The 144179-nt window shown below is 44.3% G+C and overlaps 1 protein-coding gene and 1 pseudogene across 2 annotated transcripts; one reads left to right on the top strand and one right to left on the bottom strand.

The window, feature by feature from the left end:
• The first annotated feature begins 756 nt into the window (after positions 1 to 756).
• LOC309979116 (ubiquitin-conjugating enzyme E2 D3-like) lies at positions 757 to 1057 on the top strand (annotated as a pseudogene). Its single transcript has one exon. The product of its transcript is annotated as a ubiquitin-conjugating enzyme E2 D3-like (transcript).
• A 54557-nt stretch (positions 1058 to 55614) lies between these two features.
• On the bottom strand, positions 55615 to 139080 carry TNR (tenascin R; the record flags this gene model as incomplete). Its single annotated transcript, XM_082834436.1, has 21 exons — positions 55615 to 55734; positions 56682 to 56845; positions 61497 to 61658; positions 66286 to 66382; positions 67813 to 67964; positions 87152 to 87284; positions 88160 to 88290; positions 88982 to 89125; positions 91718 to 91837; positions 94396 to 94542; positions 95449 to 95568; positions 96738 to 97007; positions 97619 to 97882; positions 98981 to 99070; positions 111157 to 111342; positions 116761 to 117030; positions 122316 to 122466; positions 124689 to 124804; positions 128099 to 128362; positions 136214 to 136690; positions 138582 to 139080. 21 exons carry the CDS (start codon positions 139078 to 139080, stop codon positions 55615 to 55617), a joined length of 4077 nt encoding a protein of 1358 aa, XP_082690562.1.
• Between the last annotated feature and the right edge of the window lie 5099 nt (positions 139081 to 144179).

The raw sequence follows: 144179 nt of genomic DNA, 5'->3' as shown, positions 1-144179 counted from the left end.
AGCTGGTGTCCCCATCATGGCATCCCTTTGCCTTTCCTGCCTTTGGAATCTCCTTCTGCCAATGAAACATGGTCAGGGCCACCATTTCCCCCCCAATTTTAAATCTTGAGGGAAAACAGGGGACCAGGTTACTTCCTTCTTAGAAGATTGTGGGTTCCTCATGCAAACTGGTCCTCCTCTGCCCAGAAACTAGTTCTACCTATTAAGGAATATTAGTCAGGCTTCAAAAAATTTAATTACGTCATTCTCCAAAGAACATGCCACAAAACTCAGATCTCCCTCCTCCAAGATGGCAGATAGGACAAACTCAATGGATCGTTGTGTGACTGACTGGAAAGTTGTCTGATCTGTCCACCTAGGCAGGAACCAACAGGCAGCCCTGGCACATCATTACATGGAGCTTTCCTTTGGGACCAAATAAAATCCGCTCATCTCCCCATCCTAGAGCTGTCCTGGTGATTTGGGCATCTCTGCAGTCCGGGGGCGGGCTTGGAATGCCAAACACTGCCTCCCGAGCCACTGATGGAGTACCCAGCTCAGCATTTTTCATCATCAGTTTAAAAAGTGAAAATGCTTCCACATCTCAGAGCTGAGGAACTGGATCTGGATAATAATTATGTGTGCGTAATTGAGGCACTCCACCTTCAAAACATCCCCTGTCTTATCACTTCTTACCACTCCAGTTCAGGCCACTCTCACTGCTCTTCTAGACAATTGCAGTCTAGACAATGTTCTGCAGGTCCAGTTGGGGATGACATGTTTCATTGGCAAGCCAGAATTATGGGACCTAGTGACAGCCCATATCAAGGCGGTGTACTCTTTTTGACAATTCATTTTCCTACAGACTACCCCTTCAAACCACCTAAGGTTGCATTTACAACAAGAATTTATCATCCAAATATTAACTGTTTCTAAAGTTCTTTTATCCATTTGTTCACTGCCATGTGATCCAAACCCAGATGAGCCCCTAGTGCCAGAGATTGCACAGATCTATAAAACAGACAGAGATAAGTACAACAGAATATCTCGGGAATGGACTCAGAAGTATGCCATGTGATGCTACCTTAAAATCAGAATACCCTGCATTATAGCTGGAATCAACTTCAAATTACTGTTAAAAAAAAGCCCAATTTCTCTGCTTCCACTTGATCCCCTCTAGAGTCTATTTTTCACACAGCGGGCCAGAGTGTGCTGCTCAAAGCCCTCCAATGCCTTCCCACAACACACTAGAAGAGCATCCACTCTCCCCACTGTGGTGTGAAGGCTCCACCACGTGACCCCCATGCATCTCCCCAGTCTCCCCACTTCCCCGCCTCCACTCCAGCCACACAGCCCTCTTGCTCTCCAAGAGTAGCCCCAGCCTATTTCTTCCTCAGGGCCTTTACATGTGCTTTCGCCTCCTCCTGGAATATTCTTCCTCCATTTCTCCACTCAGTTCCCTCCCTGGATTCATTCAAGTCTTTACTCAAAAGTCACTTTTTCAGAGGGGACTTTAAAACTAGACACTGTTCCCTGCCATACCCCACCTCCCTCCATCATGCTCGAGCCCTAGATCTCACATTGTTTTCTTCATAATTCTTACTATGAGCCCGTAATTTTTATATTTTATTGATTCGTTTCCTTATTTCTTGCTTGGTTTCCTAGCTGAAGTTCCTTGAGAGCAGGCAGAGCCATGCCTGCCCTTTTTGTAGTGGAATCCATTGGGCCTAGAATGGTGCCTGCCACACAGAAGCTGCTTTGTGAACATGTTTTACATGAATGAACATAGGAGGCCATTTCTCAGGTTTATGGAGGTGGAACACAAGTGGTGAAATTGCTTGTCTGCATAGAGGACCCTAAGCATAAGTGCACACACACACACACACACACACACACACACACACACACACACACACACACACACACACACACACACACACATACACTGTAGCGATGAAATGGGTAGACAGAAATATAAGTAGATTTCTTTCCTGAAATTTAAAACTATGGTTTGGGTCAGTTCTCAGCCAGAATCTGCTCTACCTTAGGGCATTTCTTCTGGTCCTACAGGGCTACGTCATTCTTTGCCAACTGCGCAGGCGGATTCTTCAGGAGAAATGAGTCTGTGAGAAAGCAGTCTGGTTTCTGAGTGACCTATCTTCCTCAGTGGAGCCTCCTGAAGGCCTCTCACATTTTGGATTTAAAAACAGGAATGGTAAGAAATTTGGGTAGGTTTTGGCCAGATAATTTTGTCCAATGTGACATTGGCTGGGGTCATTCGCTTGTCTGTAGTCAGCTGCTGCCTAACATGGGCTGGAAAGTCTTAGAAGGCTTCACTCACAAGGCTTCACTCACTCTGGTTTCTTGATGCTTCTCTGTGAGGCTTTTTTCTCTCTCCATGTGGCTGATTGGGCTTCCTCACAGCATGGTCTCAAGCTAGCTGGACTTCCAGGAGGGAGCAGCAGTTTACCACTGAGTTCTAATTGTGACTCTGTTACTTATTAGCTTTATGACCCTGGGCAAATTATTTCAGTTCTCTCAGCTTAAACTTCCTCATCTGTGAAATGGAGATAATAATACATGTCTTAGAATGTCATTGTGAGGATTTAAAGTGATATATGTATAACAGGAAAATAGAATCCCAGAACCTCAGGACCCAGGCCTTTGCGTGGACAGGGAGAGAATAACTTTTCTATTCCCTTCCTTTCTACTTATGATAGCTACTTATGGGACAGTGATCTCAGACCACACATGTGACCTGGGGCTTGTGCCAGAAAATTTGCTGTTTCAAAGCTCTGATGATTCTTTGTGTTGTTTGGGGTACAGTCCAGAGTAGAAACTCGCATAGAGAGCCCTCTGTAGTTGTTGAAGGTAATGCACAGGGGGGATGAGGCAGTGCACCAAGGGGACCTGGAAATTCCCTGAGTAATAAAGTAAGAGGAAATGTCTGTTTCCTGGCCCTGGAAAGCAGAGGAAAGAGAGGATGGTGGAAAGCTCACAATGGCAGGTTGAGATCCCGGGTACATGGAGGATTAGCAAGAGATGCTGCCTGGCCTGATGTGTGATAGTCCACTTCAGTCTGCCTCTGGTCTGCAGTTGCCTCCATTATCACAGACTTTCAGGGAAAGCTTTCTGTTCATGCTGTGTGGAGGCCTAAGGAGCAGGGGCCATATCCACTCAACACCGGAAAAGGAGAGAGGACAGCATCTCAGAAGGGAGATGGTGAAAGGGGGTAAGAAATGCGCTGACAGCAGGAGTTCGAAGAACATTTGCATCCACCTGGGAAATTCTGGAAAAGATAACTGACTTCTCTAACTTAGGATGGTTAGGTAGGGGCTCAGACTATTACACTGGGGGCAGCTGAGCCAGGAAGCTGGTAGAGTTGGGGATATTCTGGTTATGTACATAAAGGACTTGGCCCACAGATGACTTAGCTTAGTTGGTGACTTCTCTTACTCAGAGTTCTGGTAACTTGCTGAGGGAAATAAAGCTTGGCATGGTAACTGCCATTTGACTCTGGTCTGAGTCTACGTCTTCACTTTTACACTATTCCGCATTTCCTTCAAGTACTCTATATTTGTGCCTAAGCTTTTTGTTGTTTTTTTTTTTTTTTTAGAATATTAGAGTTAAATTAAAGGTGCGGTGGCAGCTTATAGCCAAGTTAAATGGTGACTCACTCTAGGTCACCGGAGGCAAGTCAGGGCATTCTTAGGGCTGGCTGAGGATTCCCCAAGTGCACTTTCTCTCGAGGTCAAGTCTCCAGTGATTAGCAGGCTCTGAAGTCCTTCTCTGTTCCAGCTATTTTAAAATCTTGTTTATATGCTAATCATACTCCATCCTTAGCTGGCCTTCTATCATCTGTCAAGTGAATAGTCACCATAATGGGAAAAGGACCCAGAAATTTAAACGAAAAAAGACAAAGAGTGTGAGTGACCAGAAGCCAGCTTAGCAGAAACATAAATTCCTGTTCAGAGCCACCTTGTCTCATATCTAAGCTCACACCTTTATTTTTTATTTACTCTGGCATAAGAAGGTTTCCTTGCATTAGCAATGGTACTGTTAACGTTTTATAGGCTGTAGAAGTCATGGTCACATTGAAATCCTTCCTCATTAGTTGGAGGACTCTCAGATTTATTGAAACATCTACTGAGTTTAAGTCAGACTGTTTTCTACCCCTACCAAGGACTGAGAATTCTTTGAGGATGTTGGTGACATTTAGCCCCCTATCAGCTGTTAACATACACTCTTGCTTCCCCAAGGAGTTTTCAGAAAACTCTTCCACCTCCTTTTCTTAACTGAGACCTGGATCTCCTCAAAGTCTCAACTTCCTCTGCAGTCCTCACTCGTAGAGGCTGCTCATCCTTCCATGCAGCAACCTCCCAGGAAAATGATTGCTCTTCTCCTGACTCTCACCTCATTTCAAGGTTAATCCCTTCACCTGTGCTCTTGATCCTGGTGCTTCCTGCCTTTTCTGGAACTTTGTCACATCATTCATCCCCCTCTATCCTGTATCTTCTAGTTCTCCCCCTCTAAGTCTATCAGCTTGCTCAAGTTGCCTCTGATGTCAGAAGCTTCCCTTGAATCCACATCTTCTAGCTCTCAACAACCTCTTCCTTTCTCATGCAAACTCTTTAGAGTGGGCTGTACTTTCTGTCTCTACTTCTTCACTTCCCATTTCTTTTTAAGTCTCTTAACTTGGCTTCTGGTGCCATCATTCCATTAAAATGATCAAGTTAAAATTACCAATGATCTCTTAACTACCATATCCAATGGGATGTTTAAGACCTTATGTTTTGCTGTACTTCTGTTGCATTTCATGCAGGTTATTGAATCTCTTTCCTATTTTGGCTTTCATGTAGTCTCACTCTTCTGGTTTTTCTTTATGACCCTTCCTCTAGATCTCCTGTGGATGGACACTACTCTCTCTTCTCACCCCTTACATTTTGGTGTTCCTTAAAGCTTACATTGTTAGTTCAGCTCTCTTCTCATTTTACATATTCTCTCAGGGTCAGTGCACCCACTTTTACGGTTTAAATCATCACCGTGCTGCTGATAACTCCGAAATCTCAGACCTCTTGCAGAGATCTTTCAGATCCTTCTGTTGAATGACTTGCTGGAAGTTGACACCAGGTTGCTGCTCACCCCAACAAACTTAACATAGCTATGCTCAATTCATCATCTTTCTTACCAAACTTCCTCCTGTGTTCTCTAGCTTGATCGGTGGCCCCACCATTTACTAATCACTTAAGTAAGACATTTGAGGGCCATCCTGAGCATCTCCCTTTCTTTCCTTCTCATTCAATCTACCTCCCAACGTGGCTGGTTTCGCCTCCCATAGAGCTCTCATTCTATTCCTGTCTCATCCCCACAACCACTTCCCTACTTCAGGCTCCTATCACCTCTCTCCTAACCACAACAACAACTCCTAATTGCTCTCCCTACCTCCATTGTTTACCTCCTTCAAATCATCTTCCAGACAGCTGGCAGAGGATTGCACTTCATAACTAAATTTGACTGTAATATGCCCTTGATTGAATTCTGTCCATGGCTCCCCAGTTTTTATTTGCAGGGTGAAGTGCACATTCCTTAACATGGTATACACTGCTCTTCATGAGCGACCCCTGCTAGCTTCTCCAGGTTTATTTCCTGGCATCCTCCTCACAGTATATTCTCCAGCAAGAAAGTTTCTTTTGTTCCCCAATGCGTGCCATGTTATTCCTCAACACACACACACACACACACACACACACACACACACACAGAGGCACGCACGCACACACTCCGCTTTCGCTAAGTTGGATGCCATTTCTTTATTCTGCCCCAAGACCCTGCCATTTCTACCTCTACAGTTTACCACATCCCATTGTGATTTTCAGTTTTTTGAGTGTCGAGAGCAGTGTTTTAATATCTGGGCTGCCAGTGACTAGCCCATAGTAGGCATTCCTGGCTCATATTACAAATTACTTAGTATTTGTTGAATGGATGAAGGAATGAATAAACGTGTTCTCTAGGGAGTTCAGGCTCCTGGATCTGTCTGTATAGATTGGGCCTCTCTGTATCTTCAACTCAGAACTTGAAGAGTGAACTAGCAACTGTGCCTACAGATACCTCTGAGACCACCTTGTCACTGTTCCCATATTTTACCTCCTATTGTAATTCTCAGATTGTTTGGTCACTTCTTTGGTATTGGAATAATAGGAAGATTTCTCCACAGATCCACATGCTGAATAGTAAAAGCAACTTATAATTCTGGGATTACTTGCATAAAATTAACATGTACATAAATAAGCTATTTTCTATTTTCAGGCTACCTCAGAAAATGTTGCTTGCTGCTTTGCTTTTTTTTTCTACACCTCCTTATTCTCCTACTCAGTTTGCTGGGTGGGAAAAGAGTTCCCTTGTCAAGAGAAGGAAATTCTTGGAGCTGGAGGAGGCCGAGAGTCACTGCAAACTTTGCTTCTTCCTGGATTTTATAGAGTATTGCATTAGGATGGGTATCTTCCAGTTTAGAAAAGTTTGTCTCTCTGTGAGTCCTACTCTCTCCCAAGCATCCTCCTCCCTATGGCCCCCAGTACCCAACTGGAACCCCCTCTACCCTCCTGAACATATATGAAAAATTCAGAGCAAGATTAGTCCTGGGCAAACTGAGGGAGACGCGAATTCGGATGCATTGTCTCATGTCCCTTCCATCCCTGCAACACAGAAAGAGAAGGAGGGCCCTCCCATCAGCAAACTAGTGGCCGAATTTCAGGCCAGAGAGAGGGAAATGTATGAGGTAAGCAGACCTTTTGTTGATTAATGTCTTCAGACCACGTTACAGAAGCAATTGCCTGCTTGACCTATTAATCAAGATAGGGAAACATTTATCTTTGAGCAATAAATTTTAAGACTCTTCAGACTTCCTATATATTCCTTAGCTTCTTCCAATCACAAAGATTTCTCAAAGAAAACTGAGGGGCAGGAGTGGTAGCGATAAAATTATAGGTTTTTCTTTGTTACCCAGGAAATTCTAAATGCAGGCTACTCCTGAGGTTATGAGACAATTCTAAACTGGGAAATACAGCATGTGAGGACAAAGACAGCAGGGACAGTTGCTAATAAGTGGCAGGCTATATTCTTTCTCTTGTCATTTGCTGCAGCAACATGAATCATGACCACATCTTTCTAGATCAGGGAGGGCCTCAGAGTCCCCCACAGATGCTCCCGGGCCTGCTGACATATCCCTCGTCAGATGGCCTGAGTGTGACTGTGAGCTGTCCAAATGTCCCTTCCCTACTTTGAGAGCGCTGAAATGGAAAAACCCCAAGAATGTACTGCAGTGGAACGTAGGACTCTTAGGCTGGGTTTCTTTAGCTGCTTGATACAGGATAAAAAGTTGGAAGAATGCTAACGGATATGTCATGGGTGGAGATAATGGGTAGATAAACGGCATTCCAGATACGTGAGACTATCTATTTCAGGGTAGGAGACAGTGAGGGATGGAGTGGGAGGTCTGAGGGGCATATTTCTCCTTCTCCATTCCTCTACCCTTGCCCCAGTCTGCTCAAGAGGTACCAGAAAGATGCAAACATGGAAGTGTATTTTATCTAAAAGAATTATTCCGCTTTTGATTTTAGTTAGTTTTGATCTTTCAAATAGGATGACCTTGTAAAAGTGTTCAAAATATAAAGGAGCCACAGAGTATGACCCACAAAATTCTTCATTTAGGAGATCCACAGATTTCAAGATAATTGATCAAACTCCCCAATTCGTTTTATGAAGCAATCATAATTTTAATCTCAAGATTTTCACCAAGATATAAACTAAAATAAAAACTTTAGATTATTTCCATTTATAGATGTAGGTATAGGACTTTTAAATAAAATATTATTAGTTAGAGAGACTAGTTGTAAATCCAGTTGATGGAGTCCTAAAAGGGGGGTGGGAAAGGAAGAGGTGAGTAGAAGGCACTAAAGAGAAGCTCTACTCATGTCATTATTTGGACGGGAGAAAGTCCTGGTGAGTTAATTACTTCAAGGAATGAGAGATAAGAAGGCTTATCATTGTATAGAATACAGTGAATCCATGTTATCAAAATAATACATAGTAGTGGGTAAAAGAAGTGAATTTGTAACACAAATACTGGTGTATTTTTATGTCAGCGCCTACTATATGTCAGTGCCTACTATCCTATGTGGAAATGAAAGCTGGATAAACTAGCTAAATATAAAAGTGAATCAGTGGTATTTAAGAGGTAGTGTGGTACAGTTTTAGTAATCAGAAGACCCGAGATCTAGTCCAATTCAGCCACTAATTTGCTGTGAGACCTTAGAGAAGTCACTTGACTTATCGTGAAATGAGGTAGTTGATTTAGATCAACACTCCTCAAACTTTAATATGCATATGAATCACCTGAGGATCTTGTTTAATGTGGATTCTGTTTCAGTCCCTCTGGGGCTGGCCTGAGAGTCTGCATGTCTATGTCTATGATCTCTATGTCTCTTCCACTTCAACTGAACATGGTTTCATGATGTGCTCTTTTTTTAAAAAATTTTTTTGCTTTTTTATAACATCTTTATTGCAGTATAATTGCTTTACAATGTTGTGTTAGTTTCTGCTGTATAACAAAGTGAATCAGCTATATGTATATATATATATCCCCATATCCACTCCCTCTTGCGCCTCTCTCCCACCCTCCCTATCCCACCCCTCTAGGTGGTCACAAAGCACTGAGCTGATCTCCCTGTGCTATGCGGCTGCTTCCCACTAGCTATCTATTTTACATTTGGTAGCGTATATATGTCAGTGCCACTCTCTCACTTCGTCCCAGCTTACCCTTCCCCCTCCTCGTGTCCTCAAGTCCATTCTCCATGTCTTCATCTTTATTCCTGTCCTGCCACTAGGTTCATCAGAACCATTTTTTGTTTTTAGACTCCATATGTATGTGTTAGCATATGGTATTTGTTTTTCTCTTTCTGACTTACTTTACTCTGTATGACAAACTCTAGGTCCATCTACCTCACTACAAATAACTCAACTTCATTTCTTTTTATGGCTGAGTAATATTCCATTGTATATATGTGCCACATCTTCTTTATCCATTCATCTGTCAATAGACACTTAGGTTGCTTCCATATCCTGGTTATTGTAAATAGTGCTGCAGTGAACATTGTGGTATATGTCTCTTTTTGAACTATGGTTTTCTCAGGGTATATGCCCAGTAGTGGTATTGCTGTGTCCTATGGTAGTTCTATTTTTAGTTCTTTAAGGAAGCTCCATATGGTTCTCCATAGTGGTTGTATCAATTTACATTCCCACCAACGGTGCAAGAGGGTTCCCTTTTCTCCACACCCTCTCCAGCATTTATTGTTTGTAGAACTTTTGGTGATGGCCATTCTGATCGTTGTGAGGGGATACCTCATTGTGGTTTTGATTTGCATTTCTCTAATGATTAGTGACATTGAGCGTCCTTTCATGTGTTTGTTGGCAATCTGTATATCTTCCTTGGAAAAATGTCTATTTAGGCCTTCCGCCCATTTTTGGTTTGGGTTGTTCTTTTGACATTGAGCTTCATGAGCTGCTTGTATATTTTGGAGATTAATTCTTTGACAATTGCTTTGTTTGCAAATATTTTCTCCCATTCTGAGGGTTGTCTTTTCATCTTGCTTATGGTTTCCTTTGCTGTGCAAAAGCTTTTTAAGTTTCATCAGGTCCCATTTGTTTGTTTTTATTTCCATTTCTCTAGGAGGCAGGTCAAAAAGGATTTTGCTGTGATTTATGTCATAGAGTGTTCTGCCTATATTTTCCTCTAAGAATTTTATAGTGTCTGCCCTTACATTTAGGTCTTTAATCCATTTTGAGTTTATTTTTTTGTATGGTATTAGGAAGTGTTCTAATTTCATTCTTTTCCATGTAGCTGTCCAGTTTTCCCAGCACCACTTATTGAAGAGACTGTCTTTTCTCTGTATATTCTTGCATCCTTTATCAAAGATAAGGTGACCATATGTGTGTGGGACTATCTCTGGGCTTTCTATCCTGTTCCATTGATCTATATTTCTGATTTTGTGCCATACCATACCATCTTGATTACTGTAGCTTTGTAGCATAGTCTGAAGTCAGGGAGGCTGATTCCTCCAGCTCCATTTTTCTTTCTCAAGATTGCTTTGGTTATTCGGGATCTTTTGTGTTTCCATACAAATTGTGAATTTTTTTGTTCTAGTTCTGTGAAAAATGCCATTGGTAGTTTGATAGGGATTGCATTGAATCCGTAGATTGCTTTGGGTAGGATAGCCATTTTCACAATATTGATTCCTCCAATCCAAGAACATGGTATATCTCTCCATCTGTTTCTATCATGTTCAGTTTCTTTCATCAGTGTCTTATAGTTTTCTGCATACAGGTCTTTGTCTCCTTAGGTAGGTTTACTCCTAGGTATTTAATTCTTTTATTGCAGTGGTAAATGGGAGTGTTTCCTTAATTTCTCTTTCAGATTTTTTGTCATTATTTTATAGGAATGCAACAGATTTCTGTGCATTAATTTTGTATCCTGCTACTTTACCCAATTAATTGATTAGCTCTAGTAGTTTTCTGATAGGATCTTTAGGATTCTTTATGTATAGTATCATGTCATCTGCAAACAGTGACAGTTTTACTTCTTCTTTTCCGATTTGGATTCCTATTATTTCTTTTTCTTCTCTAATTGGCATGGCTAAAACTTCCAAAACTATGTTGAATAATAGTGGTGAGAGTGGGCAACCTTGTCTTATTCCTGATCTTAGAGGAAATGGTTTCAGTTTCTCACCATTGAGAATGATGTTGGCTGTGGGTTTGTCATATATGGCCTTTATTATGTTGAGGTAGGTTCCCTCTATGCCTACTTTCTGGAGAGCTTTTATCATAAATGGGTGTTGAATTTTGTTGAAAGCTTTTTCTGCATCTATTGAGATGATCATATGGTTTTTGTCCTTCAGTTTTTTAATATGGTGTATCACATTGATTGATTTGCATATATTGAGGAATCCTTGCATTCCTAGGATAAACCCCACTTGATCATGATGTATGATCCTTTCAATGTGCTGTTGGATTCTGTTTGCTAGTATTTTGTTGAGGATTTCTGCATCTATGTTCATCAGTGATATTGGCCTGTAGTTTTCTTTTTTTGTGACATCTTTGTCTGGTTTGGTATCAGGGTGATTGTGGCCTCGTAGAATGAGTTTGGGAGTGTTCCTCTCCCTGCTATATTTTGGAAGAGTTTGAGAGGGATAGGTGTTAGATCTTCTCTAAATGTTTGGTAGAATTTGCCTGTGAATCCATCTGTTCCTGGGCTTTTCTTGGAAGATTTAAAATCATAGTTTCAATTTCAGTGCTTGTGATTGGTCTGTTTATATTTTGTATTTCTTCCTGGTTCAGTCTCATAAGGTTGTACTTTTCTTAGAATGTGTCTGTTTCTTCCAGGTTGTCCAGTTTATTGGCATATAGTTGCTTGTAGTAATTTTTCATGATCCTTTGTATTTTCTGCAGTGTCAGTTGTTACTCCTTTTTCATTTCTAATTCTGTTGATTTGAGTCCTCTCCCTCTTTTTCTTGATGAGTTTGGCTATGGTTTATCAATTTTGTTTATCTTTTCAAAGAACCAGCTTTTAGTTTTATTGATCTTCATTATAGTTTTCTTCATTTCTTTTTCATTTATTTGTGATCTGATCTTTATGATTTCTTTCTTTCTGCTAACTTTGCTTTTTGTTGTTGTTCTCCTTTCTCTAATTGCTTTAGGTGTAGGTTTAGTTTGTTTGAGATTTTTCTTGTTTCTTGAGGTAAGATTGTATTGCTATAAACTTCCCTCTTAGAACTGCTTTTGCTGCATCCCATAGGTTTTGGGTCATTGTGTTTTCATTGTCATTTGTTTCTAGGTATTTTTTAATTTCCTCTTTGATTTCTTCAGTGATCATTTGGTTATTTAGTAGTGTATTGTTTAGCCTCCATGTGTTTGTATTTTTTACAGTTTTTTTTCCTGTAATTGATATCTAGTCTCATAGCCTTGTGGTCAGAAAAGATACTTGATACAATTTCAATTTTCTTAAATTTACCAAGGCTTGATTTGTGACCCAAAATATGATCTATCATGGAGAATGTTCCATGAGCACTTGAGAAGAAAGTGTATTCTGTTGGTTTTGGATGGAATGTCCTATAAATATCAATTAAGTCTGTCTTGTCTAATGTGTCATTTAAAGCTTGTGTTTCCTTATTTATTTTCATTTTGGATGATCTGTCCGTTGGTGAAAGTGGGGTGTTAAAGTCCCCTACTATGATTGTGTTACTGTCAATTTCCCCTTTTATGGCTGTTAGTATTTGCTTTATGTATTGAAGTGCTCCTATGTTGGGTGCATAAATATTTACAATTGTTATATCTTCTTCTTGGATCGATCCCTTGATCATTATGTATTCTCCTTCTTTGTCTCTTATAATAGTCTTTATTTTAAAGTCTATTTTGTCTGATATGAGAATTGCTACTCCAGCTTTCCTTTGATTTCCATTTGCATGGAATATCTTTTTCCATCCCCTCACTTTCAGTCTGTATGTGTCCCTAGGTCTGAAGTGACTCTCTTGTAGACAGCATATATACGGGTCTTGTTTTTCTATCCATTCAGCCAGTCTATGTCTTTTGATTGGAGCATTTAATCCATTTACATTTAAGGTAATTATCAATATCTGTGTTCCTATTCCCATTTTCTTAATTGTTTGGGGTTTGTTTTTTAGGTGTTTTCCTTCTCTTGTGTTTCCTGCATGGAGAAATTCCTTTAGTATTTGTTGTAAAGCTGGTTTGGTGGTGCTGAAGTCTCTTAACTTTTGCTTGTCTGTAAAAATTTCTCCATCAAATCTGAATGACATCCTTGCTGGGTAGAGTAATCTTGGTTGTAGGATTTTCCCTTTGATCACTTTAAAGATGTCTTGCCACTCCCTTCTGGCTTCCAGAATTTCTGCTGAAAGATCAGCTGTTAACCTTATGGGTATTCCCTTGTATGTTATTTGTTGCTTTTCCCTTGCTGCTTTTAATATTTTTTGTTTGGATTTAATTTTTGATAGTTTGATTAATATGTGTCTTGGCGTGTTTCTCCTTGGATTTATCCTGTATGGGATTCTCTGCGCTTCCTGGACTTGATTGACTATTTCCTTTCCCATGTTAGGGAAGTTTTCATCTATAATCTCTCAAATATTTTCTCAGAACGTTTCTTTTTCTCTTCTTCTTCTGGGACCCGTATAATTGGAATTTTGGTGCATTTAATGTTGTCCCAGAGGTCTCTGACACTGTCCTTAATTCTTTTCATTCTTTTTTCTTTATTCTGCTCTACAGCAGTTATTTCCACTATTTTATCTTTAAGGTCACTTATCCGTTCTTCTGCCTCAGTTATTCTGCTATTGATTCCTTCTAGAGAATTTTTAATTTCATTTATTGTGTTGTTCATCATTGTTTGTTTGCTCTTTAGTTCTTCTAGGTCCTTGTTAAATGTTTCTTGTATTTTCTTCATTCTGTTTCCAAGATTTGGGATCATCTTTACAATCATTATTCTGAATTCTTTTTCAGGTAGACTGCCTATTTCCTCTTCATTTGTTTGGTCTGGTGGGTTTTTACCTTGCTCCTTTATGTGCTGCGTATTTCTCTGTCTTCTCATTTTGTTTAACTTACTGTGTTTGGGGTCTCCTTTTTGCAGGCTGCAGGTTCATAGTTCCCGTTTTTTTTGGTGGCTAAGGTTGGTTCAGTGGGTTGTGTAGGCTTCCTGGTCGAGGGGATGTGCCTGTGTTCTGGTGGGTGGGACTGGATCTTGTCTTTCTGGTGGGCAGGGCCACGTCTGGTGGTGTGTTCTGGGGTGTCTGTGAACTTAGTATGCTTTTAGACAGCGTCTCTGCTAATGGGTGAGGTTGTGTTCATGTCTTGCTAGTTGTTTGGCATGGGGCGTCCAGCACAGGAGCTTGCTGGCCGTTGGGTGGAACTGGGTCTTAGTGTTGAGACAGAGGTCTCTGGTGGTCTAGTGTCCTAGACCTGGCTCTCTCACCTTGGAGGCTCAGGCCTGACTCCAGGCCAGAGCACCAAGACCCTGTCAGCCACACGGCTCAGAAGAAAAGGAACTAAAAAAAAAAGGAAGAAAAAAATAAATAAAAAAAGAAGAGAGCAACCAAACCAATAAACAAAACCACCAGTAATAAGAAGCACTAAAAGCTAAACTAAGATAAACATAAAAATCAGAAACAAATCAGTCACAGACAGCAAACCCCAAGTGTACAGCTGCTCCCAAAGTCTACCACCTCAATTTTGGGAACGTTTGCCATCTTTTCAGGTATTCCACAGATGCAGGGTTCATCAAGTTGATTGTGGGGATTTAGTCCACTGCTCCTGAGCCTGCTCGGAGAAATTTCTCTTTCTGTTCTTTGTTCGCACAGCTCCTGGGGTTCAGCTTTGGTTTTGGCCCCACTCTGTGTGTAGGTCGCCCTCAGGCATCTCTTCCCTGCCCAGAAAGGAGGGGGTTAAAGTAGCGGCTGATTAGGTCTCTCTTTCTCTCTCAGGCCGGGGAGAAGGAGGGGTACGGTAGTCATAATTGGAATGTGGGGTGAGCCAGTGGCGGCAGAGGCCAGTGTGACATTGCAACAGCCTGAGGTGCACCATGTGTTTTCCTGGGGAAGTTGTCCCTGGATCTCGGGACCCTGGCAGTGGTGTGCTGCACAGGCTCCTGGGGTGGGGGTGGGGGTATGGGTAGTGACCTGTGCTTGCACACAGGATTCTTAGTGGCAGTGGCAGCAGCGTTAGCATTTTATGGCCATCTCTGGGGTCCGAGCTGATAGGTGTGGCTTGTGCCTGTCTCTTCTCTGTAGCTCACTTAGGTAGTGCTCTGCCTTCTGTGGGCACACAGGGAAGGAATCCCCTCTCTTTGAGCACTCCAAAACAATGGTCTCTTGCCTCTTAGGCAGGTCCAGACTTTTTCTCTGACTCTCTCCCAGCTACCTGTGGCGCACTAGCCCCCTTCAGGCTGTGTTCATGCAGCCAACCCCAGTCCTCTCCCTGGGATCTGACCTCCAAAGCCCAAGCCTCAGCTCCCAGCCCCCACCCGCCCCAGTGGGTGAGCTGAGAAGCCTCTGGGGCTGCTGAGTACTGGTCGGCACCGATCCTCTGTGCGGGAATCTCTCTGCTTTGCCCTGTGCACCCCTGTTGCTGCGCTCTCCTCTGTGGCTCCGAAGCTTACCCCCACCCACCCCCCCATCCCGTCTCTGCCAGTGAAGGGGCTCCCTAGTGTGTGGAAACTTTCCTCTTTCACAGCTCCCTCCCAGAGGTGCCCATTCCATTCCTATTCTTTTGTCTCTGTTTTTTCTTTTTTCTTTTTCCCTACCCGGGTACATGGGGATTTTGCCTTTTGGGAAGTCTGATGTCTTCTGCCAGTGTTCAGTAGGTGTTCTGTAGGGGTTGTTCCACATTTAGATGTATTTTTTTTGATGTAGAAACAGGTGGCGAGGACCCAACGAGAGGAACAGTCAACGTGCCTTCAAAACCAGAACTCTTCCCCTTTGCATTTATTCATTGGAAAATGACTTCAACCCATGTTGCTGTGCATGCCAAAATTTTGTTCTTTTTATGGCTGAGTAGTAGTCTATTGTATATAGGTACCACATCTTCTTTATCCATTCATCTGTTGATGGACACTTAGGCTGCTTCCATATCTTGGCAATTGTAAATAATGCTGCTATGAACATTGTGGTGCGTGTATCTTTTTGAATTAGTGGGTTTTTTTTTTTTTCGGATATATACCAAGGGGTGGAATTGCTGGGTCATATGGTAATTCTATTATCAGTTTTTTGAGAAACTTCCATACTGTTTTCCACAGTGGCTGTACCAATTTACATTCCCACTAAGTGGAATGTAAAGTGCACAAGTGTTCCCTTTTCTCCACATCCTCGCCAACATTTGCTACCTGTGTTCTTTCTGATGATAGCCACTCTGACAGGTGTGAGGTGATATCTCATTGTGGTTTTGATTTGCATTTCCCTGATGCTGAGCATCTTTTCATGTGCCTGTTGGTCATCTGCATTTCCTCTTTGGAAGAATGTCTGTTCAGTTCTTCTGCCCATTTTTTGATTGGGGTTTTTTTTTTTTTTGATGTTAAGTTGTATGAGCTGTTGATATATGTTGCCTATTAATCCCTTATCGGTCACATCACGTGCAAATATTTTCTCCCATTCAGTAGGTTGCCTTCTTGTTTGTCGATGGTTTTCTTTGCTGTGAAAAAGGTTTTAAGTTCAAATAGATCCCATTTGTTTATTTTTTATTTTATTTCCTTTACTTTAGGAGATGATTCAAAAAATTATTGCTGCGACTTATGTCAAAGAGTGTTCTACCTATGTTTTCCTCTAGAGTTTTGTAGTATCTGGTCTTACATTTAGGTTTTTAATCCATTTTGAGTTTATTTTTGAATATGGTGTTAGAGAATGTTCTAATTTCATTCTTTTACATGTACGTAGCTGTCCAGTTCTCCCAGCACCACTTATTAAAGAGACTGTCTTTTCTCCATTGTATATTATCGCCTCCTTTGTCATACGTTAATTTACTATAAGTGTGTGGGTTTATTTCTGGGCTTTCTATCCTGTTCCATTGATCTATAAGTCTGTCTTGGTGCCAGTAGCATACTGTTTTGATTAATGTAGCTTTTCTTTTCATTCTTCTCCAATAAATTTTATTCAAACAACCCTCCCCAAATTTCTCCTAATCCCTAGTAAAAGCTGACCTTCCCTTTGTCTCTTTGGACTTGCCTATGTTTCACCATAGTTTACATTTTTCTTTTTTTTTTTTCTGATGACCTTGGGTTTGTTTTATTTTTTTAAAAACATCTTCATTGGAGTACAGTTGCCCCACAATGGTATGTTAGTTTCTGCTTTATAACAAAGTGAATCAGCTATACATATACACATATCCCCATATCTCCTCCCTCTTGTGTTTCCCTCCCATCCTCCCTATTCCACCCCTCTAGCCGGTCACAAAGCACTGAGCTGATCTCCTTGTGCCGTGTGGCTGCCCCCCACCAGCCATCCATTATACATTTGGTAGTGTATATGTGTCCAGGCCACTCTCTCCCTTCATCCCTTTGTAGTATAGTCTGAAGTCAGGGCACATGATTCCTCCAGCTCCTTTCTTCTTTCTCAAGATCATTTTGGCTATTCTTTTGGGTCTTTTGGTTTCCATACAAATTTAAAAATTTTTTCTTCTAGTTCTGTGAAAAATGTCATTGGTATTTTGATAGGGATTGTGTTGAATCTGTAGATTGCCTTGGGTAGTACTGTCATTTTAACAATATTGATTCTTCCAATTCAAGAACATGGTATATCTTTCCATCTGTTTGTGTCATCTTCAATTTCTTTCATCACTGTCTTACAGTTTTCCGAGTACAAGTCTTTTACCTCCTTAGGAAGTTTTATTCCTAGGTATTTTATTCTTTTTGATGTGATGGTAAATGGGATTATTTCTTTAATTTCTCTTTCTGATACTTTGTTCTTACTGTATAGAAATGCAACAGATTTCTGTATATTTTGTATCCTGAAACTTTATCAAATTCATTGATGAGCTCTGGTAGCTTTCTGGTGGCCTCTTTAGGATTTTCTATGTATTATATCATGTCATCTGTATTGTATCATGTCAGTTTTACTTCTTCCTTTACAATTTGTATTCCTTTTATTTCTTTTTCTTCTCTGACTGCTGTGGCTAGGACTTTCAAAATTATGTTGAATAAAAGTGGTGAGAGTGGGCATCCGTGTCTTGTTCCTGATCTTAGAAGAAATGCTTTCAGCTTTTCACCATTGAGTATGATATTAGCTGTGGTTTATCATATATGGCCTTCATTATATTGAAGTATGTTCCCTTTATACCCACTTTCTGGAAAGTTTTGATCATAAATGGATGTTGAATTTTATCAAAAGCTTTTTTTGCCCCTATTGAGATGATCATATGGTTTATATTATTCATTTTGTTAATTGTTATATCACACTGATTGATTTGCAGTATTGAAAAATTCTTGCATCCCTGGGATAAATCCCACTTGATCATGGTATATGATTGTTTTAATGTATTGTTGGATTTTGTTTGCTAATATTTTGTTGAGGATTTTTACATCTATGTTCATTAGTAATATTGGCCTGTAATTTTCTTTTTGTGTGTGATATCTTTGTCTGGTGTTGGTATCAGGGTGATGGTGACCTCATAGAATGAGTTCAGAAGTGTTCCTTCCTCTGCAGTTTTTTGGAATAGTTTCAGAAGGGTAGGTGTTAATTCTTCTCTGAATGTTTGGTAGAATGCATCTGTGAAGCCATCTGGTTCTGGACTTCTGTTTGTTGGGAGTTTTTAAATTACTGGTTCAATTTCAGTTCTGGGAACTTGTCTGTTCATATTTTCTCTTTCTTCCTGGTTAAGTCTTGGGAGATTGTACCTTTCTAAGAAATTGTCCATTTCTCCTAGGTTGTCCATTTTATCGGCATACTAACAAGACCACTTTTTAAGCAGTCCTCAGACACTTCAAGAGTTGCTTGGTTTATAGTTCTAGCCATTTTATTCCCCCTTTTGTTGCAAGAATAAGGGCCAGAGAATCTCTGCATTTTGTGTATATTTATGTTAGAGATGACCTTTTGTTTCTGATTGAAAATTAGCATGTTGGATTCTGATGGGTATATCACCTGGGAGGACACTTTCAGAAATGTTTGCTGTCGAAACTCTGGAGAGGAGAGGAACTGGGCTCAGACGGCATAATGAGGAGGATGAACCCCTGGGTTGGTTGCTTGGTCCAGGTCCAGCCCAGAGCCCACTATTTTTTTTTTTTTTTTTCCTTTTTTGCGGTACGCGGGCCACTCACTGTTGTGGTCTCTCCCGTTGCGGAGCACAGGCTCCGGACACGCAGGCTCAGCGGCCATGGCTCACAGGCCCAGCCGCTCAGCGACATGTGGGATCTTCTCGGACCAGGGCACGAATCCGTGTCCCCTGCATCGGCAGGCGGACTCTCAACCACTGCGCCACCAGGGAAGCCCGAGCCCACAATTTTTTATGGAAGGTCAAGAAATTAGGAGCTGGGCCTATGGGCATCTGCCTGGAGTGATGTTTCCAAATTGGTCTTTCTCCTCTGTAGGTTCAGTTCAAATTTAATTAGCTAGCTAATGATGGTATTACCATGATTAATTGATGGGTGCTAAAGTGCTTTGACTAAAAAGCACTATGTGTAATTTTGAGGGCAGTTAATTAATTAATTATTTATTTATTTAATTTTTTTTTTTTTTCGGTACGCGGGCCTCTCACTGTTGTGGCCTCTCCCGTTGCGGAGGACGCGCAGGCTCAGTGGCCATGGCTCACGGGCCCAGCCGCTCCGCGGCATGTGGGATCTTCCCGGACCGGGGCACGAACCCGTGTCCCCTGCATCGCAGGCGGACTCTCAACCACTGCACCACCAGCGAAGCCCCAGGGCAGTTAATGTTTGGTCTGACTTTGACAAATAATCTAGGAGAGAGACTGTTAATAATAATAATAATAATTTTCATTACTTGCACTGAAGCTCTTGGTCAGGAACACTGCCTTAGGGGAGCATCTCATATAGTCTCTCATTTCCCACTTAGTTAAAAGAACTGTTCTTTTGCCAGAGGCATCCCGGGAGGAAGAAGGCCTTGTGAGAGACCTACTAGTGTGTCTTTAAAGTCAGGTGCGTAAGAACAGAAAAGTAAATAAGCAGTTATTATCCAGGAGGATAAGTGCTGTGGTGGGCAGATGCCCAGGGAGCTATAGGGTCATAGGAGGGGGTCTGGGAAGTGTCCTGGTGGAGGTGAGAACTCCTGGTGAAGGATGAACAGGAGTTCCTCGGCAGAGGTGGGGGAAGGGGGAGTAAGAAAGCCAATCTGGCAGAGAGAGTAACATGAAGATGTGTGTGTGTGTATGTGAGAGAGAGAGAGAGGAAGTAGCACATTTGAAGAACCACAAGTAGAGTGGGTTTGGAAGAGTAGCAAGAGGTATAATTAAAAGGCTAGGGGACTTTTATTTAAAGAAGGTAAATTGAACACATGCATTATATTTCTCCCTGGCAAAACTCTATTAAAGAGATGATAATGGGATTTTTATAAACATATAAACCATAAGAACAAACAACAGGAAAGATACAAAAGTAACAAAATTTTAGAAGCTGGGCAATAGATGGAAGAGTGGTAATTGATTAACGTACTGGAGAAAGTGGAATCCTCATGTTAAGTAAGCAGTGGGGAAAACTAAATAGGAAGCTGAGTTGAACCAGAAAGTACCCCTCCAAGTCTCAGGAAGCACAGGTAATGGACACTCCGGAAGTAGAAACGAAGGAGAATATAAAACCAGGAGAAGTGGTTCAAGTTACTTGAGAGAAAGAGTTGGACCCCCAAATCATTTCCCCATCTGTATAAGAAAATGACTTCCCACCTCTACGCTGACAGAAGAGTAGAGAGTTATTCTCCTGAAGGGATAAAATGGACACCATTTAGAGTCGAGTATGTGAATATCATATTGAAAATACAGTGAGTTAGTGAAAGTTTTCATACTGAGATTGAGACAGCCCCGTTCTTCAGCTCTTACCAGGCTCTCAGAATTTTGGCAGCCACATCTTTATCCTTCAAGAAACAGATGAAAAGAGCCTTCTCTGGAAATATGACAAACCCAAGAAAAATGATCTAAGCGTACTGACATAAGGCCTTCCACAGGGAGCTGGTGAGATAGCAACAGTGAAGTCCATCTATAGGCAGTTTCTTTAAGGCAGTAAAATTGACAGGAAGCCTAATACACTAATGATGTTTACACAATTGGAGGAGAGTTTGGAGCTGAATTACTGATGAGTACATGAAAAAAAATTAAGGGTATGTTTATAGAAATCTAAGCAAATAAACAAACAAACAAAAGACAACAATTATCTCCAGGGAAAACAGCAAGTTGTGCAGAAGGGAAAAGTCATTATAGTGTATATTACATGGCTCAGTTATGAAATGTATTTACATAGTTATAATAATGTAAACGCAGAATGTTTGTCCTACAAAAATTCTAAATACAAGTAAGATGAAGGGCTAGAAAGTGTATTGGGAACAAGGGTGTAGGTGTGAGAAAACACCTTATCCTTATCTTCCACAGTAGATAGTTAATAGATTTATGTCTAAAAATAGAAAAATCAGGAAGTAGTAATATAGTGACAGTCTTCATCAAATTAGGAAACACCGGAGAGGAGGAATTATGAGAGAAGGCAATAGATTTGTTATTGAAGTGTGGCTTTGAGGAATCTGTGAAACAGCCAAGTGGAGCTGTCTCTTAAGCAGTTGGCTCTAGGGATCCAATGCTATCCAGCCCCAGTAAAGGTTCTTGGAGAGAATTAAGCCCCACAGGAAATGATTTGAGTGACTATTTTCCCAGTTCTCCCCCAGGAGGGTTGATAGCTACTCCCATTCTAGATACATAGAAGTTAATTAGTTATATACAGTGGATGCACTAGGGCTTAACGCCCCTATAGAAGCCAACTGAGAAGGGCTGGGTGGTAGAATGGGAAGAGGGAATCTGGAGCCCTTGCCGGAGGAGTAGATTGAATTGGCAAAGGGCCAAGGATGATCACTAGAGGACATTAACAGGTTAGGGATGGACAGGGCAAGAGATGACTACAAGGAAATTAAGAAAGAGCAACTAGAATAGAAATTAAAAAAACTCAGAAGCTAAAAGAAGAGATTTGAAGGAGCAGGTACATGGGAGGTGCTAAAAGTTGCAGAAAGAGTAAGTGAAATAAGGATTATAAGGGGGCTGTTGATTTTACCTATAAGGAAGTTGTCAGTAACCTTAGTTGGAGCAGTTTTACTGGAGTAGGTGGTATTCAGAAGCCACACTGCAGTGTACTTGGGGCCCAGGAATCAGTCAACTGAAACTAGTGCCCACATATCTAACCCAAGCTAAAACTCCATTCATGCTCCAAGTCACATCCCTTAGGAGGGAGCTGTGTTTTCACCCAGGAGACCACTTAGACACACAACATTGGGTTTCTACAATGACTTTGTGAGAACATTTCTAGGGATTCATGGACCCTGGCCAATCCTATTACTGTGTTCTTCAGATTAGTTATTTTTATGGTTTTTAAATGTGAAACCTTAAATGGGATGAAGTGCTGAAACTGACCAGAGGAAGAGTGAGTTGAATTACTTTGTCCTTCGAGTAATTTCCCAGCATGAGCCAAGAACTCTTCATCTGACAAAGTAAAAGCTTCCCTATAATATGAATGGGTTTATCGATATGTCACTGGAATCTCTGGTGGTATAGCATTTCCGCTCCAACAAACTTCCCTCCCTCCCTCCCTTCCTTTCTTCCTCTCTCCCTCCCTCTCTCCTCTCCCTCCCTTACAATATTTACCACTATCCTGGGAGTTACAGAGATAAAAACAGCGAGTGGATAAGGATTGTGCTCTTAAGAAGTTTACAGTAGAGGCAAAGGGATGATTTGTTGTGCCCAAACAACACCAGTACAAGGTTAAAAGCGCTAAGGAGCCTTATTCTTATGGAGGGTCTTCTATCCAAATCAGCCATACATGAGAGCACTAAAACGAGGTGGGGTCTCCTAGGAAGTGTGTCAACAGTTCTGCCTTGACGTTGCCCCTCATCTGATCTGAGTGTGACCCCAGTCTTTCCAGAGCTGCGTAGGTTGTGAACTCTCAACCTATAGGGCTACTTCCAGATAGAGTAGCTGGGCTACATATGCAAAGGGAGGGTGAAGAGGAGGTTCCATCTGAAGCTTGTGTTTGGAGTTTGTTATGATGTTCCTTCCCTGTAAAGGGATTATACATGAGGGTTCATGAGCAAAATGATACTTCTGACCTGTTGGGTACTTAAAGGGGTGTATTAAAATTTAAACCAGGAGCCTCAGTCCTTATAACTGGAAGATCCATATCTTATTGTGGCACAACCAGATATGTGGCTATGACATCAAATCAGATTTATAGTAGTACCCCAAACTTCAATACCCAGAGCCCATCCATCCTTGACAGGCAGGAAGTCCTGTTGTTTCTATGAGTTTCTCTCTCCAAGTATTTTTGGACCCTCCCTCATATTTTGTTCATGCATTTCATTTGTTCCCTTGGTCTCCTGGGATTACCCTAACCAGGATGCATGTGGGGCTAACAGTTTCTCACAGCTCTGCCAGCAGCTCTGATGTCCCTATTCTCCGCTGGCCACAGACGTCAGCCAACCGGTGATGCTGTGTATGCAGCCAGATGGCCTGTTGGCCTCTAGAACTCTTCTCCCACTGGTCATTTAGGAAATGCTCTTTCTCTTCTGACCAGCTCTTTCAGAAGTGTTTTGGACAGCAGAGCTATTGGACCTCGGCGGTATTGTCTCTCTTTGCCCCACAGCCCATGTTTTCCTTGAGTGGACAGCTCATCTAGGAGGGGTTCAGCTGCCTGGTGTCAGGTTCCACACTGCACCTCTCTGGAACTTTTGCTTCTCCAAATCCCAGGCTCATTCTACCACCACCCTCAGTCGTCCTTTTGTTTTCCTGTTGGACTCCCAGAATGCCAGGGCTATTCCTGGGCAGCTCTTTTAGGGTCCCTGAATATTTCCTGGGAGTTAAAAAGTTCCTTGAACATGCTCAGGGAATCCCAAGAACTTCTTAGCGAAGGTATAGCCTAACTTCACCACACTGACCCAGCCAGCTATGTGTGTTCCCCAGTTAGGGGGAGGGTAGGAAAAGGGGTACTTTTTTGTTTCAGTGTCGTGGAAACCAATAGAATTTTCTTTAAAAGTGCAAACTGTACAGAGAATCCTTGAAGGGCTACTTGGGATTGGGGGTGGTGAAGTGGACATATGAAAAACCATGGGAGGTTTTGGTTGGAACTTTCAAACCTGAGTCATTGCCAGCAGCGGCAGTTCCTCCATAGGTCTGAGTGAGCCTGGCTTTTAAAATAACATGCGATTAGACTTGCTGCAGAGTCTCAGCTCTTTGTGGATTAGCCTCTGAAACTCTTCATATTGCTGTAAAATTTGTAACAGAGGAGATGGAATGTGTGTATTGTGAGAAGGTGGGAGAACAAAGTATAATTGAATGTGAAGTAAGAAAGGTGGGGGGAATGGAAAATACTTGGGGAGGAGAGTGTTGGTCATTAATTTTGACTGCCTGCCCACCCTCCCTCTCCCCCCTTTATCTTTGAGAAGCCTAGATACTTACCACTCCAGCTTTCCTTACAGGTAGACCATAGGCATATGACTAATGATTCATGAATCAGATTCACCCAGGGTGGATTTTGACTTAGAAGCTATGAATCCAGATGACCTGGGGCTGTGCAGACACCATCTTGGTGAGGTTAATGGTGCCCATAGAAGCTAGATCCAGTTTCCAGAGTCATGGTGGTAACGATTCTAGCATCAGGGACCAGTGTCTAGGATCAGGGTTGTCAGTGGAAGAGACAGTTGGGTCTGTGTCCAGTAGAAGCAACAATTATGTCTTTAAAGAATCAGTTCCACAAGGGAATTTTGTGTGCTTTTCTTGGACGGGTGACATTTAAGCCTGATTCTGATCCTCCTGGAGCCTCCACGAGCAGCTCGATATCTTTTAATTATTCCGTTTCTGCCTCAATCACTGAGCTTGCAGCTATGAACCTTGACACCAAAACAAACAAGCAAAATTTATGTTACAAAAGGTTTGAAAAGACGAAGAAAAGGCACTCATAATCCTGTCATTTTAACACAGCAATGATGACACCTAAGTTTTCCTTGAGACACTTTCCCAAAGTGTTTGCACAGAGCACTAGATGTCGTATGGGCAGAAAAAGTGTCCGTCAAATGATTTTAGAAATTTGGAAAATGTTTTGATAATACAGTTTTCTTTCCTTCAATACGTAGCTTCTCAAAATTTTTAGTATGTAAGTAAACTTTGAGAAGATTCAGGAAAGAGACAGGCAATTACATTTCCCCCCCTGGCAACGTTCCAAGGATTTTGAGGAGCACATTCTGCAAAATGCTGCCTTATGCCCTTTGCTGACACGCAAGCGATCTACACAGTGGTAGTCAGAGGGCACTTGTAATTTTATGCCCTGCTTTTGAGGGCAAAACTTTGCATGGAAGAAGCTTCTCTCTTTTTGTCTCTGGGGTCTCTAAGTATGAACCTGAGATCACCCAGCAGATGAAAAGGTGGGAACCCCTGCCTTGAGTACTTAGTCTCTGCTCATGTGTATTCTGGTAGAAGCAGGTTGTCAGGACTTGAAATTAGGGTCAAGACCTTCTAATCCTGAAATAAACTGAATTTATTTGGGCATTTCCAGCTCACTAAAGAGCATATCCAACTTCCACTCCCTAGACATAAACTTCGCACGCACGGTGATTTGACACAGACTATAAAGGACAAAAGAAAATCTGATTTTCCTCAAAGGAAGAAACTCCAGGTGCAACAGACTGACTGCAACAGGGTTTGTCATGCAAATGACTCAGAGTATCCTTGTTGCTCCCAATTATGCCCACTGTGGAAAGGGCAGAGATTTAAGAAAACTTAGAGGAAAGAAAAATAATGGATCATCTGTATGCCACTGGCTGTTAAAGGAGAAAAGGAAAAAAAAAAACCCTTTTCACTTTATTATTTTTTTACACCTGCTGAGTTGGCCCCAGGAAATATGACACTCGCTGATAACTCTATCTCAGCTGTGCTGTATAACTCTGCTGGTTAGAACACGGTGCTGACAAAGGCACAGACATGAATCTCCATTCGAATTTATATTCAATGAGGATAGAAACTTGGTTTTTTCACTGCTGTATCCTCAGGATGTAGATTAGTTGCACTATAAATATTTGTAGAATTAATGAAATCTGTCTCCTTATAGAAGAGCTAGTTTTGCTGGGCCCACAGATAGAGGTTGAACCTCTAATCCCCACCAGCCTGAAACCTCTAGTTTGGTGTATATTGTGTATAAAGGCAATTACCATCGTATTTCTCTAAGTTCCCATTGAAAAATTGTCCAGGCACAGATCTCCACATTTTCCTATTTAGTAGGCATTCACTGTGAATCATCTCCTTGCTATAAACTTGCACATTTAGAAAATGCATAGCTTTGTTTCTGGTAATATAATGTCTAGGTATCTGAAACAATCTTCCTGCTAATAACTATGAAAAATGCTGGTTACTGTGTATTTTAAAAATCTTAAAAGCACTGAAGAACTGCTAAAATATAGGAGCAAGAATTTATCAGTCCAACCTCCAAGGGAAGGCAGGAAGAAAGAGAAGTAAGCAAAGTTTTTACCCTGAAGGCTGTTGCTGAACCTGATGAACTTGAGCTTCAATTTTCATAGTTTTTTAGGACAAGTGCCTGTGTGTGTGTGTATGTGTGTGTGTGTGAGTGATAGTGGGGGGAGGGGAAGAAAGCAAAGTCCAGCAACTGTTTCCAAATCCTGGAACCCCAATGGGTCACATACTAAGTGTCAGTGTGAACCAGATTGAAACCCAACTGCAGCCCTTCTACACACAGGAAATTTCAAGGCAAGATGCCTAAGCATCAGACAAAACAGGCGGTAATAATAATAATAATAAAACTCTTCCTGATGATTAAAATTTTTTTTTTTTTTTTTTTTTTTTGCGGTACGTGGGCCTCTCACTGTTGTGGCCTCTCCCGTTGCGGAGCACAGGCTCCGGACGCGCAGGCTCAGCGGCCATGGCTCGCGGGCCCAGCCGCTCCGTGGCATGTGGGATCTTCCTGGACCGGGGCACGAACCCGTGTCCCCTGCATCGGCAGGTGGACTCTCAACCACTGCGCCACCAGGGAAGCCCCCTGATGATTAAAAATTTAAGCTGACTTTTGTGTGGACATGTAAGTCAAGTTCGTGCGACCCAGGTGGTCCAGAAGACTTCAAGTCAGATTTTAAAGTATTCCCAGAATGGCAATGCCCCAATCATCTGGTAAAAGCAAGCACAAATCCTCTCTGAAGGAATCCACTTCTATCCAAGGCCTCAAAGAATTCTCCCAAAGGAAAGGAAAAGGAGCAGCTAACAATGAATAATTAGTAAATATGTTGACAGAAGAAACAGATCTACACAGACTTCAGATATTGTAATTATCAATCTCATGATCCAAGATAAAGATGATTGCTGCATTTAAAGAAATAAAAGACAAGTTTAAAATGTCTGTAGAAAATACAAAACTAATGAGGGTCTAAGCAGGTGTTAAAATCTAAATTGAGGCATATTACAAATTTTAAGAATTTATTTGAGCAAAAATCTATTCAAATCAGGCAGTGCCAAACTGGAAATGGTTAGGGGCACTCCACCAAGAGAAGCAGGAGAAAGACGTATATAGAGAAAGCGTGGAAGCAAAGAAAGGAAGTTATTTCATTGGCTACAGCTTAAAGCCTAGCTACCTGTTTGTGATTGGTTGTCCTTAGTGTTTTGATTTCAGAACCTTGAGGCATTTACAGGCTTAGATTTTGGTTTGTTTCCATAGGCTGCCATGGCATTAGAGCCACCTCAGTTTAATGAGCTCCTTGTTTAATTAATTTAATGCAGATTTGAAGAAGAACCAAATATAATTTATTGAAATGAAAATTATAATAATAAAATTTTAAAACTCAGTGGATGAGTTTAATATCAAATTAGATGGAGGTGAAGAGAGAATGGGTGAACTAGAAGATAGGTCAAATAAATTACTTAGAATGTAGTGTAGAGACACACAAAACAGAAGATTTGACAGAGATCTTGAGAGACTTAGAGCATGGAATGTAAAGATCTAACAAAAGTTTAATTGGAGTTCAGAAGGAGAGATGAGAATGGGACAGGGAAGGTGCTCAGAGGTAAGAATTGAGACTTTTTGATAACTGTTAAAGACTAAAACACACAGATTCAACAATTCTCACAAATCCTAAAAAGATTAAATAAAAATAAATGTACATCTGGGCACATTGCAGTGAGACATTAGGACATGAACAGCAAAGAGAAAACTGAAGAGCAACCAGAAGGTAAAATGTATATTACCTTTAAAGAACAGTAGTCAGACAGAAAGCTGTTTTTCAAAAGAAATAATAGAAGCCCAGAATCAAATCTTCAGTGTGCTGAGGAAGAAAATAACTACTAACGTGGAATTCTGTACCCAGGAAAACTATATTTCAAGACTAAGAACAAAATCAAAACTTTCTCAGAAAACCAAAAACCAAGAGAATTTGCCGCCAGGAGAACCTCTCAAAAGGAAATTCTAAAGGATGAATTGCAAGCAAAAGGAAAGCAATCCCAGATAGAAGGCTTAACAATCAAAAAAGGAATGAAGAGTGAGAGGATGGTAAATACATGGGTAAATTTAAATACTCATACAACAATACCGATAACATCTTGTGTGGCATTTTATTTTTTTAAATAAGATAAAAGTAAACTACTTTAATTGAAATAGTAATTCTGGAGAATGATAAATGGTATTAAGGTGTTATAAAGTCCTTGTATTGTCTAGATGAAGAGTAAAAATACCATTTAAATTTAGGCTTTGACGAGAGAGAGAGAGAGAGAGAGAGAGAGAGAGAGAAAGAGAGGGAGAAACAGTGGAACAAATAGCACAAAATAAAGTGAAGGAATACATATAGAAATATATGAGTTATTTTATTAAATGTAAAAGGAACAAGTGAAAATATATAAACAATACTTACAATTCAACAATAAAAGTAAGTCAATTAAAAATGGGCAAATGATGTGAATGGACACTTCAACAAAGAAGTTAAACAGATGGCAAATAAGCATGTGAAAAAATCCTCAACATTTTTTGTCATTGGTGAATTTGAAATTAAAACAACAATGAGATACAACCACAAGCCAATGAAAATGGCCAAAACCCAAAGAAACTGACAGTATCAAATACTAGCTCAGATGCAGAAGAGCAGGAACTCTCATTCGTTGCTGGTGGTAACGCAAAATGGTACAGCCAATTTGGAAGATAGTTGGGCAGCTTCTTAAAAATCTAAATATAGTCTTACCATATTACAGCAATCATATTCCTATGTATTCACCAACTGAGTTGAAAACTTATGTATGTTACCCAACACTGGAAGCAACTGGGATGTCCCTCAATAGGTGAATGGATAAACAAACTGGTACATCCATGCAATAGAATATTGTTTGGTGATAAAGAGAAATGAGCTATCAAACCACAAAAAGACTTAGAAAAATTCTAAATGTATATTGCTACATAAAAGAAGTCAGTATGATTCCTTTGAATCATACTGTGTGATTCCAAGTATATGACTTCTGAAAAAGGTAAAACTCTTGACACAGTAAAAAGGTCAGTGGTTGCCAGGGAATTGGGAGCAGAGTGAGGGAATAGGTGAAGCCCAGGGGAATTTTTTAGGCAAGTGAAACTATCTGTATGACACTGTAATGGTGGATACATAACTTTATTCATTTATCAAAACCCATAGAACTTTACAACATAAGCACTGAATCTCAATGCATGCAAATTAAAAAAAATCATTTAGGAGTCTGGGTGATCCCAGGAAATAATCCAAACTATGGCAATAGAATATAACTGTATCACAAGGGTATTTAAAAAGATCTCACTGAAGAGGATGGGGGAAAATGTGCTGACCTAAGTCACTTTGGAAATGAGTGGAATCTGTAAGACTAAAGGCAAAAGCAACTGAACATAAGCACTGTATTTTAGTTGATAAAGTTGCTTCTCATGGAGGTACAGTTTAGAAATTCTGATACTGCTGGGACTTCCCTGGTGGTGCCGTGGTTGAGAGTCTGCCTGCCAATGCAGGGGACAAGGGGACATAGGTTCGATCCCTGGCCCGGGAAAATCCCACATGTTGCGGAGCAACTGGGCCTGTGTGCCACAACTACTGAGCCTGCGCTCTACAGCCCGCAAGCCACAACTACTGAGCCCATGTGCCACAACTACTGAAGCCCGTGCACCTAGAGCCCGTGCTCTGCAACAAGAGAAGCCACCGCAATGAGAAGCCTGCACATTGCAAGGAAGAGTAGCCCTGGCTCGCTGCAACTAGAGAAAGCCTGTGCGCAGCGACGAAGACCCAACTCAGCCAAAAATAAATTAATTAATTAAAAAAAAGAAATTCTGATACTGCTATATGTGCATGCTGGAATTGAAGGATTAAGTACATGATAGCAGATGGTAGGATCCTGGTTTCTCACTGGTGGAATAGGAGTTTACCAATAAGCATGGGGAGGAGGCTAGACTCATTCACTTGGTAATGGATTAGAGTTGAAGACATTAGTAAGAATTAATTTCTAACCTAATATAAATACAAATGGTGACATACCATTAACACTGGTTAAAATACACACATATACAGTATATTTCTTTGTTTTATCAGCTGAAAGGGCTTAAAAGAAATGACACCCTAGTAGTAATGAGCATACCTAGTGCCCAGATTTGGTTTGTAATACCATTAATCCAGTAAAAGGAAGCAGACTCCTTGGAGAAATGGTTGATTCTAGGACTGGGGAAGGAAATCTACAAGATGAACTGGGAGCATCTTACAGTGTCAAAAAGTAAGGAAATGCTCAAAAAACGGACAAGCAAACAAACACCTCATACTGATGTACATAGATCAAAAGGGCACAGGAGTCAACTGAAAGAGCTCCCAGTGGCCAAAGCTGGAGCACTTTGAGCAAGAGATAAAGTAATATTGGTTTATAACCCAAACTATAAACAAATATCCATGAGTCTGTATTGACATAAATAAAGGATAAAATAAATAAATAAATGGGATAGAAGAGAGATTTCTCCTATACAGGAACATTTTAAATAATTTATGTAGCTACTCTACACTCAAGGAGGTGACACATGAGTCTCTACTCCTTAAGCATGGATGGCACATAGTGACTTCCTTCCAAAGAATACAGTATAGGTGGGGGTGGGGGGGGGAGAGTAACTTTATACTGGAGAAATCTGATTAAATTGTCTCAGTCAAGTGATCAAGGTAAATATCAACAGTAATAAGTCATGTTGATGGTATGTACCTTTGATCTGATGTGATAAAAAATGGCATTTCACCTCTGTGGTATTCCTTTCCAAAACAAGCTACCCCAGGATAATCATGAGAAAAACATCATACAAATCCCAATTGAGAGACATGCTACAAAACACTAGATCAGTACTTATCAACACTGTCAAGGTCATCAAAACTAGGACAAGCCTGAGAAGCGATCACAGCGAAGAGAAGCTGAGAAGAAATTATAACGAAATGTAATGTGGTATCCTGGAACAGAAAAAAGGTGTTAGGTAAAAACTAAGGAAATCTGACTTCAGTTAATAATAATCTATCAATATTGGTTCTTCAAGTATAACAAGTGTACCACATGAATGTAAAATGTAAAATGTACCAATTATAACAAGTGTACCACATGAATGTAAAATGTACCACATAAATGTAAAATGTACCAGTGTTAACAATAGGGGCAACTGGGTGTGGGATATATGAAAACTCTCTGCAGGATCTTTGCAATTTTTCTGTAAATCTACAACTTAAAAAAAATAAAGTCTATTAATAACGTAAAAAGGAATAAGTGCTACAGTTAAGAGAAAAAAGGTGGTCTGATTGGGTGAAATACAAAAACAACTATGTTCTATTAATAAAAGAAACATCTAAAATAAAAAGATGTAGAAAGAGTGAACAGAAAAAAAGAGTGAAAAAAATATATTGGCCAAAATCTAACCAAAAGGAAGCTGGTGCAATTATTTTAAGATCAGAAAATGTAGACTTTAAGCCCAAATCCTTACTAGTGTTATGGATGATTACGTCACACAAAAAAGTTTAATTTACCAAAAAGGTATAATTTAAAATTATGTGTACCTTAATAACAAAACTTGTAAATATTCAGGCAAGTAATACTAACCATAAGGAGAAATAGACAAATCCACAATCATAGTGGGTCATTTTAATTCCCCTTTCTCAGTAATTGATTGAACAAGCAGATAAAAATATCAGTAGGAATATAGAATATTTGAACAACATGATGAAAAAAATTTGATTTAACGGACATGTATAATTGACTTGACTGGGATACGCATTTTTTCAAAATATACAGAATATTTACCAAAAAGTTGGCTGTATGCTGTGCCATAAAGCAAACCCTCACAAATTTAAAAGGGCTGAATAACATAGATTGGGTCTTCTCAGTTCAATCCAATTAAGAAGGAATCAATGATAAAATGGTAATTTTAAAAGTATGTTTAGAATCAGAAAATACACTGCTAAATAATTGGTTCAAAGAAATGTTTATAGAAATTAGAGAATATTTTAAACTGAATGATAATAAAAAGTACTGCCAATCAAAATGTGTGAGGTGAAGCTAAAGCAGTACTTGGAGAGTTTATACTTCAAATGCCAACATAAGCAAAAAGAAAGGCTAAATCAAATTTAACAGTGTATAAAAATGATAATATATAAAGACAAAGTTGAGTTTATCTCAATAAAGCAAGGTTTTAACATTAGAAAATTAAATTTGTTATAACATTACTAGATGGATGGAGGGAAATCATGCAATAATTTTAATAGATGCAGAAAATTGTTATCCATTTATCATAAATGCTCAGCAGCCTGGAAATAGAAAGGAAATATTTAATTTCATAAAGGATATTGGCAGAAATAGGGGAAGAGGACTAGAGAGAGCATCACTCGTAATGGTAAAACATTAAAAGCTTTGTCTTTGACATAAAGAATGAGATAAGAGTACCATCATCACTTCTCTCAACATCACTCTAGTTTAGCCAGTGAAACATTTTAGCCAGTGAAATACAGCAGGAAAAAAGAAAAGAATAAAAGATACAAAGTTTGAATTCAAAGAAAACATTTCATTATTCAAACGTACTACGATTTTATTTGTAAAAATCCTTTAGAATCCAAGGCTAAGTTATTAGAATTAATGAGTTTAGTAAGATTGTTAGATAGTAAATTAATGTGCAAAATTCAATTATATTTCTCTATATCAGCCACAGACGAAAAATGAAATTTTTACAAGGTTATGGGAAATACTGTTGGGAGATGCTCCTCCAGGAGTCTTTCATACTCCTGCATGTTTTGTTGGATATGTCAAGAATGCATTGTCCTAACAACTCTTACATGAGCCTGATCTTAAGGTTGTTTTTGCATCGAGAGTTCTTGAGGGATGAAATAATGTCTTCCTTTGGGACAAAGAGCAAACTTTCTTATTGCTTACAATAAAATAATGGGTTTCTCAAACTCAGTGATCCTTAACCATAAGGCAAACCCACTACATGGATAGACTCCATCTGGGCTCCTTCATGGGACTTGAATTAAGGAAAACCAATTCACATGCTTCTTGTTGGGAGTAATAGGAGTTTTCATTTCTACAGGAGTCTCCTGTCTTCTATCAGCATTCATGAAACAATAATAGGCCAACGTTAGCTTGTAAGTACAGTGAAATCAAATCTCAGAGCCAAAAAGTACCTGGCAGTAAATCCAATGAAAGATGTGTAAAACCTCTTAAGAAGAAAATTATAATCCTTTACTGAGAGACATTAAAGAAGATATAATAAGTTGAGAGATATTCTGTGTCCACTAGCTATAGAACTCAACCTGTGAAGAGGCCCATTCTTCCAAATTAATGTGCAGAGTCAATGTAATTCCAAGAAAAATATCGATCTTTTGGTGGAAGTTGACAAACTGATCCTAAAGTTTATTTGAAAGTGCAAAAAGTCAAGAATAACCAAAGTCTATTGAAGAAAAGGAACAAGGTGAGAGGTCTTGCCCTACAGATATCAAGTTATTTTAAAGCCATAATAATTGAGATGATGTGGTATTGGGTCTGGGATAGACAAAAAGTCCTATATTAGAAAGGTGGCATTGCAGATCAGTGGGCAAGGATAGACTTTTAAATACATAGTACTGGGAAAGTTTTTATTCATATGGAAAAAAATGAAAATATATCCCTGCCTCATATTGTGTTGAGCCATAGAGAACTATTATTTTGTAGGTGAAAAGCAGTCAAACATAGGCAATTTCATATAATTCTACCTAATAAAAAATTCCAGGTAGATTAAAAACCTAAATGTAAAAGAAAACCACAGATAACACAGGAGAAAATATTCATGTCTCAGAAAACAAGACCAGCAACCATTAACTATTAAGGGAAAGATTGATAAATCCGATTACATTGAAATCAGAAACTCTCTTTATCAAAGGCACCATAAATGAGTGGAAAAGCAAGCAATGGAGTGCAAGAAGATGTTTGAAATGCACGTAACTGACAAATGCTTACTATCTAGAATACATAAAAATAACTTCTAAGATCAATAGGAAAATAACATAATAGAAAACATAAATATAATAAACCATTCAATGAGTTATGGAGATATTTCAAATTTGACATATTTTATTATACAAAATCAAACAATCACATTTTTAAACATCACCGCTGATCTCATCTGCAATGTTCTTAAGTATTGGGAAGCTGTCAAGCTCGGCATGGTTGATACAAGTTTTTCAAAATTCTGATTTTCTCTTGAGAGCTCAATTTTTATCACTAGCTACTAATAGTGTCAGTTGTTTTCCTCAAAATGACAGGCTCCCTTGGCTCATTTTTAAGTGAAGTTCTGCCAAAGTCTGAAATTCTGTAGTTGGTCTGTCAGATGTTCTTTCAAGTAAAAATGGCATTCTGTGAAAAAGACAACTAGTTCAGCTGGTGACTCAAATAATTGCACAAGTTCTTTTCTTTGAGACAGTTATTGTACTTGGGTGGGCTGCAGAAGTGCTTTATGAATTCTTCCCATTTAGTCACACAGAATTAAAAAGACATGCACTGAGGATCAAGGTGCAATAAAATTAATTTTATTTTTTCGTCAAGGACATTTTAAAAAAAATTATTTATTATTTTTGGCTGCGTTGGGTTTTCATCGCTGTGTGCAGGCTTTCTCTAGTTGTGGTGAGCAGGCTTCTCATTGCGGTGGCCTCTCATTGCAGAGCACGGGCTCTAGGCACTCAGGTTTCAGTAGTTGTGGCACGCAGGCTCAGCAGTTGCGGCTCGTGGGCTCTAGAGCACAGGCTCAGTAGTTGTGGTGCATGGCCTTAGCTGCTCCGCAGCACGTGGGATCTTCCCAGACCAGGGCTCGAACCCGTGTCCCCTGCACTGGCAGGCAGATTCTTAACCACTGTGCCACCAGGGAAGTCCCCGTCAAGGACATTCTTAAGTGAAAGTGACTTTTCTTTTTTTTTACTGTGAGGAAAAAATACAGCTATGAGTATAGTTTGTTGCCATTGCCTTGATTTGTGCTAAGGCGCCTGCAGTTTTACCACCATCAGTGCAAATGTCAGTGCAATGAAAAAGGTAAATATTATCTTAGTTTTCTTATAAAAAGAGTTTGGATTTTTAGGGTCCCCTGAAAAGGACTCATGGACACTTGAGGATCTGTGGACTACAGTTTTGACAACAGTTGCCCTGGATGGGTGATTTCCCCAATGTTGACAGCAAGGCAATAATATAAACATCTAGAATTTAAGTGTCCAGTTGTCTTTCTTTTCTGCTATATGGGGGTCTCTCAGGACCATTTGGATGAGCTGGGAATCCAGGACATTTTGATGGAGGCTATCTGATGGAACTCTTTTGACATTATCCATTTGAGTATACCACTGACATTACTTTGGGGATGGACGTAGTTGAGGTCAAAGATGGAAAGAGGCAATTTCAACTTTTCTAAATTTTTTTTCAAAACTAGAAGTGATGGTAGGTATTTTTTAGACTGAGTCAAAAATTTGCTGGGGGGCTTCCCTGGTGGCACAGTGGTTAAGAATCCACCTGCCAATGCAGGGTACACGGTTCAAGCCCTGGTCTGGGAAGATCCCACATGCCGCAGAGCAACTAAGCCTGTGCGCCACAACTACTGAACCCGTGTGTCACAACTGCTGAAGCCCGCACACCTAGAGCCCGTGCTCCGCAACAAGAGAAGCCACTGCAATGAGAGGCCTGCGCACCTCAATGAAGGGTGGCCCCCAGTCACCGCAACTAGAGAAAGCCCGTGCACAGCAACGAAGGCCCAACACAGCCAAAAATAAATAAATAAATAAAAAATTTGCTGGGGCCTAAATGTCTTGAACCTACTTACCATATTTTATAGGTTAAAATTCTTTTAGTATCAAATAACAGAAAACCCAACTGGAACTGAAAAAAAAAGAGGATGTATTCACAAATCCAGGTCAGACTGGATTCTGAAACTTAACTGTGTAATCAGAACCCAGTTTCTTTCAGTGTCTGTTTAGCCTCATGTGGTGTTAGGTTCATTCTGAGCCTGACTTTTTTCATGGAGAGAAAAAGGATGCACTGGTCCCAAGAATTTCATCCATATACCCCATAATTCAGAGGGAGTGAGAGTTTTATTCCGGGAAGCTGCCAAAAAATGTTTGTCCCAATTTTCTGGAACTGAACTGGAACTGTGTTCACCATGAACCACTAACTGTGGGCCGGGATAGGGTTGTGCCGCTTGGCCTAGGCCTGAACCACTGTGCTCTGTCCTTAGAGCAGTGATTTTCAAGGGGCAGGGGATGATTTTGCCCCCAGGGGACAGTTTTGGTTGTCAAAACTGGGGTGTGTGCATGCGTGTATATGTGCAGCTGGTATCTAGTGGGTAGAGGCCAGGGCTGGTGCTAAATATCCCAAAATGCTACAGTGCACAGGACAGCCTGCTCCCTCGCCCCGCCCTCACAAGTACTGGTGGTTAGGGCTTCAGCATATGAATTTGGGGGGAATATAATTCAGCCCATAACACAGGTTACATATGCCTAATGGAAATTTAGCATCCAAACTGAGATGTGCTATAAGTGTAAAATATATACCAGAGGGCTTCCCTGGTGACCCAGTGGTTGAGAGTCCACCTGCCGATGCAGGGGACACGGGTTCGTGCCCCGGTCCGGGAAGGTCCCACATGCTGCGGAGCGGCTGGGCCCGTGAGCCACGGCCGCTGAGCCTGCGCGTCTGGAGCCTGTGCTCTGCAATGGGAGAGGCCACAACAGTGACAGGGCTGTGTATCGCAAAAAAAAAAAAATATATATATATATATATATACCAGAGTTTGGAGATAAGAGTAGAAAAAGGAATCGAACATCTTTGATATAAATTCTTTTAGCTTACATGTTGAAAAATAGTATTTTGGATATATTGGTTTAAGTAATATATTGTTAAATCTATTTTACCTTTCTAGGCCACTAGAAAGTTGAAAACTGTAGATGTGGCTCTCATGCTATTTCTCTCGGCCAGGGCTGTTCCCTAAATGGCCTCCCACTGCTGAGCTGATCTCATTTCCTGCTACTCTCCATCAGCCTCACTGGTGCATCTAGAGCGTGAGCAAAGACCTCAGGGTCTTTGTACTTGCCACTCTTTCCGGTTGGAACACTTTATTTCCAGATATCCTCATGGCTTGCTTCCTCACCTTTTTCATGGGATGTTATTCAAATGTCATTTTCTCATTGAGGCTTTCCCCAGCCTTATATATTTATTTTTTAATGGAAAATAAATTTCTGTTATTTAAGCCACCCAGCCTGTGATATTTTGCTATGGCAGTGTGAGAAGACTAATACATCCCCCTTATTTATTTCTTTATCTTCAGAGGCTTATTACCATTTCACATACTATGTATTAGACTAATTTATCTTGTTTGCTGATTTTCTCCATTTACCATGCTCTAAGGTCCAGGAGGGCAGATATTTTTTGTCTCTTTTGTTCTCTGCTGTATCCCCAGTGCACAGAACAATACCTGGAACACACTGAGTTCTCAGTACATATTTGTGCAATGAACAAATGAATCCATGTCTGCAGCTTCAATTACTCTCAGTATCCTTCTTGATATCAGGATACATGTTCTGGACCAGCTTTACAATTTGCTGGACTTTATGCAAAATAAAAATGTGGATCCCCTTGTTCAAAATTTCAAGATGATGACAGCAGAGCATTAGACCAAGAGTGGGGCTCTTCTAAGTGTAGGGCCTTGTGTGACTGCACAGGTCACATGTCCATGAAGCTGGCCCTGAATATGTGATCCCCAAATATCTCTAAATTAGGCCTCTCCTTGAACTGTAGGCCTATACATGCTGCTGCCCTCTTGCTTGGATATCTCAGAGCACCTCTGTCTGACATGCAAAATGGAGTTCCTGCCTTTGACTCTCACCTAGTGCCTTCTCCCTTCCTGCGTGGCCACTGCCCATCCAGTCATGCCATCCAGAATCTTTTAGGCCATCTTTGTGACCTCAGTGTCCCTCATCCACCCGTTTGAGTTCTGTCAATTTACGCCCTAAACATCTCTTGAATATGTCTATCTCCCCAACTCTGCTAAAGCCACATGAGCCCAAGCTATCCTAATTTCTCATCTGAACCGCTCCTGACTTTCCCCCCCAAATCTTGTGCATCCCCTAGTCATTTATACGACAGCCACAGCCAACTCTTTTATTTTTTTATTTTTTGGTCTTGAGCTGATTTATTAAGTAGAGAAACAGGCTTCTGAGTCAAACAACAACTTGGTCAAGACACTTTTCTACCTTATAAGACTTAGGAATTGGCACAGTAAAATAGAAAAGGAAGATAAATGATTGGCAAAACAACCAACTTCAGAAGAAAGCTGAAAGCTGTTTTGCAGGAGTGGCATATAGGATAGACTTGACCATCATTCGGGGACCAGTTAGGTTGTATTTTGGTGGTCACCTATACCCAGCACATAATGAAGGCTCTCTTTTTCTGAAGAACTAGAGCACTTATAGCCTGAACCATTCATTTATTTTATTTTTAAAATAAATTTATTTATTTATTTGTTTGTTTTTGGCCGCGTTGGATCTTTGTTGCTGCACGTGGGCTTTCTCTAGTTACGGCAAGCGGGGGCTACTCTTCGTTGCAGTGTGCAGGCTTCTCATTGCGGTGGCTTCTCTTGTTGCTGAGCACGGCCTCTAAGTGCGCGGGCTTCAGTAGTTGTGGCACACGATCTCTAGAATTCAGGCTCAGTAGTTGTGGCTCACAGGCTCTAGAGCACAGGCTCAGTAGTTGTGATGCATGGGCTTAGTTGCTAAGCAGCATGTGGGATCTTCACGGACCAGGGCTCGAACCCGTGTCCCCTGCATTGGCAGGTGGATTCTTAACCACTGTGCCACCAGGGAAGTCCCCCATTCATTTATTTATTCAACAAATATCTATTGAGAGCCTTCGTTGCATCAGGTAGTGTTTTTCTTTGCTGTTCAGCACAGCCTCCGACCTCAGGGGATTGTGAAGGAGACTGCGATGAGTTCCATGCCAGGACAGAAAAGCTGTTGACAGGAAAAGCTTCTGACGGGCAAGGGGCTTTTTCAAGTGTTCCCAAAGGAGACGGTTGCTTCAAGCAGCCTGAGGCAGGGATGCCAGGGCTCTGAGAGAGAAGGGGCAGGCTGGCCCGGCTGGAGCGTCTCTGCTCCATCCCTGCCTGGCCCCCGAGCTCTGGGAACTGGGTGGGAGGAAAGTGAGAGCTGGGAAGCCCACAGCCAACTCTTTTAAACGCATGTATGATCATCTCACCCTCCTGTTTAGAGCTCCCCCCCACCCCCGTGGCTTCCCACTACTCATAAAATAGATCATAATTCCTGTGTGTCTTGCAAGGCTCTGTCTGGTGAGGTCCTGCCCTCCTTCACAGCTGCATCTTTGTTACCCACTCACCATCCATCTGAGCTCCAGCGGCCCTGGCTTTCCACCAGTTCCTTGCACAGTGAGGGCAGACAGGGGGTGTTCAATGACTGTTTGTTGAATGAGTGAATGAATGAATACACAAACAAGTGAAAGAACAAGTGAATGAATGCTCTAGGTGAGGCATGCTTGGGAGGGGTCAGATGAGAAACTGCATTGAAGGACATGGTCTTCCTCTCTGCCCTGCGGGGTCTCATGGGCAGCGGGCTCTCTGCCTGGGGAGATGTGCTCTTGCTATCAGCATGCAATACCGTGCCTTGGCGGGGGAAAACGGCAGCAGAGAGGCTCCAGTGTCTCAGCATATCTGTCACAGTCCATATGACACCACCAGAGTGAAAACAACTGGCTTGATGAACTACAGATTTGTCTGTGCCCCTGGGTGTAAGCGGAAACTGAGGACTCAGCGTGAACGTGGTAATTTCTGTTCCTCTTCTTTTTTTAAGTCAGGACCTGGGACGGATGAGTGGCTCTGAAGGTGGCTCTGAGCCCTTTGCCCCCATAGCAGGGGTCCCCAACCCCCGGGGACACGGACCGGTACTGGTCCTCGGCCTGTTAGGAACCGGGCTGCACAGTAGGAGGTGAGCCGCAGGCAAGCGAGGGAAGCTTCATCTGCGGCTCCCCATCGTCTGTGGAAAAATTGTCTTCCGTGAAACCGGTCCCTGGTGCCAAAAAGGTTGGGGACTACTGCCCTATAGCACCAGGCAGAATCAGAGCTGGGTTATGACAAGCTGTGGTCCCCATTCCATAGCTGGAGGGGGAAGTGGGGGAGAGATGAGTGCCCACCTCCCGGGGTGGGTTGGGACAGGGGTCAGGCAAGGGCCTTCTCTGAGAGACCAAGCTTCTGTCAGTGGGAAGTTTGGGGTCCATTCTGAGGAGCAGAAACACATACTCTTTCCTATGTGGGGTTTCTTTCTTCTTCTCTTTTTTTGTGCTGCGCCATGCGGCATGTGGAACTTCCCCGACCAGGGATTGAACCTGTGCCCCCTGCATTGGGAGCACAGAGTCTTAACCACTGGACCGCCAGGGAAGTCCTATGTGAGGTTTCTTAGCAAAGTTGAGGGCAAGGCTGGGTTCAGACGTGGGCATCCAGAATAATGGCCTTTTCAAGTGAATATTCTTCAAACATGTGTTTCATGTTTATGTAGGAGCGGGGCTAAGGGTCTGACCCCCATGTTGGGGGAACGTAGTGGGGCTGACGGCAGTGCTCAGCCTCTCCATCCCTTGAGTATTTCAGCTCTAGCCCCAGACTCCTCACTCAATGAAACTGAAGTCCACAGCTCCTCAAAAGCCAGACAGGAGCCCCCTCCCTAGAAGTCATCATCTGTGCTAGTGAAGCATGCCCTTTGGGGGGCTGATGCTTGAGCCCAGCAGGTTTCAACCACAACCAGGTATGGTCTTCTGGGAGGAGTTTTGATAAATACAGGGTCTCAGTGAGCAGCCCTGACCCACACATCCAAAAGAGTGCTATTAAGCATCTCTGGTGACTGCTGAGTGCCTGCTAGGGTCTCCCTGGTCCTGACTCTATGTCCCAGGGTAGCGTCTGGTGGGGGAATGAGATGGAACCAGACTGTCCTTAGGCAGTAGCTCTGGAACATACTGGGTTGGCTTTCAACGTAGCCTGGTCCTCTTCACCTCTCTCCACCCGAAGAGTCAGCGGTGGGGCTGACCTCAGCTGTGGCTGCTTTGTTCCACTCTTGTGTCCTCTGTTCCTTGTTCTCTGGCTTTTCATCTTTTTGCCCCCTCCTGTTCTCAGGTGGCCATCGGCTCACCCATGATAGCAAGCTGATGCTCTTCTTTTTCCCAGGGCATTATTTTAAGGCAATAAGTTGCTTTAGGGAACTAGGTTAGTGGAAGTTTAGATCATAACGCTGCTGGGAAGATATTTGAGGTTTAAGCATGATTTTCAACATTGTTATACCTTCACCAAGTTATCGCATTTCCAGTAGTGAGGATACCTACTTGAAAGTATTTTCTGCACATTTTAAAGTTTGCCTCTCACAGTAGTCTGTTGAAGTAGGAAGGACAGCTATTCTTATTCCCATTTTAGAGATAAGGACACTAAGCTTCAGAGAGGCAAAGGGACTTACCCTAGGGCATGTTACCAGTAAGTGGCAGAAATAGTTCGATCACATAGGCCTCTGACCTAATATCCAGCATTCTTTCCTCTGTTCCTCAAATAGTCTCAAAGTATGCTATTTTAGGGATCTATCCTGAATTTTAACATAATTAAAGCTGTTAATTGAGTCTCTTTTTTTTTTTTTTGAGTCTCTTTTATAGACATAAGATAGGATTGATTCGATTCCGTTTACATCAATTCTATGTTGAGTCCATACAGAGGGCTGGGCTAAATTTTGGGAATAGAAATGGAAAACCCAGCCTCTTCCCTCAAGGAGCTCACAGATGAGGGGGATACTCTTTTCACTGGTACTTTCCCAATCCCTTCCCAGTCCCCTCTAAGCCTATGGAAAGAAAATACGCTTTCTACTTCACCAAACTGGAGGGCTGACCCTTCAGAGTGGCTTGGACTTGGAAGAGAAACAAATGGTCTGGCAATCTGATAAAGCCAGAACCTAGTGGGAGAAGCACTTTCTGAGCTGCTTCAGTGGCTCTTGATCTGGAAGAAAACTCTGTGGTGGAAAAGACCATGATGCAGAGCAGCACATCTCCTTTGGTACCAAGATGTGAACCCCACATTTTCCTCCCTTGTGAGCTCTGTGGCTGTGCCCATCCCTGTAGGAAAGGGACCTCATCAGAATCTCTTGAGAGACTGAACCAGACCTGTCCCATTTGACCAAGAGAGCTGTTAGTCACACTTGCATGTTGATACTCTCCTGAGCCCAGATGACCTTTACAAGTAACATAACATTAAAGAGATCTACCATGGTGGCTGCGTTTTCTAAGCACAAAACTAGGCCAAGTGGCTCTACAGGCATGGCTGGGACACTAGGAAAGAAAAATCAACACGGTGACTCCTCTGAAAAATCTGGAAGTAAAAATGACACCCCTCCTTGCATCCACCTTCCTGTTCTGGAAGAGCTTCTTTGGGAGGGTGGGCTGGGGAAAGGGTTAATGGTAGGTGTGCTTCTCTGCCACGTGCTGCAGTAGATTGCTTTCATGGACAGCTATCTATTTTTCCCTTTTGCTCCAATTCTATTCTTGAGACACAATTAAAGTTTTCCCTTGCTGGGGGTCTCAGCCTTTTGCTTTCCCTAACATCACAGAGCACCCTCTTAGGCAAGTGACTTTGATATACACATTCTTCTGGGGGAACATAGGCAATGATACTGTCCTTCCTTGCTTATTTGACCAGAATCCTGGACCTAAGTAGAATTTTGGGACAAAGCCTTCCCTCCTCCTGTCTTTGCTGCCCAACTCTCCCTTGATTTCTTTGTTCTTAAGAAACCTTCAGGACATATGAGATTGAGAAGTATCTGGGGATCTTAGACAATCAATACCATTTATTATTGTCCTTCATGTGGAGCAACAGAGCCATAGGTCTAATTTCCTAGTGACCCTGGATTTGAAACTTAATTGAGTCCTGGAGAGCCATGACAGATTGAACCATCTGTAAGTCATACTGTCATTTTCAGCAAGCACCATCTTATAAATTCTACTTGCTGCCTTGGAATCTAACCTTATACCACAAAAATACCCAGAGTAATTATAACAAAATGAAACTAAAACAGATATATGCTTTTCAAACATTTATAAATTATATAAAAAGAAATTCAATAGAAAATCTACAGCAATGTTCAATTTAGGTGACTCTTTTTTCTTTTGGACTGAGATGGACTGGCTGAAGCTTCTGAAAATGTTGCTTCAGTGAAGCTGGGATTGAAGTCATCTTCTTTTGTGATAAATCTCCCTAGACAGTGGCTGTCAACTGAAGGTGATGTTTTGCTCCTGAGGGGGCATTTGGCAATGTCTGGAGATAATTTTGGAGGGGGTGGTGGTCCTACTGGAGTTTGGTGAGTAGAGACCACGGATACTGCTAAATATTCTACAATGCAACAAAGAATTATCTGACCAAAATGTCATTTGCACTGCTGTATTGAAACCCTGCCCTATAGCAAGCATGGGCATTTCAAACTGAGTTAAAATTCAGGTCATTTCTTTGGGGGGAAAATAAGGGGTCAAAGGTAGATTTATATAAATGTCTCTCAGAGTCTCTAAATGGTACATGATGGGGCTGGGGGAGGGCAGGTGGTTCCACCTTGACCTCCTCAGTGATCCCTCGCTCATCTAAGTCAGTAAGTCAGCTGAGTTGCCTTTAATAGCAATCCAGGTTGTCATTGCTGCTCATTGTTTCAGTGTAGCTTTGGTTGTAAATACAAGTTTTTGTTATTACTCTGTGGGTTTTATTGATGTGGGGGAAAGAGTCATAAAAAGGAGTGTGGGTCACAGATCACGCCAGGTATTGCCTACACACAGACATAATTTACACATTCCCTCAGAGCCCTTTCTGTTTTCCTTGTATCTTTAAATTTCCTGTACAGCTAGCATATTGAATTTTCATAATTGCCACTGCATTTCTTGTAATTTATACTCATTTCCCAGAAACCTCTAAAGGGCACATTGTTTGTCATGAAGAGCAGACCCAAAGCTTTTACACAAGCTATGAATGAGTGCCTAGTAGTCATCTCTGAGCATAGCAATTCTTACTTAAGGCATTAAAGGGCATCCGCATCCGAAAGTACCAGAACATTTTCTGATGCCCTCTTCCCCCTTCCCCCTCCCAAGGAAGATTCTATAGTAATCAGTCCTTTGAGAAGGTTCTGTTAGCTTTTCGGATTCAAGAACTTGCCTTAATTGCCACATTTCTTAGTGTTTGAAATGTGTCTGAGTTAAAAAAAAACTTGTCAGTTTTGAAATGACAAACCTCATCCTAATTGACTGAATTCTATTACTGTATATCTCTTTCCAGTTCCTCATGAACACATAAACATCAATTTGGAAAACTTACTCTGTTTTATTGTAAAACCTTTGAATCGAGGGTCTTCACTCACATATGTGTGGAACATTGATTGGGGAGTAGGGAGTTTGGTACCAGTGGACAGAAGCAGAAAGAGGCAAAAAGAGGCGAAATCTCTTCAAGGGAGAGGCGGCCCTTTCATCTCTGCACATGCAGGGCCAGCGTTGGGTCTGGTCCTTAGCAGGTGCCCATTGAACGCAGATGGTGAGATGAGGGAAGAGGAATAAGAGATGAAGTTATGTGTAGATTTACGAGTCCAATGCATGTTCCTTGAAAGCCTGGGCAATGGAGACTATTGTACATATCACATGAGAGGAGAGATACAGGCCCCATGGGCTCTTACTCTGCGATCATGTCTTACTGATAACTGGCATAGAAGTCACTGCTGGGAGTGAAGAGAAGGGAGAGGAGACGCTACTGTGTTTAGGTCGGGTTCTTGGTAATCGCACTGATTGTTAATGCTGTCAACATTTCTCTTGCTTAATAATCCACTTTTAATTTTACCCGTGGCAGTTCTTCGTTCCCACAACACAGCAATGATTAAATCTGTATTCAGATGGTTGTAAATGCGCCCACAGGTCTTAAGCAATGGGTGAATTACACTCATTTAAGTTAGAACATAATGTTAGCATTCAGGCACCTCAGGAATAAATACTAATTCCTGAAATGCCTTTGAGTTCCATGACATCCCTTTAGTTTCCTTTTCCCAGATACACGCAGGACGAGATTCAGGGGATGGGTTTTATCTGAATATTACAAAGGTCAGTCCTCCGGTAACATAATCCTGACATATGGGTTTCGGGGTGGCTTATTTAAAATAGGACCAGGAAATGTGATTTTTTTTTTTTAAAAAAAGGGCCTCTCTTGTCTGATATTACGGAAATCTGCTTTTTAGGAAAAGAGGCACAGGAAAAGGCTAAGAAAAGTGTTCTGCCCCCTTTCGAGTAGGATGCCTTCTGTGGGAGATTGTCACGTGATTGGAAGCTGGGATTTTTGTCCGTGTTTCTCACACAGCCACAGGGTTGAGGAGAGGCCTGCTGGTGCTTAGAAAAGGTTTATTCCTAAGAGGAATAAACTTAAAAAAAAAATATTTCCAAGGCTGGGAATCTGTCCCTTTTTAAAAGTATGCTCTATGTCTCCCTTTTAAAATGGGGATGTGGAGAAAAGTCTCTCCCTGCTGGCCTTGGGATTTCACAATGCTCAGTCTGTCCCTGTGAGCAGCTCTGTCATCAAACTCCCGTTCAGGGCCCCAGGGAGCCAGGCCAACATGAATACTCACCACTCCTGGCCCTGCTGTTTCATGCCCTCTGACTCTCATTCATGCTGTTCCCTACTCATCTTTCCCTTGGCTAATGCCTACTGTCGTGAGACCCAGCCAGGTTGACCTCCTCAGGTAGTCCCCCCACGTCCTTGCCCCAGCCAGCTGGGGAAGAGCCTGTCTGGGTTTATGGCGCCTACCGTGCTCTGTCACAGTCATCTCTATACTTCCTGGCTCTGCATGCCTGTAGCACTGAACTGCATGGACGTTCCCCTCATGACCCCCCTCTTGGGGCTATTACCTTGCTGGGTCTCACCTAGTGTTACCTGGAGGTTAGAGTTGATCTGACAGTGTGCACTGGGACTAGTTTCAAGGGAGAGAAAGAGACGGTGTTATCCCAGGTAACCAAGTCTGAGAGGCAGGTGGTCACGAGGAGCTGGAGACTGACTGAGCCAATGGGAAGCAGGCCCAACGAGTTGGGCCTGTTAGATGTTCTCCACCGGTGCCCATAGATGGCACTAGAGCCTTGGCGATCTGGCTACCACTGGGCACTGCAGGCTTGAGGGAGCTGGATAATGAGTCAGTCTTTGTGGCTGATCAAGGGCTCAGAATCATAGACAGAACCAGTCCGGGTGATGCTGGGGCATCCAGCAGAGGCTGCCACCCAGCAGTGACATTTCCTGATGATAAATGCAAAGGGTGAGATGGAGAATTCAAGGTGAGTGGGAGATAGGGAAGGAAGAAAGAGAGAGAGAGAGACGAAGAAAGGATAGAGGAGGAGGAGGTGGGGAGAAGGAGGTAGAGATAACGAGGCTATAATGAGAGAATAGGAACAGGGGAGGCAAGAAACACAGATGGAGTAGCAAGACATTGGGAATGAGATCAGCCTACCTGTGTTATTGCGATTTATAATAAATACATAGTTGTCTTCATCTGCCGTTCCTGGCGCACAGCTCCCAAAACCCTTGGGATTTCCTAAAAGTTGAGAAGTGATAAAGGTGTCTTCCGTTATGTGAATGAGGTGACCTTTGGAAGCACCTAAGGATGGGGGCTGGTTGCCAAGAGAACCAACCACACGATTAGAGGGTTGGAAATTTCAGTCCCACCCCCTGACCTCCAGGGAGGGGAGAGAGAGAGGCTGGAGGTTGGAACAGTCACCAATGGCCAATGATTTAATCAATCATACCTATGTAATAAAAAGCTAAAAGGACAGGGTTTGGAGAACTTCCAGGTTGGTGAACAGGTGGAGATTTGGGGAGAGCGGTGTGCCTGGGGAGGGCATGAAAACTCCGTGCCCCTTTCCCCATGACCTGTCCTATGCCTCTCTTCCATGTGGCTGTTTCTGAGTTATATCCTATTATAATAAACCAGTGATCTAGTAAGGAAAATGTTTCTTTGAGTTCTGTGAGCCGCTCTGGCAAATTAATCAAACCCAAGGAGGGGGTCTTGGAACCTCCAATTTGTAGCTGCCAACCAGAGGCACAGGTCACAAGCTGGTCTTGAGACTGGTGTCTGAAGCGGAGGTCGGTCTCCCGGGACTGAGCCCTTCACCTGATTCTATTCCAGGTCGATAGTGTTTGAGAATTATTTGTTGGTGTGGGGAAGCTTCCACATACACGATGGGATTGGGTCCAGGTACCCCTTCACTACCCAAGAGGGTGATGCAAAGAAGATACTTTGGCGGAAGTGATGGGTGAACACTGAGGGGCGGGGGAGGGGCCGGAGCAGAGGAGAAGGCTGGCCAGTTGGGAAGAAAGGTGCACCTCCGAGATTCCCCACAGGACTCAGCAGAAGCACATCATTCCTTCAGGATCTTTTATTAACGTATAGAAAATGTGTTTAAAAAAGGAACTATACAGAGGCTAAAAGCAACCAGGACTAAAAATACTAGTTAACAATGGTTAACAAGTGGAGATTCCAGTCTTTGAGCTACAGTGCCATGGAAAGATGGGGGAAATGGGTTAGTCCTCTCCCTTCCTCTGTCTGTTTTTAACGTTATTTTAGTTCATTTAAGTGTGCATTGCCTGAGGAGTGTGTACTCCATTTCCTCTTGTTTTTTTTTCTTCCTTCCAGTCTTTCTTTTAAGTAAATGCTCTTCCAGGCACATTGTAGCTACAAAGTGAGTAAACTGGTCTTTGTTATTTTTACCTGAAAAGACTTGTTAAAAGTTAAAACGACAAACTCAAATTCGGAGGGACTGGAGGATTTGGTGTTTATGATTTCTCAGAACAACAGTCTAGAGACCACCAGGGCGGGTTCCAGCTGCCGAGCCCCAGGTAACAGCTCCCTCAAAATCACGGTGACTTGCTTAGGGTACCTGGGAATTCCTGTGGGCCTGGAGTGTCTTTGAGGTTGGAATGATGGGATGGGTGTGTGGAATGATAGGAAGGGGGAGTCTATGTGTTAGCAATAGCTTGTGAACCTTGGTCTGTGGGGCCGTGGTACGAGTCTAGGCATCAGGGAGGTCATGGGTGGGGACAGAGAGTTGGCAGGGGAGCACTTTCTTGACTGACATGTTTTTGGAAACTGTGGTGTCTGCTGCATCTAACACAGAGGTCACTGCTGCCCAAGCAGCCCCTACATGGGAGAGGACCATAAAATGCAGAGATCTCTCCCAGGACACGTATTCCTTTACATATAAATGTTGTTCAAATAAGAGACCGGGGCTCGTTTCTGGAATTTGGGCCAGGCAGTGAAAATTACAAGTTACCAAGTACCAGTTGCCTTCTAAGTTCCCCAAAGTAGCAAAGAGAGCTGAGATTATAGCCACTGCCCTCTGAGGCCCCCTGCCCACTGGGAGGTGGGAGCAGGAAGGGAGAAGGGTAAAGAAACCAGGGAATGAACACAAGTAATTTGTCTCCTGCCTTCTTCTAACCTCATTCCTCAAAAGTTTCCACTGATATGACCCTGCAAAGAACCATGAAGGTCCTAGTACCCCTGAGAGTCTAGAAGGAGGGAGCCCAAGTCAGTCTATAACTTACAGGTTTTAGCCTAAAAATTCTTGGCATTTCTGCATTTGATGCCATCTGCATTGCTTTGAATACATGAATAATATAATCCTTTTCCTCCCAAATTCAAGAGTAAAACTGACACTCCAGGAACACGTGCCATGCTTATTCTGGGGGCATCCCCCTCCTCAATCCTGGCCATGTCTTCTGCCTCAGTTTGAGAAGAATGATTCTGGAATTTCTCACTCTTCTAATGTTGGATGAGACAGAGGCTGCATATTCTCCAAGAAGTGGGGTGGGGGAAATAGTGTTTGTGTTCTGGTCTTTATCTTCCCTTCCCAACCCACTGTGACCCTCTCCTTCACCTCCCAAATTAAAAAAAAAAGGAAAAGGAAAAAGTTGCCAGGATGTTTCTTACTTCTGATGGTGAGGTTGAATGTCCCCTGGAGTATGTGGCAAAAACTATGCAAGAACTCCCTTTTCTTAAAAGACAGAGAGGAGAGAGGAAGTGGCGTTCGAAGCCCCTTTGTGAGAATATTAGTAAATCCAAGATGGTGGCCACTTGGCTAAATAAATTTAAAGGGCTGCAGCCTCATGAAGCAGCAAAAGCATGGACTTCAGTTAGACAGAGAGCTTCCAATTATGGCGCTACTTAGCAGCTGTGTGACTTTGGGCGTGTTACTTAACCTTCCTGTTCTTCTGTTCTCTCATCTGTAAAATGGTTAAACTTGAGCCAGGGTGTGGTGAAGATTTAACAGTGTGGTGAAGATTTAACAAAGTAATAGATGTCAAGCTCCTAGTACAGTATCTGGAAAATAGTAGCTATGCAATAAATACCATTTCTCTTAGTCTTCATTTGGGGAGAGAAAAAATGAAAAAGATATGCCAGATCTGATCTCAGCTCTGTTACTAATTAGCTGGGTGAACTTGGGCAAGTTGCCTAACCTTTCTGGGCCTCAGTTTCCTGGAGAATGAAATGAGGGGGATGGGTTAGATGATTTTCAGAGTCCCTTCCAGCTCTGAAGTTTCCCATATTTGCCTTTTGGAAGCTGTGTTGAGCTTATTAGTGTCAAGGACAAGATGTTAATAAAGAATGCAGGGTCTTCCTGGGGGCTGCCAAACCAGCGATGGGAAGGAAACAATAGTTCTCATCCATGCATTTGCCTCCTGGCCATGCGCCTGGGCCCACACCCTCTCTCGTGGCTTCAGTGTTCCAGGCCTCCTGGGATGTTTGCACTGCCTCCCATGATCCCCTGATACCAATGAGCCAGTGCCAGTACCTGGGAGAGCTGAGCCCGTGAGACCAGAAGGCTTAACTGAACTGGAAGTTTAGCATCAGCCCAGCTTCACAGGCAACAATGAGGAGCTGTTTTACGAAGTTAACAGCAGACAGGGGTTTTCTGAGGAACAAGAGCTGTGTTATTTGGATGCCCCGCAATAGCCTTATTAAGCTTGGGGAAGGAGGGAGGATTTCCAGTGCGGAGAAAATGCAACACTGTCCAAACACTGCAAGGTTTGCCAGGGACATTTGGACAATGAAGTGCTGCAGGTGCAGTCAAGTCATGCTTCAGGCAAGGGGTGACCTTGAAAAAGGAATCAGAAATGCTGGAGATGGCAAATTGGGCTTGTGGCTGCTGTGAAGAAAGAGCGAGGTCCGGGCAGATTGGTTGAGCAAGCAAAGAAAGTCCTTCCGCTTCTCATTTCCGTGCCGTGAAGGCCTCTGGTGCCTTCATTTGGTGAAGTGGGTGAACTGACAGGAGCTCTGTGGGGAGGTCGGGGGCTAGAACTCAAGGAACTAATGCTGGTCCCTTTACCAGGGCTCCTCACGCCTGGTCTCTGTTTTTTTTTTTTGTTTTTTTTTTTTACTGTGGGACCATCTGTAGAAAGCTTGGTTTTTGTCTCCAATGACCCATCAGCTTCTTTTTTATGTTATTTTGTATTTTACATTTAATTTTTTTCTTCCCAGCTGTTTCTCAAAGCTTGAAGAGCCCAGAATGGACTTCAGTAAATCCAGTGTGGATACAATTAGGATGAACCAGACCCATTCTTTCAAACTGGACCTGAATCTACACCAACACATTCTTTATCCTAGAGTTTTTCCCTTGCTTGTTTTTAGAGGTTTCCATTTGGCCTGTGAGTACTTCTTTGGCCTGGTAGTGCCAGAATGTTCCAGTATTGCTGAGGGAAACCTTATCCCATCTGTGTGGGGTTGGGTTATGGAAGAAACAAAGGTTTAGGGAAGCGTTGAGTCAAAGATCTTCAGGGTCTTGGCCAAGGGACCCTAAAGTGGAGCCAGAGAGAGGCTATAGGTACAGTGCAGAAGCCAGCCCCTCTGTGGCTGGGCCACGTGACTCACCTTTCCGCAGAGCAAAGAACCTCTCTGTTATTGTTGCTGGGAGGCAAACAGACCACCCGGGGAGGCTATGCAGAACTGAGTCAGCGCTCTCAGTATCTGGAGCTTTGTGCAAGGGGCAGACTCCTAAACTTCACAGATTTGCTCCAGCCCTCTGAGGTCCCAGGGCCCTTCTTGCAGCCATGGCAAGTTTGAGGCAAGTGAAAACAGATTACCCCACCCTCTTGGGATTATTGAAACTGAAGTGTGAATCTTTCTGAGGTTCCTTATCAAAGTTTTAAGAATGGACAGTGAGATGCAAGTATAGGGCCCCCTTTGGAGGGAAAGAAATGGAAGTAAGGGATTAGATTGAGTAGGAGTCTGGCGATAAGAAAGCAAGCATAGAAAATCACATATCTTGAGTTAAGTGGCTCCACCTTTCCTGAAATTCTGGGTGGAGGTTAAAGAAGAAAAAGAAAAATGTTTTCATGCCCAAGGGGTATTTGCAAATCCAGGCCACCTGCTAGTCTATTTCAACCCCCTCAGCTTGGTGCACCCACTGTTCTCACAGGTTCCATTTATCTTCTAGAGGAGAGGACAAAGAAGAACTCATAAACCCTCTCTCAACTGATACTTTTAAAAGGGCTCTTTGAAAATATTCCACAATGACCTTTTGTCCCTTAATCTACAGCTCAGTTCTGGGGCTGGATTTTGAAGGTATAAATGCGATTAAGGATTGTTTGGTTTGGCATTGAGCTCATTGGCAACCTTGGTTGTTCAGGTTTGTCTTTGAAGTAACAGCTTCACTGTGCAGAGAGCTGGTTCCTTCCCAGGTGGGAGGGCACAGGTGTTGGGTATCTTGCTGCTCCATGAGGAGTGGAGTGGGAGCTGGTAGGTGAAGGATAGGGCGGATTTAACTCTTTCTGGAAGTTTGCTTTGCATTTTCTTGCTGCCATTGTGTTGTTGTTTCTTTTACAAATCAGTTGGCCAGTTTTCCTGGGTCCTGGTTTGGTATGAGTTCTCCTGAAACCCTGGAGGCCCTGGGTATCCTCAACCCCACTGTCAGGAGGTGACTGGGGATTGTAAATGCCCCAGTGGTCACACTTAGCAAGTCTCCCTCCTCCAGTTAAATCTGTCTAAAGGCCAGCAGGAATTTTCCACAGATCTGTCATCTCCCCACTACCCCCGCCCCTTCACCTTCCAGATAGAAGCCTGGAGAATGTGAGTTTACTGTGTTGGAAATTATCTGATGGGGAAATGCAAAAAGAAGCAACTGTCTGTGTCTTAGGTCTAGGCAATGAGTGTATTGCAGTCATTGGTGGTAGGGTTTTTTTTTTTTTTCTTTTTCTAAATACACATCCTGATGTGTCTGCAGTTTAACTGCCTCTGACCAGAGTCCACTTCTATTCCCTCTGAGTCCCTTGAGGGAAACTTTGGTGTGTGAGGGTGAGTGGTTTGTGAGTGTCGCTTACTGGATCCACCCTTGGGAAGAGCACGGGTACTTGGAGGAACAGGATAAGCAGGAATGCATGAGTCTATTGATGAAGCTTTGAGTCAAGTTGACCGTGGGCCTTGGGGAGGTGATGGGGCACAGTGTCTCTTAAAAATGGTGAAAATTTGTGAGAAAATCACTCTACTTCATAAAAGGAATCTATAAATCCTTTTCTAGAATGTTGGGTGAGCTAATCTTTGAAGTTCCTTTCTAGCCTTAAAATTCTTTAACATGAATCTAGGCAATGCTGCTGCTATTATTTATAAAAATGTTCCATAGGGTAGAATGGTTCCAATAAAAGACAGATTTGGGTTTCCACTGTTGTTTCTTGGCTTTCACCTGAATTGACAGCATGGAGACTCATGATCTTTTTCCATTTCAGTTCCCTTGATGAGGTGGGCTGTACTGGCACTAGGTCCCTGGGTTCTGCTTTTATGGACAAAATGAATTCAGCCACTTATTTGGCACAATCTTTTCTGCAATGTTTTCTTGTGTGTGTGTGTGTGCGCTGCACACTCGTGTGTATATTTGACTGATGACTTCTGATTCTTTCTTTTTCTTTCTTTCTTTCTTTCTTTCCTTCTTTCTTTCTTCCTTCCTTCCTCCCTTCCTTCCTTCCTTCCTTCCTTCCTTCCTTCCTTCCTTCCTTCCTTCCTTCCTTCCTTCCTTTCTTTCTTTCTTTCTTTCTTTCTTTCTTTCTTTCTTTCTTTCTCTTTCTCTCTCTCTCTCTCTCTCTTTCTCTCTCTCTCTCCCTCCCTCCCTCCCTTCCTTCCTTCCTTCCTTCTCTCTGTCTGTCTCTCTCTTTCTGTCTTTCATAAAGCAGGGCTTCTGGTGAATTTTCATTACTTAATTGTGCTCTCTCACCAATGCCAATTTCCATTTTCAGGTCAAAGACTAGCCTTACTGACTGTCAAAACTGAAAGGGAAACCATTCTAGTCTAAACTTTCTTACAACAGGTGAGGAAACTGAGGCCCTGAGAGGTGAAACAACTGTCCTGATGTCACAGTGCCAACAAAGTGGCAGAGCTGGGCCTATTCCTGAGATGCCAGGTTCCTCCTTCAACATGCTTCCTACTGTTCATTGGTGTCCCACTCCCTATCTAAATCTTATTTAATCAACAGTTTCTTGAAAGGATTGTTTCTGTTTCTTCTTCCTTGCCCTAGTTTTTTGAAGCCCATGGTGAACTGAGAAATGGAACCTGTGTCCAACACTGGTCCGGCAGTCACATCCACACCATGGCAGTGCACAAGGCCTTGAGGGTCTGCTAAAGAGAGAATGCAAGTGGCAGCTGACTCCATCCTCATCACCTCAGAAGGGTGGTTGTCAGTCTGAGGGACTCTCCTTTCCTGGTTAACAGAGCTTGGTTAGATTGTGGATGTTTCCATTAGAAAATTTCCAACTCTCAGGCTCATCCCGTGATCGGTGGGGAAAGGCCCAGGATGCCCCAGTTTGACTAAATGTGGGCATTACAAAAAACAGAATTGGGGCTTTAAGGAAAAGGAGAGGAAAGGGAAAAGGCAGCTGGGGAGACTGGGCTTGGATTGGCAGATGCTGCAGGGATGCTTGCAGCTGACATTTGATTGGAGAAGTTGAAGGGTCATGGCTTTTAGAGCCCCCAGCTCTCTTGGGTTTAAAAATCAGATCATGCCAGTGAAGAGAGCACATCTCAGAAAATGGGAGGTAGGCCTGCACTCCTCCCCTCTTCACCTTTGGATTTCTAGATGGTATTTCCGTTGGCACTTTTCATGTTTCCTCTCAAAGGCAGAATAATAAAAGAAGATGGAGAAAGGCTTCTCATGAGCTCACCTCATTAAGGAGGTCATTCCTGTTTCTCACAGGACCAAAAAAGAGGAGAAAACTGAAACCAAAACCCTAAAATTCCACCTTTTCCCAAGGATTATCAGTCAGGGGAATGGCTGGCTGGTCATATAACTTCTTCTGACTCTTATTAAGCCCCCCCACCTCGACCCCCAAGGAGAGCCTGGCTAAAGACAGGAATGAGGCCTTTCGTTTGCAATTCAGGAAAAAAAAAATCCATGACAAATAGGACCAGAAATATAGAAAATGGAGCCAAGTGAGATCCGTGTTCCCCATGGAACTGGTCATCTCAATGGCGGGGACCCTGATTTCTGTTTCTTCTGTCCTTTCCTCCATGCCTGACCCCAAAGTGCTACAAACCACAACTATCTCCCCCTCCCATCTTCAAAGAAAGTTGCTGTCTGTGACCCAAGGGAGGGGCAGGGACTTCTGACCCCTAGGTACACAGCTGCTATGCAGCCCAGGCCAGGGGCAGGCAACACCTTGGGAGCTAGAATCCAAAACAGTGGTTGCGCTTGTGGGGCCGTAGGGGGTCTAAGGGTTAGGATGGAAGTGGGCAAAGGATGGGATGGCTGGAAAAGAGGCCACTACTCTTGAAAGGTGACAGAGGACACTTGGCTGGTAAGAGTAAGAGTGTCAGATGAGAATCTTTGGCCCGTTAGGCCTTGGGTTGCTGGGACGGGGTGAGGTTAATCTGTTTCCTTTTAAGGGGACTTGTTGGCAAAGCTTTCTTGCTGAGGCCTCTTCTCTGGGCTGGGGTGAGAACCTGGCCATCCAAGGCAGTGACCAGAGCGCAATACCTGGAAGTGAAGGGCAGCTCAGAAGGAGGGCAGGAAAGAAGGCACGTGCCTGTCACCGTCACAGAGTCTGACTCCAGAATTTGCCTTTGAATTGGTCTTTTAAGAAAACGTCTCACTTTTCCTCCTTGGTGGGAAAAGAGGGGTAGGTTAAGGATGACGGGGTAGGAGGGAGCATGGAGACAGAGGGTCAGGCCCGGGGGCAGCAGAAACCATGAGCTGCTGATTCTCAGCTGATTCCTGCTACATCCTGCTTCCTTCAAACGCTCTTAATATGTTGCAAAGCATTACTATGTCCCCCACCCCTTGTTTCATATTATAAAATACAAACAAATGACAGAAAAGGTCAGTTGGCTCGCAGCCGCCCACTGCTTAGAACTGCAAGGACCGCCGTTTCCTCCCCGCCACGAGACGGTGGCTGTAGGGGCGCATCTTCATTTCCACGAAGGGGATGGAGAACTCATGGCCTTTCCAATGGTACCAGTTGATCCCCTGGGAAGGAGAAAGATAAGCATGTCAGATCACCCCTACCCCCTCAATGGAACTGCCAGCTTGAAAAGATAGAGGATGATGAGAGTGGAGAATCCAAGATGTGCATTTAGTCATTTTCCATTAACATGAAGCTTGAAGCTGAGTTCCCAATAAGGGCAAAAGCGCAGAGATTTTTTTCTAGCTTTTCTCTTTAGACATTGCCAGTGGCCTGGGTCTATAATGGGAATGTGTTGCAGGTCATTCCTTATTGCTGGCTTTCTGGTTTTGGTTTCAGGATTTGCACGCACCAGTAACTAGTATTGAATTTCAAATTCCCAACAGTATAGAAGCATTTCGAAGAGCATAACTGTGTTTGACCGCTCACTCCTGATGGGAGAGTCAGGTGGTTTCCACCTATCAGGTGACCAACCATCTTGGTTTGCCCAGGATTAAGGGGTGCCCTGGCCGCTAGCCTTTCAGTGCTAAAATTGGAGAGGTCCCAGTTGGCCCAGTTGGTCACCCTGTCACCCAACCCAGCCTATGGACTTGTGGTCTCTAATGGGGAAAGACAGTCCCGTTTACACTGCTATTTCTGATCTCTCCCTTCCTAGGACACTTCTTTGGATGAAGCTGAGCCTCTGACGCTGTCCCTGAACTTGATAAGCTTTTCATGGGATATGCTAGATGAGGAAATGAAATGGGACTTGACTGGCTGTCAAAGACTTCTCTGGGTGAGTTCCAGCTCCTGAGTCGAGGTGCCTCCCTTTTCTTCCCCTGGCTTCGACTCTGTCCTGCTCTTATCCCAGTGTCTGCATTACTTTCCTCTTTATGGGAGTCCTTTCTCAACACTCTGAGTGTATCTTTTTAAAAGGGAAATATAAGACCCACCTGTGTACTTAGAACATAAAGCCAAGGGACGTGGGCTGCACGGCTCTGGGTCATTCATGCAGCGGCAGAGCTTCACCCACCTGGCTGTGCCTGGACTCCCCGTATTTCCCATTGAGGTTGGTCCGGTGGCAGTTCTTATACCACCAAGCCCCCTTGTATGACATGGCACAGTTGGTAACTGCAACATCATTGTCTCTGTCCTCTGTGGAGAAAGGGCGGCCCTGATGATAGCTGAGGGAGTCCCCTGGAAAAAAGACACATTCATGAGGCCGTCCAATCTGTTGTTCTTTTGTCAGGATGTTCTGGACATTTGACCCATGCCCAACAAACCTGGCGTCCGCTTAAGAGACGTTCCACTCACCTCTCTGTTCCTATCTGGCTCCTCAGCCTGGCTGCACTGAGCTCTTACTCCACGTACCCCTTGGGTACACTACTTCCGTGCTGCTCTCCCCAGCTTGTTACAGTAAGTCCCCTACATATGAACCTTCAAGTTGCAAACTTTCAAAGATGCAAACCTGTGTTTGCACGTCCAGTCACGTAAGTTAGTTCACATATCTGGCGCACATTGTCACGTGCGTGCATCCTCTCCAAGTAGTTGTGCTTCTGTGTACTTTGTACTGTATAGAGTACGGTAGTACAGTATCTTTATTTCTTGCCTGTTCACTCGATGCCAGCCCCTGTATGCCAGCTGTTGTACTGTACTACTGTACTTTTCAAGGTACTGTACTATAAAGTTAAAAATGTTTATTTTTTTGTGTGTTTGCTTTTTATGTATTATTTGTGTGAAAAGTATTATAAACCTGTTATAGTACAGTACTATATAGCCGATTGTGTTAGTTGGGTACCTAGGCTAACTTTGTTGGACTTAACGAACAAATGGAAGTTATGAAAGCGCTCTCGGAAAGGAACTCATTAGTCTGTAGGGGACTTACTCTGCCTCATTGCCCTGGCCTTCTGCTCAGAACTCTGTCCACTCAGCTCCACCTCACCATCCCCGTCTGTTTCTTTCAGGCCAGCACTGGGACACAGACATTCACGGCTCCTTTTGTCTCAGAGGAGACAGTGATGAGCCATGGTGACCTGGGCCGGTCCGGGTCACCACCATACAGCCTGGCTTTCTCCGTGGCTCATCAGGCCCAGTCAGCTCACACCCAATATCCCCCTGTTCAGAACTTGGGGCCACATGTGAAGAGGGACATTATCTAACTAGAGTTCCTGTCCATAGGAAACAGGATGATAAGAAAATCCTAACCATGTCAGAGGAGAAGTGGTTGGGGAAACCAGGGCTGTATCTTGGGGAAGAGTAGGCTTGAAGGGGGAGACAGTGTCCATCATCACTGACTCCAAATATTTGATGGACTATTGAGTAAACAAACAAACAATCCCCCCAAAAAAACAAAAACTCTTTGGGAAAGTATGAGGATCAGTAGGTAGAGACTGCAAGGTGGCATATTTGGGCTAAATATATGAGGAGAAATTAGCTAACTATTAGAGCTGTTTATAAGTGGTATATACTATTTGGAGATATGGAGAGATCTCTATTCTTAGAGGCTGGGTGTTCTTTTGTTGGGATGTTATGCAGGGGACTCATATGAATTGAGTATTTGAGGTGAGGTATCAAACCGTAATTAATTTATACCTACTGGCCAAACTTTTGGCAGGATTTGTCGTTGGAAATGTTGTGAAGGGCCTCACACTACTGAATGAGTGTTGTCTTAGATGCTTCTGAAGTCACTTTAAGCCAGGATAGGTCATAGTTCTGATCCTGTGGCTTCCGAGTCCACACTCACAGTGGCCACTCAATGCCTCCAAGTGCTTCTGGCCACAACTCAACTCTTAGGAAGATGATCTTTGTTTTATGGGGAAGCCTGATTCCTTCAGGCCGGTTGGGTCCCTAAGTCCATATGTCATTATTTCTATCCCATCTTTTTCATTTCCGCCTCCTAGTCTCTTAAAAACCAGGCTTTGTGTCCACCCAGAGCTAATCCCACTACCTGCAACTCATTCTTTCCCATGTCTTCCAGGTCCTGGAGAAGGGAGAAAAGATTTCTTATTTTTTCCTTTCTTTATGTATATATATATATATATATATATATATATATATATATTAGGGTTTTCATCTCCTCTCACCCTAACTCATACTCATATCCTTTGTCTTAAAAAATCTGGAATTAATCCTACTCTCTAAAGACCCTTTCTTTACCATCAATTCCCTGTGTCGTCTCTACCCACGTTCCTACCTTCTCATCTCTTGCTTTTCTCCCTGTAGTCTAGAAGCGGACCTCATTACTCCCTTGGAACAGTTCTCTCCCACTTGCACTCTGATGTTGCTTTCTGCTTTCTCAGATACGATCCTGATGTTGGTCTATGTCCCCTTCCCAAATCTGGCTCCCCCTCCCGTTTCTGCTTCGTATAGCCACCTCGTATATTCAGTACATTATCTAAGTCTTGGTTTTTCTCTCTCAAACTGCTGTTCAGATTTGTACTTTTCTCTTAATTTCTAACATCAGTCAAGTCTCCTATGATCTCCTACCAGGATTAATGCAGCAGCTCCAGCTGGTCTCTGTTCTTCACTCAGATTTCCTTTATCCTATTTATGGCTGTCTCCTTGATCTTCCTAAAACCCCACATCCATTGTGTCACTCAGGACCCACCGTGGCTCCCCACTGCCCACCATGTTAAGACAGAACTCCTCTGCCCCCTCCGTTTTAAGGCTCTTCAGGGCCTGGCTCCACCCACTTTCTTTTTATTCTTTCTGAACTCACACCCTGTCCTGGACAGCCAGGCCCTTTGCACTTTCCCTCCCTCCATGGTAACTGCTCCTTTTGTGATTTTTCTCCCAGGATTTTCCTTCCCTAGAATGTTTCCTTTACCATCAGGATCCCAGTCAAACGCCACTGCCTTCATGAAGCCTTTTTCAACCACCCAGAACCCCCTTCTCTGAATGCCCGGTAAACTGGGAGTGAGTACCATTCATTTTGTGGTGAGTTGCTTCTTAATGGTCTGTTTTTGTAAATGGTTGTTTAGTTCTTGCAGAGGTCATGTCTTATGCTTCTTCTGAGTCCTCACAATTCACACAATGAACTTTTAGGGGTTGCTCAACAACCTTTTATTGATAACTTGACTTGGAATTTTCAGTTCTAATCCAATTAGAGTCCTGGTTAGAGGCTTGGATTTTTGTAGCCTTTGAGAACAACGGAGATGGGAGAAGGGGCTGAACTTGGAATTGGAGGCCATGGGGATGGATTGCTGCCAGAAGGGCCAGTAAAAACGAGCAACATATAAGATAAAGGCCAGGGAACTTGGGCAATAGTAAATGCCAGAGAGAGAATGGGCTTTTCCTCCCTGGAGACCTTCCAACCTGGGAAGAACAACCATTGTGTGAAGTTGCCCAGAGAAGGGGGCAGCCTACATAAGCCTAGCTTCTCATCTTTTGAAGAAGATGAACTGAATATATGACATAAGAGGTCAGACTGCAATTAATTTATGATGATTGGCCAAATTGTTGGTGGGACTTGCCTCTGAGACATGACAGTAGAACGCAGTCCAACAGTTATGACCTCCATGGGGCCCAGTAGCGAGATAGAGCTGCAACAGAGGCTGCAGCAGCTGGGCCCAAGTTAGACAGGTAAGAGCATAGGCCTGGAGCAGGTGAAGTGGAGGGAGGCAGGGAGGCCATGTAAGGAAGTAGGAGGGCTTGCTTCGCTTTCTGTGGGAGAAATAAGAACTGCTTTTCCGCACGATTCTAATCTTAGGGAGTGGTTGGCATCAGGTTATTTTTGCAATGATTTAGTCTGATATTGTGTTTAATACACTCCATTTCAATGGCTATTTTATGCCCGAAGTGTGGTAAATTGGATCTTCTGTTGGGGCACTTCGGGCAGGTCTGATTGCCATTGGGAATGATCTCCCATATGACAAACAACAAGGGAAAGTATGTCTCCTCTTTGGAGTAACAGCACCTGGCTGAGCAGAGAAATAACTGAGCAGATGCAGTCGTCGGAGAGGCAACACTTGGATGATCTTCTTAGTTCCAAGAGTTATAAAAATGTTGCTAAATTTATATCCTAGCCTTTAGCCCTATAATTGGAGTTAATGAAAGGACCAATAAACTCCATGTACCAAATAGTGGAATATTTGGCAAAACAGGTTTTAGGAAATGTGCTATAAGAGAACCCTGGAAATAAATTGGCAAAGGCTAAGAAGCAGACTGGATATTATGTTCTGGTAAAACTATTAATGCAACAGAGCTTATAGAGATGGTTTTGCTCTACTTAGTGGAACTGCCATAAAAATCTGTACAGAAAACGTGACCACGTGTGGGGTTCTCGTGGAGGAATGAAAAGGAATGCGGCCCATGGGGAACATTTAGGAGCTGTTGTGTGTTCCTTGATGGAGGTGTTATGGTGACTGCTGATGGAGGGGAGTAGAGCTCAGAATGGGGGGGATCTGTCTTATTTTTATTAGTTCAAAGATGGTTTTCCTAGATGTCATTACAGGGGAGATTTCTACCGGACAATAGATGATTATGCTGTCACTGGATAAGAGCCTATGTTGATTAATCTAGACAAGAAAAATAATCCTTCACCCTCACGTTGTACTATGTTTTGTTAACTTTAAAAACACTTTCGCTCTATTTATCACATTTTTTTCCTGACTGCTCTGTGAACTAGGACAGGCATCATTATTAAGATTTTCCAGATGAGGAAACTGAAGTCCTGAGAAATTGATTTCAGGTCACCTGAGTGGTGAGGGGCAGCGTGGACCAGAGGCAGTGCGCCAGCCCTCTGCCCTCCTCCTTGGCTAGCGGGGAATTCTGCAGCTCAGGCCTAGAACGTGGGGCCTGGTCCTGCTGCACGCCCACTGCCCTCAGGGGCTGCTCGGGGCCAAGGTACCTGCGGTGCCGTTGTAGCCTCCTATGCGGAGTTTGTACAGGCTTCTGCTGCCCTCGACAGAGAACTTGTCGTAGTAGGCGAAGGCGGCGTCCTGGCCGTCACGCATGTCTATGCGCAGCTCGTAGCGGCCCTGGGACGTGATCCCGTGTATGTTGTCCAGCCCTGTGGAGGAGAGCAGAGAACACAGTCAGCCTGGCCTCAGTGGCTTTGGAAATGGGAAGCAAAATGTGACTGTGGCCTCAAAACAGATGTTCTGGGAAAGAGGAGGGGTACTGGGATTGCTTTTGCCTTCAGTCCTTCCCAGGTTGTTATCAAACAGATCCTACCAGACTGAATTTCCTCCTGCAAAAAGACCAGACCAGTTCTGCTGATGAGTTCCCACCGCAGGTCAGCTCAGGGGTCCTACCATCGATCTAGTCATGACCCAGTACCGGACAAGCCCTGAGCCTCAAGATTCCGGGCCCTGTCCCCCGCCACCTCCCACTCCAAACTATGGTGTTAGTTGAAGATGACAAGAGGCATCACTTGGGTGTGAATTCTTTGGTGTGAGTGATAGGAAGCAAGAGGTAGAAACACTGATCAGAGTAATTCACAGTAGGCCCTCGGGGTCCAGGATATCCTACCATCTCCTAGTAGCCTGGGAGGGGGTTCCATCCACCTTTAATTACACTGCTCTTTGTTCTCTCAGCCTCCAGCCCTCCTGAGGCTCCCATAACTGGGTCAGAGAATATTGTCACCTGTCTCCTAACTCCAGTTCCTTTCTCTCTAATCTACTTGCTATATCTTGCACTGCTACGTCTTCACTCATCTTTCTGGGCAGTTACCCTCCCTCACCCACTCTCTCCCTGGCCTCTAAGCTTCCCAGGCCTTGGTCTAATAGATTCTTGTAAGGTGCAGACCCCATGAGTCCAGAGTGAGGCAGAGCCCAGCTCTGCCTTGGTGATATTTTCTCATATGTATTTTCTTGTCTCTCTGCCCTGGATGGCTGTGCTCTGGGACTTTCTGATTCTGACTACCTGCCCATACTTTGAACCGCTCCCCTTGCATTGCTGGTGATCTCTGAGTCCTCCTGATTTCTACCTGCTTACTGAACTGGGGTCCTCTTGCTTTACTGTGTCATTTGATATCTATCAGAGTACACCATGACTTAGAATAAAAAAATCTGCCGAGATGGAAGGGAATCTCGAGATTACTTAGGCTAGTCTCTGTGTTGTGGAAAGGGAGGCTGAAGTCCAGAGAAGTGAAATGACTGGCTGAGGGTCACCTCGATGTCTCTGTTTCCCTATCCTGTTTGAGAGTTCAAGCTTTATGTTAGTTATATGTTGAAAGCTGTGTGCTATTTGCTGCGTGCCGGGTTGCTCTTACCCTAGGCTTGTGCTTGCGCGGATATGGTGGATCCTGGCGGCGCCCTGCCCGGATGCCCTTTATTTTTTAATTTTTTACTGTTTTTATTTTGAAGAAGGGAGATGTTACAGCATGTTTTCTAGTATAAGATGTATAGGGGAAAACTCAATGAAGAAGTAGAGAGAAGAGAGAATTGTCAGAGGGGGAAGAATGGTCCTTCAAAGGCAAGTGGAAATAGGAGGCAGCACACATCTGGAGAGTTTGGTTAGATCACAGACAGTCCAGATGCCCTTTAATTGGACAGTGGACATAGCCCCCAGCCGCCAACAACTCACAGCTGCCTCCTTCTTGGATCATTGCCCTTGACCGAACAGGGGTTGCTCTACTCTGGAAGTTACCTGCTCCCTCCCCCATGCCTTGGGGCAGACCTCCATCAATACCTGATGAGGAGGTACCAAATCCCAGCCCCCTTGCCCCACTGGGGGCCAATCTGAGGAGCAGTTTATGCTCCAGAGCTTCCCTGAGGATCAGACTGAAGCTAATCTCCCACCAAGATCACACTGTTGCATTTTTTTCCCCTGCTCTATGCTGTTTCCCTCATTCCCCTTCTGAGAGCACTCCCCTGATAAATCACTTGAACAAGAACCCCTGTCTCAGGCTTTGCTTCTAGGGAGCCCAACTTACAACATAAACCATGGGTCAGAGTGTTACCCCTAACCTGAGTATTGTCACCGAACTACACATCAGCAGGCCGGGCTTCTATTTAAGAGCCCTCCCCGGCTCCCTATTACCTATGGCATTGAGTCAAACCTTCTCTTCCCCACTTTAGGTACCACAACACGCCTCTGTTCAACGCACCTTCCCTCATTTTCTTCTTTCCCTGAGCTGCATCTTTGCTCTGGTTGGATGGTTTTTCCATTGTCCCGTTTGCACATGTCAAAAGGATCCCTGCCTTCCCTCTTTTCTTGTGTGCTTCCCTCCTGCATTCTTCTTACTCATCCCTCAATGCCTTCTCCAGGAAGCTGGCTCTTCCTTCTCTGAGTATCTGCAGCCTTCTTGTCAGTAGCTCATAGATTAGTACAGTGTTTCCCAATGTGGGAGGGCATCTCTGATGATATGAGAAGTATTGGGGAATAAGGACTAAATAACTTTGGACAGGTAGGGAGAAAGGTATTTCCAAATTCTCTCTTTTTCTTAATAGATTAAGGGGAAACCTTAACCCTGATCCTAACGGGAACTCTCCGTTTGGATCTTGTACTTCGTGGTTTACACCCAACGCTTTCTAATCTCCATTTTTAGTACCAGCAACACAGCAACAGCTGGCATTTAATAATATATATACTGTTTTCTTTTCATTGCATTTATTTTTGAGACTCCCTTTTATTTATGGCACATGATGACTAGCTTTCCATTTTTGGCACTGCTGTAAAGTTTCTTTCACAAAACCGTAGATTTCTTTAAAAAAACAAGCGAGATATAGAAAAGTCAAGTGCGTGATAGTTCAGATATTTCCCAGATATGGTAAAAATTGTGAACGTGGTGTACTGTAGCTGAGGTTTGGGAAACATGAGCACTGTCTGCTATGGGCGCATTGATTCCTCTGCTTTATACTTATCTCCCAAGCTGTTTGTAAACTCTTAGAAGGTAAGGATATTTTCCTATTTACCTGACTTCTCTTTCAATGTTTTTATGTGATTTTTACCTTATATTTTTTATTATGTGCAACAGCAAATACAGATCTGGGCATCTAATAGGCACTCAATACATTCTTATTAATTGATTGATTGATTGATTGATTGATTGTTATCTACACTTTAGGTACCTACTATCCCCGGCCACTGTGATAGGTAATGAGGTTAAAAATGAATATGGTTTGGTCCCAGCCCTGAAAGAAGTTTCCATAGTATAGTCAAGAGAGACAGAAAGGAAAATGGACACTGATTTGGACCACAGAAGAGAAAGTAGTTAATTCTCCCACAGGCAAAGGGTGAGAAAAATGGGTAGGATAGGTCCTATGGAGGAAGAAGAGGTTAGCTGGGCCTTTGAATATGCACAGAGCACAGCAAGGTGTACGGGGGAGGGGGAGAGTTGGATGGCAGAGCGTTCCTTGCAGAGGAAACATTAGTGATCGTAAGGGTTTGGAGTTTGGGGTGGGGAGGGATAAATTGGGAATTTGGGATTAACAGGTACACACTACTATATATAAATAGATAAACAACAGGACTTACTTACAGCACAGGGAACTATATTTAATATCTTGTAATAACCTATAATGGAAAAGAATCTTAAAAAGTGTGTGTATGTGTGTGTGTGTGTGTGTGTGTGTGTGTGTGTGTGTGTGTGTGTGTGTATATATATATATATATATAAAAAACACTGAGTCACTTTGCTCTACACCTGAAACATTATAAATCAACTATACTTCCATAAAAATAGTGCTTGGGGACTGGTGTCGGTTGCGGGGTGCAGAGAAGAGCAGCAGGGCTCTTGGAGGTGGGGCGTAGGCCCAAGACGAGGGCCTTGTACCACAGCCAAGGTGTTTAGTCTTCACGTGCTGGTGATGGGGAGTGGTTTAAAAGCTCCACAAATGGGGTTATAGCCGTTGCTCAGATCTGGGAATGAGGGAGATGATTCTCCTGGCCATGTGGACAATGGGTGGTCCAGGAGGCAGGAAGGCCAGTGAGGGGTTGTTACATGAGCGTCCAGGAGAAAGATGTTGAGGCTAAGCGGGATAGTGACAGGGGAGAGAGAGAGGAGACCACGAATACAGAATACAGTTATCCACCTTTCCCCTGCCTCCCTTTATAATCACTGTGAAAATCCAACCAAGAGGGAGACGCAGGGAAAAATAAATTTACTGCTTTCTAGGATTGGCTTCACTGCCATCTGCCTGGGTCAGGTGTGTGTTTACCTTCTCACACTAGTTCAGTTCTCAAGCTACACCTCCTGCTTGTGTCAGACCTCTAGGAAATTGCCGGTCACCTCTAATGTCATTTTCATTTTTTCCCTTCCCGTCCCAAGTCAGTAATAACATTCTCCCAAGGAACTAGAGCCGAGTGACTGTCTCATTTCTCTTCCGACCTGCGGGCGGGCTGGCTGGTGTCTGGCTCCTGAGAGATGACCAGCCGTCCTGTTGCTCCCTCTGCCCCCTCCCCTCACCAGGCAGCTCTCTCCCTTTGTAAAAGTTGCCTCATGTCAAGACCCATCAGCATAAGAGACTATTAATGAGGATGGGAAGAGACAGAGCAAAGAGGAAAACACCACAACAAGATAGAAACAGATCAATAGTGGAGCCTAACAGAGCAAGAAGTACTGAAAGCAATTCACGAGCTGTCAGCTTCTCAACGGACGCAGGGTTCCTGATAATCCCAGGTGGACACAGAGAGGAGAAGGATGGACAAAGAACTGGAGCTGCATTCCAAGGGAAACAAAAAGGAGGCGTTACCCAGCCAAAACTCATCCTCCAGGTTCCCGAAGCCAACGCGGTACTCAGCCCATTTCCGGAAAAAATCAGTTTGGCCATTCTGCCGCCTCTGGAATACCTGTGAAGAGAAAGAGGGGAAATGAAGAAAATGCTAAGGAAAATAAACTCTAACGAGTAAAACTGCTATAACTGGGTTTTATATCTGCAGTGACAAAGATTCTCAGATTAAGCACCACTGCAGTACGGAGCTCGGTATTTGCACAGCAGTCGTAGGAGATGCTCAGAGCCCTTCTCTGAAGCGCAGTGGCGCCTGATGAATAGGCCAGGGTGTAATGTTGACACTTATTTGCACCCCTGCGACGTAGAAAGGATACGAAGCCCCCAACTAGTCAAGGGAAATAGGCTTGGCTCTCAAATTAATCTTTTTGCACCACAGAATGCAGTAGAAAGCCTTTCTCACCAGAAGAATGGGACCAACTTCAGATCAGCTAGGAGCTGTCATCATCCTATTTCAGGCAAAGCAATTGCATATCATTCACCTCCCGAACTGTTTAAGTGCTAATTTCATTTACCCTCCAATACATCAGCCTCGACTTCAATTTCCAATTAGGCTTTAAGAAGAAGGCACATATATGTCAGAAACATAAAAGAAAATGCTTTCCAAGAGTGGCTGTTACGAGCACAGCCACCATTTAACTCCATTCAACAACCATCCATTTTGCACTGTGAAAAATCCAGCGCTGTGTGTTGGTGCTGGAGGAGGGATCCGCAGGAGGAGGGTGGGTGGAGGGGCTGGGTTTCCATCTGCCCTGACTGAGCTAATGCTGCTCCGCTTTCTGGCCGGGCTGCCGGAACTCGCCCATCTGTGTAGTGGCCTGTACTGATGTGTGAGGCCATTCGCCAGGCTGCCCTTCCTCTTCTTTCTGTACTGCCCTATCACACATGGGAGGAGGGTGGTGACAGGAAATGGTGTCTCTCTTTTCCCCACCACTTCTCCTCCCTGAAGGCTAGGACAGCTCTGGGGAAGAACCAGAGAGGCCAGGGAAGGATGGGGACGGGGGTGGCCTTGGTAACTAGAGGGGGCTATCCGGGTTCTTCCCCTCATCTGCTCCGCCATATGCAATTCTCCAATAGAAAGATCCTAATCATCTCCCCATAGAGACTCACCTCCTCCTGCAGGGGACTCATCTCCTCTCTTTCTTTATTATTTCCACAGTCTTCATCAGGCAAGACCCCTGGACCTCTCTGAGCCACTACTCCCTTTCCCTCCTGCATGAGCTCTCCCCACAGAAGGAGCAGTTTTCCTGGGGCTCCCTCACTGGGCTGGGCCACTGCAGCCTCGATATTCTTATTCCTTCCTCTGCCTCACCAAACCTCTGGGCTGCTGAGCAAGGCCCTGAGGACAATGCAAAGCCCCAGGTTGGGCATGAGGGGAGTGGGTGAAAGGATGGCCAGAGGATGGTGACGTGTAGATGGATGGGTGCTGAGCCAGGTGGACTGAAGCACCCACGATGCTGCTGGGCAGGGAGAACAGCTGCAGGTACTCACAATCCAGCCACCCCCGTCGGTCGTCATATCGCAGTACACCTGTAACTTCCGGCTTAGCTCTCCATTGAGGAAGATGGTGTAAACCCCGCTCAGAGTGTCTCCGTTCATCAAATGCTGGGCACAGTCTTGAGGATGAGGGAAGACCCGGCCCCCTGCACAAAAAAAGAGGCAATTTCCAGAAAGGGTCCTTCCTCCCACTATGCATAAGAGCCCCTTGGATCAGAGAACAGTTTAGAAGGTCTCACGGTACTTCATCAAGAACTGTAAGAAATCCTCACTGTGTATGAATCCTGCATCATCTTGCATTCCCTCTTTTCAACTGATGTTGGGTTTATCAGACAGTATACAGTTTTACAGGATCTGAGGACCAAAGAGCTGTGTTCACTGTGTGGCTCCCCCATTCACCTACTTGTTTAGCTTAGGCAAATAGCCTGACTTCCTGGCATCATCTTTTTATCAGAAAGATGGGGATAATAAAAATATTCATCCACCAAGGGTGAAGGTATGTTAATGTACCTAGTAATTGGTTACTTAGGCGATGATTACAGAAGCATGGAGCACATTAAAACACCGCAGAGTCCACCTTTCAAAAGAACAAGGGGGATTAAGCACAGCTGTCCGCCGGAGTGCCCAAACAAGCTTAGCTTAGCGTTATCAAGAAGATGGATATCTATTCCTCCTGCAAAATAATCTCCTGATTGCACTAAACAATCAAATGGCCATGTTTTACAGTTCAGTTTAAGTTTAAGGAGAGGGCAGAGGAAATAAATTGCTGCTCATCTTTCAGAGAGAACAGCCCTATTTGTAGAACAATATCTAATTAGCCGAAAGAAAAGCTTAAATCATGTGTCTTGAAGAGTTTAGCTTCAGGGCAGATTTTAATGCTTAACAGGCAAGCCAGAAAGCAAAGGTCCCCTGGGAGGAGCTCTGCTGGACTGCAGGAGCTGATGGAGCAAGTTAAAGGCAGAGCTTGGCACAGGAGGAAAAGTGGTTTGGGTGCTCTGTAAATATATGATCTCTGGGTCAATGGAAAGTGTGGTGCAGTTGATGTGGTTCTGCATCCTTGAAGGGTAGCAGAGCTAGGAAGAGAGGTGGGGTAGGGACTTCATGGGACCTACAGTGCTCCCTAGTGGCAGAACTAGTGCACTGCAGGTGTGACAGAGCTGGGGGCGGTGGGGGGGGGGCCCTTGGAGAGTCAGCCGGTGGGCCAGAGCAAGTGGCAGCATAATGCCACACAAGGGAGGTAACATAGCAACCTCACCGAAGCATCCTGTGTTAGGGGGAGGTTGTAGGGGTTCGGTAGACTTTATGCAAGGCCCCTCTCGGAGATGTGTTAACTCCTCTTGCACAAGGACGGTCCAGCTTGCTTGCACACCATGGTCAAGGGTCGCTCGCATTTCAGGTAGTTTAGAACAAGGCACCCCCTGCTTCAGGCATACACCAGGGAATAACAATATATTCCTATAGAACTAGTATTTTACCAAGTGTGCTTTTATTTCCATTTAATTCTTGTAAGAAACATGAGAGGAAGGCAGATTGTTATAGATTGAAGTCTTATTTTACAGGGAAGGAAGCTGTACTCAGAAAGATCGCATGACTTCCTCCATTCACTTGAACTCAAGTTTTCAGACCCCGAGTCAAGTGCTCCTTGAACTTTACTAAAACAGGGGATATAACATATGATTCAGTTTACTGGATCTATATCTGTCCAGATGGCAAATGATTAACTAAAATCTATATTTATCTTATAAGCATATAAAGCCCCAGAGGTTAAAGGTACCTCAAAAAGTTCTATGTTCACATTAAATATCTTAACCCTCTCAACACCTATTTCCTTCATAGCTGCAGAAAAGCTCTCAACTTTCATCTCCAGCCTGTCCTAGATCTCGGTAGAGTTCCTGATCCCACCTGTACCTAGAGGGTCCAATTACGTTTCGGGGGTAGGTGTGGGTGAGTGCCTTCTCTCTCCCTGTTGCTTTGGGAGCACAGTGATTATTTCCTGGCTTCCAGGCCATTCTCTAGCGGATCTTTGGAGCAACCATCCTGTCTGTCTTCCTTTCTCCCCTCTTTTCTCACTGCCTGAGTTTCTCATTTTAGATCAATACAAAACATGCTTGGTCTTCAGCTCACTCCTACCTTATGCGCTAATAGCCCTTTCTCCTGAATCAACTCAGTGCCGTAAAGGGGCCAGAACCCCAAATTTCTTCCCAATATCCAACATGTCCTCCACAGAACATCTTCTCCCAAACCTCAAAACGACAACCTCATCCAAATACACATACAAAACCAAATGAAACTTTAGAACAGACAAATAAATAATCTTATACAGGCTTCTTCACATTAATAAGATCAATTATTTAATTTTTCTATTACAGATACTTTCTAAAGGCTCAAACATATTAGTTGCTTTAAAGGTAGAACTACCAAAAACAAATATAGGAAAATGAGATGGTTTGCTCTGGAGGAGAGAGGTTTTTAAATATCTGAAGGGTGGTCATATGCCATGTGTAAAATAGGTAGCCAGTGGGAACCTGCTGTATAGCGCAGGGAGCTCAGCTCTGTGCTCCGTGGTGACCGAGATGGGTAGGATGGGGGAGGGTGGGAGGTCCAAGAGGGAGGGGATATATGTACACACATAGCTGATTCACTTCACTGTACAGCAGAAACTAACAACATTGTAAAGCAACTGTACCTCAATAAAAATAATTTTTTTAAAAAAGGGATCCATTTTTATAAAGTCAGAAAACGGGAATAAAATCAACTTAAGAAAAAAGTGTGACCTAAGGAGTGTCACAAGTTCTGATGGGGGCTTCCCTGGTGGCGCAGTGGTTGAGAGTCTGCCTGCCGATGCAGGGGACACGGGTTCATGCCCCGGTCCAGGAAGATCCCACATGCCGCGGAGCGGCTAGGCCCGTGAGCCATGGCCACTGAGCCTGCGCGTCCGGAGCCTGTGCTCCACAACGGGGGAGGCCACAACAGTGAGAGGCCCGCGTACCGCAAAAAAAAAAAAAAAAAAAAAAAAGTTCTGATGGGCTGAAGGTCTCAGAGTGCACCTTGGGAGAGAAGGGGTCGTGTTTTCTTCCTTCTGGGCCTTCACGTTGGACTGGTCGGCGGAGGCACTCACCAGATGTGTGGGGACTGATGCATAGTTGCTGGGTGTGCTTGCCTTACCTCTGACGAATGGCAAGGCCACCTGGTGGTTTAGAGATTCCACTTATCATAATTTAGTCTGTGGCATTAATGGAAAGATGATCAAAAGCATTTTTCTTATGCAGAATATCCGCAGCGGCAATATTCACATCTTGGGAACTTGGAGACGACATTTATCGTGAAACCACGCTTCTCCACCCGCCTCCGACCCTTAACACTGTAGAAGTTTTACCTCATACCACCAATCCATGACCATTATTCCTTTTCACCTGAGGAGAGGAAGTAGGCTCACTAATTGTTCCCAAGCCGGGGACTATTAAAATTCAGGTTCCTGGGTTCTGCAGCAGATCTACTGAATCAGAATGCTGGGGGGTAAGTGTCAGGAATCAGTGTTTCACCAGAGCTCTTCAGATGAGCCTGAAGACCAGCTGGACTTGAACTCCACTCTTTCTCCAGTATGTTTCCCTCTCCTCAGAGAGTGCAGAGGTGGAGCTGGTTAGCTAGACTGCGCCCCAAGGGGTGTGATGGTCTGTTTTCCCTGCTGAGATCCATATGGCAGGGTGGATAAATAGACCGAGTGTCTGTCTGCCTGTCTCTCCCCCTCCTTCCCCTCTTTCCTTATTTTCTTTCCCTTTCTCCTTTTCCTTCTCTCTCCCTTTCCTTCCCTCTCTTTCTCAGTAAGCATGCCTTGAGTGGGCTGGTGCCAAGATGTAAATTGAGTGAGAGGGGATACGAGACTCTATCCTTGAGTTTAAGCCTTGTGTTCCAGTTTTTAACATTAGGTTCTCCTCTGGGGTTATTGGACTCAGGCTTAGCTAATAATAAAGAATACACTGATTCCCAGTCTGCTTTATTCATTGCATGTATACTGTGGCTTCATACATTTTTAAGAGATAGGGCAGTTTTCAGGCATCCCTAGCTCTCTGGATGTTATCCCATCTAATATCATCAAAAACTCACCTTTAATCCTAACATAGATCATCCCAGTAATTTTTCCCAAGGCAGAAATTTTAGGATGAAGAGAAAAACTGGAAGGCTTTTCTTCCCTTCTCCTTTGATACAATTACTAGGGTCTGACCTGACAAAGAGGCTTCTTTTCCCCTGCCCCCCTGCTTTTTGTTTGTTTGTTTGTTTTTTTTAATGCAGGCTGTGATGATTACCATGTTAACAGGAAAGCAATGCCAAGTGATCGGTACACTGAAATGTCTCATGGTTAAGCATCTCTAGATGTAATTGGGAGCTCAACAGGGCCGGGGCACTCACTGGAAGAATTGCTCAGAAATTGGTTTGGGTTGGGCATCCGGAGGCTGAATGCTGAGTAGAGGGAAGTGAGCTATATGACACACAGTGCCCATGGAGAGCCCCCAGCCAGCTGGGAGTGAAGGGAGAGACTCTTTCTGTCCCTTACTTGCTTTGTGTTCTTGAATGTGGTCTTTAAAGTGGTCAGAGTTAATGGTTTTGGAAAGTATCTGCCCACTGCCCACTCTTAATGGCCTTAGCATCAGGACCGAAACCATGATATCAGTGTTTCTCTCTGAAAACAACCTTAGCAAGTCTCTCTGCAACTGCAGAGAAAAGGGTGCTGCTCCACACCTCTGGCCACCCACACTTACATTTTTTTCACAGAAGTGGGTTTGTGGGTAGCAGGGTTTTGAGAGTGAGTCTGAGGCTGTGGACAGGGAAAAGTTATCTGTTTAGTCCACATGGGCTGTCAAACCTAACACCTTAGCCTCCTTCACAGCATCTTCCAGTTCATTTACCTGTTCATTCTTTTGTGTATTTATTCAACAAACATATAGGAAGTGTCTGTTGGGGGTCTAAATACTGGGCTAACAGATTGGAATACAAGGAAGAAAAAGACACAGTTCCATCTTTCAGGTTGCTGACACTCTGGTGGAAGAAATAGAACAATATAACCCCAAGTTCTAAGTACTCTGGAAAAGAGATAAACATAGGGAGGTATCAAAACATGGGAGTGGGCATGCAATGAATTCTCGGGCTGGTGAGGGTAGGGTGAGTGGTGGAGCCTGGTATGGGGCAGAGATTAGCAAATGCTAATCAGAAAGTGCTTCTTAATTTAGGAACTGATGTAGAAGTTAACCACAAATTGGTGGAAGAGAGGTGTTCTAGGTCTGTGCAAAACATGGCCTATATAGGAAACTGCAGGTTTAGTTCCTCAACAAGAGGAAGAGCTGGGTTGGATGGATAAGGGAGAGTTTTGGGGAGATAAGAGGGACTGGATCATGCCATTTAAGGAGGTGGACCTTCTCCTGAAGGAAACAGGGTGAAGAGTCCTGATGGACTTTAAGCTCAAGTTTTTAGAAAGATCATTCTCACTGTAGTGTAGAGAACAAATTAGATGAGGGTGAGAGTGGAGGTAAGACCCCATTCAGGAGGTAGCAGTGGGAATCAAGGTAGAGAGGTAACAAGAGTCTTTAAGGAGTCAATGAACACATAGAATTAACTGAGCAGTAGACAGCTTGAGTGTCTCTATCTTAAGCAGAGTTGCTGAGGAAGGTCTTAAGCACGGCAGACCACCTGCCTTCTACCCACAAAGGACAAATGCAACAGGCTTCCAAATCTTTCCTTCGAATTTACCTGACTATTGCTTGGATTTACTTATATCAGGAGACCCAATTCCATGGCAGATTAATTGATCACAGACTGGTAGCTTCCAGCCTGGCCCCTCTCTGTGTCTCTTGATTTACTATGGCAAGGAGAGTGTTGGGTTATGGTAAAGCCTCCTACTTGGTCTTTTCTTGCTATTCTGGCTCCACTTGCATCTTTTCTCCATATTTTAACCAGAGTAATCTTTCAATAATGTACATGTGATACTATCTCATCCTTTTTCTCACTTGCTGAAAACCCTCCAATAGCTTCTCCAGTGCAACAGCTCCGATTGCAATGGCTTCCTGCAATTAGAATAAAAACTAAAGTCCTGAACACATCCTGTAACTTCCTGCATGCTCTGACTCTGCCTTGCACTCCTCCCACTTTCTCACTTTTATTTTTTTCATTTATTTTAAAAATTATTTTATTTATTTATTTATTTATTTTTTGGTAATGTTGCCAATATTTTTTAAAATTTTATTTTATTATTTTTTTATACAGCAGGTTCTTATTAGTTATCTATTTTATACTATTTATACTATTATATATACTATTTATATATTAGTTATCTATTTTATATCTAATATATATATTAGTTATCTATTTTATATTATATTTTATACATATTAGTGTATATATGTCAATCCCAATCTCCCAGTTCATCCCACCACCACTGCCACCACCCCCTGCCCTGCTTTCCCCCCATGGTGTCCGTACGTTTGTTCTCTACAACTGTGTCTCTATTTCTGCCTTGCAAACCGGTTCATCTGTACCATTTTTCTAGATTCCACATATATGTGTTAATATATGATATTTGTTTCTCTCTTTCTGACTTACTTCACTCTGTATGACAGTCTCTAGGTCATCCACTACAAATGACCCAATTTCGTTCCTTTTTATGGCTGAGTAATATTCCATTGTATATATGTACCACATCTTCTTTATCCATTTGTCTGTCTGTCGATGGGCATTTAGGTTGATTCCATGACTTGGCTATTGTACATAGTGCTGCAATGAACCTTGGGGTGCATGTGTCTTTTGGAATTATGGTTTTCTCTGGGTATATGCCCAGTAGTGGGATTGCTGGGTCACATGGTAATTGTATTTTTAGTTTTTTAAGGAACCTCCATACTGTTCTCCATAGTGACTGTATCAATTTATATTCCCACCAACAGTGCAGGAGGGTTCCCTTTTCTCTACACCCTCTCTAGCATTTGTTGTTTGTAGATTTTCTGATGATGCCCATTCTAACTGGTGTGAGGTGAAACCTCATTGTAATTTTGATCTGCATTTCTCTAATAATTAGTGATGTTGAGCAGCTTTTCTTGTGCCTCTTGGCCATCTGTATGTCTTCCTTGGAGAAATGTCTATTTAGGTCTTCTGCCCATTTTTTGATTGGGTTGTTTGTTTTTCTAATATTGAGCTGCATGAGCTGCTTGTATATTTTGGAGATTAATCCTTTGTCTCTTGATTTGTTTGCAAATATTTTCTCCCATTCTGAGAGTTGTCTTTTCATCTTCTTTATAGTTTCCTTTGCTGTGCAAAAGCTTTTGTTTCATTAAGTTCCATTTGTTTATTTTTGTTTTTATTTCCATTACTCTAGGAGGTGGGTCAAAAAAGATATTGCTGTGATTTATGTCAAAGAGTGTTCTTCCTATGTTTTCCTCTAAGAGTTTTATAATGTCTGGGCTTACATTTAGGTCTTTAATCCTTTTTTTTTTTTTTTTTTTGCGGTACACGGGCCTCTCACTGTTGTGGCCTCTCCCGTTGCAGAGCACAGGCTCCGGACGTGCAGGCTCAGCGGCCATGGCTCATGGGCCCAGCCACTCCGCGGCATGTGGGATCTTCCTGGACCGGGGCACGAACCCATGTCCCCTGCATCAGCAGGCAGACTCTCAACCACTGCACCACCAGGGAAGCCCTAATCCATTTTGAGTTTATTTTTGTGTATGGTGTTAGGGAGTGTTCTAATTTCATCCTTTTACATGTAGCTGTCCAGTTTTCCCAGCACCACTTATTGAAGAGACTGTCTTTTCTCCATTGTATATTCTTGCCTCCTTTGTCATAGATTAGTTGACCATAGGTGTGTGGGTTTATCTCTGGGCTTTCTATCCTGTATAATTGATCCATATTTCTGTTTTTGTGCCAGTACCATATTGTCTTGATTACTGTAGCTTTGTAGTATAGTTTGAAGCCAGGGAGTCTGATTCCTCCAGCTCTGTTTTTTTCCCTGAAGATTGCTTTGGCTATTCGGGGTCTTTTGTGTCTCCATACAAATTTTAAGATTTTTTGTTCTAGTTCTGTAAAAATTGCCATTGGTAATTTGATAGGGATTGCATTGAATCTGTAGATTGCTTTGGGTAGTATAGTCATTTTCACAATATTGATTCTTCCAATCCAAGAACAAGGTATATCTCTCCATCTGTTAGTGTCATCTTTGATTTCTTTCATCAGTGTCATAGTCTTCTGAGTACAGGTCTCTTACCTCCTTAGGTAGGTTCATTCCTAGGTGTTTTATTCTTTTTGTTACAATGGTGAGTGGGATTGTTTCCTTAGTTTCTCTTTCTGATCTTTCATTGTTAGTGTATAGGAACGCAAGAGATTTCTGTGCATTAATTTTGTATCCTGCAACTTTACCAAATTCATTGATTAGCTCTAGTAGTTTTCTGGTGGCATCTTTAGGGTTATCTATGTATCTGCAAACAGTGATAGTTTGATTTCTTCTTTTCCAATTTGTATTCCTTTTATTTCTTTTTCTTCTCTGATTGCCATGGCTAGGACTTCCAGAACTATGTTGAATAATAGTGGCTAGAGTGGATATCCTTGTCTTGTTCCTGATCTTAGAGGAAATGCTTTCAGTTTTTCACCTTTGAGAATGATGTTTGCTGTGGGTTTGTCATATATGGCCTTTATTATGTTGAGGTAGCTTCCCTCTATGCCCACTTTCTGGAGAGTTTTTATCGTAAATGAGTGTTGAATTTTGTCAAATTTTTTTCTGCATCTATGGAGATGATCACGTGGCTTTTTTTCTTCAGTTTTTTAATATGGTGTATCACATTGATTGATTTGTGTATATTGAAGAAGGCTTGCATCCCTGGGATAAATCCCACTTGATCATGGTATTTGATCCTTTTAATGTGTTGTTGGATTTGGTTTGCTAGTATTTTGTTGAGGATTTTTGAATCTATATTCATCAGTCATATTGGTTTGTAATTTTCTTTTTTTGTAGTATCTCTGTCTGGTTTTGGTATCAGGGTGATGGTGGCCTCGTAGAATGAGTTTAGGAGTGTTCCTTCCTCTGCCCTTTTTTGGAAGAGTTTGAGAAGGATGGGTGTTAGCTCTTCTCTAAATGTTTGATAGAATTCACCTGTGAAGCCATCTGGTCCTGGACTTTTCTTTGTTGGAAGATTTTTTTTAATTTATTCATTTTTATTTGTTTTTGGCTGCGTTAGGTCTTTGTTGCTGTGTGCAGGCTTCTCATTGCCATGGCTTCTCTTGTGGCGGAGCGTGGGCTCTAGGTGCACAGGCTCAGTAGTTGTGGCTCACAGGCTCTAGAGTGCAGGCTCAGTAGTTGTGGTGCATGGGCTTAGTTGCTCCGCGGCATGTGGGATCTTCCCAGACCAGGGTTTGAACCCGTGTCCCCTGCATTGGCAGGCAGATTCTTAACCACTGGGTCACCAGGGAAGCCCATGTTAGAAGATTTTTAATCACAGTTTCAATTTCATTACTTGTGATTGGTCTGCTCATATTTTCTATTTCTTCCTGGTTCAGTCTTGGAAGGTTATACCTTTCTAAGAATTTGTCCATTTCTTCCAGGTGTCCATTTTATTGGCATAGAGTTGCTTGTAGTAGTCTCTTATGATGTTTTGTATTTCTGTGGTGTCCGTTGTACCTTCTCCTTTTTCATTTCTAATTTTATTGATTTGAGTCCTCTCCTTTTTCTTGATGAGTCTGGCTAAAGGTTTATCAATTTTGTTTATCTTCTCAAAGAACCAGCTTTTAGTTTTATTGATCTTTACTATTGTTTTCTTTGTTTCTATTTCATTTATTTCTGCTCTGATCTTTATGATTTCTTTCCTTCTACTAACTTTGGGTTTTGTTTGTTCTTCTTTCCCTAGTTTCTTAGGTGTAAGGTTAGATGGTTTATTTGAGGTGTTTCTTGAGGTAGGATTGTATTGCTATAACCTTCCCCTTTGAACTGCTTTTGCTGCATCCCATAGGTTTTGGATCATTGTGTTTTCATTGTCATTTGGCTGCGTTGGGTCTTTGTTGCTGTGCGCAAGCTTCTCATTGCCGTGGCTTCTCTTCTGGCGGAGCATGGGCTCTAGGCGCACGGGCTCAGTAGTTGTGGCTTACAGGCTGTAGAGCGCAGGCTCAGTAGTTGTGGTGCACAGGCTTAGTCTCTAGGTATGTTTTGATTTCCTCTTTGATTTCTTCAGTGGTCTCTTGGTTATTTAGTAACGTATTGTTTAGCCTCCATATGTTTGTGTTTTTTACGTATTTTTCCCTGTAATTTACTTCTAATCTCATAGCATTGTGGTTGGAAAAGATCCTTGATATGATTTCAAATTTCTTAATTTTACCAAGGCTTGATTTGTGATCCAATATGTGATCTATCCTGGAGAATGTTCCATGTGCACTTGAGACGAAAGTGTAATCTGCTGTTTTTGGATGGAATGTCCTATAAATATCAATTAAATCTATCTGGTCTATTGTGTCATTTGGTTGGAGCATTTAATGCATTCACATTTAAGGTAATTATCAATATGTATGTTCCTATTACCATTTTCTTAATTGTTTTGGGTTTGTTTTTGTAGGTCCTTTTCTTCTCTTGTGTTTCCCACTTAGAGAAGTTCCTTTAGCATTTGTCATAGAGCTGGTTTGGTGGTGCTGAATTGTCTTAGCTTTTGCTTGTCTGTAAAGCTTTTGATTTCTCCATCAAATCTGAATGAGATCCTTGCCAGGTAGAGTAATTTTGATTGTAGCTTCTTCCCTTTCATCACTTTAAATATATTGTGCCACTCCCTTCTGTCTTGGAGAGTTTCTGCTGAGAAATCAGCTGTCAACATTATGGGAGTTCTTTTGTATGTTATTTGTCATTTTTCCCTTGTTGCTTTTAATAATTTTTCTTTGTCTTTAATTTTGTTCAATTTGATTGCTATGTGTCTCGGCATGTTTCTCCTTGGGTTTATCCCGCCTGGGACTCTCTGCTTCCTGGACTTGGGTGGCTATTTCCTTTCCCATGTTAGGGAAGTTTTCAACTATAATCTCTTCAAATATTTTCTTGGGTCCTTTCCCTCTCTCTTCTCCTTCTGGGACACCTGTAATGCGAATGTTGGTGCGTTTAATGTTGTCCCAGAGGTCTCTTATGCTGTCTTCACTTCTTTTCATTCTGTTTTCTTTATTTTGTTCTGCTGCAGTGAATTCCATCAGTCTGTCTTCTAGGTCATTTATCTGTTCTTCTGCCTCAGTTATTCTGCTATTGATTCCTTCTAGTGTATTTTTCATTTAATTTATTGTATTGTTCATCTCTGTTTGTTTGTTGTTTAATTCTTCTAGGTGTTTCTTCTTTAATTCTTCTAGGTCTTTGTTAAACATTTCTTGCATCTTCTCGATCTTTGCCTCCATTCTTTTTCCGATGTCCTGGATCATCTTCACTATCATTATTCTGAATTCATTTTCTGGAAGGCTGCCTACCTCCACTTCATATAGTTCTTTTTTTCTGGGGTTTTATCTTGCTCCTTCATCTAGTACGTTGTCCTCTGCCTTTTCATTTTGTCTATATTTCTGTGAATGTGGTTTTCATTCCACAGACTGCAGAATTGTAGTTCTTCTTGCTTCTGCTGTCTGCCCTCTGGTGGATGAGGCTATTTAAGAGGCTTGTGCAAGCTTCCTGATGCGAGGGACTGGTGGTGGGTAGAGCTGGGTGTTGCTCTGGTAGACAGAGCTCAGTAAAACTTTAATCTGCCTGTCTGCTGATGCGTGGGGCTGAGTTCCCTCCCTGTTGGTTGTTTGGCCTGAGGCGACCCAGCACTGGAAGCTACAGGCTCTTTGGTGGGACTAATGGTGGACTCCAGGAGGGCTCATGCCAAGGAGTTCTTCCCAGAGCTTCTGCTGCCAGTGTCCTTGTCCCTGTGGTGAGCCACAGCCACCCCCTGCTTCTGCAGGAGACCCTCCAACACTAGCTGGTAGATATGGTTCAGTCTCCTATGGGGTCACTGCTCCTTCCCCCTTGGTCCTGATGTGCACAGTACTTTGAGTGTGCCCTCCAGGAGTGGAGTCTTTGTTTCCCCTGGTCCAGTCTAAGTCATGCAAGCAAATCCCGCTAGCCTTCAAAGTCTGGTTCTCTGGGAATTCCTCCTCCCATTGCCAGAACCCAAGATTGGGAAGCCTGACGTGGGGCTCAGAACCTTCAATCCAGTGGGTGGACTTCTGTGGTAAAATTGTCCTCCAGTTTGTGAGTCACCCACCCAGCAGTTATGGGATTTGATTTTATTGTGATTGCACCCTTCCTACCATCTCATTGTGGCTTCTCCTTTGTCTTTGGATGTGGGGTATCTTTTGTGGTGAGTTCCAGTGTCTTCCTGTAGATGATTGTTCAGCAGTTAGTTGTGATTTCACTGCTCTCGCAAGAGGGACTGAGAGCACGTCCTTCTACTCCACCATCTTGAACCAGTTTCCTGGCTTTCTTTTAATCTGTTGAACATGGCAAAGTTATTCCTCCCTCGAGTTGTAGTAATTACTCTTCTCTAGGCTTGGAATGCTTTTCTTGTGTGATTCACTCTCATCTTGCAACTCCTGGCTGAAATGTCTCAGCTCAAAGAGAGGCCTTTCCTGACCACCCTAGTTGAGGCCAGGGTCTGCGATGGGGGGGAGATAGTGGCAAGTGAGTGCCAGTGCAGAGGCAGGAATTTGAACGAAGCCTGGATCAGACCCACTTGCTTTTCTTGGAGAGCCTCCCAAAGAGGCAGGAGGCAACTGGGATGCCCCCTGGGGACATAGATGTTGGTGGCAGGCATTTTGGGGAGTTTGTCCTACAACAAGGACACTGGTGCTGGCAAGTGCCACTTTGGGCTCCTCCTTCTAGCCTATTAGCACCAGGGGCTTACCTGCCCACCAGTGGTCTGGCACCAGCCTTGGATCCCCTGGACTATACAGCTAGACTCGCCAGAACCTGGCTCTGTCCACCATGGGCCAGCAACCGCCACATGGGTCAGGGCCAGGCAGCCAGCCAGGCCAGAGGCCAGTCCCACCTATGAGCACACCCACAATAGTCAGCCCTGCCACAACAGAAGGGCCCACACAGCCCACGTAGGGGGAACTTCTAGAGTATATAGCTCTGGTGACCAGAGAGCAGTGTGCTGCTGGGCCCCATAGGACGTCTCCTACATAAGGCTACCAATCCGAGATGGGGAAACATAACTGACCTACTTAATATGTAGAAATAAAAATAGAGAATGAGGCAAAATGAGAAGACCTAGGAATACGTTCCAATGAAAGAACAAGACAAAACCTCAAAAGAACTAAACAAAGTGGAGATAAGCAGTCTACTCAGTAGACTTCAAGGTAACAATCATAAAGATGGTTGAACTCAAGAGAAGAATGAATGAATATAGTGAGGAGTTTGACAAAGAGTTGGAAAATATAAAGAAGACCCAAAGAGAACCAAAGAATACAATAACTGAATTAAACAAAACACAAAAACTAAAAGAAATCAACAGTGGATTAGACGATACAGAGGAACAGATCAGAGAACTGGAAGACAGAGTAGTGGAAATTGCCCAAGCTGAACAGAAAAAAGAAAAGTAACTTAAGAAAATGAGGATAGTTTAAGAGACCTCTGGAATGACACTAAGTGTACTAACATTCACGTTATTGGGGTCCCAGGAGGAGAAGAGAGAGAAAAGAGGGCAAAGAATTTATTTGAAGAAATAGTAGCTGAAAACTTTCCTAACCTGGGAAAGGAAAGAGACATCCAAGTTCAGGAAGGACAGGGTCCCAAACAAGATGAGCCCAAAGGTCCACATCAGGACACTTTATAATTCAAATGGCAAAAATTAAAGAGAAAGAATTTTAAAAGCAGCAAGCGAAAAGCAACTAGTTTCATACAAGGGGACTCCCGTGAGACTTTCAGCTGACTTTTCAGTAGAAGCTTTTCAGGCCAGAGGGTGTAGCATGATATATTCAAAGTGATAAAAGGAAAGAACCTACAACCATAGTCTACCCAGCAGGCCTATCTTACTGATTTGAAGGAGAGATCAAGAATTTTATGGACAAACAAAAGCTAAAAGAGTTCAGCACAACTAAACTGGCATTACAGGACATGTTAAGAGACTTCTTTAAGTGGAAAGGAAAAGACCATGATTAGAAACATGAAAATTACGAAAGGAAAAATCTCACTGGTAAAGGCAAACATACAGTAAAGGTGGTAGATCAACCACTTATAAAGCTAGTAGGAAGTTTAAAAGACAAAAGTAGTAAAATAACCTATATTCACAATAAGTAGTTAAGGGATACACAGAACAAAAAGATGTAGAATATGATGTCAAAAACATTAAACGTTGGGGGAGGTTAAAAAATGCACAATGTAGTGTTGGCAAAAGAACAGATAAATAGAGCATGGAACAGAATAGGAGTTCAGAGTCCAGAGACAGAGCCATGTATATATGGGAATTTAATATACAATACAGCACCACAAATCAGTGGAGAATAGATGGACTATTCAGTAGAAGATGCTGGGGAAATTGGCTCACTGTATCCCTACTTAATACTCTGTACAAAATAGACTAGATATACAAATAAATCCAGTAAGTTAATAGAAGGATATATAGAAAAATATGTTTGTGTCCTACAGGCAAGGGAAAGATTTTTTTAATAAAGACTTCAAAAGTTCAAATAATAATAGCTAATACTTATCTAGCACAGGAACCCTGATGGACAAAGGAGAAGGTGGGCCTCTCCTTTTAGGGGTTTGCTTGTCTCAGTGAAGTTTACTCAGAGCTGTTTACTCAGCTCTACTCAGAGCTGTTTCTAAGTAGTGGAGCGGAGAGAAGCCCCTTCAGTTCCCTACTCTGGTGCGGGGAAGTGTGGCATATATAGGAGTAGATTGCAATGAACAGTGGTCATCAGGCTTTCCTTGCCCACTGATAACTATGTGGACTTGCATGGTCCACCACCTATTGTTCCAGAACCTAGGGTTTGCCCATTTTCCTTAATTTTCACAACCTCAAAAACTGAAGCTTGTGTTAGAGTACACTCCCGGAGTTTTCCTTAAAAGCCCCAGAGAGCAGCTCAGCCTGACTTTGGAAGAGCAGGGACGGAAGCACAGGCAATAAAGAAAACTTCTCATTACCCATCTCTGGGGGCTTCCGAAAATGATTGTCTTCGCTTGACCTCAAGGTCAAGACAACCAGTTTTATTGTGTTCACTGTCTCGGAGGACAAGCTTTAGCGAGCGCCTTGTTTGCTTCTTATAGTATTAAAATAGACAACGAAATTGGCTTCTCAGAAGATCATTTCACAAAGTCCCTGTTGCTCTGTGGGGAATATTTGTTTCCTCATTTATATTCATGTTTCTAAAAGACAAGTAGACCTTGAATGAAATTTCAGGCGACAGTAAATTATAAATAATGTGTCCATATTTTTTTTTCTCTTCCATACTACTTGTATTTAATTCCCCCCAGAGTCTTGTGCAAACACCAGAGACAAGAGGACAGGAAGCTATTAACATGATGGAAAAAATGAAATGGGCTTATGTTATATGGCAGGAATGCAACAAGGGGAGACATCTTGATCAAAGGAGTTTTTTGAGGTTTTGTGGGAGCCAGTTCTTCCCTTTTGTCTCTCTCTCTTTTATTTTTATTTTATTTTTTGTAACATCTCAGCTTTTTTCTAGACCCTTAAGTAGGCATCTACTTGAAATGAGTCTCTTTACTTGGCCCACCCAGGACAAGATGAGGGCTTGTCAATGGATGGAGGCCACTTTGGGGTCCAGCTTTAAGCTCTTTTGTTCCCAAAGACACAACATAAAAAATGCTTAGAAAGATCAGCTGAGATCAGCCTGTCCTAAGAATAGGATGCTGATGAGTGGAAAGCTCAGGTACTGTCAGTGAAGTCAGAAAGGATGCCAGTTATTAGAATGAAATTAGCCTCTAAATCCATCAGCCCTGGTTTGCCATAACAGAGGATGCTCTGGTGTTCCTCAGCCCTCTTGCCCAGCAGGAGTGATTGCAGGCCAGCAGGCCTCCAATCTTTCGAGTAAGGGAAGATACTCTGCTCTTTGTTTTTGTTTCTTTCTCTTTTCCTCTCTCTCTCTCTCTTCTAAGCAAGTGACAGGATCCTGCAGATGGAGCTTGCAGGGTACACTGTGTGGCTTCAGAGGTGCGAAGGGAATAAGCGCTGGTCCTGATGGAGGGGCAGGAAGAGGATGGTTTGGGATGTGCTGAGTGTTGGGGGTGTTCAGAGAAGAGCAGAATCAGACCTGAGGCACTGCTGCCCCAACCTCTCTTCCCAGAGGAAGCCCACTCTCAGGGCATCTCAGGAGATATACGGGCAGACAGGGGAGTTCTGGGATGAGAAGCACCTGGGCGCCCAGGTGCTAGAGGCCTCTCTTTACCCAGACTCCTTGTAAAGGAGTCTAGCTCATGCCACCTATCAAGTAAACCCTAATCCTCTTCTTGAGGACATCTCCACCCCCATACTTAGGAAGTTGGTACCCTTGTACTCTCTTCTTCTTTAATAAAATTTGCTTTTTTGGTGGGGCAATTGGAGGATAGGGGTAGAAAAGGGGGAGGGCGTGGCACAGGCAATGAGGACTCATTAATATTGACACGCAAATGACTCTGTAGGCTTTGTGTAATTTATTCAGGGAAATTTGCATGTGGGGTGGCAGAAAGAGCCTGCAATCAGAGGGACGCTGGGCATCGTACTCTGCAGGCAGTAGCTTTTTGCCTGTGTCTTCCCTTTGAAGGATACTGAGAATCCTCTCCTCCTAGAGCTTTCTTTAACCAGAAACCCCTCTTCTGTGCTCTGCAGCTGGGATTTAACTATTCCACTCAACCACCATTTATTATGTCTGCTGTGTGCCAGGCTTTGTGCAAGGTGATGTCACATGCATTACTTCTGTCCATGAACTTTTCATTCTGTAACTGGTCAGTTCAGGGGGTTCTGATAAATCTCCAAGACAAAGCCAGCAGGGTTTGGTATGCATCAGTGATTGAGATTTAAAGTTGAGCTTTGCAGTAAAACTCTGTGAAAACTTCTAAACGTGGACCCATCTTTGCCATGTACCACTGTAGTTGTAGTAGCAAGTCCTTCCCCAAACTGCTTGGAGCAACTCAGGCAGTAACTTACATTGAGGGTACAGGCAAGTGGGCTCTTCAGTGTTCTCCTTTCCAAGGGGTATTGGTCATGCTGCAGTCGCCCAGTGTCAGCTGAAGTCTCATACAAACAAACGAAGAAATACCTAAATACATCCTGATGGTCCCCCTGTGCTGTCCTCCGAACAAAGCCACTCCCCTGGGCTCTTCCCCAAATTTCCACGAATTGTCAACCCTCTGTTTATTGGATCTTGCTGGGCCCCCAGCTGGATTTGGGATTCTAACTATTGCACACCCGCTGGAGGCAGCTTCGTCTAAGAGAGGCCAGCGGTGGGCACAGAAGCTGGCATATTTTACAGCCCAGGCAGACCTGGAGCAAGGCACAGCTGCAAGATACTGCAGAAACCTCAGGCATATTGCTGTCCTGCTCACAACTACTAGCTGTGGCGTTACCAGGATGGGAATTGAAAGCTCATACTACACTGAGCAAGCCTTGAAACCCATGCATTTTTGGAATGAAATGATTAGTTTAGACCTAATAAATATGCAGATCAGGGGCTCTGTTTATGTTTCTGTCATCTGTATTTGTTTTAGGGGAAGGAAAATTTTAATTCAGTGAAAAAGCTCCAATCCATGCGTCTTAGAGTGTTGGCTTAGGAAAGGAAAGCCTAGAGGACCCTTTAATTAACCTGTGAATGTGCAGGGAAGAGCTTGACCAAGAAGAGGGTGATGCCTTGGTTCTGAGATAAGATACCCCTAGAAAGGTCATGGAGTGTGAGCGTAACCGACTTCAGCCCATAAAAGAGATCAAGTGTCCTCCAAATTCCACTTGTCAAGGACCCGTCTTGGATTCATTTCTTAGTTGTGTGAGCAAGGTTTATTTTTATTTTTTAATTAAAAATTATTTTTCTGATTAATGTGCTCATTGTCGACACTTTGCAAGATATTGAAAAGTATAAAACAGAAAGAAAAAGGGGACTCATTCATAATCTCGCTACCCTGAAGAATCACTAGCGATGTTTTCATGTATGTGATCCAGTGTCCTGCTTTGTTATTCAGAACAAGTCTCGTCGGGGAGGCACCTGGGTAGGGATGGGGGAATTTCTGTCACTTCTCTCTGGTGATGGGAGGATGGGCTCTGGGGTGTGGACAGCAATCCAATCACCCTGGTGCTCTAAGACGGCAGGCAGAAGTGTGTCTAGGGATAAGGAACTTGCCTACACTTGCCCCACACTGTGTAGAGCCAACCCCCTCCGAACATGGGAGGGGGAGAGAATTCAAGGTCTGGACTGGGCAGTTCCACATTACAGACTGTAGAGAGGTACCATGGGAAGTGTTAGAAAGGGTTGTTAACAGCACAGACCCCAGAGGCAGAACAACTGGGGGTCAATCCCAGGTCTCCTACTTGAGAGCTATGGGATCTTAGGTGAGTTACCTCACCTCTCTGTGGCCCAATTTCCTCATCTGTAAATAAGGATACTAGAACATACCTCACAGGCTATCATGAGAATTAAATAGTACACGTAATGCAGTTAGAACAGCAGTGCCTGTCAGATAGCTCTCAAAGGTCAGGTGTTAGTTTATTTCCTGTTATACACATTAGGACAACCTTATCCCTTAAGGGCATTTCCAGTATCTTCTGCTGATACTTAAATGAGGGAAGGCAGGAAGAATGCTGGATTTAGAAGGAGAAGACCTTGGTTCAAGTTCTGACCCAGCCACTTACTACCATGTAAGTTATTTGATCTCCATGCATCTGAGTTTCATCATCTGAGATGAAATGGGGATAATAAGGCCCTTCTCACCAGTTGTTATAAGGATGAGTTGAGACCACAGAAATGCAAAAGTGCTTTGTGTGTGGAGAAGAGCCACAGTTTTAATATTGGGGCTTTACTCCTGTGACTTTTCCTAGGTGAACCTGATTACAGGCAGCAGAGGAAGGAAGGAGGGAAGGACAAACTGTGCTGGAAAGACCCTTGCAGAAAATCTAAACAGGAGCCTGCTCTCTTACTTGGTGCATTTAGTTGGTGCAGGTGGACCAGGACTTTGCACTGCTGGCTCCTGTGGTTGCCTTGGTAGGGAGAGGCTCCTGGCAGGGCCTTGGAAGGCAGGAGTGGAGGGAATAATTATTTTCCTTTGCCGGAAGAGGCAGTTGAGTTTCTCTGATGGGCTCCTCCCTGGCCAAGTCTCAGCAGAGGCAGCCGAGGAGCCAGACGCCACCCAGGGGAGGAGAAGGCATCAGGGCAGCAGGAAATCTCTCACCTGTGGTGAAGGCGGTGGAGGTGATGCTGCTCCGCTCGGTGTCCTGGGCCGCCTGCAGGAGCACCGTGTAGTCTGTGCTCTCAGACAGGCCCTCTAGTCGGATCCACGTGTCCTCCGCATCCACAATCAGCTCCTGTGGGATAAGCGGAGGAGGGAGGTGGAAAGGGGTGAGCAGAGGGGTCACCATGGAGGGCAGTGGAGAAGGGAAGTTCAGACCCCAAGGTCGGTATTGCAGTGGCCATTTTTATCCTCTCCATCCCACATTATGTAAGAAGGAAACCGTTCCAATAAGCAGGGAAAACAGCTCCTATGTGAGACTGAGGCCAGCTCCTATCTCACGGATGCACATTGGGAGAAACTTAGGCCCGGCATTATTGAACCCAGTGGTTTTCGGATTGCACAGGGCCTCCTGGAGCCCTGAGATGCAGGAACCTAGGCTTCCCTCTTCCACATCCAACAGTCTAGCTCTATTCTCTGTATTTGGCTTCTGAATATGATTTCACTTTTAAAAAGGATTCCACTGTTAACAAAAATTTGACAACCAGTGCTCTAGGTGAACTGTTTCAACTGGTCACCTAAAACCGAAATTTGTCATCTCTACTGCGGGCTATATAGATGTAGCCTTTATCATGCTTATCTAGAGGCATAGGAAACTGTCTAGTTTGGTATCCAGCTCATGGTTGCTTGGCCCGTTCCAGTACTGTGTCCTTATATTGCCTTGGAAGCTGGTGCGTCATCATATCGGTCGCATCACCACAACTAAGTGAAGTTGCAGGGTAGATGCCCCCATTACCTAGAGAAGAAACGGAGGCTCAGAGAGGTTGAGTGCTTTGCCTCAACTTGTGTGGAGAGTAGTAGTGGAGGCAAGACTAGCACCCAGATCGCTGGCTTGCAGATGAGGGCTCTTTCCTCAACAGCACGCTGGGTATCTGTAGTGGCAAACCTAGCTTGTTCCCTTGCGGATTGCTGGACAGCAACGGTCTTTCCCCTTTCCAGAAAAAATCTCACCTTGCGGCTTCCATCGGTGGATTTGTAGGTCAAGATGTAATTCTCAGTCTCTGCTCTGGGAGGCTGCCAGGAGATCAGGGCACTTTGTCTGGTGACTTCACTTGCTGTCAGATTGGCAGGAGCGTCCAGGACTGAAGAGGGGAGAAAATGCCAGTAGTGGAGGAGAAAATGCCAGTAGTGCCTGCCTGTCTATCTCCTTTCTCTTTGATTCCAGGCATGTAGATCAGTCTGTCTACCTGTGTGGTCTCTGGGCTGCTCACATGCTAACCCCAGTTCTAACTTGGACAGGAGCCTAAAGGGCACTCCTGGGTCAGAAGGTAATCGTCGTGTCATGATCATTCCTGCAGCTATTCCCCCTTCCCTCACCTGACCCTCCGGGCCTAGATGTGATATCTTCCGATCTGACCCTCTAGGTCTGAAATCATGACCTTATTAAACCTGCATGTCTGTGAGCTCACTCTTGAACATATAACATTCCCACATCTATACCTTTGTCTACTGTTCTCCTTGCCATGACCGTACCCAGCAACTCCCTCCCCAATATTAAGCTCTTTAATATCTATCAGATTTTTCCGGGCCAGATGCATTCTCAGTACTGGCCTCTGTTGGCCTGGTTGTACTGCTGTCAGCCAGACCCAGGAAGAGAGCTGCAACTCACTTTCACTGGCATTTGGGCAGCAGTTAAGTAAAATAAGGATAGCTCACAGCTGCATTGTCCAAAACCTATAGACTATAATCTAGTTGAGCACATGGAAACTGATCATTTTCAGGATCAATAAAAGCCTCTCAGGATACTAGATATGTAGCTGACCATGTACTCACGGGTAGAGAAGTTGGTGCTGATTGTGCCACTGGTGAGAGGCCCACTGGCGGCATACATAGTGACGGTATAGTGGGTCCTAGGAAGCAGGTCAACAAGCTGGAATTCCTCACGGTCTCCATCAACCAGGATGGTCTCTCCAGCAACTGCAATCAGATGGTTATGGATAAGGAATGAATAAGGCTCTTCAACTTAGGAAAGACCTATCAAATCCAAAGGCATTTCATAAAGATGCAATATTAGAGAATTTTGGAAAAAATCTTTTCGAGGTTACTGAGCTTAGCATTTTATTCCATACAAAGCTCCCCTCTCTTCTTGTTTTGCATCTTAATTGAGAAATTATTTGGAGGCCAAATTGTCTTTTGTATAACTTCTACTCGGGTCTCTGGAGTTACAAGGATAAGCCAAATCCTTTGTCTACCTGCCCCCCACCCTTCCTAGTCAAGTCTTCTCTCTTCTACACTGAGAAAATTCAGCCCCCAGTCCCCATTATATGTATGTGATGATTCTAAAACTGTCACAATCCTGGCTACCTTTCTCTAAACGAGTAGCAGTCTATCAGTGTCCCTGCTGAAATACAAAACTCAGAAGAGAATTGAAAACAATCATTGAGATTGTTTCATTACAATACATTGTAACGTCAGTACATTGTCAGTTTTCATTGTACTGACAATGAAAGAAACAGGGTCAGTCTCTGCTTCTATTTGTGCCAATTATGTATATTAATCCATAGGTTTTGAGACAGTCATGGGATATTGTTATAGGTTTTGAGACAGTCATGGGATATTGTTATCACATGCTGAGATGATTATTCATCAGAGATCTTGTTTATAACCCACTCCCCAGCCTTACCTTGTATAGTTGGTTTTAGTTGATTTTTTGCACCCATGGGAAGAGCTTTGCATTCATTTCTGCTGCATTTTGCCTTGTTGACTGAGTTTTGGGCCACTGTTTCAGTTTATTAAAATATATGTGAATTTGACTTCTATTGATCACAGTTTTGCCTTTTGGAAGAGCTCACATAACGGCTCTATTTCTTTAATATCTTCCTTTGCATATGCTGCCAACTGTCAGCTCCCCGGCCGCATCAACTACAACACTTCCTCAAACTCCCCACTCTCTCCCTCCATACAGGGTACTGTTTTTCTTGGAACGCCCCTTCTTCTCCTATTCTCTTTGTCTTTAACTTTATCTAAGATCTGCCTTCTTTCTTCCCCTCAACACCTTCACCCCAAATCACAGTGGCCCATCAGAGGTGGCACACTGGTGTTTTGTGCTTGCCCAAATCATGACATTGCCCACGTTGGGTTGTAACTCTTTACTTGTCTGCATCATCACCAGAAGTGAGTTCTGCAAAGACAAGAACTCATATTTGGTCTCTGAATCATTATAGCCTTAGAGAGTGCATGGCACATGGGAGGGCAGCAAAAGTAGTTGTTGAATGAATGGAAATTAATGGCTATGATGGAGCTCTGTGCTTCGTATCTGTGAGCAGGTGAATATGACTGCCTTAGGGGAATAATGGAGATAGTGTTGAAACTAAGGCTTAAAGGATGGGTTTACTAGGCAGATAAGTAGGGAGAGCATTTCCTGGTAGAGGCAAGAGCATGTGCACGGTGGTTTGAGAAGGCAGGTGAGAATTAAGAAATGCAGGGTCATAATGTGCAAGGAGGAGTGGTAGGGATTGAAGCGGCTTTTGCATGCACACAGGGAGGTTAGGATGTATCCATAGTAATGATATTCATTTTCTGAATTTCAATCATTCAATCAGCTACGTAACTCCAAATGCGGTCCACCATGTGTTTTTCCATCTAAGTGGTGAGTGGGTCTTTTTAATGCCTTGCTGAGATACTAATGTGCTCTCAGACTTGCCAATTAAAAAAAAGGACATAAAGTGGTTTTGGTGAAACCATACTTAGTGAACCTGTGCTGGTATGTAGTAATCACTGATTCCCTTCCAGCTTATTTAATAGTCTGTTTTGGTTTTTACTTCCCCAAGCTTTGAAAATCAGTTTACTTTTCAGCTCACAGAATTGACTTAATCTGTCATTTTTGAAAATTAAGACATCTGCCTGCCTTCTCTTTTCTGGTATCTTTGTTCTCTGGATTCCTGCCTATAACCCACAATATTCTGTGAGCACATGTATAATTTAGGCAGGGAAATAATTTTCCTTGGCTTCGGAACTTGAATTACTCAACATTATTTTGCTTTGTGCTTCTCTGTTCAACTTCAAATAGTGTTAATGTGAACAAGTAAGGTGAAGAAGACGTTGCAACTCAAGATTTCATGTTGGCTCAACCTTTTGGGATGGATATGAGTAGAGAAGATCAAAGCAACAGAAGAGCTTAGTAGTTCTGAATCCTTTGTCACCTGTTACCACGGCTGGTCCTTTAGTGTTTTGTTCGCTCTTTAAATATCTAGAAAAGTCAGCTTTCTTGCCTGCAGCATTTTGGGGCAAGTTCTGAGTTTTGTCTTCCAAGTGCTGTTTCTGTTTTTGTTTTCCTCATGGTTACATACCCTTCTTATACCTTTTAGATTCGGCTTTCTCAATTCTCATAGTTGATACAGTTCACAGAGTTTGGGGGCTATCTTGAGGGCTTTATGGTGAAATTAAAGCAGGAAAATTTCCAGTTTTCTCTCAGATGGATAAAATGTTTTGGTTTTTTTTACTTTCACACTAGCCTTCAGCCCCAATCCCCGCCGTTCCCCCCTGATGCCTAGAACTGCAGACACCCACCTGCAAAGTGTGTGAGAACAATGACGTAGTTCTCCACTTCACTCACTGGTGCCTTCCACTGCAGCAGAGCTTCTGTTGGAGTGATGTTGGTAGCAGTCAGATCCACAGGATTGTCCATGGCTGAAACAGTACAGGAAAATATCAGGTAAAGGTAAGAGGAACTGCAGGATGGAAGAGCAGAGAATCGTCTCCTATAGTTTCACCCAGGATGCATGTCTGCTGCTGCACTATACAAAATAATGAAGTGAGTGAGGACCTCTTTCCTTTCTCCCCTTCTGATTCCATCAGCCCCTTCCCCTTCTCCCATTCCTCCTTCCTCTCAAGCACCCCATGCTCCCCTAATTGCCCTCAGATCTTCCTTTTTAATTCATTCATTAACTTCTTATGTGCAGAGGGCTGTCAGGTGTTACGGGGGTGTCCAAGGTATGGATGTTGTGTTTTAGATATTTAAACCTAGATGGAGAAACTAAGAACATGCTATAGAAACTATTATATTTCTAGTTAATGAGCTAATATGCTTCCCAGGCTCTTTGTTCTTTGATAAATACAAGGGGCATGCCTTGTGGAACAGTCTCTGTTGATGAACGTCAGGAAGTATGGTGGGAGTTCCATGAAGTCAGGGAGTAACCCCAGCACCTGGAACTTAGAAGTTACTCAGTAAATACTTGTGGGATGAAGAATGGGACTCAGGTTGCCTTTAAAGTCAGATCTGATGACTGAATTCTTGCTTTGCTACTTACGAGGCTGACTCTGTACTGAGTCCTGGGGATCCTTTTTGTGGCATAGAAAGTCAAGGGACTTGGTCCAGGCTTAAAGCCAGGAGTGCCTGTTGAGGAACAGAGGTTGCTCATCATAGCACCATGTTCTTATTCTCACTTGCCTATGCTCCATGCATTTGTTTCCTTACTGTGCCTCCCTTCCATAAAGTTGGGATTTATCTTAGAAATGCAGGTTATTACAGTAGTTTAGGCATCAGCTCACCCTACGTGTCATGGAATTTACTTTTGGGGACCAAGATATGCTGTTGATCTGGTCCTGTTCTGTGACTGAAGGTTATTGCTTGTCTATGTCTTTTATTTCAAAGAAACAACCATAAAGTGTGTTTACAATTTTAACATCTGAATTGTATCCACAATCTGTGCCTTGAACAAGGTCTTCGAATGTAACCTTATTGAAAAGAAACAAAGAAGAAAAGTCTTATGAGACTACAATTAGCTTGACCTCTCTGAGATTGACCATGAGACTCCGAGGAGTACTCATTGCCAAAAGTTATAAAATCATAGGCATCATGTTAAAACAACAAAATAAGACATTTCTGTGAGTAATCTGGTTATTGGGAGTTGCCAAAATAGCTCTGCCTAAACTTGAAGGAGGACAGTTTGGGTTGGTGCACTACTGAATACCTGCGTTAGAGAGACTTGCTTATGACCAAGAACCCAAGGAATGAGTTTCTGACCTGAATTGTTGTTCTCCTTTACTTCCGGGGTAGGAGGCTCTTGAAGTCCATTTTATTGTCCTCACTGAGAAAAATCCTAATTTCTTTAACATGATTTCTAAGACTTTAAGGAAAGTATGGGGAGTGGGGAGGGGCTTCTTTTTACTCATTGGAGATCACTTCAGGTCAATATCAGTTGATACTTTAATGGTCATAGATAACTTGATAGAAAGGGTAAGATTAAACTAAAAACATGGCTGCATTATCTGTAGTCATAGGCATGGAAGGAGATTAGGGAAGATTAGAACATCCTGTGGTATCTTTAAATGAATAATTTTTTGAGTTTCTGAAGGAATGTTTCTTTGGTCATGACCATAGGGATGTTCTTTCTGGGCTAGTGAGTGTATCTACAGAAGCAGTGAGGAATTCCAAGTTGCCCTCGTTCAGAAAATATGATTCTCTGAGGGAAGTAAGCAGCCTCAGGAAATCCAGGTGTTCTCCTCATGAGGCAAGCTGGATGTTTTCCTGTGTGCTACAGGAACGATAGCCTCACGGAGAGTTAGGTCTGGGGTTGCAACAGGAAACTTTGGCTGTTCCCCCTTGTGTCTTCTACAGCAAATCTTTCCTAGTTTTGCATGATGGGCTGGCTGAGGGGTCAGAGAAGGAGAGCAGGGGAGCTGCTGCCAGAGCCCTGTCCTCTGGCCCATCATTTTTCTACAGAAAAGCACCTCCTTCCTTCTCCCTGGAGCATAAAGCAAGAACAAGTGCAGCTACTTGGTGGTTTCTGGTCACATAGGATGAGGAGTTTCATGACCCCAAGGGTCATTACTGGAATAACAGCCCCCTTTTGTTTTTCTCTCTAAGGTAAAGTTTCCTTGTCTGAGTCTTTTTAACAATTAGACGGGATGAATCAGATGTCCGTTCTGGAATTCATTCTGTCATGAGTCTTTGGAAGGTTCCTTTTCATACTGGAAGTTCCATGAAAATGTCTGACCTAAACCAATAAGACTCTTAGAAGGTGTCTCTCTAAACTGCTGGTGTTACAGAGGAGGTCAAAGGGGAGACCATTGCAAATTGTTTTACATAACAATGTGAGTCAGAGGAGCACCCAGGAGAGGAGCCTGGGATCCCAGGATCAGTGTCCTCTGCATTAGCCGGGACAACTTCACTCTTTCCCTCTTTTGTTGGTCGCAGGTCCTCAGCCAGGGTCCCGACTTGGCCCACCACAGGGAGACATGCCCACCTGTGTGCACAAGAGTGCAGATCCGCTCACTCTCCTCCCTGCCCCGCACGCTGTTGAGGCTGATTTCATATTCGGTAGCTGGGTACAGCTTGCTGATGGTGAATTCTGTCACTGTGTTGGGCACCACCGAGCTGTCCAGTCGTCCCACTAAGGAAGAACAGAAGCCACAGGTCAAGTTCAGTGGATCCCGTATATACGCAGCTCCTAATACAGGAGCTCCTGGTGGCACTCTTTCTTTCATGAAGCCAGTATGGGTGCAAGGCTCAGCACCCAGTTGGGGGATGGGGAAGCTGGGAATGTTGGAACTTGAAGAGACCTTGCATGCTGATCCCACCCCCTCATTATATAGGATCCCAGGAGCAAAGGGAAAAAAACCTATTTATTAGGTGGTTTTCTAACAAACTAGTCTTAAAGCAGTATAGAGGGAATGGCAGAAAAGAGTGGTCCATGCAGCCCAGAGAAAGGGTAGTCTGGAAAATTATCCCACCCCCTCACTGGAAGTGATTGTACCCTCTACTTCATTAACAATTCCACATGCACCAGCAAGAACTGTTAGGATGCAGGTGAGGTCTGGGCCAACTTCTTCTGACTCCTAACTTGGCTGGAGTGGCCATAATAGGACCACCGTCACCGTGGTTCCCTCCAAGGCTCCGTCTGGCTCTGTGGTGTCTTTAGGCACCCCCTGGGGTGTTTAGCCTTGGACTTTAATTCTCTCAGAAAAGTGCATGTGACCCTGGCTCTTGGTAGACTCTTTTAGAGTTCTTTGTTTCTCACTACACTGTCTAGATAATGACGACCGATTACCATGGTTCACTCTACTGGTGAAGGGCCTGCTTTTTGAGTGAATGTAATCAAGCCTTTTGTGGGAGGAGTTGGTGGGTTCCGGATTCCTTGGCTGCTCCGCATCTACCCATTCGGATGCAGCATGCTGCAGAGAGGAAGGAAATTGCAGGCAGGAGGGTGATATCCCCTGGGATACGCTAGTTCTCCCATAACAGTCGTCATCCAGCTCCAAATCCCATTCATCTTTGAGAAACCAAGAAACTTTATTACCTTGTGTTGGCCGATATGATACTCGGTAGTAATCAAAAGACGCAACAGGAGGGCTCCAGGAGACCATAACTGAGTCCTTGGTCACATTGCTGATTGTGATGTCTTTGGGGGGATCAATTCCTACAAGGCCCGGGTGGTTATGGGAAAAAGACAGGAAGCACAGCGTGAAAAACAAATTCCTGTTTTTCCTAATGGTGTCCCAGAGGCAGACAAGACCTTACTTCCTACTAGGGCAACCTTAAAACCATGATCAGGCTGAAGTCTCTCTTGAAACCTCATAGGAGTGGCCAGTGTCATGCTCCTGGAGAATATTTTAACAATATGAAGTCAAATTGTCAAGGTCTGTGCCTATGCAGCAACTGTTACCTATATGTAGGCCAACTGGGAAATTTCCTTTAAGTTTGTATGTTTTATTTTGAACTGGCAGTAATGGTCATTCTCTCTGGGGCAGCTTCTCTTGGACAAACCCAACTCTCTCTCTATCTCTGTTAAGCAGCCGCCTTTTGTTCAATTTGGAAAAACTGCTCTTGACCGTAGAGGGATTTCAGAGCACAAGTCCAGAACAAATCCACTTCCCTAAACTGTATTTTATTTATACTATATACTTTGTTTTTTTGACTACTGGAAGATTGCAGGATCAAAACCAGCTGAGTGTTTGATCCACTTGTTCAGTTTATGAATTCTTGTAAGTATGTAGGAAACCACCCAAACACACATGTCCTCACCCACATGCACACTCATATTTGTGATTATAGGTGAGAAGGATGAGATACAAGTGATCCGATTCAGCTGAGAGTACCTGTGTTTTCCAAACAATATGCAGATCACCCCATTCTCCGAGTACCAGGTCCCTGTATGGTTGCATGCTAGTCGCATATGATCCTGAGGAAGCATCATTCACACCAGTGAACTTACTGGGCAGTCAAGAGGTGGCACTCCAGAATAGGAACAGATGTCTCCTCACTGTAGAAGGGTTTCCTCTTGGAGACTAGCTCTCTCCAGGGCTTTCTCCTAAGTTGGTAGTGGGAAGACATCTGGACCAATGCATTAAAGGCCTGGCCTCCTCAAGACATTGAGTCCATCCTACCTTCTAAATGGAAGTTTCCCATCTTATACATTTTGTGCGGCCCTGGAAGAGGTGGCTGTTTCAGAACAACTCATAGACGCTCTCTTGATAAATGAGATGGTCCCTTACTCCTTGGGTGTTTCTCCTTGTAAATTTCATTGCCTTGTTGAAGGCTACTGTGGGAACCCCCCTCACCACCTGCTGTCAAGTCCTCCAGCCTCACCTGTGGTGATGGAGCCCATGATGGGCTCAGAGGTCACTGTGCCGTGGACTGCCACCAAGTTCACAATGTACTCGGTGGCTGGCTGCAGGCCCATCAGGACAGCATGCCTCTTGGTGGCATCCAGAGAGACCTCCATCGTCTCTTCCTCTTCATCCCGGGGGCTGTAGTTCAGAATGAGTCTGTCTGCTGGAGGGGATGGGTCACTCCAGGTGATGTTCACACTGGAGGAGGTCACGTGAGAAAAGTGCAAATGGGAGATGGGGCGGAAGCCTGCAAAGCAGAGGACATGGATGGTTCTGAAATCCACATGAGGTGGTGGGGCCACTGGGATAGAAGAGGCATCTGACTGAAGAGATCTCCTTTCCTTGCAGATAAGGACTACACCTTCACCTGTTGACCCAGAGCTTCCACATTCTCACTCTCCTGTCCTGTCTACTCTCCTTTCTCCAAGCCATACACTGAAAAATGAATGCCCTCAGCAGTATAAAACCAGCATTACCTCTGAGTTATTCATAATACTGATCTAGGATTTAAAACCTCTTTCCTGGAAGGAATTTAACATGATCTCATGGATCCTCAGAATGCCCACTGATTTTGTGCAGGCAGGGAATTATGAACAGAATCAACCACTGTGTGCAGCCTATAGGAAACCAGATACAAAATTTCAGGCGTGCAGGTAGCCTTGTGCATCACCCCCTTCACCTCCAACCATTCCCTCTTGAGGTATTTATTAGTTTCTCCTCTATCTCTTCTTTCTCTACCTACATTCTTCCTTTCTCTAAAGGATATGGGGCATTGGAAGAGTGGGTTGCCTAGATGACCTTCTCACACTAAGATCCGTTGATCCCTGAACCCAGCCGAGATTTCTGCTGTCCTGGTACCTGTGAAGGCATCCACCGTGGACTCCAAGCTCTGCTGCCGACCCCTCTCAGCTGTGATTGAAATGATGTACTCTGCCCCGGGCTCTAGATCTGTCAGTGTGTACGAGGTCCTGTCCTTGGGCACAGTGACTTCGGAGGCGATCCCAGAGGATGGGGTGAATGTGATTCGGTAGTGGTCAATGGGGCCGCTGGCCTTGGTCCAGATGAGGGAGATGGAGGTTTCTGAGGAGGCTGTCACTATGAGGTCTCGAGGACTGTCCAGTTCTGTGGATCAACATAAGTGGCCTATTTTACATAAGTGCCACACGAGGGCCAGTATTTATTGGAATTGGCCCCCCTGTGGATTTCTAAGCTATCAGCGGGTCTGCTGACCATGAAAATTGGCTTGTCACTGCTGACACTTATCTCACACTTTGTTAAGCACCTTTCCTTTGAAAGATGGCCAGGGGCTTGGCATATAGATGAACAATCTGCAGAAAGGCATTAGTAACTCTAACACCACTGGAATACCCCCACCTCTGGGACAGAGCTGGCTGCTGACTTTTAAGCTCTCCGTAATCATTTTCTCCCAGCCTTTCTCAGTAAACCAACCAGGGCAAAACAGGTACCACCATCAAGTAGGGATATGCCATTCCTGGCAACCGTAGCTACCTCTGTTCCTGGTGCCATTTTGACTGACCCGGCCATGGTTGTGCAGGCAACAAGGTCTGAGGACTCCTGGGGACCCATGTCCATGTGGTTCTCTAGAGAGGTGGTCTATGCTGGACAGCCTTGGGACAGGGATTGGTTCAAAATCCCCAGCCCAGCCCAGGCTGCTTGTACTTAAGTTACTAAAGTGACTTTGGAATTTGCCCGGGATTTGGAAGCAACAACTGCTGGATCCAGAATAGCAAGGGTCTCAGTGGACTTCTCCATTGCCCTTAGATTGAATGGGTTGTTTCCATGCCTAGACCTTCAGCCTGTGGCTTTTCTGAGGACTTCTGTCCTACACGGTGAGGAGTCCCACATTCTGCCTGCTGTGGGGTGATCTAGAAGGGAATATGACTTGCTACAACTCCCACTTATTTGGGGTTTTCCACCTCCGTTCTCCACAGCTGTGGGCAGCCCTTCAGACTGTGGGGGACCATGTGCAGATCTGTGGGGAGAGGGTGGGAGTCCATCCTGCACGTCAGATGTCAGAGAGTACGCACAGGGAATCAAAAAGCTGCCGGTAGATGGTGTTCTTTGACGGATAATCATCACCCAGGGACCTGTTCACTAGGAGGCATTGCCTTCTGACCAGTCCTTGCTGGGCTAAGCTTCCATGGCCCCTCAGGCTTGCAGACTGTCCCGGTCTCCTTCCACAGCAATCTTCCTACTCACCAGTCCTGGCATTCATGGTGGCTGGTACGCTTTGCTGTGAGTTCATGATGGCGGATATTCCAATTCCATACTCAGTGCCAGGCACCAGATCTGTTGGTAGATGCAGAAACAGACATTATTCCGTGTGTGTCAGGGATGGGGAAGGCTGGATGGAGGGAAGCAAATGACCTTAGGTTCTTGTTCAGATCTTGTGTTTAATCCTTCCCGAATCCACTCCTATTTTTACCTCTTAGGAAATCCCAATTTCACCACTTAGGAAATCCGTACCAAGTCAACTGGACAAACTGATCAGTGCAGAGCTTCCTTCTTGCTGCTGGTCTCCTCGGGAGGGCAGTGAGGCTGCCCTTGTCAGTGACCTTCAGAACAGTGCTCTGCTGTGGAAGGTCTCCCTGAGGTACTTAGAGTCTCAGGTTGGCTACAACTGGTGAAGGGATTTCTTGCTTACATTGTGAATCGGGGGAGTGTGTAATCGAGAAGGACTGTGTGGACATAAGCCTTTAAAGCATTTCTTGAACGTTGTGGATGAAGACCAAGCTGTACCTTTTATAGACAGGGACTGAGGCCATGTGGGGACGTTTGCATCCTTTCTGGGGAGCAACTGTGGATGGACTGTCTCGTTGAGCACAGGGCTGTCAGGCCTTTAATGTAGGGGCATGCAGAAGCCCTGTTGCTGTGGGCTCCCTACCAAGGGCACTCAAAGCTGTGGATTCAATGTTAGGATGACTTCTGGGGGACCTGAGGAAGCTGGAGAAAATGAAAAACACTGCCCAACTACAGGGGGAAATTCTTTAGCGTTCAGTATAAAGGACCTAGAATTATTTGGGATGTCTCCCTACCCTCTCCCACATTCATTTTCAGATTAACTCGTTTGACTGGTATATTAATTTCCTATTTCTGTTGCAACAAATTACCACAACCCAGTGGCTCAAAACAACACACATCTACTATTTAATAGTTCAGGAGGTCTGAAGTCTGAAATGGTTCAGCAGGGCTGTGTTCCTTCTGGAGGCTCTAGGAAAGAATTTGTTTCTTCGCCTTTGGTAGCTTCTAGAGGTTGCCTGCATCCCTTGGCTTGTGTCCCCATAACCCATCTTCAAAGTCAGCGGTGTAACATTTTCACATCTGTTTTTCTCTCTGAGCTCTGCTTCCGTGGTCCCATCTTCTCCTCCGTCTTATAAGGACCCTGGTGATTACATTGGCCCTACCTGGATAGGGCAGGCTGTTCTCCCCATCTTAAGATCCTTAACCTAATTACATCTGTACTTTCCTTTTTGCCATGTAGGATGACATAGTCACACGTTCCAGGGAGTAGAATGTGGGCATCATTGGGGGCCTTTATTCAGTACCAAACCCGCATCAAACTCACCCTCATTTATTAGGACTGGAGCTGCAGGAATATGCAACAAGATCAGATTATCACCTGTAGGGCCCCTCATTGTCTGCCTGAGTCCCTCTGGGAGGCTCTCTTTGGGGCCCTTTGTGGGCTCGACAGAACCAAGGCCGATGATCATGCTGTTCTGCATTTATATAACATTTGTTCTTTTCAAAATACCTGACTGTATTTTGACTGTTGTTTTCCTCACAACCTTGTGAGGAAAGTGGGTTGGGGATCCCTTTCACCATCTGCATTAATTTCCTGTGGCTGCCATGACAAAGGACGACAAGCTGCGTGGCTTAAAAACAACAGAAATGTATTCTCTTGCAGTTCTGGTGTCTAGAGGGCCAAAATCAAGGTGTTGGTAAGCCCGTGCTCCTTCCAGATACTCTATGGGGGGAATCTTGCCTTGCCTCTTCCTAGCTGCTGGTAGTTGCTGGCAATCCTTGGTATTTCTTGACTTACAGCTGCGTCACTCCAGGCTCTGCCTCTCCTCTGTTGGTACGTGGTGTCTTAGTCTGTTTGGGCTGCTAGAGGCCAGGCAACTTAAACAATACATATTTGTTTCCCACAGTTCTGGAGGCTGAGAAGTTCAAGATCAAGGCACCAGCAGATTTGATGTCTGTTGAGCCCCAGCTTCCTGGTTCACAGACCATCTTCTCACTGTGTTCTCATACAGCTAAAGAGCAAGAAGACTCTCTGAGGTCTCTTTTATAAGGTCACTAGTCCCATTTATGAGGGCTCTGCCCTCATGACCTAGTCACCTCCCATAGGCCCCCATTTCACATTGGGAATGAGGATTACGATATATGAATTTGCGGGGAGGGACACAAACATTTAGTCCATAACACATGGCCTTCTCCCTGTGTGTCTGTGTCTTCTCCTAATCTTTTGAAGACACTGGTCACATTGTATTTAGGGCCCACCCTCATCTTAACTTGATTTCATCTGTAAAGATCCTCTTTCCGAATAAGGTGACATTCACAGGTTTCAGGTGGAAATGGATATTTTTGGGGGGAGGGGGTTGGAGGTGGGGGGGGAACACTATTCAAATCAGTAGTTATTTCTTTATAAAAAGAAACTATGGCAAAGAGTAAGTCTGTGACCAGCTGGACACGATCCCCAGGCTTCTGGCCTCAGGGTTCAGGGCTTTTAGGACTGAATGCCTTATCCTTCCCTTCATTTCATCCCCTCCCCGGAGCAGCTGTGACTTCCCCAGGAGCCCTGAGGTAATAGGAATGATTTTGACAGGAAATGCATTGAACAACCTTTCCTTAACAGCCACTTGGATTAAGGAAGGTGAATGCTGCCTGGAAACCGGAGGGTTCTGCACTCCCTCCTCATTGTGGCTTTCAGTACAGCCTGTGCGGTGAATCCCTCGTGCTCCAGTACGGCAGAACCTTCCAGGCCTTACTGACCAGGCTCTCTGGACAGAATGTGTTAGAATCAGCCCTCTTTTTCCCTTCTCAAACCAGCTCCATTCATTTCCTAACCTTTAGTTCTTTCTTCCTCTAAAGTGTCAATCCTGGTGGAGGTCAACTTTGACTTTGAGGTCTGCCGTACTTACATTAATATTCAGGCTCTGCCGCTTTCTACACGTGTAACTGATTACTTCACATCTTTGAGCTTCAGTTTCTGTAGAATGGGAAGAATAATAGTATCTATCTCAGAGGGTCATCGTGAGGATTAAGTGAACCAATGTGTGTGAAGAATGGTGCCTGGCCCACTGGGATCGTAGCTCATAGTATTATTACCTTGCTCAGAGAACTGTTCCAGGATTTTGAGTTGTTTTTTGGTGAGCCCCAGGAAGGTACAGGTTGGTCCTCGGCACACCTCTTGTCAGTTTGCTGAAGCTTAGCCTGTTGGCTCTGATGAGACCAGTGATTTAGGGAGTCCCGGTGTCAGTGAGGAGCTGGCCCCTGGCTGGGCCGAGTACCTCTCACTAGAATGAGTTGGGTGATTGCAACACCCCAGATCCATTCAAAGCACACATTTTTATCTGTCAGTATGTTCAGCGAGTCCCAGGTACATCCTTGGTTGGAGAAATTAGATTACCTTTGGGACATAAACTGCTTTTCTCAGACAACTGATTGAGACCTTCAATTGCCTATGATGAAGTAGAAATTCTCCGACGTAGATGAAGGGTGACAGATCGAGGGAGGAAGACAGAAATTACATGTTGCCAAACGGATCTACCATGTAACGTTTTCATCCGAGTTTCTTATTTATGAAGCTTAAATGAAATGTTCAGTAATTTACAACGGAATCATCTTCTCCCAGAAAAGTGCAGAGCAGAATTTAAAGTACTCTCTTCCCAGGCTTTCTGACTAGGTGATGTGGAAGTGAGACTTGCCTATAGGTTCCTGCCTGCCGCTTCCTTTGATTTTCAACAGCTTTCTTCCTGTGCTACACGTGAATTGTTGCTCTTTGCCAGCAGGTAAAATACACCTCTGCTGGAAAAGAAAATGCGTATCTGAGGCATACCCAGTACACTTATATATCAGCACTTGGAGGACTCCTAGGGATTTCTCACTTTTTAAAGACCCCTTGCTCTCTACCAATGCTCACTTTATCTTTCCATCCAGCTCCTGCAAGTAGTAGCCTATGAATGGCTCTGTTCCCTTTCTTAACAATAGCTCAGAAAATTCATCTCATAGGAAACCACCGCTCTGCATCCCTTATAGAACTTCCTTTGTTTGGCTTAGAGGGTGATGCTTTTCTCAACTCTTTCACTGCATATCCATTCTTCTTTGAATTCCCAAAGCACACAGTTCATTCACTCAACAGACATTACTGAGGGTGTCCTTAGTGCCAGGCACAGGGTTGTATACTGGGGATACCAGGGTGAGCTGAATGGAATCACCCTCGTCCTTAATGAGATAAAAAGAAATCTGTACTGAAGAAGGAAATTAATTACTTACTGAGTACCCATAATATGCCAAGCAATGAGCTGCATGCAGTAATCTAGAAGAATAATGAAGAAAAAAGAGAGGGAAGAAAGGAGGGATGAAAATCAAAAGAGAATTTTAAGTGTCTGGTGGCCAGGAGGTCTATTATTAACTTTAGTTTCTTAGCGATTCATACCTGTTACCTCGTTTTCCCCTGCAGCTCTGCCAGGAGGGCCTTACTCATGGGTAAACAGAGGATCAGAGAAGTCCATTTCTTTACCAAGGTCACAAAGATAATATACAATAAAACTGGGTTTAGAACCCAGGTTCATTGTTCTTTCTGACACATCATAGCATGGTCCCTGTCCCTAAGAGTCTTACAGGCTAGGAGAGGGGAGTGGAGTAAGCACATTGGAATTTAAAGGTGATTTTGCACTACGCCATGGGCTGCTAACTAAGAAAACCATTTCAGAGTGGGGATGAGATCAGCATGGGCTGGAGTAGCCAGAGAAGGCTTTCTAGAGAAGGGACTTGAACCTTGAAAGCTAGCCAAGATTGGGAAAGGTTGAGGGACGACGGAGGTGTGGAATTTTCTGATCGGTAGGATGGGACATAGTGAGCAGGAAGAGATTAATTAGAGCTAGAGAGCAAGAGGAACTAGCAGATTCTCACCTGCACTGCAAGGACTGTGGGTGGGTGATAAAGACAGGATGACTCACTTCCCTCTGTTAGGAAACCTATTCTTCATGCTTCCCGCTGCTAGCAGGAAAACAGTGGGAGAAGGAGGCCCAGGAAACTGAGATTGCTGTGTCTTGCCAGCAGAAACATAAACAATACACCTGGGGTCTGCAGGCTTGATTAGGTTCAGATGGCCATGCAGAAAGATGGACCCTTTCCGTCTCTGAATCCCTGGACTCATCTCCAGAATATCTGTGAAGTTCAAGTCTACCAAACTGGGGTTGGGGATTTGGTTGTCTCTAGTGCAGGGGTCCCCAACCCCAGGGCTGCAGACCCCTACTGGTCTGCGGCCTGTTAGGAACCGGGCCGCACAGCAGGAGGTGAGCGGCGGGCGAGCCAGCGAGGCGTCATCTGCGGCTCCCCATCGTTCCCCATCGCTCGCATTACCACCTGCACCATCCCCCCCACCCATCGTCCTTGGAAACATTGCCTTCCACGAAACTGGTCCCTGGTGCCAAAAAGGTTGGGGATCGCTGCTCCAGTGCATTTGAAGGACATCTGCCTTCAAAGGGAGGGGCAAACTGATGACCCTGTCCCCAAGGAGCTTGCAGTCAGTCTCTTAGTTTTTATCACAATCATGCTATTATGTTGTTATTGTTAGCTTTCTTGCTGGTCTCCTCAGTAGACTCTTAGGTCTTTGGGTCAAGGGATTTGATTTTTTTAATATTTTAATTCAGTATGTCGTATAGTGAAAAAAAAAAAGATGTGTAGAAGCAACATGGCGGGGGCAATGGTGGTGTTGGGAAGACTTCTATGAGAGAATAGCTGAGCTGGATTTTGAAGGATCAGGGGACATTTGGTTGGGGAAAGGGCAGGCTGAGGGAATAACATATGCAAAGGTATATCTGGTAAAAGAACTCATGAAAACCAGGGACCTAATGTAGGGCCCCTCATAGGGAAATTTCCAGCAGGGAATTTGGGTACCGGACGTTTCATAGATGGGGAGATATTTGGAGACAGAGAATCTTCTGGGAACTCCTAAAATCATACCAGATAGGCAACAATCTACTCTTCAATGTACTGAGATGTAAGCTCCCAGGCTCCGCATTCTGATATTCTCGGGGAATGGCAGATGCTTCTCCAGAGCTCCCCGAATGAGTCAGGCTTTGGAGGACATCTCCCCACTTTTGGGGGGGGGGGATGATGTTCGAGCATCAAGAGAAGACTCTATGCTGACTTTAAGGAAGGGACTGGTCCTACAAACTTATATTTAAAAAGAAAATCATAACACCAAGGACTGTTTTCAGATGCAACTTTCTTGTTGCCAGTGGGATTAATGAGGAACATGGGTCTTCACCCCCTGTCCTACAGGAACATCCCATGTCTGGGTGTTTGCTGTAAACAAGCATTCGCTGCTGAAGAAGTCAAAGCAGAAACGGAAAAATTCCCACCTGGCTTTACTCTTGGTTCCCTTGCACTAATGCAAGCCCTTTAATGCAAATAAGGGGACAGATGCCCTTACATGCCAGCTGTGAGGAGGAGAACGGCGTGGAAGCCACTGCCCCTTATCTCCTCTCTTCTGCTTGGGTCTCTGCAGCCCCTGGAAGGTGGCGCTGTGCTCAGAGGGTGCCTTACCAAAGTGACCACTTGGGGTCACTGTGACTTCGCCCAAAGCAGGATGAGCACCATCTGGCCCAGGCCCCGGGCCCATTGCCTGACTCCTCCTCCTTAGAGGAGCCTGCAGGGCATTGAAGGTCTGGCACTCGGTCCGGAGCTTGTGCCCTGGCATGTCAGGGAGTGCAGACAGGGTGAAGTGAACGTCAAGTGCCTCGGTCAGCGCTGATTTGCTAGCTGGACTCCTCTGGGGGTCTCGGATTTCTTCATGGAAAATCTTCCTGTGGACAAGCACCTCGAGGAGCCCACCTTCTCACCACGATATCTCCATCTGAGCCCCAAGGAGACGATGAGGAATTTGGTAGAGGCCTCGGTTTCCTGTCCCCAGCAACCAGAGGCCTGGAAGGCGGCAATTCACAGGGCCTGACTGGGGCATGCTTGCGCACATCAGCCTTGTGCAAGTGTGTGTGTGTGAGTGAGTGTGTATGGGGGGGTGTCGTGTGTGGCTGGCTGCAGGTCTTTGTTTTCTTGCGATCCATTGTTGCACCATGAAGTCTGTAGGAATCTTCAAGCCTCTGGGCTTCCTAAGCCCTGGTGATGAGTTTTCTGATTAGCACCTTGTTGACTGGAGATCCGGGTAGTCGGGTAGTCGCTGTGCAGAGAGGCAGCTGGTTGGGAAGCATCATCAAGAGGTGTGTAGGGGGCGCCCCATCGAGTGGGTGAGGGACGTGATGACCGGGCCCCGGAGCGGGGTTAGGGCCCAGTGCTCACGTGGCCATACGGGCCAGTTCCTTTTGCCCTTCTCCTGACCACAGGGGTCCTCAAGTGTGGGCTTCTGTTCCTGAGGGAGGACCAGGCAAGAGACCGTAGATGACAGAAGACAAACCCCTTTCCCCTGTTCGCAAAACACCGAAGCCACAGGCTTTTCTGATGACAGGTTAGTGGAGTCCCCTCCGACAGAGACCAGGGCAGTGTTTATAATTTGCATTGGTCACAGGCAGGGTTTTGGTTTTTTGTTTGTTTTTTGAATCAAATTCCAGTCAAAGAATGAAGATTTCCTTCCTTTCCTCCTCCCTCCCTTCCTCCCTCTGTCCCTCCACTAGGAGTTTTCTGTATGGTTTATGGTTTTTCACTGCTACTCAGAAAACAGTGATGGTGCCAGTTCCTGGTACATGCTTCTGGTTCTAACCTAGAGGGACCTTGGTGAGCCTGTAAGGTACATAACACTCGGGGACCCCTTTGGGACTCCAGATATGGTTCACAGGCCAAGCAGACATGGTTCAGGCTGAGAGGCTGAGCCTAAAAAAAGACTTTATCATTAGGGACGCAGAAGCCACCAGAGCAGAGAAAAAAAATCATTGCAGACGCCGAGTCTGTTGTTGAGAAACAAATTCACCCTCCAGAGGGAATTTGCTGGGCATTGCCTAGAGAGAATAATGGAAAAGAAATGTTTGGTATTCTGTGCCCCAGCCTGGTCTCTGTGTTGCAAAGGGGGAGGTACATGATGGAGGATGCAGTGGGGTGCGGTGAGCCCGCCGTGTGACTCTGAGCCCCAGAGTCAGGAAGGGCTTGCATTCCACAGCGAAGGGGTAGGTGGCGGCTGCAGAGACAAGGACTTCTGCAAGGAGTATCCAGTACAGATTCCATAGCACTTGAAGGACTTGGAGTCAGCTGGCTGTGAGAATAAAGGGTCTGTGAAGTTCTGCCTGGGAGAGGCCAGGTTGCCAGAGATCCAGGCTGAGTTTTGTAGGAATTAAAAACAATAAAAGGTCAAATGGCTATTGAAGGTTTTCTATGTACCAGTGCTCAGATATATAAATATATATGAGTTCATTGAATCCTCCCAACAACCTATGAGGTAGACATGATGTCCTTCAGACCAGGAAGCGGAAGCACAGAAATTGAAGAAATTTGCCCAAAGATGCACATCAGTGAAGTTGGTCTCAAGCCTGAGTGGGTGACTTCAGAAACCATGCTCTAAGTGAGTGCTTCTTGACCATTAATGTGCACACAAATCCCCCGAGGGGCTTGTAAAATGCAGGCTCTGATTCCACAGATCTAGGGGGAGAGGGCTCTGACATCTCCTGGGGTGATGCCCTTACCACTGGACCCCACTTTGAGAAGCAGGGTCTCCACTCTGTGCCACACTTATTACAGGGAATCGTCCCAAAGCATCCGTTAGCTCACAGACCTTCTCCTCTGCCTCCTTATTTCTCCTCCTCTCCCGCCCCTCCTTCCCCCCACCATCATCATCACCATCATCCACGTATTGAGTACTTTGCTGTGTTAGAAGAATGGTCTTAAACTCCTTCAGTACGTGATCTCATTAAAGCCCCATCAAACACTATGAGGAAAGTGGCATTATTCCCCTTTTACCAATGATGAAACAGAGGCTTAGAAAGGTCGAGTCAATGGCTCCAAATCACACAGTGAGTAACTGGGCCTAGATACAGAGTCTAGAGTCCCAGCTCTTAACATGTCCCACAGGACCGAGCATTCAAATAAAACTGAGACAAGAGAGAATGGTACCTTCTTGCTAAGGTTGCAGTTATTTTTGACTGGGGATAAGGAGGGTGGGGACAGCTGAAGTTTCTAGTCCTTCATACTCTTTCTGGCCAGGGAGGAATTGTTTCAGATGAGCCTGGAATGCCCTTCCCACTGAGTCCAGGGTCTTGTTTTATATATACAAGCAAATAACTTGTTTGGAACTAAAAACAAACAAACAAACAAAACCCCCCAAAACAAAAACAAGTCTCGGAAGCTGAAAAAACTCTCCTCTTTAGCATCCAAGTTGGAGAATGAGGGAGAAAACACAACTATTTAGAGCTGGGGTCAAACTTCTCGCTCTTCTTGCCTTCCTTCCTTCCAGGTCCTTCCTTCTTTTTCCCCAGCTACCACAGCGAGAGTGCCAGCAATCCTTGTAATCTGCATCTCAGCAAGTACAGATATACTTGATTTCCTTACATTCCTATAATCCCTTTTTAAATCACATAAGGCTATTTGCCTTTATAAATCTTCCCAGCAGTGAGCTCCCTGGGATAATTATGTATAATATATATTTATAATTTTATTTCATAAGCCCAATTCAAATATAAAAAAAATCAACCTATCTGAGCTCACTCCTCACTAATAACCTTTCCATTCCTTGTAATTCTGCAAGATTTGACTGTTCCTTTCATGTTACTTCTTTAGTAGGAGCAGCCATGAAAAGGGATGGGGACTTTTGACTAGAATTCAGAACTGCCTTTGAGTCACAGCCCCCTTGCTAGCTTTGTGAACTCGGGCAAGTTTCCAAAATCCCTGAGTCTCAATTTCCTCATCCGTAAAATGGAGATGCTGACTGGGGCGCCTATGATGTGATGGCTGATGGCTGTGACATCCTTCGTTTACTGATACGGCAGGCAATATTTTAGTTCACCTGTCCCTCATGAGTTGTTGTTGTGAAGATTAAATAAGCTAAAAGTATGTGAAGGTGGCTGGAATAACAGAGATGATCAAATGGATGTAGAATCTTCTTCCCCGCCCCCCACACCCGGTAATGGGAAATAATAGGATGATTATTAGTAGGATGTGACTGAGTTCTTCTCTATATCTAATGATTTTAAAGTGTGTCCTCCATCCAAACAACTAGCCATCATCTTTGTAAAATTGCTAATTGCCAAAGCAGCCTGCAGCTCTGGGCAGAGATGGGCTGCGCCTAGACCAGTTCCCTCCTGTATCACTGCAGGGTTTTTTGTTTAGCTTAATTTTTGTGAATGTCTCCAGCTCTCTGTAAAGGCTCTGTGCCAGATGGTCTGTTCCTGCTATGTTTAATTCACCCCCATTAACCTGCTTGGTCAGCATATCTTTCCATCTCCTTGCTGTGTTTGAGGAGTGCGTCTGTTTGGAAAAAACATTTATTATATTTACTTTAACTGGCCTCATTTGGCAACGTGGTCTGGGATTTCAGTTCAGGAGGAAAACAGATTTGATTATACTGCCCTTGTTTACTGTACGCACTCTTCTGTGTGGATCTCTTGTCTACTAATGCTTTTGCAAGAAGCCAAGACACAGGATAAACAAAGTCTCTGCGAGCATACTGGTGGCCCCTGGTCCATGGCTGCTTTGCACAGTCTCCATCTGAAAACTGTGCCCCACATTTCCAGCCATCTACCTTTCAGCAAAGTCCAGCAGGTAGGTTTTCCTGGCGGGTGTGTCTAAGTCCCCAGGAGGAGCACTGGTTGGACGCCACATCCTCATGGGGACCCGGAATGCTCCCCAGCCAGGCGTCATGGTGACCTGGGTCATCGTCTTAGTTCATACCACCATTATCTCTCTCTTTGACTCCGTGCAGCCTCCTGACCTCTCCCTGCCTTTGGCCTTGTCCTCCTCCTGTCTGTTCTCCACACTGTAGCTGCCCAAATCTGGTCATTGCATCATCTTATTTCAGACCTTTCAACAACCCTCCACTCACACTCTTTCTAGGGTACATAAGGCATAACCAGGCTCTTACCTTATCACGGACCTCTTGTAGCCTATGCCCCAGTCATAGTGAACATGTGCAGTTTCTCTCATCATTCATGCATGCGTTTATTCATTCGTTCATCACTTATCCAGGACCTGTAAGTGCTGGATGCTGTGCTGAACGCTGGGGAGTCATGATGAGTGAAACCAAATATGGTCCCCCTTTCACAGAGTTTAGTCTAAGATGGAGACTGACAATCCAATAATCACACCCACAAGCGTACAATGATAACTTGAGGAGTGCTGTGAGTGGTAACCAGTAAGATGAGGCTGCCAGACAGGATGACCTGACCTCGCCTGGGGACCAGGGAGGGTTCCAGAGAAGTGACAGGTGAACTGAGAGCTGGAAGGGAAGCAGACGTCACGAGGTAAAGAGGGTGGTGGGAGAGGCTGGCAGGTAGAGGGAACAGCAAGTGCCAAGCACTGTGGCAGGAGGGAGAAGGTGTTTGAGGAACTGAAAAAAGTAGACTTGTGCGCCTGGAGCACAGGGGGCACCAGGGAACGCGGGAGGGAGAGGAGACTGGAGAAGATGGTAAGGAAACCAAGGCCGTGCAAGGGTTTGGAGTTTATCCCAAGAGCAGTCGGAGTCCCTGAAATGGCTGCAAAATGGGATGGCATAATCAGAAATGTAATTTTTTTTTTTTTTTTGCGGTACGCGGGCCTCTCACTGTCGCGGCTTCTCCCATTGCGGAGCACAGGCTCCGGATGCGCAGGCTCAGCGGCCATGGCTCACGGGCCCAGCCGCTCCGCGGCATGTGGGATCTTCCCGGACCGGGGCACGAACCCGCGTCCCCTGCATCGGCAGGCGGACTCTCAACCACTGCGCCACCAGGGAAGCCCTGGAAATGTATTTTGAAAAGATAACTGATGGAGTGAAGAGGAGAGGAGAGCAGAGGGGAGAGAAAGTGGGGAGGTTATCGCAGTGGCGAAGACAAGATATGGTAGTAGCTTAGACCAGGTGATGGCAGTGCAATGGAGAACAGCAGACGTATGTGATAGGTACTTGAGGGATTAAGTCAATGGGATTTGGCGACGGTTGGATGTGGGGTTGGATGGCCGGGGAGAGAGCTGGGAGGGTATGGACTCAGGAACTGCCATGCCCCCAGGACCTTACTTACCTGTGAGCGTGGCTCTGGTGGTTGGACCGATGCTCTTGGGGACCAACAGCTCGTGGTACTGCTCGCCTGCCAAGGTGCTGTACACAATCTTGTACTCCTGAACCTCTGCTTCACTGTTGTCCCACTCAAGGTCAAGGCTGGTTGCTGTGCGGGAACCAAGCCGCAGGTTCTTGGGGGCGTCAATCTCTAAAAAAATCCAGACATCACCAACATCACACAGGATAATGTGCATTTGTCATGCATCTTGAACTTGAACAGGCTTTGGGGTAAGAGTCCATGACCCTCTGCCTCATGTTTGAGTGAACCCAGGGGCTGCCCCTCAGCTTTTGGTCTGCCAGGTTGGCCATGACAGATTACGTGGGCAGGTTGGAGAGTTTTACTCGGGAGTTAGACATCAACACACTTCACACGTCCCCCATTCCCATTCAGGAGTTCTAGTGGTCTAGAAATTGAAGAATGAACCAGTTAGTATCATAAGGTTGAGAGACTAAGCAAGAGAAACCCTGGAAAGTGGAAATCAGAGATGGCATCCAAGTGATTAAGATGAAATAATTTCAAATTTGATCACTGAGCAAAAAGCAGAGGATTGACTGCAAGATTCTGAAGTATAAGATGCCTTCCCCTGGATTTACTTGCATAGACACGGCTGAAAGTTTTGCATATAGAGAGGGGATGTGATGTATTGGAAATCAGTCAGCTTTAGAGTCAGGTCTCAGTTTGAGCCCTACCTCCAACTCTTATTGTAATGGGACCGTGGGCAAGTCTGCCTCACTGGGTCTTGATGGCCACATCTGTAAAATGGGCTAATAATACTGCCTTTTCAGGGAGTTGTACAAATTAGACAATGCATGTAGAAGTGAGTAGCATGGTGCCTGGTACAAAATTAGGTGCCCAAGTCCTGGGCTGGCTTCCTGGTGCCTCCAAAGCTCTCCCTGAGTTCCAACAATCTGGCGCCCCCAATGCTTGCTCCTTGGGGTTCCAAGAATTCCACAACAATGAAAAGACCATTGGCATTGGGGTCTTTTCCGCAGTTGTGGGGGGCTGGTTCTCTCTTCCAGGACTGGTCATCTCTTCAGGCTTATTTGGGCAGAAACAACATAAACAACTTACAGGATAAGAAGGTGCTGTCTTGACAACCTGCCACTTAAAAAGTTCCAAATAGGTCTTGACTTTGAGACTTGAATTTAACTTTGGAGTGGACCAGCCATTTGTTCTGGGAAAACCTCAAGTGGACTGTTTTAATTTGCAAACGCCAGGCAAGTCTCCACCGATTGTTCTTTCAGAAGATGGGACTGTTGTGAATCAATCTGAGTGCAGCTGCTGCAGAGTGAGAAGTGTTCTGTTTAGTGATGTAAATTGGGTGAATCTTTTAGCAGATTTATGCCTCTGCAGCTTATTTTTCTGAGAAACGTTTCCTTACTCAGTGTGGGTTTAGCATGCTGGAAACTGTGCATTATCCACGTGCTGTGTGTGGGATTTCTCGAGCAGTTGGATGGAAAGAGGAGCTTGAGTAGAGGGGTATGTAGGAGGAATGCTCTGGGCTGCAGATCCCTAAATCTCACGTGGGAGGAGAGGCTGGCAAAGGACTGGGTGGGGCTTGGGGGGGGTGTGTGGCCTGAATGGAACTGGAGCAAAAAGAGATTCACTTAAGGTTCAGGTTGAGTCTTGTATTTACCTACTGCTCTTCACAACTAAAGACCTCAGACCTGGGAAATGTTTGTTAGACTATGGATTTGTTTTTTGCTTTTTTGGCCTTAGGACCTGTGCCCTGTGGATAGGCGGCAGTGTTTCCTCTGAAGGGACTGGACATTTCCAATGTCAGTGATCCCCAAGGAGATCAATCCTGAGAATGAGGGCTGGAGAAGGCAGGTGTCTTAGGACTGGGGTGGAGTGAAATGGTTTGCTCCCCCTAGGTCTTGAAGCCTGACCTCTAGGAGGCGCAGCTGAAGGGCACCCTGGCAAGTGGGAGCTGTGCTGGTCTCTGCAACACACCAGCAAGCTGGGGGCAAGGTAAAGCCAGGTGTCCAGTGGGGGCCCTGTGGAGAGGCTGCGGCTATAGACTCTCACCTCTAAAACATAAATTAAATCAAGCAGTTCTGCTGAAAACTTTCCGCTGCTTCCTATTACGAACTCCTAATTGTGGCAGGGCTCTACGTGACCTGGCCCTGCCTGCTTCTCAGGTGGCACCTTGGAACATTCTACCCTTACCGTGCTCCAGCTGCACTGCCTTTCTCCTGCTCCTGAATCACAGCAAGCTTATTCTCACCCCAGGGCTTTTGCACTGGTTGGTACGTTTGCCTGGAACGCTCTTCCCCAGACCCTCACATGACTGAGGTCACTTAGGTCTTGGTTAAAACTTTAGCTCCTCAGAGAGGCCTTTCTGACTACTCCCTCTGTATCATCCATTTCATTTTTTTAGCATAATCCTCGTGATTGAAATGATCCCATATGTTTCTTTTCTTCTTCCTTATTTAGTTTCCCCCCTGGAATGTAACTCCTGTGAACTGGGATCTTATCTATCTTGTTTATTCCGCATCCTCACTGCCTAGGACAGTGCTTGGCACCTACTAGGTGTTCATTAAGCACATGTGAAGTGGCTGAATGGGTACCGGCAGTTCTCTGTCTTGTCTGCTCCCTCAAAGCCTTTGGGAAAGTCTTGTTAAATATTCCAGCTGGGGACTTTGAGGATGCTTGGGGCCAGGTGGTACAGGGACAAGAACAGCTTTGACTGAGGGCAGCTGGTCTTGGCTGGCTGACAAGGGCCATCCAGGTTGAACTTGTGGAGGCATTTCCTGGAGAATCCCGGAGTACAGTCCCTGCCCAGCAGGTGGGAGCTCCAGCTGTTGTGACTTGGGCCTTTGTTGCGTTTCCTGGGGCTGCCACCACCAAGGGCCACACACTGGGTGGCTTCAAGGATAGAACTGTATCGTCTCACAAACTGGAAGTCTGAGATCAACGTGTTGGCTCCCTTCCAAGGGCTGTGAGGGAGAATCTGTTCCGTGCTTCTCTCCTGCGGTTTGCCAAAGGATCCACCAAAAGAGTCCCGGGAATGCCCCCATGAGGGCAACTGCAACCAGAGCTACGGAGGGCAGGGAGGTTCGGGAGACTGGTCTCCGGGTTTCCCTGGGCGGCCTTCTCTCTAACCATTGGCCTTAGTGGGCTTCCATCGGTGCTTTCCTTTTTCCGAGCGGCTCTAAGACCCAGACATATCTGCTCACCACGCAGGAAGCAAATCCCCGTTTTAATTGCCTGTGCAATTAGTGCGCTCCTAGTGTTGAAGCCATCACCTGGAAAAGCACTTTGGCTAATTTGAATTTAAGCAGAGCTCTGAAATGACTGAGGGCCCTGCCGTGAGGGTCCAGGCACCTTCTCCTCATTCAACCAGCACCTGCCAACCCCAGGCCTTGAGAGCTGGGCTGCAAAGCTGTCCGCGGCAACGCACCCCACCCCTGTTGCCCCCTCATCCGCTTCAGGCAGAGGGGGGCAGCTTGGAGGTACGGGCTGCTGCTGCCTGCAGAAGGTAGCCACCTAGCAGCTGCCCATCCTCCAGGCAACCGCAAACAGAGAATCACGCAACGAACAGAAACTCCGGGGGAGCTTCTCGGAGGCAGAATGTAATTGTCTTGATTGGAATTTTCCTGGGCCGCCAGCCAGTCCTGCTTCCATCTCGTTGACGTAAACATCAAGAATTATGCTTTCCGTCCTGCTGCTGGAGAGCTCTCGTCTCATTTTCTGCCTCTTCAAACTCCTTATCTGAGTAAAGCACAAAGAAACCGCTTTTCACACAAAAACTGTGTTGAAATTAAAAAAGAATGCAGGACTCATGGCCCTCAGGAGGTCCCAGCACCGGAGCAGACCGTGTCCTGGGGGTGCGAAGGCTGGGGGGTGGGCAGGGCTGACCTTGAATTCACCAAGAAGGGAGCTTGTGTGTGAGGCCCTGAGCAGTTTTGGTTCAGTGTGGGAAAAGACGGCAAGAGAAATGGGCAGAATGTAGTCGCTTTATTTTAAAGACATATGCACAGTCACTGGGGATCCCAACGTGTGTTCAGTAAAACATCTGACCAGCGACCCATGGCTGGGGTGGAGGCTAACACAGGGGCTGGAGAGCAAACCTGAGAGGGCCTCTTTCAGAATCAAGCTGCCTTCTCTGGTTCGTCAGTGTCCATGCTTGCTCCCTTGTAACAGGGAATGTTTCCTTTGGGGTGGAGGGAAACCCGTTATGAGATTCCCGGCCTCCCTCTTTCTTCTGCTGGGGAAGACGGACTTGCTTCCATGGTGAGTTTTGTAGCAGGCCTGGGCACGGCCCTCCTGCTACCCTCTCTCATGGGAGCCGTCTGCACATGGGGATCGGCCTCTGCTTGTTCCTCTGTGCTGTAAGCCCTAACCTGCATAGCCCCACAGCTTCCGCCAGATGGGGGTCTTGCCCAGGTCCACAGGGTTCATCCGTTGGCAAGCCCATCCAACACTAAGCTACGTGCTCCAATCTAGGGGATATTTTGGCCTCCATCTGTCTTACTCTTTGCCTTATTTATCAGCTGATTTTAAACACAGGTGGAGGGTAATGGTGCTGTTTATTGAACCTCCCTGCAGCCCCTTGGCTGGCTTACCCCAGCCAAGCGTAACAGACGCTTAGGCCACCACTCAATGTAGGATGCCTGAATTAGTGATTCTCCTACTTTACCCCATCAGGAGATGCTGGTTCTTAGATCTTACAGAAGCCGGCAGTTTCCTTTGATCTCTGCAACAGCTGGGGAGTTGTCGGAGACATTCCTTGATGTGTGACCACCCCCCTGCTGCCCCCCAACAGGGCAGAGAGGCCGAGACTGGGTATCTGGGTTAGACAGAGACTCACTGTCGGATCACAGCCCCCGATCACCCAGTGCGAGTGCCAGGGAGCCTGTCTTTGGATGGTGCCTGACCCACCTGTCCACTAGCTGGTTGGCCTGATGGGCTCCTAGAGAGCCAGGGAGCAGGTCGTGAGGTCTGGCCTTTTCCGACTATTGGAGCCGGGTCTACATTAGCCTTCTTGCCGGTGCCCGCAAACGGCAGGATGAGTCACAGACTCTCAGGTGGAAGGCCTGCTTCCAGGCATGCAGGCCCGGCTTTGCACAACTCCAAGGGGCGCCATTGTGCTGGTGTAGTCACTGTGGATTTATGCAGTCATTACAGCCATTTCCGGCAAATTGCAATAAAGTGACTCCAGGAAGGGGTACTGAACCCTCACAAAATTTCCCTTTGGGCTAGCGACGGGGATGTCAAGTGACTTCAGGACAAACTTTTCATTTTATAAAGGAGAAACCTGAAAGCTGAGGGGAAGAGACTTCTGTCAAGTCACAGATCTGGCTGGTAGCAGAGGTAGGACAGGAACCCAGCTCTCCCATCCACTGGTGCTGTGCGCTCCTCTGCCCTGAGATGTGACCTCACCAGGATGCCCTGAAACCTCTCGCTTCCTTCTTGCAGTGTCTGTGATACGTGGATGCCCAAGCACACGTCATCTCTCTCCCTGGATGCCCCCCTTGCCATGAGGATACCAGCTGGCTCAGCACCCTCTCCCCTCCTCAGGCTCTGCTCCCCGCCCCTGCCCCACCCCACCTACAGCCTCACCTGTTATGAACTGGGTGGTGGTGGACTCGCTCTCGTTGGTTCCACGGACTGCACTGACCCACACCTCGTATTGGGAGCCGGGCCGCAGGGCCTGTACCGAGTACTGGCTCAGGGGAGGCTGCAGTCGGAAGGTGGTCTTCCCGCCTTCCCCGCCCACCAAGCCGTACTTCAAGAGAATGAAATCGACTTTGGCTCGAGGTGGGGTCCACTCCACGAAGGCTACAGTGTCGGAGACATCTCGAACCAGGATGTGCGTGGGCCCATCAATGACTAAATGAGAAAGATCCAATAGAAAAAAAAAAAAAGTTTGAGAAGTGAGCCTCTGACTGAAGCTCTTTCCTTTCCTTTCCTCCTTACGTTAGCCTGGTCGGTCAGAGAGAGAATAGGTATTATCATCCCATTTTACAGATGGGGAAATTGAGACACAGTGAGATAAAATCTCTTTCCTGAGGACACATGGTTTTTCAGTGGGGGAACAGACACTGGATCTTAGGTCCCCTGAATCTTGCTGTCACGGGGCTGTGGTTTTTAGGATTGGCACTTCCCAGTTTAGGCAGGGGAAGGGCACTTACTGGCTTGAGAGGGCCAGCACTGTTCTGTCAGGAGGTTATGGGACAGACAACAGAGAACTGTGTTTCTCGTGTGTGCCCAGCTGCCCAGCTCTCACATTCCGTGAGCCCCAAGGAAAGACCTATGAAATTAGCAGCCCTATCGAAACATCTGAGACTTCCAACTTGGTTGCCAATGAGGGCATCACGAGTATCCAGAAGATGTCCCTGCTCAGCTGTACCGACAACCCAGTCAACCAGCTGCTAAGACAGTCAAAAACCCAACAGACATTTGTATTTGTGGATATGAAATATGCCTTCTGGGGAAACTTGCTCTTCTGTAAAAACAAGGATCTCTGTTTTGGAACAGCGTCTTGTGGGCTATTTTCTCCCCACCGGTTCTTGCGTATTCCTGAGCCAGGAGGGCACTGCAGTCACAAACACAGTCCCTCCAGGTTATTCAGCATGTGTCCCTCGTGAGTCCTGGCCTCTGGCACTGAGCACCTGAAGGGAACACCATTGTGGGATGGTGTTACCTAGGAAAAGCTGGTTGGTTTCCTAGGGGTCCTACCACCCTGGTTCCAGCACCCACTTGGGGTCCTGTTCATATTGAATTAGATGATGGTGGCGGTGGGGCAAGGTGAGAGAATGTAGAAGGGAAATAGAAAGGGCTTAGTGAGTAGAATAGAAAATGGTGTTCTCAACTCCTCATGGTGTGTCTGGATGGCTGACCTGCCCTCCTTTGAATTACTCATTACCTTCTAAAAAGAGCTGGCCTGGCTTCCATGTTTGCATTTATTATGGACTACACCCCTCTAGCTGGGGCTGATTAACATTAATATTAATATTCTTCAAGGATTTGGAACTGGAACCACAGACTCTGGCTTTCTGGTTAGCTGGTTTTGGACCATGTAGAGCCAGGGCTGGTCTGGCCATTCTCTACCATATTCACAAATAAATAGAAAACATCTGATCTGGGGAGAGAGAGACAGAGAGACAGAGAGAGACAGAGAGACAGAGAGACAGAGAGCGAGAGCGAGAGCGAGAGCGAGAGAGAGAGAGAGAGAGAGAGAGAGAGAGAGAGAGAGAAGAGGAGAAAGGGGAAAAGGTGATTTTTTAATAAATACATATTTGGTTTTCCCTTCTTAGCGCAGAGCTCCTAAAACCCTGGGAATTTTCTAAGTGATGAGAGTGATCAAGTTGTCTTTTGTTATGTTAATAAAGCGAGGGAGAAAGCTGGTTGCCAAGGGACACAACCAGGTGATTAGAGGGTTGGCACTTTCAGTCCCACCCCTGACATCTGGTCAGTCCATCAATCATGCCTATGTAATGAAGCCTCCATAAAAAAACCCAAAAGGACTGGGTTTGGAGAGCTTCCAGGTTGGGGAACCAGAATGCTTCCATGGGCCACTGCCATGGGCCCCAAGTTCCACAGGAGCAGAAGCTCCTTTGTTCAGGACCTCACCTATGTATCTCTTCATCTGGCTGTTGATTTGTATCCTTTAATATCCTTTGTGATAAACCAGTAATTCAGTGAAAAAATGAGTTTCCTCATGAGTTATATGAGCTTCTCTAGCAAATTAATCAAACCCAAGGAGGGGTTGTAGGAACCTCCAATCTGTAGCTGGTCAGTTAGAAGCACGGGTGACAACCTGGACTCGTGATTGGCATCTGAAGTGGAGGGTAGTCTTGTGGGACTGAGCCCTCCAACCTGTGGAATCCGATGCTCTCTCCCGGTAGATGTGTTGGAATTGAGTTGAATGGTAGGACACCCAGCTGGTGTTGCAGAGAATTGCTTGGTGTGGGGAACCCCTCCCCCAGTCACACACATACTGGAACTGGGTGCAGAATTTTAGGAGCAAATACACAGAGAGAAGCAGAAGTGAGTGACCTTGTGGCCCTTCTAGAAAGGTATAGAGAATAACTCGGTTCTTGACTGTCCATTTTTTGGTTCAAGTCTTTTGTGAGACTCAGATGCATTTCTGGCCCTGGGGTTTCATAAGACACTCTGTGTCCTTCCAGTAAATTATCTTTTTCGCTACAGCTAGTTTAAGAAAGTGTTTTTCCCTTGTTACCAGAGAGTCTTGACGAAGACTGTTTTCTGTTTTTTTTAACCAGTCTGCACTGGACCACCTCCTCGTCTATCTCCAGAATGGAGTGTCTCCCTCAGGACTGTCTCAGCCTGACTTGGAGCCTCTCTCTCTTTCCGAGTTGGGCCTTTCGCTGGGTACCCCACCCTCTTTCTGGGTGTAGCCCAGTCCTGTTCTCTGTTAAGCATCTTAGGAGTTTTGGTCTGGCACCAGCCAAAATGAAAATCACCAGACCATTTTGGGTTTGGTGCCACCTGGTTTGGAGTGAAAGTGAAGTTCTGTTTTTCATATTTGGAGTAATAATGAGATTTAACAGAATATATCCAGATGTTTTCTTTTCTGCACGCTGTATTTAGTGGTTTTAGGTAACTTGGGCCTTTTTAATTCCATTTAATTTAATAATGAGATGGAGGAAATTATCTCCTAACTGCTGAATAAGCATAGTGCTTGAAACATAGTAGACACTCAGTAAATGGGTGTTGAGTAAATGAAGTAAATAGATGACTCTCTATATGCATAAGAAAGAGAGTGAAGCATTTCAATGAATTGGAGCTTCTTGGAAAAAAAAAAAAAGATGTCACCAAAACTCAAATGACCATGTAAGGCTTTTGTCCATCAGCTCTTTTAAGTCCCCAAATCCTAATCATAATGATTGCTCATATTAAAATGTGACTGTGTAGCACTGAGGACTCTGGCTGCAGGAGGTCTTGTAATTTGAATTCCCAAAATGGCCTGCCTGGAAGAAGCCAGCCTGCGTGCCTGATGAGGACTCAGAGCTTAGCAGCAGGGGGTTGGTGTGGGTCAGACATTAGCGTAGGGAAATAATTAAACAATCGTTTCTTAAAAACAGCAGACAGGGCTGGGAGCCAACCATCTTTTCTGCAGCCGTCCTTGGATTCGGCCCTTCAGTTGGCCATTGGGTAACCATGTCCCATTCCAGTCAAGGAGGTATCAGCTTACTTTCAAGTTAGGCCCTAATTTTTAAACAAACACACATCCTACTCAAAAAGTAAACTGGAATAAATATTTGTCTTTCCATTTCTTCGTAATTCTGTACACAATCCCAAAATATGAACTAGGAGTTTTTTTCTTAATTGAAAAAATTCTGCCTGGCTTTACCACAGATGACTAGATCTGGAACTTTTAATTTTAATCTTAAGGAAATTCCAAACCAAAAAATACTGCAAATGTTGTCAAAATGTGGTTTTAAGTAGAAGACTAAAGCAGAGTTGGACTGTCTTCTCTAAGTGCTGTCAGTACTTTGGAAGAAAAGCATCCTCCCTCTGTAATGTTCTTCTCTGCCCTCTCATGAACCATCTCCTTCTAGCTTTTTTTTTTTTTTCCTACTAATACTTTCTTAATATCAAATCACAGAAGTGATTTGGGGACCCTGAAACATTCCGCATCAGAAGAGGAGAATCTACACGTGTTACCAAATCAACCCTTCAGGGTCCAGCATAACCTTGGGAAGCAGAACTGGGGAAAAACTCGGGCCACTGGTGTCTGGAGAGATTCCTGGACACTGGTGTCCAGAGTACTTTTAGACTTTAGGGCTATAGCGTTTCTTCTAAAATGTATTTGGATTAATGTAGTGGTTTTAAAGCCTTTGGGGGAGGAGAGGGCTAATATTCTTTTTTAAAAGAACAAAATCTTAAATGATTGTACAAAATATAAAACAGACAAAAGTGGAGCTGCCTCGGTTGGAGGGTGTGAGGGGCATGGGAGTGGGAGTAATTAGAGACCTGCATCTCCACTTCCTCCTTGCCTTGAGGCGTGGCCCTGGAAAACCGGTGCTCTAATGGAGCATAATCTAATGCCACAGTAGTTTTAAACCAGTGTTTTCTAGTCTGAGCATAAGCCTGAGCACCTGATGCTGTTTAGTTTGGATCCAATTAACAAAGTATGAATCACTAATCCATAAACATGGGCTCATCATATAGCGTTGTGATTCCCTTTTCTGGCCAACTTGGCCTTTGTCCTGCACTCATGACTGGTTTTCTTAGGTGTCAGTTTCTGTTTATGAAAAATAAAGCTGTACCGATATTCGCCTACCTCAGTCTCTGTTACTAACAGGGACCATTGCTTAACCTTCGAGTTTCAACTCTCCCATCAATAAAATGAGGGCCAAAAATGATACCAGAAGCTATTTATAACTTCCGAGAAATTCTTCGTGAGGGCACACACACGTGCATCATAACCGTTAATTTACAGCATCCTTTGTCAGCTAAGGAAACAATAAAGCAAAATGCGATACAGTTAATTAATCAAACCTAGAAATATACTGGTCTTGCATGAGAGGCACTGTGGAGGTGAAATAATAATCAACTTAAGTCATCACCTTGAACAGTGACCCAACCCACAATTTACTGGTTTTGAACGACGTTTCCCGCTCTCACTTCTAAAAGTGTTCTCTGAGTGTATGTATACATACAAGCTCTCGAGCACTCACTGTCATTGACACAGTGCTAATCACTTTGTGTGCTTTATCTGATTTAATCCTCATGTCATTTCTATGAAGTTCATCATTGTCAAATGAGTCAAGGTTTGGGAAGGTCAAATGACTTTCTGCAAATCTCACAATAAATAAGAGTGAATTAGCTCTTGCTGGCTCCAAAGCTCAAGATACTAGGGGCTGACAAACAAGGCCTCTTAGTGAGTAAGATCAGAAGACATACACTGGAGATCCTAACAAAGAATTTCCCCGTAGAATACTCTTGCAGATTTTTGTGCTTGCAAGGATAAGGAAGACGTTCGGCCAAGCATCTGGTCGAGTAGCTCCATCTCCAGGTACCCAAATTAATCTCAGCTGTGGGAGAAATCCTAGCACCCCTTTGTCTCTCCACTTCCTGGGTGCGTCTGCAGTTTTTCCTGAGAGACCTAATGGTTAGCCATAAAGTGAAAGGTTGGGGGCACTCACCAGTGGAGACGCTGGCCGAGGTAGGGGGGCTCCGGGCTTGCTCTTTCAGAGCCACCACATTGACAGTATATTCCTCCCCAGGCTTTAATCCCGTCTGGTTGAAGGATGTAACATCACTGGGGAGCTGGGCAATCACCCCTCCTTCATTGTTCTGCAGGGCAGGGGTGGGGAGGGGGGAAGGGAGAAGCAGAGAAAGCAAAAGAGGAAATCAATGGGAGGGAAATGTGTGGGACACTGACTGTGAATTAAAGATGGGGACCACTTCTCTGCCCTCCAGGCTGACAGCTGAGGGTCTGGGGCCAGGAACGACTCCCAGCAGGATCAAGAAGAATGCCACCACTCTATGAGGATTTGGCAAACGGAGAACCAATTTTCAAGAACATTTCTTTGGCCTCTCCTGAGTCTACTGAGTTTGCCAATAAAAATTAGTCATGAGGTGATGTAGATTGGCTCTTGCCAAAAATGAAATGTCTGATGCTTACCATCTATGAGAGTTTTTGGCATTTATCATGGTGAGCATGCCCTTGGCTATTTAGAAGAGTCTAGTTGTGTATGTATGTGTGTAAACATCTTTATGTACATGACAACATGTTTCAAACTAAGACATTCCCAGTTTTTTAATGAGCCGGAGCTATTATTTTGCTGTATCTGGAGTTTGTCATGGTGTTACACTGGCTGCAAGTCTGTCATTGTCTTATTACCCAGATGAGTTAGGAATCCGTGACACAACCAGCTGTGAAGCACAAGGAAGAGAAAAGGGGTAGAACAAAGAATAATACAAAGGAGAGAAGAAAGAGACAAGTTGGTGGAAGAGGAAATGAAAAAGATCAACTTGATGATGCTGGGTCCAGGATTTTGTATCTTTCTACCCACCTATCTGTCTGTCTGTTTGCCTATTATTATACATCTTCTCTGTGTGCCTCTGGAAATGGAGGCGACAAGAGGGCTCTTTTTTGTGGCACTGCACTTCTCCACTATTCTTTGGTCTCTGTTCATGTCACCTGGAGTGCCCTATTATGTAATTTATAGCCACACTTTTATAAATCAGCGTGACCTCCCACTGGCCTCAACCTACAGATGATACAGCTATTCTCTGTGGCTGTATATTTGACCTTGGCATGCCCTGGCTAGCCCCACTCTTAGAGTTTTACATATCGGATATAAAACAGGCAAACCTGGCATTGGTTTTTTTCCTGCCTGAGTGGCAGAGTGACATGATTCTCTCTGCCCTGTTATAAATCCAATTGCCCACCATACTTTACTGGCCATTTTAATGCAGATAAGACATATAAGAACGTATGTGTAGAGAATGTCTGCTTCGATGTATGTAGCTTGCCATGGCATGACTATATCCACATAAGAGAAGTGGACAGAGCCCTGGAATAGGAAGTGGAGACCCAATTCTTCTTTTAAGCCTGCCACCAACTAGCTGTCTGAAATCATTTAAGTTCACTGAGTCTTAGTCTTTATAAACTAAACAAACTAGATATAAAATGAAGGGTCGTCAGTCCCAACAGTCCATGCCTCTAAGAATTTTGAAGTAAAACAATGGTGAAATCGTAGTCTCATCGGCCAAAAATGTGTCATCTGTCATTAAGTCTGATGAATGACTGAAAAAATCCTCTTTGATATTGAAAGATGAAGACAGAGGAAAGGACTGTGATTAAACATTATACCCTTATGAGTGGTATAGTTAAGGAAACCATCAGTGGCGTTAATAAATCTGGAAAACTAGAACTAGTCAGGCGCCTCTGGCACCTTAGAAAAGTAGTTTTAGGGTTAATAAAATAAAATACTGCTTTGATGAATGGAAAGGAATCTTGGGATAATTTTTAACTCAAAGACTAATAATATAATTTGCTTAAGGAAAAATTTTCTCAATGAATAGGTTATGAAAGGTGTTTTTGTGTTACATCTCTGACCTTTAGCGACTGAAGCCATGCAAGCTGACTTTTGGGGCATCTGTCGGCACAGAAGGAAGCTGTGGGTTGATCATAAGACCGATTCAGTTTGGCTTTTCTTATGTCCTAAAGAGACACCCCAACTTTTTGAAGGTCTCAGTTTTCAGACTTGCTAAAATGACAGCTTGCTAAACCCTAGAGCTTTCTGAGCAGAGAGCTGGGGCTGGTGGCTGCTTCCGCATTCTCTTGTCATCCAAGGCTCAGGTGCCAGGCTCAGGGCCATTACTCAGTCCTTACCAAGCCTTTATGAAAGAAATGTTCTGTAGCCCATATACCCACAAAATGCCCCTTTGTGTCCTGATGGCATGGAGAGAGAGATTGGGGGGAGTGCCTTTTTTGCTGCCCCGATTCCAAGTTGAGGGTATGAATACCCCAAATAAGGCTGTTCGGCAGTCTGACAGGTGGGGGTTACCTTTGGAATGAAGCTGATCTCCCACCCATCGAAGGAGAATGAGAAGGGCTCCCACTGCACCTCCACGGTGGTCTCTGTGATTGTCTTGAATCGTAGCCCTTGAGGAGTGGAGAGATCTGGAACACAGCAATGTGGGTGACCATGTCATGGCTCTCCCTGGCAGGGGCAGAGAGCATTACCTGGGGCTCCCTCCACGCCATGGGTGTGGTGGCGTGTGACGGGCAGGCTATCCCAATCTCATTACAGAGGTGGTGGGTTCCAGGTAAGGGATCAGCCCATGTCACTGTGGTCTTGGCACTCAGTGTGGACGAAGATACGAATAAAGTAAACAAACATAACCTAATAAATACTTTTTTATGCTTTCTGTTACATAATAGGTTACTATTAAAATAAAAAAACACACTTTCCTTTCCTTACTAAGGTGGTGAATCTTGGCATTTAACATAATGCCTTTTTCAGAGAAACTGAACACTGTCTTCAGAGTCTTTAAGGGTTCCCGAGAGACAATATAAAGGCTAACATCACTGTTTCCATTTCACACCCAGGAAACCGTGGCACAGAGAGAGTAATGAAAGACGTGGAGGAAGCCAACTTCAGAATATAGTCTGGAATGCTTTTCTCGATCACGTGATGTGCCCTAAGAATATCTCGTTTAGCTCAAATCGTCTAGGATGGTCTGAAATTTCCATTTCATGTATACAAGCAAAGCAAGGGCATAATCAAGGGACAGTAGTAGATACTGGGGTTTTCACTCTCACTCCACTAGCTTCTTCTTTTCTCCAGCTGTTCCTTCATTCTCTCTCCCTTCTCTCCTTCACTCACCTTTGCCTCATGTGTCTCATTTTTAGTTCCTCTGCTTATCTTCCTCTTTTTCCATTCCCTACACCCTCCCCCCCCCGGCCCCCTCCCCAACAACACACACACACACGCACACGCACACGCACACGCACACGCACATGCACACGCACAGGCACAGGTGGAAGTATGCTTGTCCTAATGGAGTTCCAATTACCAGCCCTGAAATACGACAGCACGACTTTTCTCAGTTCTCCAGCGAGCCTGCTCCCATTTCAGCTGTGTCTCTCCTGGGATATTCCCATTGGAAAATTGACAGATTCTCATCCTTCCTGTTTGGAAGCTTCTTACGCTTCTTGGTGAAAGGCAGGGCTGATTCTGAACCCACTTGAAGGCGTGTCAGGGGAGCTTACATGATTCTGTCCTTGTCACCTGGGAGCTTGCCTGAGGGGATGCCCTGAATTGGTGTAATAAAGGCCATGGGAGATGGAAACCTCGTCACGGCATGTGCACGTGGATCAGAGAAGAGACGCCTGGGAGTCGGGCCAGGCTCTTGCTGAGCTGACCCATCCTGGAGCAAGGTGGGAAAAGCGGCAGATGGTGACCTGCCTCTCTACACAATCATTGCAAATATTTTAAATTAGTTCTCAGGCACGAGAGGAGTTGAAGAAAAAGGTCAAATATAAACAGTGATAATTACAGGCATATTAAAAAAAAGGCAGCATTCATAGGGGGAGTCCAATATTATAACAGGATCTTTGTCACCTGAAAAGCAAGGGGACAAAATGACTTCTTAAATCCTTTTCCCTCTGCTTGCCCCTATGCTTACATCCTTCAAAGCAGAACTCAGGTCCCTGGGCCTCCATGAAGACTTCAAAGCCAACTCTTCCTACTTCAACCTCTTCTTATTCTGAACTTTCATGACATTTGTTACCCAGATACCATCTTGTCATTTAAGAGCTACATAAAATGGGCTCAGATCTCTCATCCCATATTTGGTGATAAGTCCCATTTACCAACCCAGGGGCTTATGTTTCATGGTCACATCTTGTTCCCATTTCCTGCTACTGCTAAATTCTCTGCATTATGTAATAAAAAATAAGTATTTGGTCTTTGTCCTGGCACACAGCTCCCAAAACCCTAGGAATTCCCAGAGTGATAAGAGTATCTTTTGTATGATTATGAGATAACTGGTAGTTGGGACCTCCTAGACGGCTGGTCTGCAGAAAAACCCAGGCATGATTTAGAGAGAGGGTTGGAACTTTCAGCCCCACCTCCCAACCTCCAGGGAGGGGAAAGGGGCTGACTTGAGTTAATCACCAATGGCTAGTGGTTTCGTCAATCATGCCTGTGTAATGAAACCTCCATAAAAAAAAACCCTAAACGACGGGGTTCAGAGGGCTCCTGGGTGGGTGAACATATGGAGGCACTGAGAAGGGTGCTTGTCCAGAAAGAACGTGGAAAACTCCACACCCCATACTTCACCCTATGCATGTCTTCCATTTGGTTGTTCCTGAGTTGTATCCTTTATAAGAAACTGGTAATAGAGAGTAAAGCTCTGTGAGTTCTAAGGAATTACCAAAAGTAAGCAGGGGTTGTGGGAACTCCTTAAATTTATAGCTGGTCAGTCAGAAGTCCTGGTGACAACCTGGGACTTGTGATGGCAACTGACGTGGAGGCCCTGTGAGACTGAGGACTTAGCTTGTGGGATCTGATGCTAACTCCAGGTGGATAGATATTGAACTGAATTGAACTGGATTGTTGGACACCCAGCTGGCATTTGAGAGCTGGACAAGTGGTGTTGGAAAGATAATTGAAGAATTCGGAGGTGTAAAAAGAAAACTAAATAGCAGCCCCTTCCCATCTCTTTCTTATTCTGCTCTTCATTGTAGTCAATGTTAATAGTTGGCATGCAATTTTTAAAAAATTTTCTGTGCTTAAATAAACATACAAAATATAGATACATACCTATAGCAGTTTCTCTATTATAAATAGAACACTTCCATTTCTCATGGAGAAGAGTTTAGTGTGTGTCTGTGTCTGTCTGTCTCTCTTTTACCCCGTTGTCTTTCTAGACGATGCTTTAGAGCCTCAACGTTTATAATCAAAATGGACTATCAGGATATTTTACTAAATAAACGATCACAAAGAAATATGCTATGAGGAGAGGTGGGAGTTTTCAGTTGTGGTTTTTCCACTCTGTTATACACTTACCATCTGTAACATACCATTTACACTTGCTTATTATACATCCTATTTCATATCTCCTGGTTTCTAGTCTCTAACTAGATTTGAAGTCTATATAAGTCTCATACTTTCCTTGACTTCTAATCAGACTAGCTTATAACAAGTCAGAACTCAATAATTAAAGTACTTTTTGTCCTTTTGGTTCTATAATTGATAGGGGTTGCCTAGATTTGGAAACTCATTTTTGGAAGTGCCTTTTTAATGAGGTACCCTTTCCTAAGTGGGTCACGTTGGAAGCCCTTCCCCTCAAGAGCAATGATTATTGCAGGCATCCCTGAAGAATTAAGAAAAGACACCACTATCATGAATGCCCATGATCTCCTGTAGGAGAAAAGAAGAATGAAACAGGATGGGGAAATGGTACGTACGGGTGGCCACCTTGGCCGTGATGGGAAGGCTGAGGATGTTGCTAATGACAGCGTAGACGCTGATGTTGTAGGTGAGACCTGGCTCCAGCTCCGAGATGGTGACACCACTCCAATCTCCAGGCACCCGCTGCTGGAGCTGGAGGCCCCCCAGGGCCATCGGCTGGTAAGAGATCACATATTCCGTCACTGCCATCGGCCCGTCCCATTCCAGCTCAATGGACCTGTCGCTGATACCAGCCACTCGCAAGTCCTCTGGAGGGGCAACTACCAGGAGGCAATACACAGATAGCATGAGCTCAGAGGACTGCCTTCCCCATCCTGGACCCAACTTCCTTCCTCACATCTCACCCCACATGCCCTGTCTGTATATTCTGCTCAGCTCATTGCCTTTGAGTGATTGGTAATTCCCTTTGCAGGCAGGTTCTTATCTTTTCTGTGCTCAGTACTCCCATCCCTATAGGGCCGTGAGTTAGTGGTGTGCTGGAGCCGGCTTCTACTGGCTCAGGAAAGTTGATTGTCGAATTTTGCAAGACAGTTTTAAATAGTCATTATTAAAGATTAAATTGTACTCAGTATTAACTTACAATTAAGTAAATTATCTTAAAAACAAAATTATGAATACTCCAAACTCATCACTGGCAAATTACTTCACTACATTTTACTATTATCTATGCCCTTGAGTCAATTTACATGTGTTGTATCTCTCTGGTAGAAATACTATGTAATTGTGTGCTAATGCACAGCTTTTTCCAACTCTGCATTTAGTGACTTCATGTTGGTAGTTTGAAATTGGCCACAGAGGGAGTATTTACACCATGGAAGTTGGCAAATGCTACAAAGTGGGGCTTTTTATTTTTTCCCTCAGAGATCTAGTTGTTAAGATATTTAACAGCATACATTGGCTAATATTTTTGGTAGTTTAATAAATTATTGTTACCAGATTACCCTGGGAGCCAGTATTTGATTTGGCAAGTGGAAATAAAGGCTTATTCCTGGTTATATTGCAAAATACAAGAAGCCAAAACAGTAAATCCTAGATACCATGGACTGATGAAGACATTCAATAACACTTTATTTTCCCTGTTAAAAGGAGACTGTTTCAGTTTTGAAAGAAATGTAACTCGTGTTAAACAAATTTTTATTAGCCTTGATTTTGGGGATGATGAGAAAGGAGCATTCTTGAGGGCTTTGCTTTTCTCTCTTGTTCTACTTTTCAAATGCTATTCAGAGAATCACCAAAAACTAAACCTCATTGAAATAGCCTTTCATGTATGGTTCCCTTGGGAAGTGAAGATTCACCAGTAGTGGGGGTATTAAATGACTGAAACTTTAAGATCAATTAGGATTAACGCCAGTATACCTGTAATTGGAACTGCCCATAGATTAACTCGAAGATCAGGCCAGTATTTAAATAGTCATAATTAACTTATAAATTTATATGCAGTGGAGGTTTTGGTTAGTTTAAAAGTTGTCATTGGTATTGAATTTCTCCTCTGAGAATTCTCACTCTTTCACCTTTACAAGAGCAGAGGACTGAGGCAGCTGCTAGTCACAGGGCCATGTGACAAGAAGGTGCCTGCGCTCCCTGTGGTGCTCAGCCTCAAATTCTTGGCAGAGGTGTAAATGAGGACTCATAAGATGGAAATTAGGAACATATATTTACAATGTTGGGCATATGCTTTGATCGCTTTTGCCCCAAACTGTGAATGGTATAAAACAATCTAGATAGCAGAGCTTCCTCTGATTAAAGATGGCAAATGTTGACCAAAACAAAAAAATTTTAAATTTATAAAACTAGATGAATGTAAGTGAAATTTAAATAATCAAACTTTCAAATGATAGTTTATAAGCATATATCATTTCTAACTCTGGCATGATGAAAGCTTTGAATTGCACTAAGATCTTTGGGGTAGCCTGTATAATGCATACCAGATGACTCCTGGACCAGGGAAAGAAGAGTTGGTATATAGAACCTATCAGTATTTTGCATGGTTATATAGAGCATTTATTATGCACCAAGGACAATGCTATACATTCTGACATAGATTTTCTTATTTCACCCTCTCACCAACACTATGGAATTGGTATTATTTTTACCCCTGTTTTATAGAGAAGAAGACTGAGTCACAGAGTCAGCAAACACAGAAGCTAGGATTTGAACCCAGGCACAATGCTTCTAGAATCTCTAAGCCAGTGTACAATACCACTTTATATTTGCATAGCATTTCAGTCTATAAAACATGTTTAGATAAACCATCTAAACTTAAAAAAAAAATCCTTAAATTGCAGCTCTATGAGGTAGATTGGGTAGACTTAAAAAAAAATCCTTTAATGTTTAGATAAACCATCTAAACTTAAAAAAAAAAATCCTTTAATTGCAGCTCTATGAGGTAGATTGGGTAGATATAATTATCCCAACTTAACAAGTGGAGAAACTGAGACCCCGGCTAAAGGACTCGCCAAAAGTAAGGGAGTTGGGTCATAGCTGAACTGATTATCAAACCAAGATCTATACTTAATGTGTTCTTTCCCCTACAATTTGTAGGATGGGTCACTGATTGTACCAGATGCTTTCCTTCATTTATACACAGCCCTCAAAAATAAACTACATCAGTGAATAATTCAGACTATCGTTTAGGATACCAATTCCAGACTGGTGCTTATCCTAGAGGTAAGAAACTTCTTTTAAGAAGGATTCTCTAAAATTTCACAATTTGTATGGAAACACAAAAGACCCCAAATAGCCAAAGCAATCTTGAGAAAGAAAAACGGAGCTGGAGGAATCAGGCTCCCTGACTTCAGACTATACTACAAACCTACAGTAATCAAGACAGTATGGTACTGGCACAAAAACAGAAATATAGATCAATGGAACAGGATAGAAAGCCCAGAGATAAACCCACGCACATACGGTCACCTTATCTCTAATAAAGGAAGCAAGAATATACAATGGAGAAAAGACAGCCTCTTCAATAAGTGATGCTGGGAAAACTGGACAGCTACATGTAAAAGAATGAAATTAGAACACTCCCTAACACCATACACAAAAATAAACTCAAAATGGATTAAAGACCTAAATGTAAGGGCAGACACTATAAAACTCTTAGAGGAAAACATAGGCAGAACACTCTATGACATAAATCACAGCAAGATCCTTTTTGACCCACCTCTTAGAGAAATGGAAATAAAAACAAAAATAAACAAGTGGGACCTAATGAAACATAAAAGCTTTTGCACAGCAAAGGAAACCATACACAAGATGAAAAGACAGCCCTCAGAATGGGAGAAAATATTTGCAAATGAAGCAACTGACAAAGGATTAATCTCCAAAATATACAAGCAGCTCATGCAGCTCAATATCAAAAAACAAACAACCCAATCCAAAAATGGGCAGAAGACCTAAATAGACATTTTTCCAAAGAAGATATACAGACTGCCAACAAACACATGAAAGAATGCTTAACATCACTAATCATCAGAGAAATGCAAATCAAAACTACAATGAGGTATCACCTCATGCCAGTCAGAATGGCCATTCATCCAAAAAATTTATAAACAATAAATGCTGGAGAGGGTGTGGAGAAAAGGGAACACTCTTGCACTGCTGGTGGGAATGTAAATTGATAGAGCCACTATGGAGAACAGTATGGAGGTCCCTTAAAAAACTAAAATTAGAACTGTCATATGACCCAGCAATCCCACTACTGGACATATACCCTGAGAAAACCATAATTCAAAAGGTCATGTACCACAATGTTCATTGCAGCACTATTTACAATAGCCAGGACATGGAAGCAACCTAAGTGTCCATCAACAGATGAATGGATAAAGAAGATGTGGCACATAGATACAATGGAATATCACTCAGCCATAAGAAGAAACAAAATTGAGTTATTTGTAGTGAGGTGGATGGACCTAGAGTCTATCATACAGAGTGAAGTAAGTCAGAAAGAGAAAAACAAATACTGTTTGCTAACACATATATATGGAATCTAAAAAAAAAAAATGGTTCTGAAGAACCTTGGGGCCGAACAGGAGTAAAGATGCAGACACAGAGAATGGGCTTGAGGACACAGGGAGGGGGAAGGGTAAGCTGGGACGAAGTGAGAGAGTGGCATGCACATATATACACTACCAAATGTAAAATGGATGGCTAGTGGGAAGCAGCCGCATAGCACAGGGAGATCCATGGTCGGTGCATGTGACCACCTAGAGGGGTGGGATAGGGAGGGTGGGAGGGAGACGCAAGAGGGAGGGGACATGGGGATATATGTATACGTACGGCTGATTCACTTTGTTATACAGCATCAACTAACACAACAATGTAAAGCAATTATACTCCAATAAAGATGTTTAAAATAAATAAATAAAACAAAAGCACAACAACAAGGAAAAAAAAAAAAGAAAGCTTCTCTAGGGCCTGCCTTTTGTTATTCAACACGCTGATTCCAAGTTTCCTGTGTGGGACTCCTCCTGTCATGGTGACAGAAACAGCCATTCCAAATTTCAAGTCACCAGCAATTCTTAGGGCATTTGGGACAAGTCAGTGTATTCATTTTTAGTGCCTTTCTCCAGAAAATAAAGCTAATCACGACGAAGGAGAATGATCCAAGCAGAGCATTTGGGAATTTTAAAGTAAAAAACAGGTGCAGAAGGATTTTTTCATCTTGACAACTTCACTTGGCAAGTTTTTTATCTTGAGACCTGAGCCTGGTGGTGGTAATGATGAGAAAGAAGCAATGGTGTCGATTGTGGAAGAAGCATTCTTGAGAGCGGTGGCTCCAAGGAGGAGACCATCACCTTTCACCCTATAACTTAGCAGCAGCTGTGTACATTGGGTGTCAGTAATTCTTATAAAATGAAATGGTATTGCTAGAAAGCAAACTGTAAAAGAGCCGTATGCCTTGATTCAAGGAATTTAGTGTGTGGGGCGGGGGCTGCGAATTATTCTTAGTATTACTTTCTTTGGGGCTCCAAGTTGGGAACTTGGGGAAGAGCAGGCAGTTAAAAAGGAGTAAACTGTGGCTTGAGGAATTGGAGTTGCTTATCTGCAAAGATGCCATGCTGTTTACTTTTTAGATCTCGCATCAATTTTGCACATATGTGGTGAGAACAGTTGGAGTTAGTTCCATGAAGTGTCTCGCTCGGAGGAGCGAGTGATTTCAGGTGCCAAAGGTTGGGCTGGCCGCAGTGCTAGCAGACGCAGAGGCTGGTGGTGATGAATCTCTGCAGGTCTGACTGAAGTCCAGGGAACGGCTTTCTGGATTGTTTCAAGCCCCTGCTCTGGTTGTTCTTTCATCCTGTTGCTTTGCAGGGAGTTGTGGCCAAACCTCCTTCCCTGGGGGCAGGCGTGGACAAATGGTTGGACGTGCTTCCTTACCCCGTCTCCAACACCTAATATTTTTTTATCATTTGACAGAGCTCAGCTTTCATGTCAAAAGACTATTTCTTTGTGTATGTGGCTTTCAAAATTTTTATTTTCTGATTCCACTCTACTTAGCATCCCAGGGAGGATTAAAGAGTGCTAGAAGTTGGTAGGAGACCAGCGTTTTTATTTTTGCCCTGCCATTAATTAGCTGTCTGGCTGTGGAAAAATCTTCCTGTCTCTCAGGGCTGCTGCTTTTTTCAATTTGTAAAATGAGAAGCCCAGAGTAGCTTCTTTCAAAGCCTGTTTTAAGTGCTCATATTCATGAATTTTTTTGTTCTATTGTCTTTACCGGGCCAGAGAACAGAGGCAGAAAGGTTGAGATCTGGTCCCATGGTCCACTATGAGTACGATCAAGGCTGGGAGTCAACTAGAGTGGCCTTGTCGACTCTATTCAATTGCATTTAAGCTCTAGCGGCCTAAGGAGCCTCAGAATGAAGTCCACACAATGGGCAGCCACTTTCCATGCCCTTGCCAGAGAGAAAAGAATGACCTGTGGAGAAGTGCATTTTGTGGCTCTCCATGTTTTCACCTTACCCGTTCTCTTCTTTCCTCTCCTCACTGCTGTTGGCGAGGGGAGCCAGTAATGCTGGAGTGGGTGCATCTGGCCAGAAAAGTCAAGCAGTGGATAAGCAGCCCCTCTCCTAGAGCCTTCTCACAAACAGCAAGTGAAGTAGCACTTTAGATAATGACCTAGTTACTTCTCTGGAAAAGACCCATGGCATTTGGTTTAAAAGACAAGAAAGCCTTGAGAGCAGCACCTGCTGAATCAGTGGTGGCTCCATGGTTGCTATAGAAACAGATGGAGATTATGCAACTGTCCCTCCTCACATGCTTTGGGAACCTGTAAAGTAATTTATCTGGGCGTCCAGAAGTCTTCCTCAAACAGCACAGAGGTAACGTGTTGGAGGTAACATGTGCTCATGGTTTGGGCTCAACCCAGTTGTAGTTATGCTAGCAGCTCCTGAGTCTTCCCTGAGTGACCAGAAGGGCTTATCTCCAGTTCAGTTTGGACCCTGGATCAGATTAAGATTCTGTTTGCAAATGAACCCATCCCTGTGGAAAAGGAGGGTCAAGAACATGAGAAGTATGTACAACCCAACAGAGATCAATTTTATTAAGAAGGATGTGAACTACAGAATAGCCGTACATAGAAAAGGGCCCAAATGGACCCTTAGCATCCTCTGATGGGGCCTCATGGAGCCTCGTCCTGTGGGTGGGAATAGGATCATGCTTCAGCCTCCTCTTCCCAGCAATTACCTAGGACTTTGGATTCAGAAAGACAAAGCTTAACTTCTGCTTGACTTTTCCGTCTGAACAACTGGTATAACAGCTATTTATATTTTCAGTAAGATATTCAGTAAACAAAATTAGGAGGCTAAATGAAATCATTGACTGTGGAAAAAAATAGAAGAACGTGAAAATATTTTTTTTCCTAAACAGTGGGTTGTTGTTTATCTTTTAGTTGTTGCCATCGATCTTTTAAAAAATTTTAGGTTGAAGTTGCAGGTGCAGGAGACTTGTCTGACTGGTCTGGTACCTAGGTGGGAATCAGTGATGATGCTCAAGAATAAAAGGCTTGTGAAGCTGGCCTCCCAGGATTTCCCCCTTAAACCAAGGTCAGAAGGTTGATCAGAAAATTCCTAGAATCAACCCATCAGAAAGCTTAACAATGTTGGTTTGTTATTTTTTATTTTCAATTTTCCCAATGAGCATTCTGAGCCCACTGTTACAGATTGAACTACAAATGGAAAAGATCAAGATCAATCACTCAATCTGTACTGTTTAAAACACAAATTTATCAGTGAGAGTCACTGATTTAGTCAGAAGATGAGCAGTAACGGTGAGATAGTGACAATAATCTGATTTTAGGCAAAAGAAAATGATCTCCAGTGAGATACTGGTATTTTCCCACTGATAGATTTAGGTCCTCCTTTTGGGACATCACCTTTGGATTGGTTTCCATGGTGCAGACACATATGGGGTTGGTTCCAATTTGCTATGTCATCTGGAACAAAGCGACTCGTGACCTTTTAATATGCTGTACTAATAGTTAGAACGTGCGTTGTTGCTCGATGCCTTTAGTAGTTTATTCCTAGTGACAAGTAATTCCTTGCCTATGAATACTTTTATCCATGTGGACACGAGATGATTTCAAAAATTAATAACACTTTGCAATATGCAAGCTCTAAAATAGCCAGAGTGCCCTGCTAGTCTGACTATCACAGACTAACCGCCATCGCATGCCCTAGCACTGTGAAAGGATGTGTCCCCAGACTATGGCAACAGGCAAGGGGCATATTCTGGAGCAGGTGGAGCTCTGGGAAGCCCGCTGAGTTAGGGTGGTCCCTTGCCTAAGGTGTTGCCATGGTCTGACTCTCCGCTTTCTTCCATCTCAAGGACAGTGAAATGCTGTCACCGTCATTACCATTGACTTTGTTCCAGTCTTGGGGTAACATTCAGCTTTCAGCCTGAACTTGACCTTTTCTGGTTTCCACCCTTCCCCCCCTTAAATCTGCCTCGTCAATTGTGATTGACTCAAGAAATCAGCTGTCTTGGAAAGCAAGTGTACATGACCCAGTTGGGAATTCTTCGGCCTAAAATTCACCTTCCCTCCCATCTCTCTTCCCACCTCCAGCCAGTTTGCTGGACCACCCTTGACAAAGGCCCCGCCGAGCTCCCCTCCCTACCTGCCGAGCAGTCAGGGCCCTGGTAGCCCTCTTCACAGAAGCAGATCCCCTCCTGGCAGTGTCCTCGCCCACTGCAGGCGTTCAGACACCACTGCTGGCCGCAGTCCTCACCAGCGTAGCCCTCCTGGCACAGGCAGGTACCGTTGGTACATCTCCCCTTCCCTGAACAGTCCCCAGGGCACCTCAGCTCGCTGCAGCCCTCGCCAGTGTAGGCCTCTTCACAGACACACTCCCCGTCCACGCACAGCCCCCGGGAGCTGCAGTCTGTCGGGCACCGGAGCTCTGAGCAGTCGTCGCCGCTGTACTCGCTGTCACAGATGCACTGGCCATCCACACACACGCCCCGACTGGAGCAGCCTAGGGGGCAGTAGGGCTCCGAGCAGTTCTTGCCAAACCAGCCTTGATCGCAGATGCAGCCGCAGGACTCGAGGCTAAAGTTGCCGTGGCCACTGCAGTGAGGGATATAATCCAGTTGTCCTGGAAGGGCCAAGGAGAAAGTCAAAGGGCAGCAGTGGAACCTCCTGTAAATGGGGTATGGGAGGGGTGGGCAGAGACCTCTCCTCACACTCTGATCAGATTTGTGTTGCTGAGAATTAAGCTCAAGCTAGTTTGGTACATCATCGACTTCATGAACGTTTTCATCTGATAGGGGTTGTGTCTGGCACAGCACTGGGGGCGACACTGAGTGAGATCAGGTCCCTCATCCTTCAGGGGCTCACCTTCAGTGTGTCTTGGCTCGGGTTCCCTAGAATCAGACTTTAGATGAGAATTCAGATGAGAGTGACTTACTGGGAAGTGCTCCCAGGAAAAACCTGTCAGGGAGAAGGGGAGACTCAGGAGGTTGGAGCCCAAGCCAGACACATTATCAGCCAAAGTCCTGGGGGTGTCACTTGGGTTCAGTCCTGCAGGGTCTTCTGGACACAGTGTAAGCCACACCTCAACTGGGACGAAAGGCTGTCCTTGGAGGGTATAAATGTCCATTGTCTCCCTGGGGCAGGCCAAAGAGGTTCTTACAGCCCAAGGACAGCCCCTGACCAAGATGCCCAGGTGCTGGCTATGGGGACGGAAGGGGATCTGAGGGCTTGTATGCTGAGTACCAGGCCTGTGATGCAGGACAAGGTCACATGCGCTGCAGCCACACCCCACTGCCTCTCCTTCCTGCCATCTAACTAACTCTGCTCATTCATCACAACTTAGCACTAGGGTCACTTCAAAGGCTTCCCAGAACTTGTCTCATTTGGTGACTGTTTGCTGTGATCTTTTTAGGATTCTATGCATATCTCCTGCCCCTAGCCCTTACCATGCTATAACTATAGTGGTTAATTTAAACCACTATAAAAGGTAAAAGCTTGAACCCGAGATAGTAAGGAAGACACAGTCCTCTTGTTAAAGAATAAATTTCATGGGTTGAAGGTACCTTTTGGGTGAGAGGAGCTGGGCACAAAAAGGGACACACTTTCTGCTCATTGGGGGTCAGCTGATAACAGCTATTGCATGTGAGGTCCCTACTAGAAGCCAGGCTTTCATCTGAATGGAGGCTTTTATATGTAATAACTCCTGATGTTCTAGTCTGTCACCATTTGTCAATGGAGAAAGGAAGTCATGGGTTATGCAACTTGCTTAAGTCACAAGCTAGTAAGTAGCAGAGCTAGGATTTGAAGTCAGGAAGTCTGGCTCTGACTTCTCCCAGAGAGGTCAAGATAGTCATTGGTAAGTGTTACTAGTCAGGGGGTGGGTGAGACTAGAGGTATAAGTCCTGGATACTCAGCCTTTGGAGGGGAGGGGGTTGTAATAAGCTCTGTGAGTGGGTGTGTGCATGCATGTGCGTGTACATCCACATGCGTTCGTGGAGGGGGCAGGGGCTGAAACTTCCATCTTGCTGGAGAAGATGGGGCCAGGTCCTCTGAGACTATAATGACTATCATTTACTCAGATGGGAGAAAGACTGAGATGGAGTGAACAGAGCGCCTGAATTCTCTAGTCCCTCAGGTTAACATGGATAGATATCAATTCAACAGCCTGTGAAAACCAAAGATGAATGAAGACAGACGTCAAATTCCCTGCTCACCACAGAAGTTGCTGTGCTGAACCGATGTATCGTTACCTGACTCATCCCCCCAAAATCAGGTTAATGTATTTCAAACTGACTATGTGCTGTAGAGAATCCCTATGCCAAATCCCCCGGGAAGGACCACATTTAGATCTTAGAGACGTCTGAACAGAGATCTACAGACTAGGGCACTTCTCTCCCTCTGTGTGAAGAGGAGCCAGGTTTCGAGGGGAGTGGTGGCTCACGCTCATTCACTCTCCCTCTCTGCTCAGTGCCCTCCCTCCCTCCTGAGACCGGCTGCAAACTCCCAGACTCTACCTGTGGCCGCACTTTCCTGGCAGCAGCTGCTGGTGCACTGGTCCCGAAGCACTGACACCTCCCTCTCCAGCATCTCGATTCGGCTCAGCAGCTCCTGCAGCACCTGGGCAGAGCTGGCGCATGGGCAGGCCTTTTTGGGGAGGTTGATCCTGTGGGTGAAGGTGACCTGGCTCCCGTGGTCCGAGGTCTGGCCCGTGTACTCTGTCAGCACCTCGTCTTCGGCACTCACCTCCTGCTCGGCCGAGGCCTCCAGCCCCGAGGAGCAGAGGCTGTCCAGGGGCACGTTAATGTTGTACACGTGGTTGAAGACCACCGGCTGCTCTTTGCCGGATGTATTGTAGCCGTCAGCGCCTCCTTCCTCTTCCACCGCCTGTCTCTGGACCCTTTCCGTGGTGACCTCCAGCTGACACTCCGAGGGCTTGAGCATGGAGCCCAGAAGGATCAGGTTGACGCCAATGAGCATGTTCTTCAAGACCACTGTTTCCCCGTCTGCCCCCATCCTCTCAGCAGAGCGCTGGGTTCAAGACCGGCCTGCAGCAGAAAGCATGGTGTTGTGGAAATTTGCAAGAGAAACCAAGGAACGAACGAGATGGCCTCTGAGACCTGTGCTTGGGCACCACGCTATGCACAGTCCTACAAAGCTAAAGGATAGCAGTGAGGATTTCAAGGGGAAGGTTGGGAAGTGACTACCAGGGTCATGAAAGCCCAGAGCTTTTTGTTCCCTAGAGGAATGAACCCCTGAAAATGGACTCTGCTTCTGCAGAAGGGCATTTTGATTTCCCCAAAGGCTTATCTAGAACACATGAGTCTGGCCTCCACAGTGGGCAAGTGGTTCCAACAAAGAGGACATGTGAGGACTCGGGGCAGGGGCACTGTGGCTAGCCTCGTCCTCCAAGGAGAACTCAGAGCATCCTTTCACTTCTGAGTGAGAATTAAGATGAAGGGTACCATGGAGCCTTAGGCATACCCTCATATTTCGCCAGATATTTATAATGAAGGGGTCCCGCCAGCCACTTCAAAATAACTTATTAACTCCTCTAAGCTAATCTGTTCAAATACAAGTTGACTTTAGAATAACCAACCAGGCAGATAATATAGTTCCAGGTAACTGTGGTTGTTGATAATCCTTAGGTACATTTGTGATTATCTGGGACTGTGTGAGCCGAACTTTCTTTTAATGTTCTCATTAGTATAGTCCCAGTGCTTTGTGATCACAGGGTGCCTTTCTTCCGAGGTCCTGTTTAAATTGCTAAAGTAATGTATTAGCTCCTCTACTGGTTACCTAGTCACCAAGACCCATGGAGAACGATAAATTTCCTGTAATGCAAATCAGTTTTACAGAAATTATATTTCTTCTGTATTCCCTGTGTAAAAGAGAAAAGAGGCTTATAAATGTTTGGTTCTAAAGGTAATGTTAGAGCTAAGAAGATTAAGGACAAAGGAACAGAGTGAGAGTAAATGTGAATTTGGGAAGAAGGCGATAAGCAACAGCTAACATCAACTGAATGTGTCCTGTGTACAGACTGTGCTGTGCACCTCACGGGGGATCTTACTTGACCCTTAGAACAAACCTATGATGGGATGTTATGATTATCCCCATCTTGTAATGGAGTGAATTCTGCCTAGAAAGCTTAAAATTTGAATGCAGGTCTGACTCCAAAACCTGTGTTCTTAACTGCTATGCTCCAGTGCTTGTCTTGATAAGCATGTTCAATGTTCTGTTGTCGCTGATGGAAATTGTGTTAGTTATAGGATCTTCCCAAGAATATTGAGATTAGAAAATTTTGCTAGGGCCAGATCCAATGTTCCTTCCTCCACGAAGCATTCTCCTCTCATCTTTTTCTTCCTGTTCCCTCAGGAGGCTAAGGAGCATCCCCAGCACAGGTTAAATTTATCTCTCACTCCTTATAAAGCCCCTCTGACAGCATTTGCCACACTAGACTGTGGGTTTCCTTTGTCTGCTCCTGCCCCCCCCCTCCAGTTTCGTCCCCTGCCTCCCCCCACTGGCCCCGAACTGCTAAGTCAATTTAGGTCAGACCACATCTTATTCACAGTATTTGATGTGTGTCTAGGACAGCAAAAGTGTTCTGTACTATGGCTGTTGAATGAATAAGTGAGTAGATACATGGAAGATGGTTGAACAGATGAATTAATGAGTAAATGCCCTGTGAGCACAAGGTTCAATCATTCTCCAACTCATTTAATCTCTTTCCATTATCCTCAAGTTATTCACTATTTTCTTCAATTTCAATTCAATTGGACAATTTCTGAGGGATGATTTTATTAGGAGTAATCTGTATCAGTGACTATTTTGGAAACCATGTCTTATGACTCAGTCTTTATATTATATATTGGACTAAAATCTTTGTTTCCAATATGAAGAAGAAGCAGAACAGAATAGAGCTATTAAGATTCTGGACTCTGGAGCCAGACTGCCTGGTTCTTCCCCTATCCCAGGACTACCCTGAAATCACTGGCACATGTGAGAAATCTCTTCCATCATTTGACAGCCAGAAAGCCCAACCTTAGCATACCCTTGTTCAAAGAAGGGTGAGGTTCTTGGAGTGATGGGAGAGGTGGTGATCCACTGGTTACATCAGATGAGGTAAATCAACCTTGGGGACACATGGAGTGACACGTCTGAACCAAATTTCTCTCATGACTGTAACCTCTTTCCAAGCCCCTCTATCTGAGGTGTTACCTGCCTTCCCATTTTCAGCTGCTCTAGGCGTTTCATCCTCGGAGTGGCACTCTGCCCTTATGTCATTGAAAGTTTCCCAGGAATGGCTCCGATATAAATCATTTACACTTACATTTACATTGAAGACTAAGGAGCCTTAGCCATCTCACTTGCTAAACTAAAGTTGGTTTGTCTGATCCATGTTGATATTGCTGAATAGTTGGTTGTTTTTTTGTTTTCTGGGAATCATAAAATTATCATGTAGCACCCATAGCACTTAACAGAACTTTTTGCACAGAACAGACACTCAATAAATAAGTGAAAGAATAAATGACATTATAAATGAAAAGGAAGACAAGTGACAGGAAAATTAAAAGGGAAAAATGTTAGGTTCCACACCAGTCCAAAGCAACAGCTATAAAATTATATGTGGAGAGAAAAGTATAGTTTTATGTGTGAAAAACACAAGATTTTAGTCAGTAACCAAACTGACTATGAATTAGTCAACAGTGTGATTTTTGTAACCTCCAAAACCTTTTTTAGACTCAGGATTTATTGACTGATTGATTGATTGATTGAAGTATAGTTGATTTACAGACTCAGGCTTTATTAATTGAAATTATAGACTAGGATGTGCAGGGGACTGTTTTGCTCTGTACTGCACTTGTCATTGATTACTTCTGGGTGGAGAGGATGCTGAAGGTTCTCAAAATCTTGTTGTAGGAGAGGGAGGAACTTAGCATTTTTGTCCAGAGAAGTGACAACCCCAGAGCTATCGTTCCTTTATCATTCATTCCTTTGACAGATATTTATTGAGTACCTACTATATGCTGGTTCCTTTATTCACAGAAGTTATATTTAAGTGTGTGGGGGGGGAGGGGGGAGAGGGAGGACATACAATACATAAATACCCACAATAATTCTGTATGTCATATATAATGTATGATATAATGCATATTATATGGTATTTAATATATGATGATGTAACATTCACTTGTGTGTGTTGTGTCAGCAAGTGGTAACTGCTGTGGAGGAAAAGAAAAGAAGGGAGCAGAGGAGGTACCAGGACAGGGAAGTCACATGGATATTTTGTAGAGCCCAGCCAGGGAAAGCTTGTCTAATGAGGTGACCACTGAGCAGAGACCTGAAGGAAGTGAGGGGTGGGCTTAGCAGACGGCTGAGGAAGTGCATTCCAGGCACAGGGAACGGCAAGGGTGAGGGCTCTGAGGCAGGAGCCGGCCTGGTGAGTTTGAGTGACAGTGAGACTGGAGGCGAGTGAATGAGGGAGCAGATGTGGGGAGATGAGATCAGAGAAGGAGTGGGGGCCAGGTCAGAGAAGGCCTGTGAACCACTGTAAGGACTTGGGCTCTTACTGTGGCTATACAGCCATTGCCCTCAAATGCATCCACATATTAAATGTTTATGATGATCTAGTTCTTGTCATTGAGAAACTCTCAGCCTCATGAAAGAGATGGAAACACAAGTAAATATAATTACAATGCAATGTGATCATTATCATGACCAAAAAACACACAAAATGTCCCTAGAGGGCTGGAGGTGACACAGCAACTTTGCCTGGGGCGGCAGGGGAAGCTACGCAGAGGGTGTGGGGTAATCGTCAGTCCTGTTTGCCAAGTATTTCTGGCCTGGCTTTCCAGACATGTGGTAGGACTACATTCTCCAGGACTGTGTTTTCCGGGCCCCTGTTGGTTAGGTGAGGCCATGTCACTAGTACTGGCCGATGGTTGTGAGAGGAAGTGATGTGGGTCACTTCTGGGAGGGGGCATTCATTGCTGACGGGAGAGCCCCCAGAGCTTTCTTTTTCCCATCCATGGTGACTGGCAATGTTCAGGATGGTGGCTGCTTTCTTAGTCTGGGTCCCTGAGTGACCATGATAAAGGGTGCCCTGGCCGCGTACAGTAGGTGTGTAGTGCATGAGAGAGAAATAAACTTTTGGTTTTGAAGCACAGATTCTTCCTACAGCATAACCTAGTGTATCAGAAGATAATACTGAACTGGGTTTTAATAGATGACTCCTTAAGTAGAGAAGACAGAAGTTCATTATAGACAAAAGGAATTGCATTTGCTAAAACTCTGACATGTGCACAAATATGGCTTATTCAAGGAATTCAAGTATTTGAAGGGCTGTTAAATGCTATGGGATTGGACTTTTATACAGCAAAAGGTCCAAGGGAGGGAATTTCCCCCAAATGGGGGAATCAACAGGGAAACAGATTTTGGCTCCATGTAAAGAATAGCTTTTATAATAGTCAGAGCTATTGGGTTGTCATGGTAGGTAGTGAGTTCCTGGTCACTGGAGGTGTTCAAGCACAAGCCACAAGACTACTTAGTGAGAATGTTGAAGATGGGCTTTCAAGCATCACATCAGAGAGTGGACTAAAATGAACATTAAGGTTTTCTCTTTCCTGTTACTTTATGAATTCAGGGTCTTATGTGTCCTTTGAGGAGTCTACCCACTATAATATTGTATTAGTTTCCTAGGGCTGCCATAACAAGTTACCACAAACTGGGTAGCTTAAAACTATAGAACTCTATTCTCTCACAGTTCTGGAGACTGGAATAGAAGGCCAAAACCAATATGTCATCAGGGTTAATCCCTTCTGAGGCTCTGAAGGAAAATCTGTTTCATGCCTCTCTCCTAGTTTCCGGTGATGGCGGGCAATGCTTGGCATTCCTTGGCTAGTAGATGCCTCACTCCAGTCTCTGCCTCCATCCTCACATTGCGCTCTGCCTGTGTCTTTGTGTCTTCACGGGGCCATCTTCCTTCAAGGACATCAGTCATCTTGGATTAGGGGACCATCACGCCAATATGACCTCGTCTTAACTAATTACATCTACGATGACCCGATTTCCAAAGAAGGTCACGTTCTGAGGTACTGGGGGTTAGAACTTCAACA

Source organism: Leucopleurus acutus, assembly GCF_964270905.1.
Source record: "Leucopleurus acutus genome assembly, chromosome: 2".
Taxonomy (NCBI): Eukaryota; Metazoa; Chordata; class Mammalia; order Artiodactyla; family Delphinidae; genus Leucopleurus; species Leucopleurus acutus.
The sequence above is the reverse complement of the archived record's forward strand: the minus strand, read 5'-3'. Positions and strand labels throughout refer to the sequence as shown.